General features: G+C 40.9%; 2 protein-coding genes across 4 annotated transcripts; one reads left to right on the plus strand and one right to left on the minus strand.

Annotated features, from left to right (window-relative positions):
- The first annotated feature begins 1,685 nt into the window (after positions 1–1,685).
- JMJD1C (jumonji domain containing 1C) lies at positions 1,686–105,120 on the plus strand. Of its 3 annotated transcripts, none has more exons than XM_053450506.1 (26): positions 1,686–1,992; positions 36,102–36,266; positions 64,203–64,316; positions 79,452–79,557; positions 82,240–82,364; positions 83,125–83,268; positions 83,573–83,753; positions 84,258–85,936; positions 87,954–88,120; positions 88,209–90,421; positions 92,390–92,591; positions 92,703–92,917; positions 93,804–93,956; positions 95,326–95,415; positions 95,921–96,048; positions 96,417–96,630; positions 97,215–97,477; positions 98,663–98,941; positions 100,034–100,202; positions 100,532–100,622; positions 101,088–101,218; positions 101,938–102,060; positions 102,424–102,563; positions 103,120–103,296; positions 103,487–103,618; positions 104,076–105,120. In XM_053450506.1, exons 1-26 carry the CDS (start codon positions 1,822–1,824, stop codon positions 104,163–104,165), a joined length of 7,662 nt encoding a protein of 2,553 aa, XP_053306481.1. In that variant the 5' UTR covers positions 1,686–1,821; the 3' UTR covers positions 104,166–105,120. The 3 variants fall into 3 exon arrangements, with proteins under 3 accessions (XP_053306481.1, XP_053306482.1, XP_053306483.1); XM_053450507.1 differs by having other exon boundaries at positions 97,263–97,477; XM_053450508.1 differs by lacking the exons at positions 1,686–1,992; positions 36,102–36,266 and adding an exon at positions 59,975–60,422.
- Positions 105,121–109,639: 4,519 nt separating this feature from the next.
- NRBF2 (nuclear receptor binding factor 2) lies at positions 109,640–119,085 on the minus strand. Its single transcript, XM_053450510.1, has 4 exons — positions 118,877–119,085; positions 114,981–115,065; positions 113,765–113,805; positions 109,640–111,102 (listed from the first exon to the last, which is right to left on the minus strand). Exons 1-4 carry the CDS (start codon positions 118,904–118,906, stop codon positions 110,368–110,370), a joined length of 891 nt encoding a protein of 296 aa, XP_053306485.1. The 5' UTR covers positions 118,907–119,085; the 3' UTR covers positions 109,640–110,367.
- Between the last annotated feature and the right edge of the window lie 25,094 nt (positions 119,086–144,179).

Raw genomic sequence — 144,179 nt, forward strand, 5'->3', positions numbered from 1 at the left:
CAAGGATGTTATCTCAGGTGCTCCCCAGACACCAGGAAGCTGAAAACAAGTCCCAGAGTATTAAACAAACACTTGGTCCTTTTTACAAACTCAGTCTGCCTCAAATGTCATTCTCAAGTCACTCACCCTTCCATTTTCTCTAAGTCACATTTCCCATTTGGGTTCCTCTCATAGCTCACTGAAACACGGAATTCTGACACACAGGACTAGCCATTTGGACTTTAGGCTATTTCCCATTATGCAGTATCCGTAACTGATTAACATTTTGCAAAATGAATGGTTAATCATTGGGAAGGACTGTGACACTGGCGTTACTCCATGGGTCGCAGCCTCTAGGGGGGCCCGGTGCGACCCCTTTTTTCTGTCTCCTCGTACCGGTTCAAAATTGTTTAGATAGGGCCCCTCCAATCTGGACCGCACGGATCTAGGTCGGAAGGGCCCCATCTAAACTATTTTGAACTGACATGGGGAGACAGGAACGTATCAGGGTCACGTTACATCACATGACCAGGTGAAAAACAGAGGCTGCTCGCACACTGTGCGCAAGGAGCCAGAGAAAAAGCCGCAGGAGTGGTGAGAGTTAAGCGGGGGCGGGATAAATGCATATGTGTTTGTATTTATGTACATATGGATGTATGTATGTGTACTTGTGTGTGTTAGAGCATGATTTTTTACTTGTGTGTATAATTTTGTGTGTGTGTTTGAGCATGGATGTTTACTTGTGTGTATGTGAGCATGGATGTGTAAGTGGGCTGAGATAGAGTGTGTGTGTTAGGGAGTATGAGTGTATTTACATATGTTGTATGTTAGAAGGGAGAGCAAGGGGCAAAGAAGGCACAGACCGGTTGTGTGGGGGCAATGATCGCACAGCCTAGCTGTTTAAGTTGGGGGGCTCGGGGGCAATTTTCACACCAGGACTGTGATATATAGATATATCACAATGTTACATAACTAGAAACTTTTAGGAAGAGGGGAACATTTATCCAGCTTTGTTAATTTACTCATTACACCTATAGCTTCTACCAGGGAACCTCAAGTCTTCTTGGTGCAAAAACAGGCCGCCTGAAGATGCCAAATATGCCGCAAAGGTTCCCTCAAAAAAATGTTGAGGGCCCTTATAGAGGGTGTGGGTGTGCGTGTGTATATATATATTTATATATATATATATATATATATACACTGTATGTATGTATCATTTGAGTGAATTAATAAAAATACTAGTAGCTGCACAATTCCTGTCCTAAGCACCGATATTCACATGCTTGTTCCCGCAGCCCCGTTGCCTGTCACCCACTGTTGCCCAGCTCTGAATTCCTTCGCCCTGCCGCTGCCAGCTGCCTCCAGCTCCGCACGTAAGGTAACTGAGGTCTCGCAAGGCAAGGCGCCGCATCTTATTCCTATCTGTTTTGCCGAGGACAGCAGCCATTGGATGGTTTCACATTGTTGCCCGTGATTGGATGGCCCTCGGATGAAATGAATATTATGATGGAGCGCTCGCCGTGTGCTGCCGCCGCTCCGTACACAACTTTATCCCTTACGATTTAGGGGCACTCTTTTCAAACATAGTGGAGTCTGGCGGAAGGACACAGTCTACGCCGCTAGTCGTCCTCGTAGCATCTGACACGGGCGGAGGGCTTCGCGTGTGAGAGCAGCGCTCAGTGTCAGGCTGCCTCGGGGAGTGAGGGGGACACGGCAGCGGCTTGAGCCGGCACATACCTCACTGTAGCAGCCCGGGCTCTGGACTCCCTTACACCATGTGCGGCCGCAGGTAGAGGCCGTCTCGCTGGCTTCTTTTGCTTTGTGTTGTCGGGACTGGAGGCCATGGCGCTGGGATCGCGGCCGGAGTTGGTTGGGAAGCGCTTCGTGTGTGTGGTACGGGGAGGAGAGGAGCCGCCGGAGCTCGGGGAGAACGGGCATATTGGCCGCAGGAGCTGGAGAGCCGGCGTCATCCGTGCGGTGTCTCACCGGGACAGTCACAACCCTGAACTGACGGTAAGGCTTTCCCTGTTCCTTGAGAGACTGTCAGCCGGGACAGAGTGTCTTAATGCCTGCCGGGAGGATAACATCTCCGCCAGGCTCTGCGGGGACCAGTGGGGCTGCTGCCCCCACCGAGGCACGGAGCCTGGCCCTGAGGTGCCTCCTGTCACAGGGGGCCTCCTATCACGGGGTGCCTATTTACCCCGTCACTGCTAAATTGCTTGTCTGTTCCTGTGAGTGGGGTGCCTCCTGTCACCGGGGTGCCGGTTGTTGGGGTTCCTCTTGCCCTGTTAGTATAGAATGTTTTTTTGGGCTTTCCCGGCTTATTGTTGGGTGACTTCCGTCACTTATTCACTATTCCGTCTGTAGGCAATCGCTCCCCGGTATGAGGTGACCGGCACTGGCCCTTTAAGACGGCTGTTGTCATGTGTTGCTGTGAAGGCATCTGGGGTCCCGCATTCTGAGTGTTCATCACAGCCCTCTGCTTTACACTCTATCCGGGCTCTTACTGTCTCTGTTCTTCCACTCGTTCCCTTTTTTTATATTTATATTTTTAGTTGGATATTTCATCGAACAGCTTGTGATGTGTGTGCAGGATTTGGGTTGATGGCTGGAAGTAGATGTCCATGTGTTGTGTGAGGGCAGTTTATTGTTACCTGAACATGTATGACAAGAAGCTTACTCGCACATATCTGTGCTGTGCCATGTCTCAGGAGAACACCTCCGATGGGTTTGGGCTGTTGGGGGGTACAGGTGAAGGAACTTTGTGTGGATGGGGTTGTTAGGCTACAGTCCCAATGGGTGTATATGTTGGGTTCCCTGCGTAGGATCCAAGGGCCAAAGTAATGTCCCATTTGTGTTCATTCTGTTGCACATTGTTAAAATGTGTGCTCCGTTGGAGAAGTTTATGTTTATGGTGGGCTTAGGTGCATAGTATTGGGTTTTGTTTGGCGGGGTAGATCTGGAGCACAGCGGACAACTGTTTGGTTTTCTTGTGGAATTGTTATAAGTCGGGTATATGTCAGTAGTGCGGAGAGAAGGGTTGCTCTGCGTTGGCACATAAGAGGTGTTTGTTCCTCAGGTTTAAGATGCAGGAGTAGCACCCTGTATTTCAGGGTGATAGGGTGCATGCAAAGTGTGCTTATGTAATAGCATTTTACGTACTGCTGTAGAGGTATTGTTTAATGTCTGTTGGAGCGCTGACTTAATGACTTTTTGCAGGGTGTTGGGAGCATAGTCACGGTTTTCTGTGTTTTTCGGGGTTGTACACGGGCAGTTTTCACGTGTGCCTCAATTCTGCTGTGTAGATGTGTAGTGGGCTCCCTGTTGGGGAAAAAGTTGTATTGTGGGGTGTTTTTTTATGATTGAGGTCAGGGGTCTTCCTTCTCTGAGCCTTCTGTGCTCTGGAAATGACAGACTGCCTGTGAAGTCAGTTGTGTGTAAATGTTAAGTGTTATTTGCAAACCTTGTAATAAATTATATATAATTTGCATGTATTGTGCCCAAAACCAGCATTTCTCTCATTCTCATAAGGCGTGTTGCCATTTGCCTCTTTCCTTCTGTTCCTTTTGATCGCAGTCAGTTTTGCACCGGTTGTTTGATATATTGTTCTCCGCTCCCTCCCCCAGTTTAATGGAAACAGTCTGGGTGCAGATGTGCTTTTCTTCAGTCATCTCCCCCATTCCCTCATCTTGTTGAGGTGTTTGTCAATCCATCCCCCATCCATTTTTGATGTGATTTACTGTAGTTTTCTGGCTGTCTGTTGCTACAGAACTACATTGCTGTTGGGGGAGGGGTACACAATGCTGGAGAGGGTTAGTTGGAAGGCGAAAAAAGGAATGAAACAACATGGAAAAAATAAGGCTCTGTGATTTTCTGTTCCCTTGTAGCTGGATATGTTTCTGTCGGGGTGTTTTTGTAAGGGGTGTAGGAATGTTCAGCAGGAGCCAGGGTATGTGCTATTTTGTTCAGACACATTCTCTGAAGGGAAGCACCAAAGCCTGCAAATTGTATTGCTTGCTGGAAGAGATCATTTACAAATTTGTGTATTTGTAGCTTTACTCACGTCTCTGTATTTTTACTGTTTTCTGTATTGTCTATTATTTGACAAATATTGCGTTCACAAGACTCTGAAATGAAAACGCTATTTAAAATAAACAGAGAACAATTTCGTTAAAAACATTTGTGTGTCTGTTTTTGCTTTCTCCTAAGAAGTCTATACAAAGAAGTAGATGCATACAAAATGCATCCCTTCCCCCATCAACTGGAAAGGTTCATTGAGGTCAGCAGACTTCCTTCAGTTTGTGGTGTTGTGCACTCCAGGATATTAAATCACTTGGACCTTACTTTCTGCTCGCTTCTCCAAATGAAACCCATGGCAGGCAAGATTTATTCCCTTTGCTAGCAGTGGTGTTGATGCATTGCAGGGTTCTTGGGCCAAAGTAATTTTGATGGAGATATTTTTAGTATCCTTTCTTGTATCCCTTTGTGGATCTCTCTGTTTAGAATGTGATGGATCTTTGTGCATAGAAAGCTTAAAGTGCGCTGTGAAGCAAAACAACTTGGGATGTGACATCACCTTGCAGACATTGCCCGCGCCGTCTGCTTTATTATTTCATTGAAAATATAATGCTTTACCCGACTCACGGCAAATGCAGTAATTGTGCATACGTGGGAATCTGAGCACGCGTGTAAATTTAATATGTTCTTGTTTGGATCCCTTTTAAAATCTTCCCGTACACAGTTGTTGCCAATAGCCTTCATCCTTGGGATGGAGATCAGCCAAACAGCTGGGAGGAACTTCTGCACAGCTGGCATCTCTTAGCTCGATGCACCCATCCTCCTCCACGCTGGAGGCCAGTGCCAAATATAATGTCTCTGCCTCAGTGTGTGTCTCGTGCTGGATTATTCAACATCGTCTTCCTTTCTGCCTTTTCCTGAATACATTTACTCCTTTTAGTGACTAATCTATAACCTGATCCTCTGAAATAAAGCCAGGTTGTTTTTTCTTCTTAATGTTTGGTATACTTTTTAATCAGTTTATGAGATCCTATTTATTTGGTTTTAGTAAAAGCTACCTTTTTATTGCTGAAAATGTTTTATCCCCCTGGTCCTTTTCTCTTACAGAGAAAAACATGCCTAACAAATCAATGGCCTGTTCCTTTTAAACATGGTTGCCTTCTTCATGAAGACTCTACATAGGCAGTTGCTATGGTGATGTTAGCGGTAGTACTCTGTGGTCTTTGCTGTAGACTTTACGTGCTTAGACATTGAATTAGAGCCTGAAGAAAAAAGTATCCAACTATATGAGATTACCTCTGCTTTGTGTCCTTGGGAGCTTACTCCTGTTAGGAAGAGCAGTTTAAATAAAAATCAATTCCATAATCCAATTTACCGGTGTCTGCAGATTATAGTAAATTACAATTGTACCATTTATTGGACTTCTTGATCTGCTAAAGTGGGGGATGATCAAAGAAATATGTTTTTTTTTTTTCCTCCCCCAAAGGTAATCATATGTTATGACAGATGTTTATATTTGTATACAGAGTGCCCAAGGGTGACTTCTGATGTGTTGCCAGATACCATGCAAAATCTGATTCTTAACCATAAGAATCTTTATACGGTTCGGAGGCTTATTGTTGCTTCCGCCGTAAACTTTAATGCAGTCTTCATGTTGGCTGTAAAATAAACAGCATTGCTTTATAAATCTTAAAGGCACACGGCAACCATTGCGGATTCCATTTTTTTACCTTGATTTATTATGGTACATGGGTCTGTTTGCTGGTGTCGTCGCGATGGCCGTGTGTGCAGAATAATCACCGGTGACAGTAGGCACGTGTGTGTAGGAGAGACACGGATACTACATTCATAAACATTCCTTTGTCTCTGTGCATGCAGTTAGCTCTTGCGCAATGGCTAGATTTTGTTTTTGTGTCTCATCCCACACGTGTAGCAATATTTACATGTTTAAACTTGGCAAAACCTTATCAGCAACAGACTCTGTATTATTTTTAACCTAAGAATGTTGTCCAACTGCATGCCTGTGGACTGCGTTATTGCTCTTAGATTTCTTCCGTGGGCCGTGGCTCGCCTGCATAACCCAGGGATCTCCTCGTTTAGTGGTACTTTTAGTAAAATATCCTGTCCCGCATGCGATGTTAAATACATTACTGCATATAACTCCCCTTTGGGGCTTGCAAGGACTGTATGTTGGTAACTTGGTGATTAGTAAACGACATGATTAGTCCCGAGTCCTGAATACATGATATTGGAAAGAATGCTGGAACCAAACAAAGCGCGCATTGGAGGAAAAATTGGGTCTTTCAAAAGATTTATCATCTCTCTCCGACTTTGCTGCGTTTTCTGTGTTTTCTGTAAGACATGCGAGGCCTAGTAGTACATGTTAAAAGCTGAATATTTTGTTTCCTTCATATTATATTCGTATTTATGAAGCACCAGTTTACTTGGCGTTCACAGTGTAAAAGAGGGTGATGGTAAATTCGATCGTAGAATCCTTGCAGTAGTCGTGAAAAAATGTTTTGCTTTTCCCCCATAAGAAGTGTGAATGTCGTTCATGTGCAATCCATTGTCATCGATAGCAGTAACATTCCATATGATACAAATCCTACGGGTAATAATACTCGAATGGATGCACGCGTCTCTTGTGATATCGCGTCTCTTGTGATATCGCGTCTTTCTCTTGCGTTGAAGCATCTCCTGGTTCTGAAGTTGTAAAGGATGTTACTCTTGATATTGCTCGCTTTTCCACATCTGGGCCTCATTTTCCAATTCCATTGCCCTGTTTATTTAGCTCCATGTGCGCTGAAAGCCCCTGCGTCTCGAGGCAGGATGCAGCTCCCCCCACCGGCGCTTCCCGCATGTCTTATTGGCAGCGTCGAGCTCATCAGCAAAACTGAAACCGCTCTTGGCATGACTTTCATCTGTTAACCTCTTCCCTGACAGAAAGCCGGACATGCAATCCGAGCCCACAGATGGAGACTTAAAAACATTTGTTGTCTGGCATTGAAATGTTTCAGCCGTCTTCGTGCAGAGCGTGACCTTTCTGCGCTGTGTGCTGAGGTTGCGTGGATGATACACGTTGCTTTCATTAGAGTCGTGTTGTGAGGCTGTAGAAATCTAAAGCGTACAATAACTTTAAGATACGGGGCATTGTTTTCAGGCTGTACTTTGATGTTAACTCAACATCTTTGCAAATCTATTCACATTAACCCTTCTCTGACTTGTCGTCATTTCATGAGCATTTGCGCCAGTATGAAAGAAAAGAAAAAACAAGGCAAGCGTACTTCATTTTGTTTTTAACGTCTTATAGTTTCAGATATATGATGATACCGCAATTTTGAAATGTATCCCCAAAATTGTATGTAGACATATTAACATTTTCAGTGCTGTGATATTGAAGTTGTAGTGTATCCCCGGCTTTATGTTTTGAATGCCTATCTTCGTAGAATTTTCGAATGACTAATGTGGTTCTAAAAGACAATAGTGTCTGTTGGGAACATCGGATGCTATTGTTTAGCTTCTATGGCTTGTGGACTATATTGAGCCACTGATGTCATCTTGCAGCAACGGAGAACGGCGTCGTTACCAGGGAGAGGTATAGAGACGGCTGCTATGGAGATGCCACGACGTCCTGTGTTCTATCATATATATTAATCTGAACAGTAGATAGACCATCTGTAACCCATTACTGATGTTTTTGTAAACATAGACCTTTTAGTTTAACAGTCCTGACATCTTTCTACGTTTTGAAATGTTTGAAAATTGTAAATTGTAGTTGTTTACAGTTAAAAGATTATTTTCAGATTCTGGTTACTCCATTAGTCAGCCGTTTCTGACTCGGACTCCAGGGCTAGATATTTGCTAAACTGGTTGTTCAGTTTGGTTATTTGACTAGCTTTTCAAATTGTATTAACGTTTAGCGTGTATGTATTTTTTATATTAGATGGATTCAAGTTCTTATTTATGCAGCTACAATTGTTCCTGCTTTGAATTATATTTTGGATCTTGTGTTAAGGGGGGGGATTACATTTTTGTACATTGGCTTTATTTCTTGATAAAGGGTCATCTTATTTTCATTTCAGCAACTGAAATGAAGCATTATTGCCTCTTTTTATTATATAATTAAAAAAAAAAACATCCTCGTACCTCTTAGCCTGTGAGTCTATGACCATGGCACAGGTGGGATACCCATTGCATGCTGTCCATGCTTGGGAAATGGTGGAGAGACCCTATTAGTTAATCACAGACCCAAGATCCCCAGAGCTGCCAGAGGTGGATAACAGAGCAGCATTTCTTACTCAGAGACAGTGAAGCAAATATTTGGCTGAGCCAACCCCTTAAAAATGGGTTTGCTCCTTTACACTATCAGATTAAAAAATAACTTTCTAGAAACCTGTGATCACAAATGCAGATGTGCTGAGGCCATGATGAAGCTATGGTGAGTCAGTTAAATATACCCAGCTTGCCGAGTGATGTCAGCACGTTGTGAAATCTTTTTAACGAGCTGAGTGTGTGTAACATTCCGGAATGTAATATGTACCCCAGACTATTCTTTCATCTCCAAGGATTTAGCTTTTTTCTTTTACACACACAACTGCTTGCTGTTTATTACTTTGTCAGGGCTGGACTAAGGGAGTTGGTTAATATGCAGCCTTTGTGTAAAACCAAGTTTTTTTCCATTTCACATTGATTTATTCAGTAATATTTTTTTTTTTTTATTCCAAGTGCTTATTTGAATGTATTTTTTCTGCTCTAGAATAAAGTGGTATGGATCTAGCGTGACTAATGTGTTTCATACTACTAAACACAGAGGTGAATAACAACATATAATGTTCTACCACATGGCATTGTTACCCCAAACATTTGGCTAAACAGTGAGCCACAAGTAGTGGAAGTGCATGCCTTCTAGGCAGCATTTAGAAAGGGGACAAGCTGATATATCACCAGATCGATCTGATGGTCATTGCTTTGTTATTTCGGTTATATGCGTTCCATTCATCTGTTTGCTCAAGAAGACCAGCTCCAGTGTGAGAGTGGAAAATTCAATTTGTAAAGTTTGGATGATTCCACCCAAATAAACTGGCCGTTTAGTTTTGCTTTGTCGAATAGACTGCACACAGCTGGAAAAAAATAACCGAGGAGGTAAGAACCTCAAAGGAGCTATATGTATATTTCATGTATGTATACTGTTGTCTCTATTGATTAGCTCTGAAGTACTTCCCCGGGTTCATAGCGTTACTCCTGCTCCCACTACATGTTCTTTCTGTAACAAAAACCCATTCCCGTTGGAGTCCTGACGATATGAAGTCTGTGTTTTCAGTGAAGGTCATTGGCATTCACAGCTGCTACATTAGGACCAGCATGTTAATACTGCGAGAAGTGAAGTGTTTCATTCTCAGACCTGACTTTTACGGCGCCTATTGAACGACACGGTGAAAGTTCATGTGGGATTTTTTTGTGTTTTGATTGCAAGTGGTTGTATCGTCAAATAGGATGTTTGGCACATGCCTTATTCATGCAGCAAAAAGCCCATATGTAACATGCGTGACAGTCTGCATTACTAAGGTTAATTTCATTTTCTAGAAACTGCATCTTGAAGGACCAACTCAGGTCATTCTAACAAGAAAAGCAGACCAGTTTTGATTAAAGCTGTAGTGTTTGTTGTGTCTGGATTGCTGAAAAGCAAGTGCAAAGCATAACTGTTTAGCCTTCAGGCAATGCGGTGAATGCTTGCAGTTTGTGACTTGCTTTCATGTTTTTGGATACGCGTTTAGTGTGTCTCGCTGTGCGGTGGGTGATGGGACAGTCCGGGCACACAGTGCCGCTCTTCAGACTGAACCTGAGTCCTGATCACCAGCTCAGGTTCTGCAGAACGGACCACCAGCTGCAGCATACAAGAGCCCTTTGACAGGACTTGGAGAACATTTGTAATGAGGCCAACATTCCAGTATTTGTTTACTAATTGTGCTTTTTTGTTTTTACATAAAATACAAAATACTTATGTAGAAATCTGTCACGTTTGAATTTAGCTATAACCATCTCTTCTCCAAACAGTGACCATTACCCTCTAGCAGTTGTTAAGTTGCAGGCCTCCCTTGACCAGCTTATTAGGCGGACATAGATAACATGGATGGTCTAGTAGTTGGATAGCTCTGAACTAACATGTAGTTAAAAATAAACACAGGATTTGTTCTGGAAACCCAAACATATATCTGTTTCTGTGAGCGCTGGGGTTGTGTTAAAGTGCAGAAATAAGACTTCAGAGCTAATCCAGCAACTCCTTCCTCTTGCTTTGGGGTTTTCACACAGCTTTGTCATAGCACCGGGATAGCTGCCTATTCCAGCGTGATCCTCTAGATACTAAGAGCATGTTCATTATCTGAATTGTTAGATTTGCTCCATTAATACGGCGCACTCGCTTTTAACACTCCTGTGTATGAAGATACAATGGATGTCTTCTTGAAACATTGTTTCATTGCATGCATTCATACGACGTGATAGTGGTTGGTAGACCATTAAGCATCAACAGTTAGGTGATTGGTTTCAGTATAGTCTTGCTGGAAAAACAAGTTGGTCAACAGAATATCAAGCATCTTTGTTTAACTGACTTGTGTTTTTAGAAGACCCACCCAGACAATCTGGCTTTGTGAGTTTTCTTTGTTTTCAGGTTTGAGAACAAGCATTGTCAGGTAATGTTTGCATTAGTCAGTAACACAAGGAAAGTCATTGACAGCATCCATAGGAAAGCTCACAATGGCCAGAAACCCAACTGGATGAAGGGTTTGAACCGGCCCTACTTGTTCTTTACATGACAGAGCCAAGCTGGATGGTGGGCTTAAGCCAACATGGCTCATCCCGCTATGCATTGTCACTGTTTGAGATTTTGGAGGCTGCTACTGCTATAGATGTGAATATTGACAATGTTGCAACAGAATTAGAATGCCAGTGTGTGAATGCACCTAATCCTTCTGATCCGTAACATGACCTTTGTGATATACAGGTTTTCTCTTGCTTTTGATCTGTGTTGTCTGTATGGGTTGTTGCCGCAAGGCAAACGCGATTTTCTTGTAGGTGTGGGTGCCAAAAAGGCAACTCCAGGCAGTTAAAACTTTAAACAGCTGATTCTTATCGTTAAGTTTGGGTGATTCCACCTAGTATTTATTCTATGGATTGACAATAAACAATACCTGTTTCTTGTTTCGTTGTTCTGAAAATAGGTGTCCTACGTGTGATATGCAAGTTAATCTGAATTTTCTGACCATGAGAATACCTTTGTCCTTTGACATTGTATCTCTGTGTTCCCCACACGTAGAGCACAGAATTATATGTAAAATGGGTGCACAAGCAGTCTGCCCCAGTACAGTATCAATGCGTATTAGTTTAATAAAATGTAACTGCAAGTGTAAATGTTTAATGTGTACATACTCCAACACTGAACACGCTTACAGCACAGACGAGTACACGCGATGGACTATATGTTTCGGTGCAGGGTACCTTTCTCAAGGTATTGGATCCCCGGATTGCTGTGGTCCTGTTTGTTACTTCTCCATGGCCTAGTGTTAGTGTTGTGGGAGAAATCAAGTAAATCCATTAGTCTGTTATCCCCAAAATCTGTTACAGGTGTATTTTTTATATATATATATATATATATATATCTATATATATATATGTCTCTATATGTGTGTGTGTGCATATAATATATATAAATATAATATAGATATATATATCTATATATATATATATATATATATATATATATATATATATGATATCAAAAAAGAAGGTCTGTTATAAAAATTACGTTTTTTGAGGAAACGGTCAGCAAGATGCACTTTAGTGAATGAAATAAAAACGAGGAGTCCTTGTAGATCATTTAAGAGGCACAGTTTATTTAAACACTTGGGTGCAGCCGTCTTTGGCAGCAAAAATGGAAAATTCAGTAAACCTGATGTTTGCAGCCAAGAAAAAAAGTCTGTGTTACAGTTGCTGTGAGATTTTCAAAGCGATAATTTAAAAAGCAATCAGCAGAAGGTGGGTGAAGTTGTAGCCTTATTATTATTATTATTATTATTATTGTAAACATATTATATATGTTAGTTGTGTGCGCAACACCTTAGGATAAGCAGGAAGAAAAAAATGTATACAAAGATTTAAAATCGGCCGCATGCTTTTATCTACCTCTTTACAATTTGTTGAGTCTTGGTTATGGAAGGACTTGCTCTGTTCGCTGTGTAAATGTGTTCGATGAACCGACCAGATAAGCAAATACTTCTGTAATCTGTAAGGTTACAGGTTTTTTTTCTCTTCTTTCTTGCGTCTGAAACAGAGAAACAGCATTTTGTGTGTTTTTACATATTCTGTGTGAATTCCATTTATGAAACTGGAAAAAGGTCCTGTTCTGTGTTACAGATCTCCGCTTTTTAGCATGTTGACCCATGGCTATACCAGCAGTGCATATAGTAGGCGCATTAATCTTTTCCTACGTTATTTATTATTTGTGAGCAGAGCGACTTTCGTGAGTGTGACGTGCAGCAGAATACATTTAATATGAAAGGGGAGCAGCCATGTGCACGTTTTTGATGATGACGGGGGTCTGCTGCAGGTTCAGTAAAGTGGCGTCCGCATACACAGTGCTAGCTCTTTTATAAATAGAGAGGCTTACATGAATTTTCCTGGCTCGTTAGTGGGCACATTGGCTTGTGTGTTAGTGCAGACCACCCAGCTACCAGATGTGTAAATTATGTACATACTGACAGTGTACAGATGTTGCCTTAAAACCTTCGGTGCATACATGTAAAAGAACCACAGGAGGATGGCATTGATCGCTGTTTAAATGGTTAAATAATGTTAATGGGAGAAGAGAACATCCGTAATTGTATATTTTATGTGCAGTTATTATGCAAAAGAAGACCATAGGTGATCCAAAATGTTGTGAAAACACCTCGATTTCTCTCGTAAACTGTTATAAAATGGTTCCTGTCCTAAAACTGTTGATTTTAACTACATGGCACTCAAAGGGTTACATAGTGTTATCTTACAGGGTGGTCTTTATTGTTCCCATAGCAACCTCAGAATACTCACAGAATCGTGTGGATATGGTGTGCGTGTGTGTGTGTGTGTGTGTGTGGTGTGCCTATGTGCCAAAAAGCATTAAACCGCGTTGTGTTACGGTTTGTCTTTATTGGGGTCTAGTATGTTTGTGCCGTCTGCGCGTGAGGATGAGGGGTACTCGCTCCTGTCTGCTGTGTGAATATATCCCCCTGTGATAAAAGTCATGGGCTCCATCGACATTGTAAACTTGCGTCAATGGACAGAATGCAGTTAATGTGCACTGATCAATCCCCTTTAATGTTATCCCTTTAATGAACATAATGACCTTTTTCTGTTTCTTGGGTATCTCCTATTTTTCGTGAACCGTTACAGGAAGGAACACGATCAGGAAGCGGCTCCCTGCACTCGGGTGATTTAATGTGCCATTTTTATGAGCTTAGGTTCTTGAAAAATAAATTGCTGTCTAAAGCATTATGCTAATGGTTACAGGACTCCTGTTAAGTATGCAAAGGCAAATCTATATTCAGTTGCATAATCTGGAAACCATTTCTTTTCCTCGTCCTGATTGCATGAAATGCAAAAACATATTTTTCTCATTTACTGCGGTTCTCCAAAACTCTTCATCCCCGTGTAACTTAAACCCGGCGAATACAAGGTATGCGTCCAGCCTCTGCTGGAAAACCAAAGCCACTCTTTATATTTGTGGGGTCACCTCGCTGATGTGCTGCTGAGACTTTACCGAGTGACACTGTGTTAAATGTGAGGTTTTGTAGATTTCCCAATACGTGTACGCTGTGGATCTCCTAGAAATAATAATAATAAAAATATAACTGGTTACATAGATTTTGACATGTGTCCGCTGGGTGGAGGGAATTAATATTATTGTGTTTTTATTATTTTTGGAGTACCTTCCATCCATCATCCTCGTGTTTTTTAGTCCCTCCATTTGGATTTCCCTTCTCTCCTTTTCTCTCAGACAGGCCACATGTCAGTGTTTTTGGTAGCAGATTATGGGGTCCACTGAATGGTTGCTCCCTGGCTGTGACTATAGTGCCTCGTGGTACGCCCTGGGCTTTAACCCCGCAGTAACATGAACCATTGTATGTAGCTATGCCTGCTGCCCCCCCCATTGATGCCCCTGTTTTAATAACTTGTAGGCATCGACCTTTACGAAATATAGTTTAGGAACACTGACTTGCCGTATACCTTGCACCTTGTGTACAGACATTCAAATGCTTGCATTCCTCCGGAATTTTATTATTTTTGGGACTGTGAGCTCCATGCATTAGTCTTCTTGTGGAACTATGATGGGAGCCGTCAGTTCCAGGCTGACAGCCATAAGCCTGAAAACCCCCAGGGCATCCCTGTCGGTAGACCTACAACTTTCTCTGTAACACACGACGTTCAGTTCCCCTAACATGAACACTCCGCCCCTCCCCCAATCACATTAAGTTCCACTCCCCACTTTACTCTCTGACATTATCCTTCCCACTTTGGTTCCCATGTAGAGTCATCTTTGGCTTTCCAACAGCTATAGCGATTTCAGTTGTACTTGGCGAGAGCCCGTCTGGTTGTTGCGGATGTATCTTTTTTTTGCGTCTTGAGCTTGGGTGGGGGAGGGTTATTAATATAAACACTGCCCCAACACTGAAGTGGTTAAACTCGCTGTAGAATAGCTGATGACCCCGCTGTTGCTGAGCTCAGTGATTTCACACATATGGTTTGCTTTATTTAGTTCAGTGGAAACTTCCTGGATACTCTCCAACTGAGATGAAAACTAGAACAGAACTCCAAACATGACAAGTCAAGCTTAGCCGTGATCTTTCATGAAAAAAATGGCCTCCTGGTGGAGGTGGACACATTGCTCAGGATTTGTTTTCATTTCTGGAGCATTTTCAATGTAGAAGCCGCACATCGAGAGCAACAAACACGTCTGTATGGGAATATTTGTAGTGTGGAATTATTCCTTCTCAGACGCTCCTGTGTGCTCATTTCTTGCTCTTCTGTCTAATAAAATTGTCATAGTGTGATGGCAATTTTGATGAAGAACCATTAGTTTTTTTTATAGTCCAGACATCTCTTCTACACAAGTACTAATGCCTCCGGCAGCAATTAAAACTAATTCAGTTTATGGTGAACGCCGGCTTGGCTTCACATTTAACTTCAGTATGGTCAAACTTCACAGAAAGTGAACGTGAGTTTGGCGCTCGTTATCGGACTGCTCTCCGTAATATACTGTATTGTTTGCTGCAGTCTGTTGTGTGACGCGAGTGTCCTTATGCAATACCAGTCAGTCATGTGGAACGTATCTGTATGTGTGCTGAAGCCAGACGGCATGTGTGGGGAATTATATGTGCAATAAACAAAGCAGACATCATGTGGCTGCTCCAAGGACAAACTGCAAGGGCTGAACATGCGCCTGCTTTACCGTCTTACAAGGGGTATTGCAGAATGCCGCCCCTGTTCCAATCTCATATTTAATTTCATAAAACTGTGGATGGAGCAAAGGATATGCGGCAGTGACCCCCGGGAAGCTTAGCAGTCTGAGAGTAAAATATATTATTCAGTATGGTGAAGTGCAGTGAATATAAATCGAAGACTTGTCTCTTGTGCTTAGAGAGAAAGAGAAGACGCTGTGTTGCAGTCCAGAAAGCAGGAGAAGGTCATGGAATCAATGTCAAAGCAGACAGACTAAATCATTCATGGACAAGCTGGTGTAGCCTTTACTATATAACCATATTCCTCTTCGATGGTGTCTTCTCCAAAATGTGTAAAATTAGGATGATGTCAAGTAGGCCCCAAATCCATCTGTACAGCGTGACCAGGCCGGCCATGTGTTATACCGACAAGCTAAATGGCAGTTTTCTCTAAAATATAACTTCAAATATGCGTTTCCAAATAAAATGGCATTTATTTCTTCCCTGGAGGTTGGCTGGGTATTTACCAGCTTCATACCTATTTATTTAAACAATTTATAGCTGAAGCAAAAAACGAGACATGGGAGGACACTTGGATCTACATCTGCCCAAAAGATAGAGGAAGAGTTTCACAACATTCAGTCTAAAATAAACACACAAGTGGTATGATACGTCAAAACTGCAGTCTAATCCTATGCTTTATGGATTAATTTCACGTTTATTTATGTTATAGGTCTGCTGTAACCCCAGTTGCCAGCATTTGTACAACTATCTCCAACTGATGCAATGTTTTGGTGTTGCCGTAGCTTTGACCCTTTTCATTTATTACATCTTTGTCTCTAAATGAGTAGATTTACTGATGTAAAGGTTTCAATAATATCTACCATAATTCCAATCTTGTGCTCAAACATTTTACTCTGTTTTTATGGACCTTTACTTTCAGTGAAGAACAAGAAATTGCTTAACCCCTCTTAATGGCAGCGTGCGCCCAGATAAAAAAACACGGACCATTAACCACTATTACGGTCCCTAAGCTGGTGCCTACGGAACAATGTATACTCAAACTAGTGATGTGGGACATAAAAGTATAAAGTCTAAACTGATGCATATATTTAATTCAGCTGTGGGGGTTGCAGATCCCGTGCTGAACTTTTTTTCCCTCCTCTCCTTTAAAATTCCTTCTTCATGTGAAACAGTGCTCTTTGTTTCAGGCCTGTCTTGTAGGGTTGTATAGCTCTATTGATTGGTTCCATGCAGTGGAAATCTGACCTTTAACAGATGTTTGAGACGTTGCCAGCATGCATCAAGATCAGCAGACCAGACAGATTTCTCCTTTATTATGTTCGCAGAAGCCATGTAGGTACGCAGCGCTGACCTCATAAGTCATAGACATTCGATAACACAGCCCAGCAGATATAAAGAAAAATACGCAATTTTTAAATGTATTTTGATGCACATTTTACATATAGTTTGCCTAAAGCGACACCGATTTTAATTGAATATATAAGGCTTACATTGTTTCTTAGAGTCAGTCAAGGAATATGTTTTTGGCGGATTATTTTTGTATAAGTGATGCTGAAATGTACTTGTGTGGTTTTCCTTTTTCTTAATGTAAATGTGAAATGGATATTTTCTCGGCCTTTGGCATTGTACCAGGTATGTCTTGTTTGCCCTGTATCGGTTTACTTCACATTGAACTTCAGCACAAAACCGTTTTTGTTTGTATTCTAGGCAGTAAACTCCTATCCATGGTTTTTGCTCCTTTTAGATTGTAAGCTCCTTTGAGCAGGGCACTCGACTTTAGAAAGCAAACCACGGCTTTCTCTTGGTTACAGAAATCTTCTCTGTGTTACTTTATTACTGCGTGATAGATTACTAAAGAAACAATGTCTTCAGCCATCGGAGATCTTTAAATTACCAGCTATTAATGTGTGGAACATTCTCGGATGTAATGTTTTCCTTTACAAGTATTAGATACATTTTGTAAAGATATTTTTGACGCACTTATCTAACTCTATTAATGAGAATTCATTTTGAAAAGCTTTGTTATGGTAAAGTATACAATAAAAGCATCTCTGTTTTGAGAAGTGAAATCTTGAATAGCGAGCCGCTTTGAAACCGGGTGCATCTGGATGTCATGTGACTGCGCTTCAAGTTATTTATGAAGACTTAAAGAAAATAGTGAAGAAGGATGTAGCAGATTGAGCGGCTGAATTGTGGAGGTTTCGCAGGAACACTGAGCGCTCTGTTTTCTCAGACTCTTCCAGTCTACAGGAAAGGGCAGAACGTTTGGAGATTCATGCGAGGGATCGGTAGACGGTACCATTCATTGCCTGAATATTTTTCTTGCAGGTGGCGATTCTCTTAAGGGATCTCTAATTGCTTTTCAGGATGTTACAAATGTGGGAGAAATTAAAAATGTTTACAAATTAAACTTGAACATAAAAGTACAAACCAGGGGAATCTGTGTCAGCCTATTAATGTGTTTCCTACCGAACACGTAGAATCCCAGGATACCTGATTGGAAACTTGCTTTCTGAGTTTTCACTATTTCTCAATATTTTACTTGCTCTTTCCGCATACCCTTGAGTCCCTTTCTGATATCTAGGAGACAATATTTCTTTCAATAGTCTTAAGAACGGTCTTGCACGCTTATCAATGTGATTGTGCACCCTTCACCTTTAGTCTTTTTGAGTTCCTGAGGACACACACTGACCCCTCTTGGCATCTGTTTTTTTTTAGTAGATGCTCTTCACTGTCCTTCAATGTTGACATGAAGATATAGAGATATATACTGCTTAAATCATGGCACCTATGACTGCTTGGATCTATGGCTCCCTTCCTAGTAACCTACAAAGCGCATTCACTACTGCCGCACAGCTCTGTAGTATTATCTGGATTATTAAAACTCACTTTTCATGCTTTGGGGTTTCTTCACTAAAGAGAAAGAGGTCCAACCCCAGTTAGCTTCTGCTGAACGATGAGCTTGGGTGGCCCTGTAGTTAAATAGTGAGATTTCTTCAGCATTATACAGGGCCAGCACAGCCCTTCAAGCTGGATACTTGCTAGTGTTGTCCCTTTGTAACAAATATTAAAGTGAGAGAGTAAAAACCACAACCCTTCTGCACAGTCTCCTGCCAGCTGTTCCGTTGTCATCCTGTAGAGTCCACCTTTTATACAATCCCTTATACTTGATTATAGACAGACGAGTTTACATTATTCATATAAACAAAAATAATACTATACTGAGTGGAGTGTACTCCAGTACATAGAGTATCATAACGATGCCAATCACTTTGTGGATCCCACAGTTCACCTTGCTGTGCTTTGTAGGTTAATATCGGCATTTTAGACACTTGAGCACCATACAATTATAAGAATTATTCCACTTTGCGGTTGGCAAATAGTTTTGTGGCCTTAAGCCGATTCTTCCCGACGTTTTAGGTGTGCAGTAATCCTCTGTAAATACAGGGCCTGTCACGTCTTGTTGTGAAATTACATGCCATGGACAGCAAACCCCTGCAGCATTTGGACAACCCTTGCATTTGAATTCCCAACACAGAATGCCGTTGAAATAAAAGATTCTACTTTGTCTTGGTTTTAACCCTTTTTAACAACGTTATGTGTTTAGTATTTTTGTACTTGAGCTGCTTATATGTTGAGATCAGAAAAAAAAGAATTGATGGGATAGTTATGTTTACGCTTATTGATAAAAGAAAATTATTCAACTGTCGGTAAAGGAACACAACTAGATGTGATGAAACGCAATTTGTTGTGGTTCAGCAGAAACCGGGGTGTGAGGCTTCTTCACATACCGAACATACTGTGTTTTCCTAAGTCAGAGCTAATTGAATCCTCCTCAAGCCGCTAATCATAAATACTGAATACATATTACCATTCAAAAGGCTGGTCATATCCTGGGACGCTCGTAATTACTCTTCTGATCCCAGTGGGATACTGCAGTTTTCAATCGCCCTCTCCTCTGAATACATTTAATGATTTAAAGACAAAGGAAAATGATATAATGTCTGTTAATTAAAGAGATCGGCGTGAACTGCAATACGCTGATTAATGTGTTTATGGCCCCTGTCGCAATGATGCGTTAAAATTGCCCAGCGCTGAGTAGTTTATTTTGCTGCGAGTCGGAAGTGCACGCGGCTACGGGAGGTTCGGAAACACCAGAGTCTACGTTCTTCTGTATTATATGGTTTGGTTGCTGTTGAGATCCCTTACTGAACCGAGGAAGCGGTGTATGTGGCTTTAATGCAAATTGTCTATCCAGAATACAGCAGTAAATTACTGAATAGGCATCTGATAGAAACGTGGCACTTCTTTGTGTTCAAGTTATTTGGAATGCACCGCGGGAATGTATATTATCATGTATTGTGTGCGTATGTTTTATATACACGTTTACATATCAAGACACCCTGCAAAAACATTAATACTAGATAATATTGGGTAGTTTGTATAACTTTGCAATCTGCATGTTGATCTGCATGCTGCCGAGCTGTTAGGAGTAACGAGTCCTTTATGTCCTCAGTCTGTGGATGCTTGGGGAATGGATAGAATCGAACTGATTAATCTGTACTTTTATAGGAAACTCCATTAGAGGGCAGTAATGATGAAATGATTCTGACAATATAGAAAATCCAATTCTTTGCTTTATCTTTGTGCTTTTTTAGTACCTAGTTCCATAAACGGGTGTTCATTAAACGGCTGCCCTTTTTAACACGATGAGTTAAGCCAAAAGAGTGCATCGACCAGTCAGTCAGTATTGCGTAATAATGATTTGGAGTCCTGCATTTTAACAGCCTGGCGATGTGGCCTAAGAACCCGCGCTGTACCAAGAGAAGGCGTCCTCCCTGTTTGCGGGTCTCCTGAAGGCGATGTCTTTGACGCTGTTGCTCGGTGCGGGAGATACCCTAGTCTGCACTCTGCAGTTTTTGTGAATAAACTAACAAAGCTTGTAAGTGTAACAGCTGTTTCTAAACTTACTCGAACTCACTAAGTACGTTCTGTTTCTGCGAACAATAGCCCAGCTGACACATGATTAAGCTGTTTGCATTCCTCCTGCGCCAGGAGAGCTCCACACCCCAAAGCTACCTTAACAAGCTGCCGTCAGCACTTTATAGTGATGGATGTGCTTAACTTACAAAAATCACTTTCCCTCCCCCACCCCTTCGCTTTACACCGTTTTCTTTAAGCCTTTGGTAAGATTGTTTCTAATTGCGCCATGGCATGTATGTTTATTTGCTGAAAACGAATCTCCGCAGCCTGGTGAACCAGCTGAGTGAAAGCCAGCAGCGCTGCTCTTGCGCAATACATCTGATTGGGTTCTTAAGAAATCTTTCCGTTGCCAATCTAGTCTGTGAGGACGGAGTACAGAGACTCAAATTCATGCTAGAACCCACCCCCGTATCTGCCGTTACGCTCTGTCATTTAATTAAGTTATGTATTTTTTTAAATGAATGAATGTCGAATTCTCCAATGTCTGTAGGCTGATAGGTGCTATCGGCAGCTGCCGTGATCTGAGCAATCAGGAACAGAAACACTGACTATGATATATATATATATATATATATATATATATCTCATACCCTATATGTAAAGCACTCCGGGAATTGTTCTATATCTGCGTATGATATAAAACGCGAGCTCCATTAAAACATTGTGCTCTATACAGCTCAGCTGGTTACCTTTTTAGATGCTTATTGTACATTTTTGTCACAAAAACAATCCCCTTGTATATTATGTGTTACATTTCTAATAATTGCAAAAAATTTTACTGATCTCATCCGTTCAGTTCCTTTACTCTTTCCCGAGAAACGGTGTACACAAGGATGGAAAATTCTTTCCCATACATAGCATTTGCATCGGTGTAGATTTATTTGTGTTTTACCGTACAAAGTGGACATTTATATATAATTAATCAGGGCGGAACAAAACACTGCTCTGCAGGTGCCATAATCATAACACGCAGTCTGTTCTTTCTCCTGGGTTTGCAAACACACGATAGGGGGTTTCCTTTTCCATTCAAGACACAAAGGGAAAGTGATCTTGTGTTTTCAAGGTCACTGGAGGTGAACAAAAAGTGGTTATAGCTGCAAAATTAGGTGTATATCCTCCAGCCAATCACGAAAGGGGTGAGCATTTAGGAATCTTGTATGCACTGAGCCACAATTCTTCAAACTTCAGGTCAGGGCTTCATACAGAGTCGCAAGATGCCAGTCTAAGGTTTGCACCCGGACCCTCGCTCTTTCCTCGCTTTACTGCAAAGTATAACGGCTTTTAACTGTGTAATTGCTGTTACAAAGACTTTCTGAGCTAGAGACTTACAAGTAAGCATCAGATGCCCATCCAAATGTGTTTTATCACTGGGCCTGTCCCATGGGGCAAAGGTTTACTTGCCCTCCCTGTAAGCACACAGACAGGGCTGTACATGTATGTAACATTACTGCTCTTGGTCATGGCAAAAGGTTTAAAGGACACTGTTATAGACACAATGGCAAAGTAAACCTCTTTAGCGGGTCTTTTTTCTCCTACGTTGACATGTTTCACTTATACAAGTTAACGGCTCAGGGAAGGAATGCTGGTGTTTGAAACATTGTTTATAGTATTTCTTTATGTACATCGCATTGTGCCGGATGTAACACTGAAGCCTCAGAATACCTTAATGTATGCAACTCTAGAAGCAGGCAGTCACTCTCACTTCAGCATTCTTCTCTGTTTACATTTGGCTTTCATTACAAGTCCATATTTCCTGGTGCTTCTTCTCTCTGTTTAATACGAGCGTTTCACATGTGTATACAGCTTCATGACTGTTAGTACTTGGAATTTTCATAGGTCTATAAAGGAATAAAGTGTTCTAGTGCAGGAATAGGAAACATGTAACGCGAGGGCTAGTAGATGTTTCTCCTCTGGCTAGTAACTTTGCGTAGGTTGATGTAGGTTTTCCATTCTGAACCCTCACCACACGCAGCCGAACCTCCCGCAGTATTTGGTCTTTACGTTAACCGTAAGGATCTTTAATCTATAACCAATATCGGACTCGTGCCACATCTTTCTGTAACACATACTAACACCTGTTTTCCTTAAATGTTTGCCTATGCTTTTAGCAAAGTGAAAATGAATCGGTGACACAACGTGGACACGAAAATTGTTTTTTTGAGTCCTTTTTAGATATTTAGTTTAGTAAATTGACCCAAAAGGGTACGCGTTAATGCTGAATGTATTTCTTTATGGCATCCTGCTAGTTAAAATCCCGCGTGAAGCCAAGAACATTTTCACGTCAGCAGATGCCTGCCGGCGGGAGAAGTGAAACATTATTTGCAGCTGTTTTTAGGAAATCGTTGTGCAATGTGTGTGTTTGAATCTTTTTAAGAGGTGACTTAAGGAATGTTGTATTCCTAATACCTGGGGAAGTAGATACGGTTGAAAGGGTTCAGTTGTATATGCGGCATTAGACCAACTTCGTTCATGACTCCCCCCATTACTTTTGAGTGGGTAGCGTTGGTGCGTCCGGCACTGAACACCCTCCGCGGTGTCTGGACGGGGTTAATCCTCTTGGCAGAAAACATATGTTTCCCTGGAAATCCCGATAAACAGGACAAGCCTCCTTTCCTCCAGAGCCCTGCCTCGTCTCCCGCTGATTAGATAATTTGACATTCCTGACTTTCATATGTTTTCAGAGAGGAGGATTTGGCCACATATCGGTTAGAAAGTGTTGTAAACACTTATTTTTTCCCCTTTATGTCATCCCATTGGTTTAATTACATGTTTTGTAGGACCAGCTCAGCTGTTTGATTCGAGAAGAAGCTCCCTGGGACTGGCCGTTAAAGGGAGACTCCCGTGTTCCATGCAGCCGCTCCAACGAAGAATGCCTATCAAAGTGCTTTAATATACTTTAAAAGTGCACCGGCTCCTCAGTGTTCTGTCTTTTGTGCCAAGGTCGGCACCTTGAAGCAGCCGGTCGGCATCAGGAAAGACAACAGAAGTGCTTTCTCTGGGGACTACCTGCAAGTATAGGTACTAGGGGGCAGGGAAAGAGGCAAATGCATGTTTATTCAATGGTAAGATGCCAGTGTCTTGGTAAAAGACCCAAAGCACCGAACAATAGATAAGCATTTTCTGTACAGAAAGGTTCATTGCGACATCTCAAATCGGGATCGGGCCGCTAATGTTCCAGCTGCACCTGGCAACAGCAGGGAGACCTAAAATCTTTGAGATTTATTTATCTTTTGTTGAAATAACATCAAGTAAAAGAGGACCTCAAAAAGGACTTTTTTGCTGTTGATTTCCGACTCAAGGAGCGTGTAAGCAGAATTATTATTTTAGGGTTGATTTTATAAAAATACTCACTTTTTATTCGGAGGCATATGCGTTATTATATTCAGGTAAGCGGTAATGCTCCTGAGGAGTGGAAACAGGGTAACAAGTGGCAGATAATAGGGTGTTTTACACAGTACCGTTGAAATCCAGTTGATCATGTGACCTCCATTTAGCTCCACTTCCTAGCTGGACATGTAACACTATGAGTTTCGTCCCCCTGTAGGCACTTTCTCTTTTTCTTGCTCGCTGGCTCCATGAACGTCTGTTGCTTCCTCAGCAACGCACACAAGTCCTCTAACCAGGTAAAGAAAAAGACACCAGTTCTCTGTTAGGCTGTCTATAAAAGTTGTTAGAAGATCGGTGCTGCATTTACATACAGAATGTGGCTTCATCTGTCTCCTTCCACAAACTGGTAGAAATATTACCCAAAGTTATTTCATCTATGTGTACAATACACATACAATAATGTTTGATGATCTTACGTGTTGTTTTATACACGTAGAGCCTTTCCTTCACGGCGTTCCAGTGTGTCGATTCCAATCAGTGCGTTAATAACTTTTTGGCTGCGATGGGGAGAAGGTTATTTTTGGACGGCCTGCCCCTCGGAGCTCGTACATCCCGCAGGTCTCCGACGCTTGGGTGTTGAAACATGCTGTTGCTGAGGGCTGCATACTGTCGTAAAAATACTCCTGGACTAACTTTGATTACAGAGTCTTTGTGAAATTCTTGGGGAAAGTGTGATGAATAATTTATCACTGAGAATCTGTTAACATTCTGTGTTTTTAAAAAGGTCGGGTAAAATGAATTTTCAATTTTTATGTTAAGAAAACAAATACTTGGCTGTTATATTGTTACCCGAATTATCTTTCATACACAAACATATTTATAAAGGACTCTTACCTATGAAGGAACAGCCTAATATACAAGGCTCTGGGGTTTTCACATGTTTTTGTGCATAGATGTTATGGTTTGTATAGTTGCGTATAGAATGCATCGCTCTACATGTATCCTTTTCATGTTTGGGAGCCTGCCCAATGTGTGTGTTTGTGTCATATACATAAACACACACATAGCTAACATAAGTTACTGAAAGCTATTCAGGAGTCCCATTGGACGTGAAGGAGGGTGTTTTCGTGCAGTCGCTTGTTTTTAAGCATCCCTCACTGGCACGAGAGCAAGGACAAAAGTAATCATTACTAAAAATAGTGACAGCAGCAGAGTTGTTCGAAACGTTTGGTGATCAGGACATCATTGTTGGTCAAAGTTGTTTTTACCTGTGTGTGTGTCTTGCTGCACTCTGTAGGTGGTTATGTTTCCATCTCTCGTTCACATAATTTACAAGCAACATTTGGTTGGTCAGACATGTAAGAAGTTAATGTGATAAACGACTAGCTGGAAACAAACAGGCTTCTATCGGTCTTGTGACAGTGGAGCTTGTATGCCAGCCTCCCTGCTAAAGGTCTCGGTGTATTAGTTGCCAGAACCACGTGTTATATGCCCGTTGGTCACTTGATGGTTAACTCCGAGTGACTTGGCAGCAAGTAAGCAGTTAAAATGTCCTGTGTTACAGTAAAGACTTATGAAAACAGTGACGCTATTGTGGCTACCGCACACTATTTCAAAATCTGTTTTTGCAACGTGAAACCTTCTTGGCAGGGTAAGCCCTGTACAAGGGTCATTTGTTAAGGCTGGGAACACTTACAAGCCAACTACACATTTTAGTTTACTAAACTCCATTATAAACACAGGTCTTATGCAACTCCATTCAAGCATTTCAAGGTGCGTTAATCAAAGACATCAAAATTACCAGTTTGAAATTCATTCTCTTTTTGCCCAACCTTTTCTAGGAATTCAGTCACGCAGGAAGTGGATTCAGAATGGTGAACATTTGCTTTCTAGGTCAGAACGGTGAGCAATGTGTGTTAATACTGTGTCTCGCAGCCCAGTCACTTCACAGGAAATGATGTCATCTGTAAAGACCTCGGGAGCGTGTCATCTCGTGTGTACACGTGTATCCCACGTCCTCTTACCCCTGGGACAGGGTCTGGCAGACCTTAATGTGTTCTGTCCTGCAGATGCCTATATTCGGTGTATAGCAAGGGTTAACAAATGATCCTATATATATACTCCAGAAAGTCTACCTTTTATTCCTAGGGCATAAATGTTATCAAGGAACCTGACCAGAAAGTTAAAAAGCATCCCAACAGGATATCTTCAGTAGGTGCCAGGGTGCCATGATATCCAAGATGGACCAGGCAATGGGGCCACAGCGCCTAGCATCATCAGAGTTATGAAGAGTTACACCACCATCTATGGCTCGAAACCTAAATAAAACGTGTTACTATGTGGTAAAAACCCAAAACTTGACATTAACTGTTGGGGCATTAAAAATTGGCAATCCGTATAAGTGCCGCCAGCTCCATGCCATTCGTCGGATCTCCACCAATGAGACAGGAGAAATAAGTGTAACATTTTATTGGAAATATTATCAAAATACCCCTGTGGTGTATTAAAGTGTTATAGAGCATGTACACAATCTTCTAAAGTTAACACAACATAATACAGCAGAAGATAGTGTCCTTGAGACTTCCGAAGTAAGAGATACGTTCAATATTCTGTGCAGCTCCTACAGAGCGATCAACCGAGATCATCTTCGGTTACTAGTGCTGTTGAGAGTGACAAATGATAGCAGCAGCTGCTTAGTATTTCTCCTTTTTAGCCGAGGAGCCATATGTAATATCACATTACCCTGCTAAAGTTAGTAAGCTAAATAGTAGTAGGTGTATGGACATGAGTAATGTGAGGCTTGTACAATGAACACATCCCAACACGCGGGGTGAAACCTCTTACACAGAATTAGCCTTCAACGTCTGCCCCCTTTTCATCATTTTATCACGTTTTTTATAAACTACAGTATTTGCTCACTTACCACTTAAGAATTAATTCATTAAGTTAATTGTTTTATGTGGTATGATAAAAATATAGATTTCTGAGTGTGGGCCAAATGGGCAGCCGCTCTCTAGGGATAGTGCGAATAAGACAACCATTGGCTCTGATCTCTGTGTTGAAACGATGTACAAATAAAGCAGAAATATGCTAGAACTCCTTAATTCAAAAATTACTTGAATTACTTTTGTCCGTAGTGTGTATGTATAGTTTACTGGTAATTAGCATGATGTATGTAGAACAGTTTTCATTTTAGAGATGGAGAACACCATGTCCTGGTGTAAAGTTTATTAGAAGTGGTCTTGGTGTCATAGCAACCAGCAGAATTGTCCAATCAGCAGGATCGTGTCACTGGTTGCTGTGGTATTAAGGCCACTGTTCCCTTTTCACTGCATTGTAGTTAATCATGCCATGATATTCCATACTCTTCATTTAATTCTTTATTCCACATTCTTCTTCTTCTTGTTGTTTCCCTTCTAAGCAGATGAACTACTTTTGTTTGTTCTGAAACTATTGTTAACGTAATCATCAAGTTCTGCGTTTGACTTCTCTTTTCTAGTCTAGTCCACAAATAACATTAAGAAAGCTTGTGAACCGTGCTGTGCTTCATGACCTGTCCTATACAAAATATGTAATGCTTGGGGTGGATAAGAGGACCTGACCTATACAGCTAGCAGATCCGCTAAATAATGTTACTTGCTATAGCAGTCTTTAATCTAAAAGCTTTTATAGAGTTTGGTTGACCGTTTACCTCTAAACATTCAGCTCAGTGGAAAAGCATTAGTTTTTTCTGGATATGTCTGGAAGGCTTCCTGACTGTTACGAGACAACGTTCCACATTGTTTGCGGTTGTTCCAGATTCTTGCTGCTGACTTTGCAAGCACATTGGGCCTATACCCTTTCAGTCTAAATGGTTCTGTTGCATTGCCTGTTGATTGGATCGGTTTTGCCCATTTTTTGCGTTCAAGGGGTTATCCCAGTGACTCCACAGCATATGTTGCGGATAAACCCAGGAAGAATCCTGGCATCGCTCATTCTGTGAATGAACCCAATCCGTCAGGCACTGAACCCAAACGTCCGTTCGACCTCCTATGCGAACCGTGTCAGGCGGGCTTGGGAGCTGCACATGTTAGGCACCAGAAAATGCAATCTATACTTCACATTCTATTACTAGATTCCATTAATCTGTACTCGTTGGTGGCGTAACACAGGGAATATAAGGCATGGCAAATGTTAATTTGCCTTGTAGTTTACGTTGTAAATTTCTGATGCTATATGTCTGTCCCCGTCGCTTTCTTCTCTAGATACAGCTTCTAAGAGCGCTCTGATGTAATGAGCATGTACTTGGATCCTGCTTTAAATGGATGAGTGGTTGTGTAAGATATCTGGCATGTTCGGTGAACGTGGTTCATTTTTATTGGTTTGGTTTGGCCTGCACCCAGTTTCCTTCACCTCTTTGTTTTTGCTCGGTATCCGAGAGGCAAAATAATGGTAGGTGTGTTTGTTTTGGCCGGGGTTTATATACTGTACTAAACACCTTGTTCCTCATTTGCATTTATTCACAGTCTTGATTAATTTATAATCTAGGGCTCATTATCACAGGGCTTGTGTGAGTTTCGCGGGATACGTTTGTTTAGTGAATAATCATCTGTAAAGTGCATGAGGTTAACTGGGGGTGTCATAATGCACAAAATGATGAGGTCATCAAAAATGCAGGAATTGCATATGGTACCCTTAGAGATATTTAATTTGGCCACTGACATTTTAATTTATAGCACAATGATTTCTCTGATGATGGTGGATATTAAATAGGTAACTTGTGTTTATTTAAGCAATACTTATTGTGCCGGTTTCAATTCCTCAGTTTATCTCCTAATGGCAGGTTTCAGCAGGACTAGAATCGCACAAATTCATCCGAGAGACAGAAACATGTTACATTTTGTTATCCCTTGCTTTACACAGAGAAGGATTCAGACTTTCCAATGGAATTCACCCCATGAACGAAGTCCATTAAGTCACCATTACCCAACCATCGCAAGCACATTTTATTGCTGTTGAAATCTTTTAAGATACATTAGCGAACGTGTTTTTGAATAGTGATGATTGTTGTAGAAGGATGTAGATGTTTTGTGATGTCCAACTGCAAATATCTTATGTCATTGGTGGCCTGAGATGCCGCTTCAAAGGAGAAATGATGCCTCATTGTATTATACAACTAAACCAATATCTAAACCGCCCATCCATTCTCTTATGTGTACTCCATTTAGGAGAATAAAAAACCCTAGTTTGTGTTCCTTCGTTGTATTGTTGGTACATCTCCTTGTGTTACCGAGAGAAGTTATCCTTTTAAAAATAGCACTTGCCTCGCTTGCCAGTCACCCGCAGAAGCTGCATCTGCCCTGAAAGTGGTTGACCCTTTTCTTGAGTTCTCCTGAGTTTATTCGAGGCTCGTATTGTCTGCTTCTGACGCAGATAAGTGGAGAAATAAATGAGAGTTAAAGGAGTGGCATTTTGCCGAAGACGTAGCAATCATAACTATTCTTTCTTATTAGTCCTGGTGAAGCCCTTTGGATGCCACTTTATTAGAGTGACGTTTATACCAGGCGTATGGCGACATTATGTGGAAAGAAGGGCAGAGGATTCGGTGGAATTGGGCCAATGGCAACAAACGATATTTTCTTACTTGGATCTTCTAAGAATAATCTTCATATGCTGTGATCTTTACATGTGTAGCTCGATGATCACACAGTATGTAGCTGCCAGTGCAATCTTATTCCAGTGCGTGTTTCTTCCATTAAGCAGGATGGTTTCCATTAATAAATGTCTCGCAAGCCATTTCCTGAATGTGAATAAACTGCATTTTTTTTGCTTTGTACAAAATATAAACCTCCTTTTCTGAGAATCCACTGTTTTGCTTTGTTTTTTAACATTGGCTTATTTTTTGTACAAAAGCAACATGTGGGTATCAATGTACAGGAGACGCTTGATTAGGGCCCCTGGATCATTACAGCTCGCAAATGGACAGCTATTTTCAAGAAGTGAAGAAAAAAGTAAATGCGCCAGGCGTGTGTTTAACTATAATTGATGACAGCAGCTGAAATAGAGACCGCTGATCGTTGTCTGCCCTATTTTCCCGATGTAAATGTGCCTCTTGACAAGTTCTCTTCCTGTGCCTGCTGCTGTTACACATTTACAGAGTCACCACGATGATTATTTTTTCTCCTCTGCCGACATCTGTTGTAAAGCTGGAGCAAGAAAACCTGATAGTGTGCCGGTTACCTAGCAACCACATCTGAGAATTCCCAGTATTAATCTCTCTCTGGCCACACATTCATAATGTATCTGTGCCACATGTTCCGCCAAGAAACCGTTGTCCTCCACGCAGGCACACTAACAAGGGAGCAACACATCTGTTTTGGTTTTAATATATTGTTGATGAGGAAAACAAAACGTGTTTATCTGCGTGCATTAAAATAAATGATTGTACCTGCTGCAAGCAGCCAGTCAGTGGCAGGAATTCGCTGTCGGGAAAAGCGATGGAGGCGATTGCTGTGCATGCGCACTGGGAGGCACCCGAGCCTGACACATCTCCTGCATGTAAAATAGCTGGGTGGCATAGGAAAGTGCAAACGCATATATATATACAACATCGCAACAGCGTCAAGGCGGCAGGCAGCGTGTGATCCCCGACATGTCCTTTCAACGCTCGCCGTGTTACAAAGCGAATAGCGTCTGAAAACGTACTTAGTATTTACTCTCTCTTGGAAGCTGTAATATGGAGCTCATAGATCATTGAGATATACTTATTATTTGTTTTTATATAGCGTCATCAAATTCTGTAGCACTGTACAATGGGTAGACCGGGCATAACAAGTAGTATATAACATAACAAATCGACTTACAGAGAGAACAGGTGAGGAGGGCCCTGCTCAAACGAGCTTACAGTCTCCATTATAATATATAATATAATATTACACACCATACATCTTACTCCTGTTCACGGCACGTTCATTATGTTTTTCTTTTTTAAGGCATAATTCTAAATACATGTGTTGTTTCTGTGTCGGCTAAAACAACGTATACAGCGCGGTGTATGTTGTCATTTCCCGCATGGACTCCAGTGATCTCCGGTGTATTTTACCGTTTTATGGCTTGGGACAGAGAATATATACTGTATCCAAACTATAGATGGCTTTGATAATACATTAGACAGGACACTTTCTTGTTAAGTTGTCAGAAAATTGTATTTGTTTCCTCCGTGGCTTGTGACCGATGCCGAGTTTGCACTTCCCTATAATTAAGCGATGGTACAAACATAAAGGAGAACGTGTTGGCTGCTGTGTTAATCCGACCCGAAGGAAACGCTGAAAACTTGGTATTTGTTATTCTTCCTTGTTTTATGTAAGATTGTGTTTGTAGCACAGTTAATCCTTTCTCCCCGCCGTGCCATTTTTTTTAATACTACTGCAGCAATTCTGTTTCCAGTTGCCTAGCAACCACAGACCCGGTGGTGGCGTATAGCGATGCTCACACCGAAACCCGGTGTCTGATTGTTGCCGGGCAGACATGTGACATCGCCGGCTTGGATGCGTGATGAAAATGCTTAAAGAGAGAAGCGCTCTGCATTCACCGTGAACCCTTAGAAACATTACGGTTTGCAGCCGGTAATTTCCCACATCGGGATAACCCTTTTTTTTTCTGCACACAATAGCATTGGCACACTTATTGGCACACTTTTGATATATGTAGGAGTTTCCTTTAAGATCTTTGGGCAGAAATGCCGACACTTGTCTTGTCGTGGACGTTAGTAAAATAAAGAAGACATGGCGTAGCATGGCAGCTTATTCATCAGTTAACAGGCTTAGGGGCTTTATGAGAGTGGACGCTGTCTCTCCAACGTGCCCTGTGGGCGAGGAAAGATTTAATATGTGGGAGTAAAGAAAATGATGTTTCTTCCAATGGTCTTTATTAGACTTAGAAGTGTGCAGGCTTTTGTGTTTCTGATGGCTTTAATATATATTGAATTTTCTGGATACCTATTATTGTTATTTGAAGCATGGGTTGTTAGGAGTTTTCTTGTTCTTTTAAGTGATGATATCTCGGTTTCATTGTGAAGTCTGGTAACTCTTTTTTCCATACACTTGTCATGGTTATCGGCACGTATTCTTTCCTAACAGGAATTCCTCCCACTGTTGCTTCTACTCTCTGGCAGGAGACAATAGGAAAAAAAAACTTTCCACAATAAGAAAATTCGAATTTACGCCAAGGATTTAATATCACGCCCTGTAGCGTTTTCCATCTTGTGTGTGATTTCAGTGAGCGAGGAATCACATTTCTGTTTGTTCTCTCTGTAACGCAGTATACTGCGCACCTCTTTGACGTTCCTCCAGTCCCTGCCGGATCGGCACGAGGAAGAGTTTATAGAAGAGCGGGATGCTCTACCCTCCTCCGGGAACCTGACTATTCTAGACACTTCCAGCAGAGTAGCTGACTGGTGCCCACGTTTTCTGTCTGAGCTGCAGGGATACATAGTCATGGGTAGACCTTTAGAAAGAACATTGTGGCACGATAACATATTGGGACATTTATGGTATTCCACAGCATTGTAGCGTTTGTTGCCGGTTCCAGTTTTATGCTCTTGGCAGCGAGTTTACTTATCTTGCCTGCCAAATGTCTCAAATATGCAGAGTAGTCTCTGCTTTTTGGCTCACTTGCCTATCACAGTATTCATCAAAGGGTTTAACCCATGTAGACAGCCCTGTCTAATCATTTTGTTTGGGACTAAATGATTCATATGCTGTAGTTTCTAAGCCTGTAATTGATATTTATTTTTTAGCGGTTCTTCTTTTCAACAGGATTTAACTTTTTGTTGTCAAGTTGTCCGTCCTTTTGGGCGCAGTTGTGTTGCAGACATGTTTAAGAGACACTACAGTATTTTAGTGAGTACTGTGAATAGCCTTAGCATGTATGAGACAGCCATGATGTGTAACACACTTTATTGTATGACACAGAAGTGGTAAAGCCTTCAAAGAGTTGACTTTTCAACTATGAAATGACACTTCATATTAGTTTCTCGTATAACGTCAAAGCTCACAAATAGTGGCCGGTGACCGCCAACCTTCTGCTGTGAAACTACGTTTCCAATGATCTGTAGCAAACCTATGCCGATCAGCATGTGTACAGAGGCTCGTGGCAGCTTTCATTTGTCAGTGGAATGCCAATGACCGTAAAGCCTGCAATCCCATGCCGTGTCCTGTCCTCTCCTTCGCTACGCTAAACAATGTTCTTAGATGTCAGCTTCTACTTCATGCGTTACATATAAACATTTGTCTTATTCTTGTGTTTTTTCTTGAAAGCAGAGAGCTTTATTATGGGGTTTTTTTCTGTGCCCCTGGATGTCAAAGCAAAAGGTATTTTGAGACCAGAAGTTGTGTCAATGAACAAAACTATCACTGTTTTCTGTATGAAACCTTATCGTTGACATGAAGAATAAAATGGATGCACGCGGCATGTCCAGCTCATTGGCCCGGGAAATATGTTAAAGCAAAGAAAACCTGACACACGCTGAATACCTTTTTCTGGAGCAAATATGATACTAAACGGTATCGCCCGGTGGCTGCACGATACATATTTTACTAAGACAGTAAAGCCGCTATACATTATACAGTTTTCTCTTTGGTCGTTCAGATGGTTGAGGTACCACCTCAAAATTCCCGTAATAGGCTCTCATTGTATAAAAGGTAGTGTGAGCTTTTTATCTTCTGTGACATTCGTTTGCACATTGACTACAATGGGATTTGCCCAAGACATGAATTTTCGACGATCACGTCCACTAAATTGTCTCTAGGTCACCTAAACGTATGCTCCTCTCGTTGTTTTGGCCGTTGCAGGATCCAGGGTGCAGAATGACCTTACGGAGCGTAGTTATTGATTTAAGCCAAGCTCAGTATGAGGAGTAGTTAATGGCTACCTGAAATCGTGGCTTTTCACCTGGGAATTAGTAGAACATGTACAAAATAGTGTTTGTGTTTCCCAGGTTCATGAGTCACGAGTCCCTCTCGGTCCTGTGTGTTATACCGGTAGTTTTCTTGTGTGTGTTGTCAGTAATCTGAATGGGGAGAATAATACCAGAGGGTATAATGCTTTTCATGTCTTTTATGCACCTTCTGTATCTTTATCAGCTGCAGTTCTGCTTCTTGACATAGTAACTGATGTTAAATATAGAAGAAATGCTCTCCATGTTAAACTTATACGCGTGCCTCGAAATAGGTGTCATATAAAAAAAGGTATATTTTGGACAGCAAAACTGTGCTTGATGCCTAGGTAGTCATAGTTCCAAAATACTTAATCTTTACTTTCAATGAAAAAGTAGTTCATTTTCTCCATGAAGCTTATCAATATATGTGTGTGTGTATATATATGTATATATATGTATATATATATATATATATATATATATATATATATATATATATATATATATATATATATATATATATATATATATATAGCCCGGATTTACAACAATTTCTATTATGTAACGCTTACGCAAAAGAAGGATACTTTCGAATATTTTTGATTGCATAAGAAAATCGTGGTTTTCGGTTCTTGCATAAAACACTTATGATGTAATTGCTCGAGAAGTGCAGATCCATATGCAATTTTGTTTGACGCACATCTGATTGAAGAAGAAATAAATGGTGTATCTTCATGGTTATGAATCACAAGCTGTACACCTCGTCTATGCTTAAAAACAAAGTGAGGCCACATTATTTTGCTCCTCAGAATTATTGCTGCTGCGATGTGCATAAAACCGCTCACAAAAACTGATTCAAGCAGAGAGGGGGTCAGAGTGACTTAATTATCATCATCAAATAATTGAATTATTGTCAATTATTATCATCAAACTGCTAAACATTTCCATTGCTTGCTGATTTGGAGGCTTTGAGGATTTATTGGAAATGAGTTGGACGGTGTGGCCCTTTCTCTTGGCAATGGCAGCATCACTAATTATGTTTTTATACAGTGGTTTAGGACCTGGTAAATATTATGGGGCAGGTAGTTAATTGGGCAAGTTGCATTCTACTGATGGCAAGTTATATACCTCCTGGCTCCATTCCTGTTAGAACGTTGTTGGGATGTTCAGCGGACCTCTTCTAATGCTTGAATTCCAGCATACCAGATCACCAATTCCACGGCACGATCTTGTAGGAAGAACATTTTTGTTGCTTCCTATTTGATGGATGCCCATCTAGTGCTTCTGTGTCACGCTTTGCGCTCTTGCTATACGGGAATTAAACTATTATCTCAGTAGTTTTTTTTTATTTGCTCAAAATAAAGTTCTTGCACAATTTTTACAAAATAATGAAAGCAGAGAAAATGGGATCTTCAGCATAGGGTTTGTATTGCACCAAAACCACAGCAATGGCAGCCTGCTTTCTTTTAGAATGATATTCTGTGTTGATCCTTTAACAATTTCCCAAGAAATATCCTACCTTAACCAGTATGTCAGGCTGGCTGTTGTGTCTCCATACCCCCCATGCAGAAAAGCGCCAGATAAAATGATTACTGACCGGTGACAACAACCGTTTCATCTTGCAGCCTTTTTACGTGTGAGCTTTGCCAAGGCTGCTGCTTATATTTAGAAATGCTATTTTGAGTTTAATTACCCAGAGGGACTTTTGGCCTGCCACATAGACTCTTGCTAATGCGTTCAGTCTCCTCGCTAGATAAATGACACCAACGGGAATCTGTTGCTGAGAAGTCATTGCTGATATGCAACATCCCTCCTCAACAGCCTGTATTACTGTAGTGTGTAGGATTTCTGTATTGAAGCATGATGGTTGGTTCAGTGTCGCCAAGAATGCTGCTTCTATGTATCGAGGCTTGTTTGCGTAACTCCGGCTGCTGTGGTCTTATGCTATGTTATACTTCCGATTATAACACTGGCCCGCAAATTTAGCGCGTGGTGTAATTCTTCGTGTTTGCAGGTGTGTGATTAGCACAGGTCTAAAAGACATTGGAGGTGATGTCAAATGTTTTCCCATTAAATGTAAACAAGGTCAAGAAGAACTATACCATTGCGGGAAGAGGTGATCAGAACATTTTGTAGACTTTGATTCGGATATATGTATGTAAGCTCAGTTGATTTTTTTCTGCCTCTGCTTATGTTACAAAACATTGTGTCCTGTGCAAGTAAATCCGTGTCTCCTGAGAGAAATCCAGTCCAGGAATTATTTTCCTTTTCTCAGCATACATTTGAAGGTGTTCTGCTGCTCAATTATTTAATACACGTGCCCACACATTGCATTTAAGTTGCAACACCTTATGTTACTATAATGTATACTTTCTGTATTTTTTCAGGTGTATGTTGAATTTGATGACCTGGAATGGGATAAACGTGAATGGGTGAAGGTATATGAAGATTTCACAGCTTTTTTTGTTGAGTTCCAGCTGGTCTGGGCTAAGCGAAAAGACCCCAGCCAGTCTCAGGGATCAAAAGTCAAGCATGTCCAGTGGCCTGCATTGGTAAGTTGACAATGTATTACTGCCTAGCCTTTGTTAATGCTCAGCAGAAAGCTACCATATTTTGTGTGATTTTCCTTTATGCCTTATGGCATCGTTGAGAGATGATGAGAGATCCGTACTGCTTTCTATGGATGCATCTCTTCCTGGAGCAATAAAAACTACAAGGTGTCTCTTACAGGGCTCTCTTTGGCTCTACATTGATTTGTCTGGCACAATTTTCCACTGAATATACTGACTGCCACTAATGGCTCATTAAGTCATGTTTATTTTAAATAATATATCGGTTTTGCCAAAGTATGTGGTTTTTCCTTCCTATGTACAGCTGCAGTCTATAGGTGTAAAATCTGCAATGTGCCCACGGTCAGCCATCTATTTCCGTACACAATACAACAAGGGTTGTTCCAAGTAGATTTTTTTGGTTAACACTACAGATAGTATATGCAAGGGTCCACTTCTGTTAAAGTTGATGTATACCTGGATATCACCACCCACCCAAAAACTGTCAGAACACAAAGCAGATAATGGGAAACTGGATACAGGTAAGCAAACACTGCATGATGTTTTATAGAGAGATTGTTAGAGACGGGAAGACATATGGTGCTTGATTAAGCCCTTTTGATTTCTTCACGTGCTCCCCTTTTAAGCAATCGTTTCAGTGCTTTGCACAAATCCTGTTTTATGTAAAGGCTCAATAAGCTTCTGTTTCGACCCGTTTGTGGCCTTGCTCAATGACACCAGTAGCGCATTAAGCAATGAATAATTTCATTAATACTTAGAATCAAACCACTTAATTCCTGCAGTTTTACATGAATTCATTGTTTATTGCAGTGATAGTCCTGCTGACCTGACACGTGTCGTCTATGGTGTCTAGAGGAGTGTTGTGCATTGTAACGGTAACTTGAGATTCTAGCTTAGATCACAACAGTAACTTGCTTCTCATAAAGGTCTTCATCCACTTTGGAAGCTGATTTAGCTTAGAAGGAGAAATGGGGAGAAGCAACAGTAATTCAGGGGCCTGACTTTTAAATGAAATGTCTGAAGATGTGAAGACAACATTTAACGAAATTAGTGAAATGAAAAATGAAATATTTGTGCTAGTCTGTAAAACTCCAGGAACCCGGTCTGCTTGGACTGTGAGATTTATCTGGCCTTTTGGATTTTAGTACATGTATTTTGTGGGTTTATATGGCGCACATGGCACATCCAGACAGCACAGGGTGATGTGACCCCATTTTTAAAATGCGGTTTTATTTCATGTGATTTATCTGGCTGCGTTTTTCTGCCTTGCACTCATTTTGGAGCTGCTTAGTATTCTGAATGAAGTACCGCTTGCGATATAACAATTCACTCCGACGGAGGAGGGTGGTGGAGGTGGTGAGGCTTGATGTCTCTCTTATTAAATATCGGCAAAGAACATTGTGAACATTTCCACCCCGCACCCTCCAAAAATGGATAAAGGACGAGTGAGATGCAGTGTGGCTTGACAAGGAGGGCAAAGAGGGGGAATGGAAATGAGCAACGTGGGCAAAATAGTAATTGCCGGTTTCTTATTGAAGTGGTCAGCTTGTTCATTAGATGACGTTGGTTGGCAGTTCAGTTACAGAACCCCCCGGATGAAACATGGAGATGTTTGCCTGTTAAGCACACGGCAGGTGCGAGGCTCACACGCATACATTGTGGGGCCTTTGCAGCAGCATGGATATGAAAGTAATTTATTAAACTACACTGTCTTTTATAGCTTAGCCGTATATAAATGACTGAGAGCTTTATACAGCTACAGATACCTAGCTTTTGTGTCTTTTAATTCCTCTAAAGATGATCTGCTTCTCGTATTCCTACCATGTATGCAGCTATGGTTTAAATGTTTCTTTTAATGGGTATTTCAAGCGGCGGGCTTGCTGCTCCCATTGTATGCCGGCTTGGTGTGTGCTTCCAAGTGGTTAAGACGTACCAGAAATCTTCTGTACTGCCACAGGACACACAAAGCACAAACCCACAATAACCTCAACACAGACACCAGAAGCATGCCGTCGCCACACCAAAGAACTGTTTCTTAAATCTCAAACTGCGCCACGTCACGGGGATATGTACGGCCCACGGTTTTTGTCTGATTCCCAGCTTGGGATTTCTCCAAACCGAGAAAAAGAAGCTGTTTGGGTCTAAACTACTGTGCTCCTTGTTTGTACTTTACACTAACATTACTGAATCAGAAATACCATTGTAACTCATTCAAAAGATGAGACCCCAAACCCAGTCGTGATAATCCATAACAATAAAGGGGTATAGCAGCAATGTGCTTCTCATTGAAAATCACTTCAATAATACTAAATGACCTGTAACCCCCCCAAGGGTTAAAGCAGTTTGTGAATGTGTTGCACTTAGAAAGTGTGTTAACACAACAGGTACCTTTACCATTCTCCTGTCATCAGAAAGACAAGGTATACAACTGCAACAAGACATTCGTGGTTAATGATCACCCAGGGCTTTACACCATCACGCTTAACTCGTTCATCACTGTAGCCGTTCGACAGCAGGACACGTATGTTACAAAATGAGAATCTTGCTTATCTCTCCAACTGCTGGAGACAGGTTTCTGCATTCATGATGCCTATGAAATGCCAGATTAAACTGTATATAAAGCAGGGCGAGCTTTGACCCTTCTCACAAGGTGGTGGTTCTTAATGCATATTAGGAAATCTTCAGCAAACTATTTAAAGCCAGTTGTTGGTACTGAATATTTTGAAATCCATATAAAATTAGATTGGATGCCCTTTGGTTTTGCCCTCATTACATAGGCTTTAATCCTATGCCTGTGGTTTCAGAGCAGGTAGTGTAAGAGTTAACTGTCATATTCTGCTGTGTAAGAAATAATGGACAGCTTCCAACATAGCTTAATGTTTGACTTGTAATTGCCACACAGCAACCTCAGTTACTGAGTCTGATTTACTATTTATCCCCAAAGTAAATCATTCACCACGGTTCTCCTTGTGTTCTTCTTACTTTGCTTCTATTGACGTCTCTCCAACCCTTTTCTGATTGGGCCAACGGAATATCGTCATTAGCCTTTCAACTAATCTGTCTTCCAGCCCCTTTGTTTTTATGGCTGATTTGTAACACCCATCTGTGAAGTGATAACACGAGGTGAACCCGTTGTAGGGACCTTTTATCAATGATCGCATGTAGCGTCTTTAAAATCCGCATATTACTAACTACTCTTCAATAACATATGATAACTGCTGGGTGCAATAACTTGATGCATTTATTTAAAGCTTACTGACTTTCACCCACGTAAATAACTAAAACCAGTGAGATGAAATATTTCATTTCACCGCAAACTAACTATTTATTGTACAAGGACCCTTAGTCTCCACCCTTGGTCACTCCATGACCCCCCCCAATTCTACCACCCAGGATTTCCAAAACAATTGGGTCACCGTATCTGGTTTATGGCCAAATACAGATTTTTCGTCTGATGTAACTAGTGAAAGGAGGAATTTATTTAATAGAAATATATGTATGTTTTCTATACTTGCTTTTCTGATGTAGAGAAAGGTTGTGTGTGATGAAAAAGTGTCTCTTATAATATGTCACGTATTGCGTGGCTATTAACATGCACTGCAAAAGGAAAGCCATCATATCAAAACACAATTAAGGGCTGCTTATGTCATTGTGCCTAAAGAGGGCAGAAGCCTTGGCTACCGAGGGAGTCATTAAAGACAAGGGCATTCTTTTTTTCTGTAGGAAGAGCCGCTGGATTTGTGGGTAAAGTCTTATTCAGTTCATAAACTACGATATGTTCTCAAGTGAATAATAAATCACTGTTTCTTTTATGACTGGGCTGCTTTGTATGACAGAACAGTTTATCTCTGTACTGAAAAACTGCAATCCTGGAAGACTTGTAGATTTCTTTCACATATAATTGCCCTATTAGCATTTTGTGTTGTAAGTACCCAAAGCCCAGTGAGCCAGAGGCCCAGAATGGCCTGCAGCCCCGCAGCCGTATATTATATCATGGAAGATAATTGGCTTCATTTTCTCATTGATGTTCAAGCAGTAATGAGATGTGCCCTTTCCTTCGTCTGTTACATCCTGACTGTATGCACATCTGCGCAAAGTCTCTGGTGTCAACATTTTCTGTCCAGATCCTAGGAAGGGAGATTTTACGCTGAACCCAGCCCTATTCTGCAGGGGGATGTAGGGTAGATAAAAGCATATCTAGGAAGGTGATAAATTCCTTTTCAATAGGTTTTTTTTTACAGAATTTTAAAATGAGAATAATATAGTAATTTTGATCAATATCATTAACAGTCATGTTCATATTTATATTAGATAAATGTAGTAACTATCCAGAATAAATACACTGTATATAAATAAAAAAAAAATGCAAAATAGAAGTACAATTAAAAAAAGATGGAAATAGTAATAACTAGATAAGTAACCACTCAACTCTCGTTTCTCCTCATCTTTTTTACATTGACAATCACCCTAACGAAGATCGTTATCGTGGGTGGTGATGTTTTGTTTTATTGTGCCAACAGAAAAAAAGAAAATGATGTGGATCTCGGAGCTCTCTTACTTAGATGGGAAGACATGTTGACCTAATAAAAGGCATCGCCTTCAACTAAAGGCTTGATAGAGATCTCTAAGAGGAAAATCAGACCTTCAGATATACAGCAGTTTGAGACTCGGTGTGTTTAACTGCTTGAGCTTTCAGCAGGTCAGACTGGACCAATGCCCCGTGGGCTGGCGCCCGATGGCCCCTTCTACATACCTTCCTTGCCACACAGGTGTAAGAGCATGGCGTGTGGCCACGCGTAGCCACCTGGCAGCACCACATAACATAATCATTTATCTGCAGACCTGACATTCAGCCCCAGTCTGGCCCTGGCTTTCTATGTAAAAAAAGTGGAATTAGAGATGTGATATTTGGTAAATATTATGCACCAAGTCAATGAGACCGGTCATACTACTCCAAAAATATATTGAAACCCATGGGAGCATTTCTGTAAAAACAAGGCTGTTGGTTACATACATTTCATTACCGTGCCTAGTTGAGAGGTCGTTTTTTGATTGCTTAATCAACCTTCAGTTCATCAAAGTTTGTCCAAACTAGCGACTAAACCAACACGGTATGAACCAAGCCAAATGCACATTAATATTCTTAAAGTATTTACAGTAGGCGGCCAGTTCCCAGTACTTGAGTTTCCTGAAGCAATTAAAATTCTGCGTTTTATATCGTTTTGAATCCAGATGCGTGAGAGAAAAACAATTTGCTTACTGATTAACGCTGTGGCAAGCAGAGCCATTAGCTTTGTGCACTTGGTTAATTATTACATGGACCATCTGTCACCCAGTGCTTTCACAACTTTGATATCATTGATTAGAATGCCCTAATAGGTATAAATTATACAATTGCAAATGATCCGGTTTTGTTTGCTTGCATTTACTTTTAATTGCATATTATACAGAATGGAACCTTTTTAATGATCGCGTAACTGGATCCATAGTTACTGTGATAATGTAATCTAGCCAGAATCTCAAAACCTTATAAACATTTTAAAAGGCAGCTTAACCCCCCAATGTTCTACGGGACCCCCTGCTAGAAGACAAATGAGTGACACTTAGGCAAGGATGATCTAGATTTCTGATGGTGTAGTGTCACTGTAGTATTATTTAACAAACATGTCATATCTGTTGTACTTGTTTGTGTTGAATGATATTCTTCGATTAGGTAAGAGATGGTGTCCTAAACCTTAAATCTAAGGGCCTCCAAAGACTGCTGTCCGTCTGCCTGTGTCAGGATTTAGTTAGCATTTCTAAAACCTCGTCCAACTTCCCGTAATGTATTCAATAAATAAATTGCATGTTTATTCCTGCGCATTTTAAAGTGTTTTTAAATGCTGTACATACAACTAGTACCAGACAACCAACAATTAACGCAAACACACCCACGGTGCTTTATTTTAAACAGATACACTTCGGCTACCTAAGGATATGCTTTAAATGTCTTGAGGGTCATTCCAACAGGCTATAGGTAAAGGAGCAGGGTGCATGCTTTGTATTTGGTGGAATGAAAGAGAAGTGAATAAAAGTGAGATATAATTAGATATAGACTTATTTACATACAGTTTTAAGCACATTCACCAACACTATTTTAAGAGTAATCCTGCATAACATTCATTGGCTAATGGACATTTTTGTAATAGGGGGAAATCATATACCATTTGCCATTATTGGCTTTTAGGGGGTCAATATATCACAAATAGAAACTGGAGATAGATGTCTCAACAGGAGTCCTGAAAACAGGGACATCCGATCAGTCCCTGTGTCATGCACCAAGCACCTGGCAATTTTGAATGGAAAGTCCTAACAAATGGCAATAAACAACCCTAAGGAAAATGTGAAAATGTGTGCACAAAGGCTGTATTTGCTGTGAGATGCCAAGTCCCCTGCGTCGTTATTTAATCTCTCTCCAAACAATGTGTATTTCACTCCCAAACTGCCCAACTAGCACGACTGGTGTGATACAAAGGCCCAGATATAAATGTCTCCCATCTCAAATTATATCTGCACCTTTTGGAAGGCAAGTTAAAAAATATTTCTTTAAGGCTTAGCTTGTTCTTGTTTTTTATTTTGTCAAGTTACAAACACTCATCCTGTTTACAGACCCAGGAGAACGAAAAACAAAAAGGAATAGAAGGAAACAGGAATAGATTGTTCCCAGACATCTAGCACAATCGCTATTGGGGACGGAACATACACTTAATGTTTCTTTCGTCTAAGAAGGCAACTATGCAGAGTATGCGAAGCTAGGTATTTGTTACAAGGTATTCCTTCCTCTCTAGAGTCCTGTGTATTGCAGGTGTCCATCTAGAAACATATAAAAATGTTTAAACAATTTGACACAAAGCACAAAATAATAAACTTGCCAGGTAGCTCAAACTTGAGTTGAGTCTCTATTTCTCCCTCATAGTATTCCAAAGTTTAATATGACCTAAAATAGTCTATTGTCACCACAAAGGCGTCTGACCGTTGGGGAGTCTGTGGAACATCACAACGGTATTTTGCTGTTGTAGGAGTTATCTACTGTTAAACAAATATCCTGTGTTTTCTCCTTCAGCTCTTATATTTTACAGGCAGTTCATGTGGGGGGGGGGATCATTGGTTTGGAAAAGGGGTAAGGGTGGTGGAGTAGGATTATTCCAATAGGCAGAATCTAGAACTGTATATAATAATTTACTGCCTGGTTGAGTAGACAATCTAGGTAACGCAACTCCAAAGTTGTTAGTGGAGGCTAGGTGCTTACCGGAACATGTTAAAATACACTAAACAAATGTAATGGTGTTTACACACACACATACACGCAGACACACACGCGGACACACACACGCAGACACACACACCCCTATACCCCTAATCTTAATAACATGGTGAACAGGTATATTCCACATCTCAGGATCTGTGTGATTAGTATTCCCCTTACTGTCCCTAATCCAGGAATAGCCCAGGGGGCTATCAATCAGCAGTAATGCCCAGAGCCCCTGGGGCGAATGCAGAGCTTTCACCAGGCACATTAATGACATAATATATTAATTGCTTTGAATTCGATTGGAGTGATCTAGAAAATGTGTGACTGCAATTCAGCATTAAAGATCCATCCTCGTACGAAATTGCATGCAGGCTCGCGCACTTGGCGGAATGGCACATGCAGAAGGAAATCCCGGGTTTATTGGGCACTCTGTAAAAGGCGATTTGTAAATTAGAAAGCAGCTCTAGACAACATGCTAATTTTTTAACGAAATGGATTTTCTGGAACCAGTTATAAAACCAATAAAAAGGCAATTCACTGGGTGATTTTCTTTTTCTCAGTTTTTCAGTCTTCATTGTTGAACAATCCAGCTCCTGTCACCAACATTTAGACCTTAAGTCTCTTTATTGTATTTTATGTGAAAAAGTGGTCTTATCACCACAGCAGCCGGTGGAGCGGTTCAGTCGGTAAAAACACGGCTATGGTGGGAAGAATGCTTTTTAAACTTTGCATCAGAGCCTTTTTTTTTTTTTGTGTATTATAAACATAATCTTATATGCAATCTTTCATGTTACAAACAAGCAGTCTGTTTGTGTGTCTGTAATTTAAGATGTTCTTACAAATAACCTCGGTGTAAAGTTGTGGTTAAAATAATCTATGAAAAACTTACACACATTTAGCGTTGTTTTGGATTCTTCTCTGAAACGCCTGATTGTTTTTACAAGCAGGAATAACTAGAGTATTGTTTAGACTTGTCAATCTAGGCCAAGCGCACTCATAATTACTGTTCTGCAATTTCCACTCATTAATGACTGCTCATTTCATACGTATCATAACACCAAAGCGGGCAGTGTGTGTGTGTGTATATATATGTATATATAATTACATATTGTGTGCCTGTATGGCACATTATTGTACATGTCATCCAGGTGAGTTGAATTCACTTATACCCAGCACTTGGAGAATAAGACATTCAATTCCTTCCTATGCAACATTTCTTTTGGCTGCCTACTACGTATTTGTTCTATAAATAATACCAGAATCATGTAGTACACAAGTGTCTGTGATAAGTTGCTTTGTTTGACTCGAGCCACCAACAACAAATAACACACTATAGCAATTCGAGTGCAAGGCGCGTTTACATAAAAAATAAGTGAGGATCAGCAATCGGAATAACATGCACCAAATGTATTTGAATGAATAAAATGAATCTATAGCTGTTGTGTCTTGCCAGTGCGTGTATTTCAGTTTGGCAGGTCGATGCTGTGAAGGAATTTCCATTGTGCATGTGCTGGAATAACAAGCGAATGTTTTGGGTGTAGCAGCTGGTCCTTTGTAATGAGGTGGTGTCATTGTAGCCACAAGGCCAACATCCAAAGGAGGACATTCTGCCCTTCTCTGAGTCACTCTCTCTAGCCGAGACTGTTGAGTCTGTGGAGGGCCTTGTATGTTGTATGAACAGTTAGGTTCCAAATAATCGGGTTGTGTATGTAGCTGTCTCGCTGTTGGCCATAGGAGCACCACATTCAGATCAATGAGAGTCGCGGTGTGAACAGTATTTTTTTTTTTTTTTTTTTTTGCTTGCTTGTTGAAACGAGATCCCTGCCTTTTCTTTAAAAGTTTTGGTTACCGGTTAGCCCTGTCTCAGCAAAAGACATCCGTATTACCAGCTGTTTACTTGTAAATGGTCACATTTACAGCCTTACGGCAGTATATTTCCTAGCTTCATGCCGGCTTTATTAAAGTGAGCCTGTCGCCCTGATGGGCCTAGTGAAGAGAGAATAAAAATATACATGTTTGAATGATATCTAGCCTATTAAAGTCCTTCTACGTCCGGTAATTTAAGGTTAGGCTCATTTCCAATGTTATTTTACCAACACAAATCAAAAAAAATCTGCATGACACTTTGCATGGAATTGGTGTAAGCAGGGAACATGTTAGTACTGCGGACTTATTCAAGGATAGTCTTTCCCCCCACTTGTTTTAAGTTGTTGGAGACAGTTGTGGATGTAACGCATTGTTGGGCTCCTATCGAAGGGATATCAATGAGAGTAGGGTGTCCCGTGGCCTGTATGCCAACGGGTGCTGCGGCTGCCTGCCCCCTATGCCGATTCAGTGGGGGTGGGTGAGCACTGACACGTGCTGGGGGAGCATACTGCAGTCAATGCGGTAAATTTATACATATGGCTTTTTATACATCGAACTTTGAGGTTAAACATTAGCAGCTATTAGAAAGCTGAGCACGGCATTGAAACTGCATGTCCTTGTGTTCCTTCACTGACGGTATAATTGGATCTATGAGCATCTGCATTTGAACAGGATCCGCAGGAACCGAGCAGCGGGGCTGCCGCCTGCGATGCTGGTGCTGCTTTTTGACAAGTGCACAGGACCCTAATATAACTTTTTGCATTTCTCGTGAGGAATAACGTAGTTGAAATGTAAACAGTTAATCCTTACAGAAGTGCAGAACCGCGGTCGTTTATTGATTGTCTCGTCTGCGTTTCCCACGGTACAGAGAGAATACCAATCGCTGCGGATTGATGGAACCGAGTCACTCGAAGCAATTCCTGTTTCAAACACTCCTTGGTTTTACGAGGGCCTACACAGTCTGTCAATCATGTTGAATCCTCAGAAAATCAATTTATGGTACAAAATATTAAGGCACAGTTAACATAACCCAGTGGTTGTAGTAATGAAAACTGTTTTCCGAATGAAGGTTGAAGCAGTCATGGGTGTTTCCTTCAATTATATTTTTTATATTATGTAGTTAAGAAAACAAAATTGTGAAATAACAGAATGGAAAAAGGCACCTCTGGATGGGAGCGAATGGAAGGTTTGCTTCATTGTGTCTGGCACGCTGTAGATTTTCCCTTTTCTGTAGCCAGGTGACCATGAAATAAAGCCACGAGAATGAAAATGTGTGTTATGTCTGTATTGAAGGATTACTGTGACTCATCTTGCATGACGAGCCTTCCCAGACGTTTTCTAAGGGAGCGAAGGAGAGCCCTTTTATGAATCACCGTTTCACTGTGGAGTTTAAATCATTTTCTTACATTGGAAAGTGAAGCGTATGCTGATATTACTTTACTCCCAGATTCCGTCCTGGTTTCTGTGGTCCGGTTATGGTCGCTTGTGGTCAGTCAGCAAAAAAAAAAGTCCAAAGGCAAACATTGGGAGCACCCATGTGCATACTCATAATGTGTTCATGCGGGTTGTTTGGCTCTCAGTCTTGATGAATGACATCGTTCTGCTGTTTCCTGGAAGCATAAATACTCTCTAGAAGAGTACAGGATCTAGCATTGCCGGCACGATACCCCACCAAAGAGCTCATGTGCCACTGAGCCAAAGAGTAGCACTCGGCGTGCCACCACAATAGTGGTTAATGATTATTAATTCTTTACCCTCATTTATTTTTGGGAAGTGACCTTTCACTCGGTTACCGCAGTCCGGGGTTATTCCAACCGCTCCGTTCCTGCACATACTACTCCTTTGGCTTAGGAGCAAGAAGGCATTGCGAATCAGAGCGTTTATCGAGGGCGCCATCTCTAGAGATTGTGTTCGCTATAACATAATGAGCTGGCTTCATTCCTCCGCATACCCCTTCCAAATGTAATGGCCGCTGACATGTTTATATAGAAATGATTTCTCTTGCTGTGCGCAGTGTCTTCCTGATGAAAGTCATGTAGCAAGAACAGAGCTGTGTGCATGTTGGTAATCTGTATTTTATATGCTTTTAATAACATCTGGCTCATGTTGGGCTGCAAATCTCAGCATGCAGAGGCAGCCTGCGCGTTGTGCTATAAAGCTTACAGTGAGTGTTTGGAATAGAGCCTGTTAAAGACTCCGTACAGAGATTGCATATGGTCTGGCATAACAAACACGGCGCAGGTGACCGTATGTTGGGATTGTCCCAGTATGTTAAGAGAGCCCTTGTTCAGAGTTCAGTTTCGGCATTGGCTTGTTAAAGCCATACAGCTTGTGGAAATTGATGCTTTTACAACAAGCGCTCTGCTTAGCTGTATAACATTACTGCTTTACCAGAAAACCCCCCCAAAAATATGTCCTGCACAGATGATGAATGCTTTTTTGCCAACCTCAATGTGAAATAGATAGAACATCTGAATGTTGAGATATGGTTGCATGTGTTTCAAAGGGCCAGCGAAGAATTCTGTGTATTTTATCTAATTTCATTGGTTTTGGCAGTTATTTTTCCGGAGGGAGTACCCTGTCCTGTGCGCTGTTTATAAAGTCTTTATCTTTACCAGTTTCTGCCTTTTTTAGGAATTTCCTGCCCACTCGTGATATCTGTGAGATATTCTGTAGGACAGTGGTTATTCTCTGAATATTACATTTTTTCTGGCATTCACTTCTGTTTTTTTCCCGGGTGAGGATATCGGTACAGTTGTAAAGCATGTTTATTGAGATAATCAGCAATCCAAGTGAGACACAAAATCAAAGGAGGTTCATATGGATCCCGAGCGCTCTACGAACACGAGGTTCCATTTTTTAGATTGAGGAGCCTTTCAGTTAGTACATCTAATGAAAACTAAAGCAAATGGGACCTTCAAAACATCCATTAACCGTTCTTTCTCACTTACTGCATATATCACACTTTAATTAGGAGATTTGTGTTTTATAACAGCCGTGTGCAAAGCAGATCCACGCTTGGACTTTGCAAAACACACCGTTTTATCACGCTAACGCCGCCCTGTAGCGCTGTATCTACAGATGTTTAGGATACTGTACTAATGGAGAAATAATTAATCTGATAATACTTATGCACGTGTACATTTAAATATACAGTTAGGAACGTGTTTGTGTGTGATGTAAGTACTATATCAATGTGGATTTGCATTGTACTGCATGTAGTAATCTCTCCTACACCAGGAGGATCACTGATTTTTCCTTTATTACGAGTTTATTCCATTGTAAGCTATGAAAACTGATTATTGGTCTGATTTTCTGTAGTGTCACCCCGTAAATCTCAGTATGAATGTAAGGTGCACAATCCTACCAGAGAATAAAGGAGGCGCTCCACGGGAAATTCTAGGAGTGACGACCTTAGCGCTACTTTGTATTCTGTGCCGGGCAGGCAGGAGATAATGCAGTCTGTCTGCTGTGTTGGCTGCTCTTTGGTTTCTGGCAGAGTGCTGCTCATGAATCAGATTTAATGGTACAAAGAGAATACCGCATGCTGAGGGGAATTGGGATATGTGTCTAGTGCATCTGCTAGAGTCAGCAGCCATTGTATTGTACCGCAGCTCTCCTGTCAGAACAGTCTGTGAAGGTTACTTAAGGGTCCAATGAGTCAAGTCAATGATTTTAATGCTAGCTATTAGCAGATAGGATGTCACCTAATGTGTACATGTCTGTATGGGTGTATATGATCAGATTTTGTTTTCCTTTCCCCACATAATGTTGACTAAAAGAGTCTGGAATTCACAGAATATAAATGTGTATGAATGAGCAAATCTTTGGAGCATTTGGAAAGCCAACTTCATACCATGAGGAAGAATGCACCTCAATGATCAATGGAAAATCACAAAGATAATTAGGCAAGAGGTTTTTTTATGGGGGTTCAGCCCTGGTATGTATAATATAAGTACATACATCAACATATTGTTATTGTATGTGTGTATACGAATACCATGAAATATAAGATACGCTTGCAAATGAATAGTGAAATGATGCTGCTAGGTCTGCGGACCTGGCGGCTTCAGGTGGGAGGCTGTAATGTAAACACTGTTAGTGTGCTCGGCCCACCAGCTCGTCTTTTGCTCTCCCCAGCATTTTTTTTCCGTTGCTGGTTAAACAAGCTTTTGTTCTGAGCAGCTCTGTGAGGCTTGAAGCATGGAAGCAAGTGATAAACAGGTCATACCGGGTAAAATGTCACCACACTCTCCTCCGCAGTGCTCCGTGAAGCTCAGCTTCTATAAATTGCAGTGTCTCTGGGGCTTTCTCCTGCTTCACCCACACAGTCTGGGCCCCCCTCCCCTCCGTCTAGTTTTTCACTCTGATTAACTGCTGAACCTACTTTCTCTTATAGATCAGCCTCTATGGTCCTTGAACTCCCTGCTTTGCATACTCCCCCTGACTGGATACCATTAGACGGACTTTCTTTTTTCCTCTCCTATTTGTACAGCATGCATTTCTAGGTTACAGTGCAAAAAAATAGTAACAGATCACATATATATTCCGGGCGGATGAAATAATGTACCTGTACGGCGTACAGTATGCTGCCTGTTTATGGAATGCACTATGTATGTACAGAAATGTGAAAAACACGCTATGATAAATAGTTTTTACTAGTAAGCGACGAAAGCTAGAATAATGCAGCATATGAAGAACTTGTATATAGATTCCCCTCTAAAGATCCTGGTGGCTATACCAAGTACTGGTACACAGTTTATCCAAATGTTATTGATTCGATTGCTAAGCATTATTAAGGGCCACCCTTGGTGAATTTTTACCATGTGAAGGGCTGAGTCGTCCCTGCATAATAAATAGTTAATGTGAACAGATTTGTTGTAAGTCATTTCGCTAAATTAACACAATAAAAATAAATAAAAGGTAAGATTCTTGCAGGAAGAGCTGTCCCTTCACAATACCGCACAGTGCAATCAGCCAGCTGAAACGTTTGAGTCTCATGGCGTTAAAGAGGTTGTTAGTTTGCTTTATAGGGACGTCATACGCACTTCAATACAAATGACGTGCTTGGCCAGTGCACACGCGCACTGTGCTCGCCAACGGCCAGCTCTAATAGTGTCTAATGTGACGAGTCTGCTCTGTATTCGTTGTTGGTGGGGCTGCCTGGTACACGGGAGTTTTCATTTAATCATTTAATGTTTAACATTGATGTGTGTCCCAACATTTCTCGCATATAACACTATTTGTAAATGTCCCTGTATCCAGTATGACAAAAGGTCTTCTTCCAAAAGAAACCTGTTCTAAATTGAAAAGCCCCCTCTCCCCCCCAGCTTTAAGGAGCTTATTATACCTAATGTCTCGGGCATCGGTTACCTCCTGTATCTCAGGAAACATTTAATAATTATCTGAAATATACTAATTCATAAATATGGCGGTGCCAGGTGCTCAGATAGGAAGAAAGCTCAGAAAATGAAAAGGCTTAAGCACCCTGAGAAACAAGTGCAAGAGCGTTACCATGACAACGGCTTTCATTCTCCGAAACCACTCTTTTTTTTTTTTTTTTTTTTTTTTTACTCTGCAGCTAAGTGCAAACAAGATGGCACTAAAACCGATCTCTATTTCAGAAAAGAGAACGAATATCCTGCAGGGATCAATCTGACTGCCAACTAATAGATGATTTTCTCACAGTGAAATGGATAGACTGGAGGCAAGCGGGGGGCTTCAAATACCTGCCTATTGACAATGTGCCTTATTTGTGTATTCTGGTCATGTAATAGTTAATTGATCTAGATTCCCTTTATAGTGTGATCTACTCACAGGTTCACCTAATGTTCAAGCAGATATACATCTGTCAGAGTTACTGACCACAAATTGGTGAACCATGAGTTCCCCCCTGAAAAACACAAAAATTGAGGACATCATGATTTATCATGATGTTCCTGTCGATTTTCATAAACTGCATGCGTTTGATGCTTTAACTTGAGTGTAGATGTGCAAATAAGTAACCGCTGGGTAAGATTGGAGGAGGTTTATTCATAGTCCTAACTTCTGTGATCATGAAAATGCCTTCGTTTCATTCTTATTAGAAACAGCCATCTCCAAATGAAACTACCAAGAGTTCGGTAGAGATGTTGTTAATGATCTGAATAGACGTTACATCACATGCTTTCATCTTCACTTTACATTTTAGACTGGATTTTTTTCTTTCGATCAGCAGACCTAGTTTCCATGCCAAAGAGCGCTCCTTCTTAAGGTTTGGGTGTTCAAGAAAGTGAGAACACTACATAGCTTGTAAAGAATGTTTCCTGCCATCATACATGATTTTATTTCCTTCTCTCTCGGTAGCCAGGACTCTACCCACACTGACTTGACACAGTAACGTTTGGAAGGGTTCCTTGCAAGTAGGATTACTCGCTGCCACCCACATATTGTTCCAAAAGCTGTGTATAAACTGGCTCAGGCTGCTGGACCATATTGGGCATAGTCATGCCTAGCAATCTGTGTTTCTCAGAGTCCATGTGTCTGTCTCTACCACGTCCCAAGACAAGGATTCCAGGTTTAAGTGAGCACAAGTTTTACTTTATGGAACTATTAATCGGAACAATATAATGTGATTGTTTTTCCATTATTTCTCTGATACTTTGTGGAATGTGTGATTCATGCTGTATGGCCCCCTGGTCTTGTCTCCCCGGGTTTACATGTTGTTAGTATGCACAGTATTTGGTGGTGGATGGGTTTAATCCTCAACCCCACTGCAGGAGGAATCTATTAAAGGCTTGCGTATGAGTGCCCGAGCCTGGCCACTTTCCATTGAGGTAGACTCTGTAACCGGGGTAAGGAAAATGGGGATGGGAAGGTAAGTTATGGCTATTTGTGTGACGTTAATGTCAGTATATAGACTTAAGCAGCAGGTAGTTTATATAAGTGTGATTAGCCTGGGAATATTTACTTTGTGATTAAAATATTACTATTATACGTTTGGCAGAACTTGCAATGTACTTATTCGTGTCCTAAGCACCCCCTCCTTTTCATCAACCTACCCATTACATAGGACAACATTTCCTTTCACCACCCCCACCCTTTATCTAACCAAGTGACCTGATATTAACCATTTAACATACCCCCACACACTCTGAAAATCCTTACAGATGATTTATTGCTTTATATAGCGCACTCATGTTCAGCAGCTCTGTACAAAGGATAAACCGGACATTACAAGTACTTTATTGCATAAAAGTTTGTACTTGCAGAAAAAGAGGGCTCTGCTCAAACAGTCTTACAAGATAGAAGAGGGCGTCATGTACTATGCTCTGTAACGTGCAGATTGTTATTGTGTCATAGATGGGCTGATGGCCCTATCCTGGTATTGAAAACAGCCCATTTCAGGTCCTGCTAATTGTACCTTGGGTTGATAAGAACTACCATAAAAATGATGGCTTCCAGAGGCGCCAGTTTTACATGCACCCTGACCTTGGTTGCATAAGTTCATTGAGCAATATTACCGTAATTAAAGTTGTAATACAAGAGCGTGTAATGAGCTAGTCTAGTGCTTAAACGGTTAACTTTTCTAACAGCTGGTTCACAGCTGGGTTATTGTGCTGCAGCTTCTCCTGAAGTCATTATTATTAATTGGATTTTCCTTATAAGGTTTCTTTGACTGTTGTTTTTTTTTTCCAAGGCTTGCAGGAATTCAGGACACGAGCTGCAGGTGGGGTCGTGTGATATTGACTCTTTAACTGGAGTAGCCTCTGATTATGGAAGACAACACCTTGCACAAGAGAGGTCAAACTCCAGTCCTTTATTATATACGCTGGTTTACTTTGTTAGCCCTTCATAGGTGCTACTATCTGCATACCAGTAACCCATTATACAACCACAACATGTATAACGCATAACTCTTATGTTTGAGCTATGGATTTACTGCACGCAAAATATTCTGTGTGTTTTGCAGCGTATCCAGTTGAATATAAGAAAACATGTATTATATTCATAGTCGCTCCACCTATAACTTGGTAACATCAGCTGGTTTAATATCTTGTTTATCCCCACAACAAATACCGAAAATAGAATATCTCAGGCATGCAGCTTTTTATTTTAATCCTTCTCAGACAAACTCCTTGCGTTATAGCTGCAATCAACAAGCGCATGTTCACGGAGAAGGTGAAGATGGCTATTATTGGGGCTGATAAGTTGCATACGTGTAGTGTGTAAACTGTTAAAGAATGTGCTAAATCATCACATTCCCCAGAAGCTCTATGAAACGGGCATTACTCTGTGTCGTCGGTCTTGCTATATTGGCAGCACGGTGTGAATATAGCTGGTGCTATGAAAAAGAAGATCACACTGAAACGTATTAGTGAATAACGCCAAAGTGGAGAATAAAAGGCAGGAGTTTGAGAAGGGGAAACGAAAAACATCAAAACAATATTGGAAAATGTATCGTTTCACGTGTCAAGTTAATGTAAACAAAATGTATTCTTGGATAACCTTTAAATGCGAGTAAATGAGTAATCTATACCAGCCGTTCAAATGGGGCTCTGTATAAGAAACAGAGATAACCCTGAAAGGATTCTTGTACCTTTGATAACGGCCTTTTTAGTGGACTCGTTCACGGCAGTGATCACTGCCCAAAGTCCATTCCCCTCTCGTAGCACAAAATCCCCGCAGCCACGATTTAAAGAAGTGACAATCTTTTACCCTCGAGGGCAATAATACAGCCAGAGTTTTAATGCTGTGAAAGGTCTGTCGCTGTCAGTAACGGAACAAAAAGCGGTACAAGGTGCCATGCTGGAATCTAGGAGCACAAAAGATATGTCCGGGGGGACCTGTGCCATGACAGTCACTTGATGGTGATGTCATCACATGCGTTCCCCTTTCGTGATGATGAAATATTGTGCAGCTTCCCAAACAGTATCCTGAATCCCAGCGTTCATGCAGCCCCCACTGAGTCCTCTCTGTATGGAGCCCGGGAAACTCTTTAGGACTAAAGGAAATTGTCACTAAAGGTTTCCCACAAGGTGCTGGGCCACTGAAAAGAATTAGAGGTTGGGGGCCACACATAAGGGCTACCTCACTAGAAAAAAATGACCTTTCTAGGGGATCCGCTTCCACCATGGCCTTTTCGGCTGTTCGAAAAAATTCCAATATCCATCGGTCTGATTAAAATTAAAATATTTCTATGCAACATACCAGACGAAGCCCCAGCCCACATCTGCTGCGTGCACAATGGCTGTGGGAAGGGGCATTTATCAACATATAGCAACATCAATATATACATTTGTTTAACAACTTGTGCTGGAGTAGCCTGCGCAATGATTTTAGGCTTCATTGGTCATCATGCAGGCGGCTCGCAGACTCAGGACTTACCATTAGCCATGACTGAACCAGCAGATATAGTGTGTATATGTGTGTGTGTATATATATATATATATATATATATGTGTATGAATCCTCTGCAGGGTTGTGCTTATGATGGGCATTGCCAATGGTATTAATGAAAGAAGGAGGACCACATTTACACCCAGACAGCCAGCATTAGGGTGGAGAGGTTAAAATCCCCTGAACCCAACTGCACTATTGTGTCTAAATTCAGCCTTTTCGTTTAAGAACCTTGCTTTACGATAGTGGGCTTTGGGTACAGAAGGGCCTTTTCTTGTGTATTTATAGCGTATCTGCTTTTCCTCATACAAAAGTATATGGATAGACATAATGTTAGATTCTATATATACAAGTTTATACAAGTTTATATTAATGTCATTTTAATAAGTTTATTAGGCTTTCAAAATGAGTAAAAAAAAATATGGATGTCCTCGATTAACCTGGTAGCATGTACTTAACTTGTATGACATCATCCTGTTGCTTGGCAACCCGTCTCTCTTCCCTTTCTATTGAATATCCACTGTGTAAAATCTCATAGAAGCTGTAATCCAATATATTGGCAAATGAAAAGAATCGGACAAAAGGAAATTAAATCTACTGGATTAGATCGCCTGTCTGATGGCTTTAAAGATTGCACGCTCTGCTAACTATCCTAACTTCTTGTTTTTGAAACACAGGAACACTGCTTTCTCTAAAGAAGATACAAAAACATCAAAATTAATTTGGGGAATTAGTTTTTTGGTTTTGGTGGGACGATGCATAGGTTTTGCAGTGTGGTGTAAAAAAGGAACAGGTCATATGAACTAGCCACCTATTTGCATGTATGATAATGATGGGGAATCTTGTGATTGTTTAATCACACCCTCGGAGGCACAGGGGAGGTTTCAGTAAACCAGGCAGCACGCGTATTGTATTATAACGGTTGTGCAGATTTGTTAAATAAAGGGAACGCTAAGTCATGATAGGGAGTGCGTGGCCAGCGCCGTTCACAGCCTCAAAATTATATTTTTTAAATTGCATCTCACTGTAAGTGAGCTGGCTGCAAAATATGGCTGAAGAAACCGTTGTATCCACTGAAAAAGGGCTGCCTACAATGGGATACGTTTACTTTACCCAAATATTTAATAATCTTGGACCAAATCAACCTTTCAATAATGATCCTGAACCACCTTTCTGTAAAAAGATGTTCATGGGAACTATGGTTTAGTGACATGAGTTCTGTCGTTTGTCCTTTCAGTTTGTTGACTTGGTAAAATATCTTTTATTGGTAACAAATTGTTACAGGGGAGAGACATTCAGTACAGTTCATTGCTGCAATAAAAAATGGGCTATCCCTCCTTTGACCAATAATCTGGTTCTTATTTTTGAATTTGATTATTTGTGAGCTCTGAAGTTAGTGTAGTTTCCATGAATACTTTTTACATATTTAACCAAGCAATCGCTTTACAGGCAGACCTTTGTGTCAGTTTGGATTATAGTCCATAAACTCTGGTACTTATCTTTCCGACCTGCTGTGTGTTCTGTGACCATCAGCTAATGTTTCCTGCGGTTTATGAATAACGTTGTTTATACAGTACAGGAGGACTTCACCCTGGCTTCTAATCCCTGGTATGCTAGCAAAGTGCATTTCAGATGGGCCTTGCCAACTTTACGTGAACAATGAGGGTTTGTAAGTGACCTGCGGGAAAGCAAATATGTTCTTGGATTTTCTTGCTTGTGATAATCTATTAGTAGGAAGCAGCAATTTCCAACAAAAAGGGAAAGCAATTTGCAACAAAAAGTCAATATCTTGCTATCCAGCGCTGATCTCGGGTCAAAGTGAACGTTAGTCGAGGACTGTTGTTGGGCAATCCTGTTGCCTCCTTACTTGGTAATAGGATGTCCCACCTTCATCTACCTTCTACTTGATGACAAAGTTGCACGAGGAACCACTCAATGGGTTACGAGACCCCAGAGGCCCAATAAGTAGGAAGCCATCTTGATATGGAGAAATGTATAGGATACAGATAGGGTATATGTATGCTCAGCGTCACTCTGGGTCCTGTTGGGGCGATGCATACATTTGAGTTTTTATTTACACTTTACAATGTTGGCAGCTAGAAATGTGTCCTGATCTTTACGTGTGCGTGTACGCGTGTGCGTGTCTGTGTGTAAGAGATTCACCTTTTGCTCATTGAGTGTCACAGCCGTTCAGAGGCAAATACCTGCAGTAGCTGGTGAATGTCTGTTAGAGAGCACACCTCTCACATCTTGCGTATGCTTTGGAGCCATATGAGGATCCATTTTTATTGTGTACGATAACTCAGCTTTAAGTGCACTGCTGTCGGTAAAGGGACACAGTGTTTCTTGCACAACAAGCACAGGCTTCCAGCCAAGATAGTAATTGAAGGTCAGACTGTTAGCTGAGTGCAGCTCACTGAGCAGTTGGAATCTGTAAGTGACTGATAGTGCCGGGGAACAAAGGCTGCTCTGTTTTACACAAAGCATTATAAATTCCCCAACAGTTTTACTCTTGTGTAAGATTACAAAAATACACAGATCCTACTTGCTAAAAGGAAATGCATCATTTATACGTTAAGTGGAAGTGAAGGGTTTTTAACCCCATCAGTGCTCTTTTGATTGTATTTGAGGTTTTTGTTCACTAATTGTGACTCGGTATATTCGTGTCGCTGATTATAAACATCACAAAGGCTGTGAGCTTTAAGGCACAATCGAACTGAATGATCTTTTAATGTCAAAAACTGTGTTTTTTCCTAAGGGAACATGTACATTAGTGGATGTGATGGCTGTGGTGTCCCTTTTAATTGAAATTATTTGCCATGATCAGTTTAAATAGGAAGCCTTGTAAGGCACCTCTATACTTCTGAAATGACTTTCTGAGCTTTGTTGTGGTGTGAATCACCCGATTGGGTTATCTCTGACACACGGCAGCGAAAGGGAAGACGTAGAAGCAACATACCAGTTTCCAAGGGCCCCAGCATTGGCTCTGTCCAGGGCCGGGCTGTTAACCAATGTAATGTCTGTCAATCATTGTCTTTCAACTAGAGTAACCTGTCCCGGTGCCCTGTCCATCAGCTGAGAGGCTAACTTAAAAATCTATTCATACATAATAAATAGCCACGGAGCGTCTGCCTCTCCCAGTGACAATTATAAAGCGTTTGGGAACGCACTGAGCTGGTCTAGCAGGAGATCTTTTCACACCCGTGTAACTACATCCATTAACTAAAGGAAATAACTATGATTTCTTTTTGAACAACAGACTTCTGTTCTTCTGTGATGTGCGCACACTCTCATTAGTCCTAATAAGTACATGAAGATCGAGCAACGAGCGCTTTGGACAGAAGCCATTGTAGATGAAAGCCGCTGACAATAGACTTGGTCCTTTGTCAACAAACGTACTAATCCCTTTGCTGTCACAGCACGCCGCGATGTTTAAACGGGGTTAAGAAAAAAGGACAGTAGCATCTAAAACCACCGGCTGTAACTGGACACGGTGGCCTTTCGCGGGCGCGGACTGTGTTTTGGATTATTGCTGTTTTGGAGCCGTCAGTCATTATCTGGGTCACAGACATAGAATTGGGTTCTGCGGCCCCGGTAGCACGCAGCGTATAACGGTGTAGCCAGGTCTTTACAGTTTACATTACTTCCAACAAGTCTTTTACTATTATTATATTCCGATCAGACATGAATCATAATGTTCCACCAAAGATGTTTGACTGATCTAGAACTACAGTTCTGATAGACAATCGGCCTCTTCTTGGATGGTTATATTCGTTCAGTAATGACATACACGGGCTTATGCATAGATAATATAACCATAATATAAAATGCAGAAAGTAGGGCAGTCACCATAGCAACCAATGGAATGTGCCTGCGCATGGCACCTCTTAATACCAGAATTGCTTATTACATACCCTCCCTGGCAATTTGTCTGCCATCCTAGGCCTGATATGGGGCAGGTGCTGTACCTCGGGGAGCTTTTACTAAGGTAAAATTCCCATGACTTTCAGACGTACAAAGGCTGGCTGAGAATGATAGGAGTGCTAGGTGTCGGTTACTTGCGACGTATATATTTTATATATACTTTATAGCCGTTGCTCCCTGGCCGGTGTTTACCTATCTGTGAAACAAACAGAGTTACTATAAACAGGCGCCTATCGTTCTGCAGCATAGTCGCTCGGCCTGATAGGCCGATACATGCGCGGTGGGCGAGGGAGATAAGAAGGGTTCGCTCTTCCACACGGAGATGGGCGTCGCTGCAAACAGTTTGCGGAAACGGCCACCATGAAATCATTTAATGGTGTGTTTAATCAGAGACAAGAGATTAATACTCGCTAAACATCCGATGTCTCGGAATGGTTCGTGTTTTCAGTGGATTATTGCTTATATGATATAATCAACGTAATGACAAACACTGTTAACACTTCTGAAAGTACGGGACGACACAGCGATCTCCATCTACAATGTTTCCCATCGCTGATCGTACTGCCGCACATATGATATGAGGAATGCTGTGTGCGTCACTTGAAAAGTAGTCTTATCACCATAGCAACCAGTTGAAAAGCCCCTGCTGATTGAACTTGATACAGTGAAATTGCAGTCTACAACCTCCGCATCTCTCATTGCAGGGTTAATGCAGATGTACGGGATACATTTTCCATAGGTGCCCGCAGTTATGGGGTTAAACCTGAGTAATATAGGCGACCCCCATTAAAGAAGTGGGGCGGGGACTGTAAGGTGTACCCCCCTAGTTCCGGTGCCATGGCCTTTACTCTTAGCCTGTGATCAGATTCGTGGTGTGGCTTACACATAGACCCTCCACCCCCCGGTTTGTATCCAAGCGGCGGTAGCCCGTGTGCGGTGCCCGCTCCTCGGTATGATTGGGGAGGAATGAAGCGGTAAATACCCCCAGAGGAAAGTGAAAGGCTGTGCGAGGAGCTGTCAGTCTGAGGCCGCGTCTGGCAGCTGGAATAATGTGACCTTCGTCTGAGCCGCCACCCCCCCGTGTGTGTGTACGAGCCGGCCACATGAGTAATGAGTAATGTGACCCGGCCTGGAAGTGACTCCATCAGCACCTGTGACGGCAGATTAGTTACACCGCCCCCCGAGCCGGCAGAGCTGGCTGTCTGCTGGGAGCGCCTGTGCAGCCTCTACCCTCCCCTCCAGCAGCAACTCCGCCTCCTCAAGCCGAGATCCGCCATCCTTAGTCGGCTACGCTGATCACTGCGACTCCCTGGGAAGCCCGGCAATGCCTGCGGGGAGGACCCCACCTCCCTGCCGCTCAGAAGGAGGCTTCTAGCGACCCCCCCCTGCTTATGTAAGCGGCCTCCTGGGACCCGGGTGTCTCGGTTATCATGACCCAGATCTTTTGCTCGGTGACTTGTGATCAGCCGCACAGGAGCTCGCATCCCAGCCCCTGAGCCTCCTCTGCCTTCGCCCACCACCCCGGCTTTAATTCCGCGTCATCTGCCGCCAAGCTCTGGAAGCCACAAACCCGTCCGCCGGGTCTGGAAGTCTCTTCCCTTCTGTGACATCGCTTGGCCTGTGGCTGCAAGTTAACGATCAGATCTCTTTACCGGCCATCCACCGAATGAGAAACACAGGTAGACATCCGTAATTCACTCACTATGCAGATATATAGGTCACCGATCAACGGCAGCCTGTGCCGGGGGGCTGTGTGCGTGCCAGGCTGCATCCGCCTATGTCCGGGCACAGGGCTGAGAACCCCAGCCCTCCCGTTACCTCGGGTGCATGTGCCCGGTTACCCGTGGCTTTCACGTCCTGCCAGTCATGTGTGCAGACCGGCCATGCCGTGTTACCGGGACATTTAATGCGGGTGGCTGCCGTGCAGTTTTGCTGCTTATTTGGGAGGGGGGCGCATGTCAGTCTGCAGACATTTCCTGCATCATCTTTAACCCTTCGCATGCTCCTTTGGTGTACACCTTCTAAAGGGTTAATATAGTGAATGTGATGTATTTTTCACTCGTGTGAATGGAATGTGGGGCAGTTCGGGTCCCTAACAGGATACAGAGCCTGGCATTTCTTACTATGTGTGGCAGGCCATAGCCGCCCTCCCCTCCATGAGATCCGGGTGATTTCAGACTGGCACCTCCGGCACACGGCCGCTCTGTCACCTACTCTTCAGGGCTGCGATACATGGTTCTTGGCTTATGTACCCCAGCAGTAAAGACATTGTTACCCCAGGGGGTAGTAACAAATCGGTTGTGGCTGCTCCCGGGCAGAGCGATTTGGATAAAGTGATAAATGCTCCGTTTGTACCTGTGAAGAACACCGCATCACATCTGCCCCGGCACACCGGCGACATCCTATTTCACAGAGCCTGCGGGTTGAGGGTATTTGCGGCTACGGCCGACATTAACGCCATGAAATAGCGCTTTAACACAGATTTCATTGTAAATAAAAACCCCTGTTCTAGTTCTCCATTCAGGTCAAAGCTCGTTCTAGAAAGTTAGATAACATCCCGTGACGAAACACCGACCTTATTCCTAGATAAAGCTATCAAATTCCGATTCGTTTCATACTCTGAAGCAACGGGAGGAAAAAAAACAAGAACGCGGTCTTGAATGATGTAGTTTCGGTGAATTTGCTTCCCAGGTCGCGTTGTAGGGTGCTGAGCATCCAGAGGCAGCTTTACAGCAGAAAGCCCTGGACTCCGCTGCCTTGTTTTTGTTACTTTTGAGAAAACGTGACTAAGGAGCCATCCGGCTGTTTTTATAATCCTATCAGGATTATACGCACCAACCCTTTGCGGTGGATTTAAGTAAAATACTTGTCTGATGTTGCAGGAAAAAAATAGAACAACCCCTTCAAGCTTCCTGAAATGCTGAAAAAGTGTGAAGTATTGAGGACCGATTAATGGTCAGGGTTTGACCTGTCTGAGGGGAGGCCGTGTGTGGATATAGGACAGGTAAAAATATTTGCCACCTTGAATTCTGGTACTGCTTTTGCCGTTAGATTCCTCTCTATATACACAACCAACAACAGAACAATTTACTCAATTGTCGTGCTAGAGATCTTCCTAGAAGGGGTCAGAAGGACCAGTAAGTCTTCTCGCATAAAGAAGAAGAGCCTAGACTTGGAGCGTCAACAATGTCAAGTACAGGAAACCATGTGAACCATATAAATACTGGAACCACGCTGAGTCAAGGCGGTCTGGCTAACTGGGAAGCATTAGAGCACAAGCTTTTCATACATCTTCGGTCTCTTCTTCAGCCATCGAGCATAGATCGGTGTACAGAGCTTGGTAGTCTCGTGCCAAGTTACTGCCAGACAGCAGGGTTTGCTGAACTTGCTGGAAACTAGCCACATAAGACGTTGTGTACGATGTATCCCCCCAGCTATATCTACTGAAACCCGGGAAGCACACTGGTGTAAGTGGCAGTAGATCCTAGCTGAACGCGGGTGTTCCAGTAACATACGTCGGCTGCCACAACACCTTTACTTCACTCGGAGAGCGCGTGCGGGGATTTAAATTAAGTATGCTTCCAGATAACACTTCCTTATTTTAGTAGAAGCAGCCAGGGAAGGAGGAAAATGGTTTAGAAGTGGTGTTTTTCCACCTCCGGTAACTAAAGAACACATCGCCCGATTTGTATGCCGTGAAACGCCTTGGGCTACTGGGTGCCTTGACACTGTGTATGCAGCCTTAGATCCACATTATAAATATAAACATTGAGTGCTTATCGTCTGTGTTCTCTTGGGAAGCGCAATGTTCTTGCAAAATAATTGCGTAACCGTGGGGAAAACTCACCGAGCGATCAGGTGTGTTCTCCATTTTTGCTGACCTGCTTTATTTATTTTAAGTCTGTTCCATATATGTTATTTTTAGTGGCCATTTGTGCTCCACTTACTATCACAGGTCCTAGTTAATCATTAAGCAGTTAGCCCAGATTTGTGTCTTATCTCTGGCAACCTAGCTTGAGGGAAATGCAGTTTCATGCATTAAACGCTTGTGTTGCCATATCACGCATACAATAGGGAAGATGTCCTTTGCCTTTTATTTTTCTATCCTAAATTTTCATTAGTAACTGGTGTTAATGGCAGGTTTTATTTTAGAAGTAGAAACAAAGTTGACAAAAATTGTCCCTTATTTCAAGACTCCACAGAATAACAGAAGAGTCTTAGACTGTTGCTTAGATGTATTAGTATTTACTGCTTTGTTTTGTTGCCCTCGTGGACAGCCATTAGTTTATTTTGCTCATTATATGATTATCTGACTTGTACATGCCTTTGGCTGGTGGCCAATATTAAGAATACCCAAATATTTATGGATCTGAAACCGTAGCATACGTGTGAATGCCTTACGAAGAACATATGAGGTTGTAATGGTGTTTTCCATTTAATGTTGCTACATGGTTAACCAAATGGTTGAGTGAATCTTGCAATATCTTTGCTGATGAAACGGCGTGTAAATTACTTTATTCTCAGGGCAATGGTTGACATGTCATGACGTGATCGTTATCATCCGGTAACAGTGTTATCACAAAAGTGATTTACCTGACGTTATCTCGCTTAGTGAATAAATACCGCTCCCTATGACCTTCCGGTGGCAGAAGGCTGCAGCTTCGCTCATAACAATGTATTGATGGCCCGAGATATGTTTTCCTTTATTATCTCTTGGAAAGACCCTGGGGTTCATTAATTGTTTTGGGTCAAGTGCATATGCAGAGTTTATGGAGACATAAAAGCTTGTAGCATGGACCTCACAAAATGATACAGCTGGTTGCGATGGGCTTCTTTATTTGACGTCACTAAAACCATGTTTTAAACGCAAATTGTCAGCCGTGTTCTTTACTTTGTTCTCCCTATATATTGAAAAGCCAATGGCAGTCTTGGAAAAGACAGATGTGATCCTGGTGCAAGGTTTTAAGGCTTGAGTTATCACCAAAGCAATCAACAGACTGGTTTATTCCGCTATTGTGGAAATAACGAACCAGATTCACTTATACGCCCCTATCACAATGCCATTATCTGTCAACTAGATAACTAGTTAAAATTCTGAACTGAAGGATGTGTCGGCTTATTATAGGGCTCTTTAAATGGTAAGGAATGTTCCCAGATAATGGTTTCTAGTAGACAGCCTTTAATATTATACACTGCTTACTGTTAAAGTAACCGGTAACGCAAGATTGTTGCATGGGAATAGTTTTGGTTATCTCAGTCTTTTTTTTTGACCGCCGTATCATTATTTCAGCGGATAAAGCCCGGGCTTCTCCGTAGCCTTTGTATTTTCTGTATGATCTTCACTATGCCATTACTGCGCATGTTGCTTGTTTGTTGGTTTCATCTCATGACCTTCTATTAATATCTGGAATCCAGCCTGTTCTAGACATCTCATCAGATTTTGTTTTTCTCTTCTTCAGGCTTTCAAGGCCCTGGTTGGAAAGGGAGCGTATAATTCCATCACGGCAATAGAATTTTTGGTGGAGAAACACTTGGAGTTCGCAACTGAAGATAGTGCCTTTCAGCCCTATCAGGTAAGCAAAAAGCGCTGGCCTGCCGACTGCTCATGAAGGTTATATTAATAACTGTTTGGTTTGTTGTGCTTCCATTAAAGTCTTTTGCCTGAGACCTTGTTCAAGGGCCTACATTTTAGATTATTTTAGTGCCCTTTTCTTGCAGACGTATTTAAGTTTTTGTGTCCCTGTAAATGCCACAGTGTGTATACCCAACTTTTGCTCGGTGTTGACCAATACTTTCAGTATTTTGCAAATATATATTAACCCATGTAATAAAGAATTGATAAATTAGTGAAAACAATCAATTTAATAAGCTGATATACCGTATTAATACATTCAATTATTACTACATTCAAGTTAATAGAATATTGCATTACCAAATAAGTTGTAACTAGCATACACTTTTGCATGCTCTGCTTTAACACATGCTAACATCATATTTTGGATCAACTGCAATTAAAAGATGTGGGAAAGGCTGAACTTGATGGACACATTCCTTTTTTTCAGCCTATGTAACCATATGCTTACAATCACCAAACACCTTGCAGTCACACATGCTAACACTATACACTAACACATGTACACTGTATGCTGACATAGACTCACACTCATTCCATACACTAACACACGTAACATTATACATGCATAAATGCTAACACCCTAGTCATGCATACAAATGCATGCATTATCTAACATAAACTAGAGCACGCACATGCATGCACATACACGCGCATGCACATACACGCACATGCACATACACGCACACGCACATGCACGCACACGCACATGCACGCACACGCACATGCACGCACACGCACATACACGCACATGCACATACACGCACATACACACACACGCACATACACACACACGCACATACACACACACGCTAAGCAGGGGGCCTGGCACACCAGTACTGGGCATTCCTCCCGCACACATGGAGTAAGTTGTGTTTTTGGATGTAGTTGTAAGTCTGGATTACAGGCAGGAGGAACGAGCAGGTATTGCATGATTAGCGCATCATATGCAGACAGTGTTATTTAGGTTTCCGGCTAACCTTGCCCCAACTGCATGAGAGAGAATGGTTTTGACAAAGAAAAGGCCGGCTTTCAAAACACAAGCTTGGATAACGGTAGTCCTTTTCAAAAATGTCTTTGGAATACACAACTAGACCAAAAATAATAGAAGTTTAAATACCGATGATGATTCTGGATTGAATGGTTTCTAATGGAACAAAAAACCCACAAATCAAATAGCTTGGAGGAGGAAATTAAGGGAGCCCCTGCCCAAGGCTTTATAATCTAGATGTTCAGTACCTCCCGATTGCGTGAGAGAGCTGGCCGACTCTGTTTTTGTTGGAGTCTCATCTATAATCCTTCCTTCATTTCTAAATTAACCCCACCCTTGGCACGAGCGCTTGTATTTCTTTCCTTTCTTAAACATAAGCACATGTGTTCAGCTCAGCAGCAAAGCTTGTTGTATGTCATTGGCAGCTGTGTTAGGTTTCACAATTCACACACACAATCTGGCACAGTAGCCAAAAGGGAGTAAAGCGAGTTTTCTTACGGTCCAGCTAACCACAATACCAGCAAGTATCGGGCTGAACAATGATCCACATCGTGGTTTGGGCTATAAGGCTGCCTTGGCTGAGCCTGGTGGAGTTGTGTGTCTCATAAGGGACAAAGTGGGTGCTTTTGGGGTTTCAATCTGCCATATTGCCCCCCCCCATTTTGCCTGCGAATAAGTACCCACCATCGAGTTGTTTGGTCCTGTAGCCTATGACGCCATCCTCTGTATGTGAACCAAACTCATGTACAGGGCTATCCAGGAATGGACGTGTACATCTAGAAGTTACGGATAAGGAAACATCTAGAGACGCTTAGTATTTGGAGAGCACAAGAAGTTAAGCGCGGTTGTTGAATTAACGTAGAAATCACCCAGTGTTCGTTAAGTGCCATTACCCCGTACAAGCAACCAGCAGCGCATGAGTAGTTTGAAATTCATTACTTTATCTCATACGGAGAAGCAGACGAAGAAAGCGGTGCTGTGCGTCACCGCCTGACCTTGCATAAGGTGACAGTTCTTTGTTTCTGTAGCAACCGAGGCGTTCATTGTGAGCGAAATGTTTGGCTCTCTGTTCCCCTTCTCTCCAGGGATTGAAGAAGAGAACCCGCTAAAAAAATCATTATACTGTTGTGTTTTAGAAAGGAAGTTCCGACTTTCAGTGATCAAATAAATACTAGCTGGAAATTGGACTTTCCGTGTGTATAGCACCCCATCAACAGTAGCCCAGTACAACACATGGGCGGTAGCCGTACAATGTACCTGAGATAATGGAGTCCTGTAATCAGGCGATCTCTGGAAGAAATCTATCCAGTCATCGTGGTTCTTAATTAAGAATGCGCTGCCTTGGAGTTGGCGTGAATTTTTCTTTTTTATGTTGTTTAGGTGGCATGTTTCCTTCGCTGATGTTCCCTTTCACTGCTCCAAATCCTTAGAGACCTCTTGCACTTCAAAGCTTTCTTCAGCTCAGAGGTTATTTGAGGATAGCTGTTTTGTTAGCAGCCCCACAGCAGGAATGCTGACGTGAATTTTGCAATCTGTGCAGTCGCTTGTGTAAATGAAGCAATTTAGCCAGCAACAGTGCCGAGCGCGCGTCTGACCCATATATTTATTTAGTTGCATCGGCATGCGTGAATGCTTTCTTTGGAAAGTGCCTTCTGTTGGCCTCTGTTCTCACTGTAATATACCGTGATGATGTACCCGAGCAGCTGGCTTCAGCTCAGTAGAGTTCCCATTTCCCACGACAGGTACAGACAGGCATGTCTCGTCTGTTAAGACATTGGGAGCGTGTTAAAAATGTATGTAAAGGTTATGACATCATACGTGTGAAATGGAGAAAGTCGGTAATGACCGTGGTATAAACAGAAGAAAAACAGTCCCGATTGACAGATTGCAAATGAAAGCCGAATTCTAGGTATTTTCAGCTAGTTAGAAGATGGCTAGAACCAAAAGGATGGGCAACGGCCAGAAAATGCACAGATTAGAGGAAACGAACGACTTTTAAGGGTAAAATAATAGATTGGGGGTGCTGTAGGGTGCGATCTTTCTTTGAAGGATCTATCTCTTATTGTTAAGGTAAATCAGATACAGTGGTTTATGGGCGACTGCAGACACTGGCCAGTTTGCCACCTGAGATTGTGTGCAAGTGAAACGGATCCGAGGTTATTAGTAAAGGAGTTATGTGACGCCAAAAACTGCATTGTTCACTCTTCCTGGTTATGTGAATATATAAGAAACCTATTTTGTCTTCAGTGTTTTGCTTTTATTAAGGTATTTTCTCTTGGGAGCCTTTAACATACAGGCTTTTGTTTTTTATATATATATATATATATATATATAATATGAAGTGTGAAGTCATAACATTACAGAAGCGGACGCACCATCTCTGCACTATGTACACACTTTATATCTGCTGTGTTTAGTGCATAGAACATGTTGTAACAAATAACAGGGGTCAAGGTTTCTTACAGTAGTCACGGCCGGCTCGCTGTGACCAGCGATAAACTGCGTACAACTTTACGGCTGCGACTCCGCGGCTTCTAAACATCTGCGTGTTTGGAGGTTTCATGCTCCGCGCTGCTGAAGATATCCTTCCAAATGCTTCAAATTCTTTCCCGGTGTGGCGTAATCACGTAATAAAAGTGTGTGTTTTCTAGTAAAATGTTCAGCCGCATAGTGGGGGAAATACGTTTAACGTTATGACCACTGTAGTGAATTTCCCTGTTAATGAGCTCGAGGTTGGAGAGCCGTCCAGGGCTGGAGTTAAGGATATATGTGTCAACGTAAGTTTGTTTCCTAGGGACCGTGCCAGATTAATCGCCCCTCTAGAGAGTTTCTCATCTGTTTTCTTTCTGAAACCGAAGCGAAATAAACATGCAGGCGTGTATAGAAAATGAGGAGGATTTGCGTTGTCCCCTTATCACCACTGGAACTTACGCTCTTACATTTGTATTTCCTGCACGGCGGGGTTCCTTCTCTCTAACAAACCCACAAAGCCGTAGGGAAGAGCTTTTAAAAGTGGGCTGTGAATGAATTAGAACAGCAGGCCTGAAGCTCGCCATGGACGGCGCGGTAGGCTTGCATTGCGTGGGGAATGCAGTCTCATCTCTGCGGTGCCGGTTTCGATACCTAGCTGTTTCACGTGAAAGGTATGGTTTTGTGTGAATGAGTCAGTGTTGCGGCACCGTCCTACATCGCACAGATGTAAGCATGTTCTTGAGTATAATTTAGAAGCGCTTCACTAATACCTTTTATTATCAGAATACCTCGCCCTCGGTTGCCATAACAGTACAGAAGATACCCGTCATGCCCCCTGCTCCTCTACTCGCTGAAATGCTTTGGCATCCCCGGGACTCGTTTGGCCAGAAGCCATAACCTTGTTGTCCTGACTGATGGAATAGGAGAGGTGGGGGAGATGTAACATCTGCGTGTGTTCCTGTGTTTGTGGTGAACCGCGAGCTGTAGCATGTTCTGTGCCCCTGTTACCTGCAGGAACAGTGACTTTGCGTGGTACACGGAGCCATGTCATGATTCTTACATATGTAGCGTTGTTTGTACCAGAACATCTAGAGCAACACACATGCTTCCAACTTCAAGAATTCCATTGTCACCTGCACATGAAAGAAATATGATTTCCAGTCTTCGCTGATGTCTGGGGCTTCTTTATTAATCCATGGCCCCTTTTGCCCCCTTGCAGGAGCTAAAAAGGTTAATGTGTTTGTCCTCACCCGGTGTCACAGGCATTTATCTTGCGGTGGTACTGCTGATAGGAAACATTAAGCGGTAGGGGGATGAATTACAGAGTGCTCCAGATCAGCGTCCCCTCCCTGTCTCCGCCGAAAGCTCTCTCCATCCAATTCCAGGTTATTATTCTTCTGTCATGACTGCTCCCTTGACTTTTATTTTCTTGGATCAGTGCCTGGACTTTCTGGAGACCAGAATTATACTGCCATCCTCAATCACATCAAAACAGCAGCTTTGCTCAGAGAGCATAAAAGCACTCGAGTGGCGTTGGAGCTGAAATGTACCGGTCGTGATGGGAGTAAAGAATAGACTTACACAAAGAACTTTTTAGAAGCAAGATGTTTACTCTGCTTTTGGTTCCCTGTGTTTTATGACGGTAACGACGGCCGTGTTCATGGGAGATCTGTGAAGTCGCATAGTAACCATGCTGTTATTTTGGGCATGCGCAGAGCACCTGTTTTTACTGTACGTGGAAAACACTATCGAGAACCCGGTTCCAAAGATTCATTTTTGCCTTAAGGTTTGTTACAAATCACACCGAATGCAGTGAGAATGTTTCGGGGTTAGATGTTACCCAAGGCGTAATTCCCAGCCGTCTGGGTACCTTCTAATTCCTTAAAATCCCGCATTTTGTCTTTGATGCTCTCAGCATCGCACGTGAGATAATTGGCTCATAATGGGGTGGAAAGAGGCATCTCCTGAGTTGTGTAGGTGTTATATCACACGTATTTACTATGCGCTTGTGTAGACACTGGATTGTATCAGGGTCGCAAATATCTAAGCTGTTGATAAATGACTGTTGAGCTCCCAGGATGATCGGTCTTTCGCTGCCTAAAGGCTGAATGAGAATCATGTAGCAACATCTGGAAAGCTATTTTTGGCAAACCCCAGTCTATAAATATTTAATGTATGGGGGTCATAAAACTAGCTGGGAAGGGAAGGTTGATCTCTATTAGTAGCTTCTGGCCACTTACATGAAATATGTCAGTCTGCATAAGAACTTCTTAGTCAATATAAGCAATGACTTTGTGGCTCATTAGCCATGGTTACACGGGCCCCGTCGTTTGCATGCGCAGGCTGTTTTAGATGCGGCCTTTGAACCATATCACAGAGATATCTTCTAGATCATGCGACTTTCACAGCATGCTTACGGTGGGTTAAAAGTGACCAAATCTCTCCGCAATACAAAGTACAGCAAGCAAAATCAAATCCGCTTACAATATGGACATATGGCGCACTCACAGATATACGGGACATCAGTGTTTGTGTCTTATTCTTAGCCGGTTATTTGGGTCTCACCCTATATTTTGATAATCACGCAGTAGGTCATAGAGACGCTCGACTTTCCAGGACCCGGGCATGTCTGAGGCAGAATTTCTGAGCCGCTCGTCGGCCACTTGTTCTCCGAACGGACTCGATTGAGTTTGTTCATAGACTAGACATATGTTTCAGACACCAGGCATGCTGTGACACAGCACAGAACACATGGGCAGCTTCAGCAGGCTATTTTTGTAAATTTGAGTCACCCCTGCAGCTGGTGGTATAATGCCTCCCTTATTCCCACCGCTGCACTGGACTTCAGCCTTACTGAACATTAAGAAGCAATGAAAGCTAAAGCAGTAGTTTAGTACGAGGCACTTCTATAGCCGGTGGTGTCGCGGTCCAACGTTGCATGTTCACTTACAGAGTACTGCCCTTAAAGCTCTACAACATGGACGATGTAAGCCACAAATGGAGAGGTCGAGCGGATTGCAAGACTTGCAGGGGTTTAGGGTTTCTCCGAGTTAAATGCTGGCGTTTATCTTTTGTACCTCTATTTGTCATGTTGATGCCGTCTTAGATGTCCACTTCCCCAAGATATTGTCTCTCTTCTGTCTCACCTACCGCATCAAGGTCTGTGTGTCTTTGTAGTGTTATCTGCCTCCTAGGTTTGTTTTGTTAAAGCTTGAAGTATTGGGTCTTTTGCTTGGCTTCTTGATAAGCCGAAGCATTCGTTGGCGTTGGCTAGCAGAGCTGTGAATGGCAACTAAGAGAATACATCAAATACACGCGACTCCTTTTAAAAGAGGCTGTTGCAGCACTCCGTTCCAGGTACACAATGTTCTTCGCGAGGGGATGGTCTTCTATCCGGTACTTCTTCTCCAGGTTGTTGGGATTCCTGCTGTGGTGGGGGTTGGCCTGGACACGGCTCCAAGTGCATTTCATGAAGGACATATCAAGTGGCCTGTTGTCAGTAAGGGGCCATTAAACCATTAAGCCCAAGAAAAGAAACAAAACACTGACACGATGGACGTGCTTCCCGCCTCCACACGGCTGGTTTTCTGAATTGCTGAACTTCATGTGCTCGTTCCCGCATGTTAATTCTACAGCCTATATACCGGCTCAACATTATCATTAACCCATTCAGCTGCCGATTTCCCACTCTGATACATTACGTAGAGCATCATCCTTCTGTGACCGTAAACAATCATTTATTTATCGAGTGCTGTTTTGGATCAGTCAGTACTTCTGTGTGAATAGTTTGCACGACTGGTATTTTCTCTATCGATGCTGCAGAGGGCTCGCCACACGTTAAAAATAGTATTTCATGGAATGTGGACGAGTCTTTATTTAGCATCGCTTTCAAATTCTTCAACCGGAAGATAAATGTTGCTGATGTTATGATTTTTTTCTGCTTTAAAAAAAAAAAAAAAATGCCTGATCTGTTGTGGGAATATTTGAATTATTTGGTGTCATCAGGTCTCCCCGCTTATAGAAAGTCATTGGTTTGTGCATTTATATTTATAAAGCATACATTAAAGCATAAATGTTTTGAAAATGTATCTTGTTCGCTCTCTGTGTCTCTGTCTCTCTCCTTTTCTCTCTCTCGCTCGCTCTCCTTTTCTCTCTCTCGCTCGCTCTCCTTTTCTCTCGCTCGCTCTCCTTTTCTCTCTCTCGCTCGCTCGCTCTCCTTTTCTCTCGCTCGCTCTCCTTTTCTTATGTTATGTTTATGGCTGTTCCTTTTCACATATACAGTTGTATTTAATATATTTAGAAGGCATGATGACCTATGGGCCAGGCTTTAATTTTTTTACAATGTAAATTACATATGTATTCCTCATTCTTTAAATCCCCGTTGGCATGTATAACTTTGCGTCAGTATAAAGGATTATTAAATGTATTAATAAATAAGGTGTTAGTTGTACCTGTTTGCATCCTGCAATGTTCTGTGAAACCGTGATTGTTCTGGTTTTTGCAGTTATCTTTACGGCTTATTGTCCTCTTGCAGGATAACCGGGTGTTTTACTAAGGTTACATTAACGCCTTTTGCATTGTGCTCTATGATACGTCTTTGCTTAGCATGCTGAACGCTGGTGAGTTTGTTTTAGGTCAGTGTGAAAAATAGTCAGTTCTTTGGCTTGGTATTAGTATTAGACAGAGCTGGTGGCTTCTCTTGGATTACTTACTGTAGTAGGATCCGTTCTTGGCCTTTATAATAACTTTAAGTTACTAAGAATTGTATGTAGATCAGGTTCATTCATCCCGTGCCCATTAGTTTAACTGTGAAATGTTTGTCGTATGTTTTGTATAGCAGTACTATATCAATAGCATTGATATTTTATCTGTGAAACAAGCGCAGTGCGTCGTCAAAAAGACTGAATATATGCGTTCATTCATACACAGCAGCAAGGCACTCTGTTAGCAGTCTTGGGGAAGACGCTGCCTTCATGCAAGAAATCTGTGTCCAGGTTTAGCATTTTCCATCTCTAGGTCTGTTTTCATGATAAGTCACATGATAAGCCTGTTTACTTTTTACGCTCCACCTTTTTAAAAGAGCCGAGCAACTGTCTCTTTAAATTTAGCTCGGTTCCCACCCCTGGTGTTCGGGGTTATTTGTGTGATCACTCCGTGTGGTGGAGGGGAGTAGGTGGTCGGTGATTTCCGGTGACGTGACATGGTGGCAGGTGCCCAGCTCCCCGGCAGTGACTCTGAGTAGAATCAGTGTCTCCTGTCTCTTTGAACTGTCTCTTTCCTGAGACTTTGCAGGTTTCAGGCAAATGGTTTTTACTGGAGGCTACTAATTTGCAGCACAATGGCTATTCAAAGTCAATGCAGCCCTTCCTTTTTGAATGAATCCCTTATTCCCGTGCTATGTTGATATCTAGCAACCCAACAGCATGTGAAATAAGAATACAAAATACCCTAATATTTCTATTGTCTTGCAGCAAAAGAAAAAAATCATCTGAGCCTTGATCAGTTGGTTGTTTTTAGTGCCAGATCCGAGCACGTAGACGGGATACAGTGACTGTAATCACCTGCGCCAGCCACACGCCAATCAAAGTGCTGCGCTTGAGCGTTGTTTTGGTCATCGCACCGCTGCCGTTTTGTAGATGATTGTGGCAGATATTAAATTAGGCTTAATGACAATCATTACCATTTAGAAAAGAACGAATTGTCTCCTTGGTACATCTCCGCTGCACACATTTAAATGTTTTAATAGGGGACAATCGCCATGGGCTTCGAGTTCCATAGAGTATGTGCAGCTCTACCCCTTTTATTAACGCTGTATAGCAAGGTTATTCAGATGTCACTTTTATAGACGGGAACAGAAGGTCCCTGTGGGTGATATTTTGATATGCTGGTGGTGGGGAGGGGGGGAGAGGTTGTTTAAACTGGCTTTTTAAACCAAACGCTGTCTAAGGGGTCTGCTTTACCTCTCCTGCAAAGCCCTGTGAGAACCCAACCCCGGCAGCTGTAATCGCTTAGAGTAGATGTGCTCTGTAGCTGCGGTTGAAATGTTCCGAGTGTGCGTGCGCGGAATGCTGATTCCAGGCCAGGCATCTGCTGGGAACAGTAATTCCATCCAGCCGTAGTCATGTTTCATAAAACACTGGTTGGTATTCATTTATTTATGCTCCCTTACACTGTTCTGTTCCTAGAGCAAGAGCGACAGGGAAGGCTCCTTTACAAAGACTTGGTCAAGAATTCTTAGATCTTTGAACGCGGTAAACCCCAAGATCCCGACTGTCACATATGTCCTTTCAAACGAGGCCTTCAGTCAGAGGCGATCGTATTCACTACCGGGCTGAATGTAACCCTTGTCTGATTAAACACAGCATTAGAGACCTTTACTAGTATTGCTTAATGCATAAACCCTTCCCAGAAATAACCCTTCAATCAAGTCAAATCTTTGCACCATTCATCATTTTTTGCCGGGAACATTTAATTGTTATGTTACCCAAAAGCAAGCATTGATGGATTGTTGCTTTTGGAAACTGAAAAGGCTTCTATAGTATGTTTTCTGTGATTAAATCTTAAGAAGAAAGAAGAAAATGACAGATGTGCTTAGAGTTTAGCGTGTTATGGAGCAGCACCTAGAAGCGCACCTTTATTCTTGGTACATTTCAGTATGAGTGCATGAAATGGTTAACCCATAGTCTGGACTTGCATTAATACAAGTAGAAAAGCACAGTCAATTTGGATCTTAGGTTTTTAGTGTCGTATGTAGATCGGCGTGCTGGTTACCGGTTACAGGGCGCAGCTCGGTGTAATTATCTTCATATAGCTCTCCTGCTGAAGTAATACGGATGGTCTGTAAATTAGGCGGAGAAGTGCAGAAAGTTCTACAATGTTGTCACACTCCACTGCGAAGGATGACATCATTTTGTAATTCTCCTCATGGTGGTGTCGGCTCCGGAGAGGGATATGAAGCTTGTCGGCGTGGCTGTTGGCAGTTGTCGCAGATAATGAGTGACATAATTGCATGCCGCCGCTTGCATGCCAGTTGGTTAATGAGTGTTCTGGTTAATCTACTGGCAGATTGCATCAAAAATTAAAAGAAAGCCGAGCTGTAAACATTGCTGCCCTTGCTCTGCACATCGTCACGCGACGGTAAGACTTCTGTGACCCTCATCACTTAAACCTACAATATAACGGGATAGAAATTAAAGTGAATTCCTGTTTTTACCGTGCGTTGGTACACTGGAACAGTCAGCCTGGCCAGTCTCATCTACGCAAATATAAATTTCTAATATAAAATATATAATATATAAAGTAATGCTATATAAACAGGAGAATGAAAGTGATAAGAAATGGTGTTTGTTAATGGTAAAGCCTCTTGTGCATAATATATTATAGAATATAAATTGAGCCCTGGCCAAACACCTAGGCCAAAGAATTGCAGATAACTGGTTGCTGCGTTAATTAAGTGGTTCAAGAGGTATTTTGAAGGAGCCGACAGCTGCATGGAAACCCGTTAATATTCCAGCATTTCTCTGCATTCTGATGGTCCTGGTGCTGTGACGGTAATAACAAGCGATCTTTGTCTTACGGGCGAGTGGAATAATTGCGGTGTCTGTATTGGCAGGCGAGTGGGATAACGGGTTCACAGCTGTCTGAGCGCATTAATTGGTTTTCTGGGGTGCATTGTACCCGAGGCACCTGTTGTGCCAAAATTCATAAGGTTTTTCGCTATGTGGAGAACCAGCTGGCTACTGTTGAAGCCTCGCTTATGTGACATCAGTTATGGAAAGTACGGTTCAGCATGTGTTCAGCGGTACAGCGCCAAGTATGTCATACACTGTGGTGTACAACAATAACTTAAGCTCGTTATCAACATTGAAAGCTGTATTAATGATGAAACAAGTCGTTTTTTCCACTAAAAATAAAGTGGATCCTCTTGGGGAATTTGTCCTCTTATCCTGAAGACCAGACTTGGTTGACGTAGGTGTGTGGAGTGCGGGGGAAGGGGGTCTGTGACTATACGTCTGTCACTTTCCATTGGCCGGGAGCCTCCGTTGAGCTCAATAAACCCGTGCTTTTTGGAGCGTACAGACAGGTCCCAAAGGCTCCGAATTCTAAATAATCAGCGTCTCTAAAATATTGTGAAAGCATCATTATTTTGTTTAAATTTGGCTGCTAGAATGTCAGAGCACGTTGTATTGGTACATGTTAAACATAACTTTGTGCCAGATGACAGCGCTGCCAGTTCCGCTTCTGCTGCCCCATGTTATACGGTTTAATAACATCCCGGTTTTGGCATCTTGTTCATTTTTATTCACAGTAATTATTTAATAATATTGTCTCGGGAGGAAACTTGAATCACCCCCGGGTCAGGACTAGATAGACCAGCGTTACCATGGATGTTGTGCTACTTGTTCTTGCAGTGTGTGTGTGTGGGTATGTAGGTAGGTATGTGTAGCTATATATATATGGTACATAATTGCCCCCTCTAAACTGCCCGTGGGTTCATTACCCCACTGAGAAAAGTTGAACAAAGGGGCAGCACTGCAGATGTCGGGCGATGTGTGGGCCGTTTCCTGCCAGGAAGCTACCTGAGGCTTTCTAATTACTCGCTGAACACATCCTCTGGAACAACGAGCAGATGCTGGGGGTAGGGCTCTGACCTCAAACACACTTACTATGTGCTCACTCAGGCTTTACATGACAAGTCTACCTGGTGTGTGTGTGTATAAATATATATGTTACAGGGAGGGAATTTAAACATACATTGGAAAGGCATATGGCTGTCCTGAAGACAAGACCAAGGGCTGATTAAGGTCTTTACATCAAGAAAATGAGCAGACGGCTGAACGGCTCTTCTGTGCCGTCAGATTCTGAGATTCTACGTGTGATATACTGGTGGGTTAGGGCGCACTGTGACATTGATATCGCGCCCCCGGGGATCCCGTGCTTAGATGAGAGAAGTCCAAGGCCAGCAACTATAAGACTGTGATTTCACCATGTCATAAAATAACACTGATAAAAGCCTGATGTATAAATATATCACAATAGACCTTTGAGTTTGCAATTGGCTAATCTTGCCAAACATTTTAAATGGTCATAGATGAACTAACCTGTAGACATGGAATAATTGTGCCATGCTGGAGCTGGCAGTGAAACATACATGATCCTGGTTAGCGTTGAAGAACGCTGCAGTTTACACCGCCCGCTGTATACACATTCAATGAACTGAGAATTGGAGTTCAAGGCTTAGTAAAACCCATCTCGGGATGAATCATGTGTAAGTTAATGATTCTCGCCGCGCTCGCAGTGATGTTTGCAACATTAGAGATTTCTTAACAAGTGCTGTTTGTTTTTCCCGTCCTGCCAGAAGTACCAGCTTTCAGAAGCTTGTCATGTGATTGAGGTGCTCGCCCCTCCAGGATATTTCAGTCGTTATCATTAGTCAAACATGGCCTTCATACCGCTCCACACGATTACCTCTCTATAGCAGTACCTGCCCCAGAAAATGCCACCAATCTGGTGCATCGCATGCACAAGAGATCTACGCCTACATTGGCATTCGAATTGTGTAGAAGAAGACTTGGTCTTGGTCCGGCTCTGCTTGCGGTTTGTTTCTTGCACAAAGTCTGAAGTACACTTGTGTCGCTTTCATCTGTTTTTCAGTTTAAATATAATTTGTATGGCGGACACTTTTGTCGTTGAATGCAATTTGTGTAGCTACTTTCCATGTGAGCCACATCAATAATAGTTTGATACGTGAAAGTTATTGTTCCACCCCGACATTTAACCAGCGGCACCATGAAGGCAAATATTTCTTTATCTGCTCAGTGTTTAGGAAGGTACACTTCCCGTCTCTCCCTCTCGCCGGCTTTACAAACAAGCAGGGTCTCCGAAGAGCAAGAAATGAATGAGTTTGGCAGCAAAACGCTTCGAGGAGAGCTGGGAAGACGAGGCAGATCTTTAACATGGAGCCTCTTCACTATGGAACTGATCTCAAAATCACAAGGCGGCTGAGAACGAAAGCGATGCGATATCTGCACTTCCCATTTACCGGGAGCCGCATTCACCCCTCAGGCAAGAAGAAGAAACCTCTGTGCGAATGAATTAGCGACACGCACCGGCTTTGTTTTTGTTGAGCTTGGGGAGTGAGGGATTGTCTCGCGTCATCTCATCCGTATGCAGGTGTACTTGTGTTTTTGGACACAACCGTAAATTGTTTTTATTGACCTGGCTTGCTCTCGCAGCCAAAATGGTGGTTTTTGTATGAAATTCCGGCCATCAGAAGGCAGAGTGACCTCACAAGGACCACGGGTCAGCTCGTCTTATCACATAAACCATCTGCTAGCTTTATCTGTCAGTGGGGAGGGGGGAGCGGGCTCTTGTGTACACGCGTGGGATCTTTGCAGTATAGAAGTGTGAAAAAGATGCCGCCTGGGTGTTGGCTTCTGTTTTTATTCTTATTAAAGCTATATCGCTGCATTTTACGATTGGGCACGTTTTTGGCTGCCCTTTAGTTCCACGTACTGTGGAAAATGTTTGCGTTTGTACTTGTAAAGCTGATAACTCTTACAGTCTAAAGAGACGCGACTCCTTCTGTTAGTGTCACCCTTTGTACAGCGCCATGGAATCTGTTTCTTGTCACCGGATAAAGCCCAGCGATTGTCCGCTTTCTTCTGATGACTTCACGTGTTTTTCAGGCTGCGTGGCTGCTATTATATTACATACCCAGCTTAGTTTATTTATATTATTAAGCTGCCGGGGCTGTCGGTTTATCTCGCGGACAATGATTAGGATGATAATATGGTGCGTTTATGATGAGATGCGGTGGAATTAGTCACGACTGGCTGTTTATTAGCTATTTTGTCATTTGTCTTTTTATTACTTTACTCTATTCCAAGCACTTAATCCGTGTCAACCATAAAGCGCCGGTTAATTTGCTACATGAATAGTCCAATTTCATACCTAAACCAGTGTTAGCAGGACTACTCCCATTGCCCGTGCTGCTCATACAGGGACGCGTTTCCTATGCCGTGTTAAGTATAGGCGATAGTCACCGGATGCTAGGATAAGTGTATTGTTGCCATAGCAAAACAAGCTTCAAGTGTGTCCTGTTTTCTGATATCCGCTGGTTTCGAATTGTAAGAAAAGTAGCGGCACAACTCCATGTTTTTTTTTTTGTTTTTTTTTTTTTGTTTTTTTTTTGTTTTTTGTTTTTAGAAATTTTTTAATATGGAGCAGCTCCTGGTTGGTGACTGACAGCGTATTGGCAGAAAAGTTTATTTAAGTAATATGATCTTGATTATATGTTTGGTTTGCAGCACGTCATATAAAGAGTAAAACTAATTATATATATATATATATATATATATATATATATATATATATATATATATATATATATATATATATATATTTCATGCCATGTGGCTTGCCTGGTCTTTATTTTCAATGCTAAAAATACACAGGTTTTCTTGTTTGGACAGAGTACTGTCTGCATTCTGAATTCAAGGACTAAATATGGAGCAGAAATTCCTGTCTGATGTTCGCTGCTGCCGCTTGCCGGTGCGAGTACATTTATAGTATTTATGAGGATACTAAACGTAGCGCTTCTGTGTGTTTCAGGATGAAGTGGACAGTCTAAATCCAGTTCTCAGGGACAACCCCCAGCTTCATGAAGAGGTGAAGGCCTGGGTAAAAGAACATAAAGTTCAGGAGATTTTTATGCAAGGTAAGTGTGTTTTAGACTTCTGTTTAAGACCATGGATGCAAACGCGGGTGCAGGAGGGCTAGCAGTGTTTTTTGGACACGTTCAAGAGGGCCACATCCATGCCTTACATATTACTCTGTTACGTTTGTTTTTTTAATACTATTGGCTTAAGGGGTTTCAAGGGAGTAAATTTAAAAACATTTTTTTTTAACTTTCAGTGGGAGGCCTAAAGGGCACTTTAAAAAAAAAAATTCTCCCTCTCCTCTCCTCTCCCTGATCTGTCTCTGCTGATCACAATGCGTGAGATCAGCCAGCAGGGGGAGCAATAAGAGAGCCCTACGGTGGCTTTTCTGTCCTCGCATGAACTTCTGGTCGGTGTCAGCACCTATACTTAGCGGAAGGGAATGCCGATTTCGTGATTGGCCGTTCCATGTTTGCTGGTGTACTTGCGCTGGCCGCAGCTCATGATCAGTTGGCGGGAGGTCAGCTTTACTGACGTTTGCCGGCGGGGTGACTTCAGGCTGTTAAATTGTCTGATCTCCTGTGTGGCGGCAGGGAGATGTCTCTACTGCTGCAACAAAGTCAGGCTGTCTCAAAGTATACAACCAAGACTGGCTTCATGGCGCAGGTTTTAAGGAAGAACTGGTATGTCCTAAGGGGACTGAACGGGTTAAAGAAAAAGCATGTTTGGAGTTTGTTTTTAGCATTTAGAGATCTGTGTTGCTCTCTCTAGTTTGTTGGCTTTGGCTTCAGGTTTCAGCGTGGTGTGTCTCCATGTGGCTCTAGACACACGTTGTTTACAAGAGAGAAGTGGTTTCAAGTGTATTAGTTCACTAATCTCACAAGTGACCACAACCATCCTCAAACCCCAATCACTGGGGATGTGTCCAAAAGAAGAATATTCTCAACACTAAGATTAAAGCATCATTTAGTACTCAGGCCCTGAAATCACTTGTGTGGTTGTGTTTTAAACATTTGTTTTTCAAGATGCTGCCCCCTTAGATAAAGCGTTAGCTAAGCTGTGTAGCGTGGTACGCAAATAAGCCCTGATGTATTTGTCACGTTAATCCTTCATCTAGGAGTTTGCATTTTCATGCGATTAAACCTTCAAGCTGTGCCGGTTTCTATGGCAACAACCTACGTTTGCCTGCTTGTAACGTCAAATGACCAGCAGCCCCAGAAACATTATGAATACGGCAAAAGTTTACCCGATTACAGAATTAATGATTCCGGGAATGATTTGAACTTTGGATAATACTAGGAAATCTCTATCCAGCGCTGCATTTACTTATGTCTTAAAGTCAGCAGAGTAGGTGGAACAGCAGCTTTAAATTAGATTTCGGTTATCAAGGTGTGAAATGGCATCTGCTTCACCAAAGGCCGTAACCCGCGGGGCGTTCCATACATTTACTCCTATGTCCTCTCAGTGCTGATTGCCGTAGAATCCTCCTTTCGGCCCATTCAGGATGTTACGCGCTTCCTGGACTCTGGATTGTTTTAACAGACATGGGAACTTACCAGACTTATTGGAGGTGGGGAGGGCAAAGCTGGATCAAGGAGGCAGGGGGTAGTTACTGCTATGCAGGGAAGGGGTGGGGGATGGACATGACCAAATGCCACCCCCCGCATGCTATGGATCAGAGTCGCCCCTGCATGTAAACAGCTATGATTCTAAGATCCTCCAGGATCAACCTTAAGTAAAGTCTCACCTGTCGAACAGATCTGTGCTAGTAATACATAAGCAGAGGCAGAAATAAGAGTATGATGCATGTACTTGTTACACCTGGAGAGCATTTTTAATGTGACGGCTTCTCCTCTGGCTCAGGATCCCCAACACAAAACAATATTACGAGGAACTGATTTTCGTACGGATCTGCCGAGCTCGTCGGCGCTCACACGGGATACTGTATTAATAATAACACCTGCTAGCAGAGTCCGTGTCGATCCGCTCTGATCAGTGTTTTGGGTTTGAAAGCCATCTAAGTCTTGTTTCCTACGACCGCCAGATTAACCCAGAGACACAGAAGTTCAAACATATCTTCCTTAACGTGCATACTTGACATTGTATTCAGTGCCGGGGAGGAATTTCTCTTTTTTTTTTCCACCGTGCAGGAAGAGGATTATTTTTACTTCTGGTAGTTCAGTTATTTGAGACGGCCTTTTGTGTTACCTGCTGGTTCCTATGACTGGGCAGATCTCCCCGGGGAGGTTTTTGGCAGGGAGTAATGTTTTCACGTTTTTTTCTTTGCTCCACCTGGCTTGCCACTAACATGCCAGTCCTGTGGCTTGAAGGGCCAGATGTAAAGGAATGACATGCGTGATGATTGCGCAGCTTCGTTATTTGTGGGGTCTGTGTCGTGAGGGGAGAAAGCTGGAATGATAGCATTTTAGCCATTGGGCTAGTATTTATACTCTATACTTGGGACTTGCATTAATGTATGCATGTATGGCTGCTATCTTTTTAAATGAGATAGCAAAACATTCCCTTGATGCGTTATTTTAATAAATACCATCTGGGCATTTTTGTGGGGGAGGGGCGCCATATTTTTCGACCACCTGCTAGTAGAGGACCTCTTTGGAGAGACTGCTTCAATGAACTTTGTATCTTGTAGTGTAACTGTCTGCTGATCTAATATTTGGGATCACGTTGATGGATCTATGGATTTCCCAGAGTCTAAATGTTTTCTCTGCCTTATTTTGTAGGTCCTTATTCCTTAAACGGCTATCGAGTGAGAGTGTACAGACAGGACTCTGCCACCCAGTGGTTCACTGGGATAATTACTCACCATGACCTTTTCACCCGCACTATGATTGTTATGAATGACCAGGTGAGTCCGAGATACCATAGATAACCTTGATCCTTTCACCAAACATGTAGTATGTCTGCCGCCTATCAGCAAGTCGAATGAAGGATCAATTCAATCCACGATTTCCATTCATATTTCGAGGCAGTGGGTAAGCCTGGTAATTTTAGTATTGAAATCCCCACCTTCTCGATGACACAATACTGTGCTCTGTGCTACTTTACAGAAAGGGTAGTAGATACCTGGAATAAATGTCCAGTGGAAGTAGTGCAGCAAGCCACATTAAAGGAACCTGGGGAAGCCTGTAATGCTATAGATGTATATATTTAGTGAAGCTTAGCATGGTCAGTCATGTATTACAGTTTTAATCTTGCATTTTACCAGCCAAAGAAGACGCTCGGGATCTGTCAGCTGTCATCTCATGATTTGTGAATCAGGGCCGCCATTTATCCCATTTCTTCACATCCTATTTGGTAGATTGTTTAATAACTAGTATACTTCTTATCATGAGCTACTGAAAAATCCAAAAGCCTTTTTTCCATTCCCTTTTTCAAGTGGACCTGGCACCAAAAGTGCTTTGGTTTGAATTTTGTTCTAATTGTCCTAAAGAATGTGTTCGGATGAAAGTGATGGGATTTAAGTCTCCGTGAAGTTATTTTGTTACTTTCTTTTCAGAATGAAATGCTAGTATACATTAGCTATGTTTTTGACTTTTGCCGCTGTTTGTTTCTTTCTATTTAACATTTGAACGTATGCACAATGCATGACTTTTTTCTTCCACCAGGTACTAGAGCCTCAGAATGTTGACCCTTCTATGGTTCAGATGACCTTTCTAGATGACGTTGTTTACTCTCTGTTAAAAGGTGAAAATATCGGAATCACATCTCGTCGTAGGTCTCGCTTAAACCAGAACAGTAACACAATTCATGTAAGTATTTTCTCCCCCTTACAGTATTTTGGGGGGGTGGGGGGTGGACAGCATTATCTGAGGCCTCAGGCACTGATAGTAACTTCATGTAAGCATATATTTCTATTTAAACTGTTTATCTAGACTTTTGTAGATTTCAGTGGGGATGAGTGTGAGTGGATGATGGATTGTTATAGAGAGTGTGTGTACGTACACGTCATATAATGATTTTTTGTGCTGGGCTGTCGTTTTATCCTCAAACACCGTTTTTCATTTGTTTATCTTTAATGTTCTTGTTAAACAATATGCGTTCTATTTGTTGCAGGGTCATTATACACGGGCACAAGCTAATAGTCCAAGGCCAGCAATGAATTCTCAAACCTCCACTTCAAAACAGAATCAGCACCACAGAAATGCCCGCTTAAACAAAAGAAAGGGATCCGACAGCAGCATGCCTGATGAAGATCGCATTAAAGAAGAGCGATATGATGGAACTGGTAGACCAGGTATGAAACGCACTAAGCCACCTGTGTGACCATCAACTGGTCTGATTGTAGAGGGCTTAGCCCATAATTAATTATATAAGCCAGTGGCTTTCTATGGCATTAAGGAACATACAATATATCCAGAACACCCACGTCAGCGAGCGTGTATTTGGGTATCATGTCACAATGCTGACAGTTATTTATTAAATGGTGTCATTTTCTTTATAAAAAGTGAGCATTTTTATATTCTTATAATACTATGTTATTTGTCCAATGGACCATCATATTTTATTTTTATAATACATAAAACTAGTGCAGTATTGGGAAAACATTTCTTCGCTAGTATGATGATCGCATCAAATGTACAGCCAGTTGAGTCATGACACTGCATGCGAATGAGAGGAGTACCTCCATAGCACATCTAAAAGCTAATAGTGCCAAGTAAAGGGAACGTAAATATGAGAATGTAATTTACTTTGCCGACACCGTGAGATTTGTAAATGTTTTTTGTATTTCTCTTTGCAGAAAACCTAAAGAGGAACAAACATTTTCACAGCAAAAGGAGGAAACCAGAGGAGGACGAAAAGAAATTAATTCTTAAAAGGCTGCGTACGGACAATATTTCTGACTACTCTGAGAGCAGCGACTCGGAGAACTCAAATAAAAGGATAATAGATTCTTCCTCTGAGCAGAATTCTGAGAACGAGTTGAAATGCAAGAACACTTCAAAGATAAATGGAGACGAAGGAAAATCCCAAAGTAGCGAGGGAGCCGAGGAACAGACTCTAATAGATAGGCATTCTCCCTGGGATAAAATACAGGAAGATAAAAAACATCAAGAAGCAGAAAGAATGAAGTCGGCTGACGTACAGCTGCAGGAGGAGAAGCCTCAGTTCCTTGTCTCCGAACAGACAGCACTTTATGAGCAGAATTCCAATAAACCGCATCTTCAAGATAAAGTGGGGGACAAAAACAGCACTACAGAGTTTTTGCGGACTGAGCAGGCCATTGCCAAGCCCCCCACGCCCAAAACTGCTATTGTCTTAGATAGCGAGAACAGTTCCGAGAAAGTTCCCCAGGAAAACAGTGCAAGTCAGTTCAGCTTGCAGGCTCCTCCGCAGGTGGACATGCAAAATGCCGACCTGAAACCCTCGTTTGGCAATGTCAATTTTTCAGATTCCAAGAAGCAGGCTTCAGAGCATGGCTGGAATGACATTGCTAATAATAAAGCAGAACTGGCACTTTCGGGGGTGTTAAAATTGCCCCAGCCCACTAAGGAGGCAAATGACAGAGATAAAATACACCATACCCCAATCATGGGCAGCACTTCTTTAACGGATGAACAGAAGAGGCTTCAAAAACAGTCCATGGACGCTCTCAAGGCAAAACCTCATATATCTGATTCTTCTAGTAAAATTAAATTCAACTCTTCTCTGGATGTTGTGAAGTCTCGGTCTGTTCATTCTCCAGATACAATAAAACATAAGTTAAATTATCATAGTAGCCAAGGTTCTGGAACAGTACGACATTTGAGCAAACTGGATTGTGATACGCACAGGTCCAGCTTTCATCCAGTAGCTGCACGAGTGAGTACCATCGAATCTACGAAGAGCCCTCTTATTATAGACAAAAATGAACATTTTACAGTTTACAGGGACCCAGCACTTGTTGGACCAGAGACTGCTCCCAATCACATGTCTCCTTATTTGCACCAGCACAATTTTGCCCTCCACCCTCCGGCTCATCGAGCATGTTTACCTCCAAACAGCCATCATCCAGCACTAACAGCCAATCCTCATTTGTTGACGTCCTCGGCCAATCAGACACCTATGTCTGCGATGAACGCTCATCCTCTCGGAAGCTCCTCTCACCATTCGGTTCACCATCCTCATTTGCTTCCGACCGTGTTGTCGGGTATGCCTCCCGCTTCCTTGCTCGGAGGTCATCCGCAGCTCGAGACCGCACATGCCAGCAGCCTTAGCCACCTGGCACTCGCACATCAGCAGCAACAGCAAATATTACAGCACCAGCCTCCTCATCTTCTTGGCCAAGCTCACCCTCCAGCTTCGTATAACCAGTTGGGACTTTATCCGATTATCTGGCAGTATCCGAATGGAAGCCATGCCTATTCAAGTCTTGGTCTGCCTTCTTCAAAATGGGTGCATCCAGAAAACCATGTGAATGCAGAGGCTGCGATTAGAAGGGTAATATGTCTTTAAGATTTAAACTTCAACCAAGTAAACCGAGGCAGTGCTTACATGCAGAACAGCCTGGCCTTTCCAAGCCTTGTCTGTTATTACTCAATGTGTTAAAAGCGACCGCAGTCACCGCTAAATGCGGGTCTTGGTTTGACGCCTGATATAGTCAGCCCTCTATTGTACTGATAATGGTAATTATGCTGTACGGAACCTATCATTTTTATCACTATCCATATTAACCGCGAAGAGAAGAGGTTTCTTTTGACCTGTTCAGTTTACTCTTTTGCGTGATAGCACTCGACAAACATGGCATTCCTTTTCACATTTATTCTGTTGTGATGAAGCGGTGGTAAATTTAATTTTAACTCCCCAGCTGCTTTGTATTCAGTTAATTCTGTTACTGGGTGAATCAGGTTTTTTTTTTTCTTTGTAAATATTGTATTATAACCTTACCACTTGCAAAGTTTTATTGTCTTTTGTTTACATTTGAACGTTCACATGCCAAATCATGAGAGTTTGTATCCATTCTTGTTCACGTTTACATTTGCCGGCATTGAGACTGTCCGGGTATATTAGTGTTGCGATGTCTCTGAGAGTCTGTGCTTCTTCACCAGATTCTGTAAGCTGTAGCTTTTGGTTGTGTATTTTTTATGCTGCCTACTTAGTATTTATAGATATTAAGTCATCTGGTTCAACTGCATTTAGCTAATATTGGGCCATTTTGGCTTCGAAAGAGTTATGCTCCTTTCCATTGGGAGGCAGATTTACTTTCATATTGCATCTCACAATTGATCAGACCCTCATAAAACAGAGATAGGACTTCTTTAGTCTCCCGTCCCTTTCATTTAGTGCTCTTTGGGACAGGTATTGATTGATGTTGGTCTGTTTGCCTAGTATCCTGAACTGTTTTAAGGAGACTGGGAAATGGCACACTAATGGAAGTTGGCACGCGGAGTTCCCCAGATATGACGTCCTTTTGTGAAGCAGACCGATGTAAACACCTTGGCTAGAATCATTTAGGACATACATTTTCCATGTGTGCATTTTCAGTAAATAGATTGTGTAAATTTCATTGTATAGTTTGCTAAAATACCATCCTACATGATGTCATTAAGTGACCAAATGTTTGATAACATCGCTGGAAAAGGGTGAGTGGTCTGTGAGTGAAGTGGTAGTGTATGCGAACAGTGGCATGAAACAACTTTACCCAGAGCCACCGAGCATGGGACCTGTAGGGGGCGGCATATCACACACTACACCACCTTAGGTTTTTGCCACTTCAGCCTCATTAAAGAGATTTGTTTCCCAGCGCCTCTTTTTCTGCTTCTCCTTCCTATGTTGCCGTCAGCCGCTGCGTTAAGGTCAGCGAGCCATTGCTTTGTAGCTGGAATCTTTCCTCAGTAGGACGTTGGGAAGTAACACGGAGCGCAGTGCTTCCCCCGTATCCTTCTGATGAGCTGCTTTTATTTCTCGCTGTGTTGCCTGTCACCATAGCTTCCTGCGCTGAAGAAAAAAATCCCCTTGGTTTTTTAAGTTAAAAATAAATGTGATCATTACTGTTGCCTTCTCTCCATGACCCAATATTTCCAGCATCTGACAACTGCAAAACACTCAGCCTTCTTTTTTCCTGGTATGTCATGCTGCCTGAAACCTGCAGAATACCCCCAAAACTTAATAATTCAGACTACCTTCTGCTACTTAGATTTAAAAATGTATGCAGTTATTTCCTTGTACTTGTGACAAGTACCAAAGATGCCAAGTCTCTGATAAATTGTCACTACGAAGGCTCCTTACATTTTTTAAACATTGTTGGGAAGAGAATGAAATTTGTATTCTTGCTGAAATGGCTGGTTCATTATTTTACTGATGTAAATGGACTTATTTATAACAGTCTGCTATTTCCTTGTGACTTTTTTGTAAATAGATATGTGGTGACATTTGGTCATTCTAAAAACAAAAATTTTGTGTAATGCGTAAATAAAGCGTGACTATTTCTTACCGTTTATTTTTCCTCCTATTAAAGAACACAGCGAGTCCTTGGTTACACCAGCCTACCCCTGTGACCTCAGCAGATGGACTCCTAATGGGTCATCTTCCCGTACGACCATCCAGTGCAGATCCCCACCGACCGATTAAACTGGCTACGCATTCAAGTCCCCCATTGTCTAAGCAAACAGACCATCATAAAGAGTAGGTTAAACTTTTAAAAAAATGTTTTCTGTAAGGGATATTTCCTTGATTGCATCTCAAAATCTGATTTCTTATTTTTATTGAACAGGGATACCGAGAAGAAACCATTTAGTGAGCCGTTACGCACAATTACTACAGCACCCGTAAAGGCTGAGCAAGAACACAGCCGAACACAACCTGGGAAAGACAGCCATGTACATAGACATTATATGGATCCTTTGAGCCACGCTAAATTACAGAGGCCAGCACAGGAGACTGGAGAGAGAAATAATAAATACAAAGAAGAACATAGGCGAATCCTTCAGGAGAACATTGACTCTTCTACCTTTCCCGTAAAGTTGAAATCACAGGAAGCGGATAGAGAGGGCTATTCTAGAGTGACACCCGTAGTGTCTTGCAGCCCGCAAAGCCACGTGGTGAAACAGGAAAATAACATGGAACGCCCCATAACAGAATTGTACAAAATGAAGAGTTCTGTAGCTCAAAGTCTGCCGCAAAGTAACTACTTTACCACGTTGTCCAATAGCGTGGCAAATGATCCCCCTAGAGCGTTCGCATCCAAGGAACCTGTCAACGTATACTCTGAAAAGCAGAGGGCAAGCCCTTCTTCATCCAATTCTTCTACTCTTAACTCGTATATGTCCTCTTTGTCCAAGCCACCACCGCTGATTAAACATCAGCCTGAAGAGGTATCTACAGGCAAAGTAAACGAGCAGCTGCCTCAACAATTGACCACTCATACAATTACTTCTTTCAGAGGCGATAGTAGAAGTCCAACCCAGCTGTCCATTTCATCTTCCAATGCACTCCGCAGCATGCCCGCCCTTCACAGAGCACCCGTGTTCCACCCGCCAATTCATCACAGTCTAGACAGAAAAGATGCCAGTTACAGCAACCTTTCTCCACCTACACTAACTCCAGTACAGCCAGTAAACACAGGGAACAAAATCCAGGAGCTTCAGAAACCTCCCACTCTTGTACCTGAGCCTAAAGAAGCATCGGCAACGTATAAGAAGAGTTCAGATAGGAGTGTTCAGGAATCCTGGAAGGCCAGCGATAAGCAAAACTCAAACAAGGGAGGATGGGTGCCAGAGAAAAATAATGTGAAGGCGCATGCTGCAACGGCATCAGTCATTGTACGCCCACCTTCCAGCATGAAGTACGATAACATGCCAGTAAGTCAGTTGCTCTCAAAGGAGCGTGTTGGCGAGAGAGCCTCAGCTGGAATAAATCAGTCGGATTGTTTAAAACCATTGGAAGCCCGGGAGACTGGAAGAATTGCTCAGCCAATTATGAACTCAGACAGCACTCATGTGAATTTCGAGAAGAGCTCTCACGCCCCCACACACAGCCTTCCCAGTTCAGTTGCACCTGGAACCAATATAATGTGCAGTACAAAAACGGACGTGACCACCTCTGCCCCCACAACCACAAGTGTTTCAAGCTGCAGTGGATCAGAAGTAACCTACTTGTTATCGAACTCTGTTTCGGCGTGTACTGTGATAGAAAGCACTAGTTCTAAAGCGCTAAACCAGGCAGCTGCACAAGCTCAAGAGAGCAGAGATACCACCATACTTCCCATCAACACAGTAAGGGGTAAGACGGGTGTTACGATTCCACCCTGTGCTGCATATTCTACTTCAAGTGATTTCATCCATTTAAAAAAGCACAAGGCGGCTTTGGCTGCGGCTCAGTTAAAGTGCTCTAATGTCAGCGATACCGAAACAAACACTATGAAAAATCTGACCTCGCAGACCTCAACTTCTCCAGACAGCAATGCAACCAGCAGCTCCACAAACACAACAAGCTCTGTAGGCAACGGGCAAGTTTCCCAGTGCAGCCAGCCAAACTACCATACCAAACTTAAAAAGGCTTGGCTTACTAGACATTCGGAAGAAGATAAAAACACTAATAAAACAGAAAGTGCAGGAGGCGCTATTGTGTCTGAAATGATTAAGCCTTGTACCGTTAATCTGATAGCCTCAACTTCTAGCGAGCTTCAAAATAACCTAGACCTTCGAACGCATGATGACAAGTCTCCTAATCAAGATAGGCTTACAAGGAGGAGAGTTAAAAGGACTTACGAATCTGGCTCCGAAAGCGATGACTCGGATGAAAGCGAGAGCAAGTCGGGACAAAGGCTGAAACGACAGCCCAAGCCAACGTACAAAAAGAAGCAAAATGATATGCAGAGGCGAAAAGGTGACACAGACAAAGAGGAGGAAATAAAACCCAACGGTGTTCTCAGCAGGAGTGCCAAAGAGAAAACCAAACTGAAGCTACAGAGCAATAGTAACAGCAGTAAGTATGTGTGAGAATCTCGGAGCCGAGGAACAGGCGGTTTCCTGCCACGTTTCAAGATCGTTTGTTGTGTGTTTATACAGAGGGCCACTTTCTTCTTTTATTCCTCAGTGGTCCTCTCATTACACTCATTACACTCCTTCTCTTAACCTCTTTCCAAAGTTTAAAAGAGGTGGAAAGTTTGTGAATTACAGATGGCTAGAAGTATAAATTCATAAGAAAACTGCCTTATTTTTGCTAGTTGGCAAAGTAGTTTCCTGATTACTTTTGCTTATAAGTTTATTCATTCCATTAGAAAGCTCAGCTTGCTTCTGCCATTCTTATCATGTGTGTTGAATAGACGCAGAACGAGGAAAGCAATTGTTTGCCCCGCTGAGTTGAGATATGAAAAGTCCCTTCATTTGGAACCATAGATCTCCGATGCAGCTACAGAGATGGAAACAAAAGGCGCGCGCGTCTTCACTATATATGTAGTCAGTGCTGGGCAGATTTGTGTAGACATGTAGAAGCCAGCTTGACAGTAAAAATACAGAAGCCAGGGCTTCCTGGTCTGTGATTTCTTTAAATTCTGCTGTCTCCCGTTTAAGATTAATAGTTGATTCTTTCAGGAGGTTTCCTAATAACACATAATATCTATATTTTCATAAACATAGCTGAACTGCACTGATTACATTGAAAGCAGATTTGTTCTCTTTTCTGATGTTTTGGGAATTGCAATTAAATCTTAAACTGAAGGCTTGGTATTTATAAAAGTCTCCGATTGCATCATCAGAAAAATCATTGCCACATTTCAGTCATTCTCCTCTAGCAGGATTGAATGCCTGAAGGTGAACGTGGCCTGAAATTATCCTGTGGTCTGTTTTCCTTACTGCAGGCAATGTTTTGCATGTCTCCGAACCTCGGCGTAGCTGGAAATGTAAGCACGCTTCAAACATTTCCGTGGGCAATCAGATTACTGAGCTTGCAATTAAGATGTTGACATAAGAACCGCGCAAAAGAATAAGCGAGTGCACTATAAGTAAATAGCTCGTAAGGGCGAGATGGCTACAGTCACAATTTGGGATTGTGTTCTCGCTTTCTCGCTTTTCATTATTGGAACAAACCCAACTTTTGCTTTTTGCGTTTCGAAGCGAACCCCTTAGAACTTGAGTCTTCTCTGGCTGCAGAACCATCTCAGCCATGTAAACCACAAGATGTAGCTTCAGCTTCGAACTAGTTTCGATCTATGAGCTTCTAAATATATACGGTTCCCGGAGAGAATGCCGGCATACATGTTTCCTGGTGCTTGTATTTGATTTAATAAGCCTTCCGCGTCTGTGTTACTGGCACAGAATCTGTGTTACTGGCACAGAATCTATCTGGTCGCTTGCCCCCTTTATTTATATGGCTGCTGTCTGAAGGGTGTCATTGATTTACTTCTAATTTTATTTTGACCCGCTAGTGATAACCTTATGGCAAGGTCGCAGTGAGCAGCAAGCCGAGAGATGGGAGGCATAGATGCGATGCACATGAACAAATATATATTATATATATAGTTATAGGAAATTCTTTGGACAAAAGCCTAATCGTAAATAGCTTTTGGAGAATTCGCATATTGTCACATTGGTCTCGGAGTCTTGTAGCCAACGCGTACAGTAAGATGAGATCGCATAAGCCTTCTGTGTATCACAAGTCCCATCGTATTTGATCTTTGCCCTGTCTTTTGAGGACAGCTTGGCTGGGGTTTTCAGTATGAGAATGCTCCAGTGATTTATGGATTTAGTTTATGATCATGTTGTATGGTAGAGATCACCAAATTCACAAGGGGGTATCATGAATGTTACGAGTTATGTATGGGGTAAATGTTATGTTTTCGTATTTGTTGACATCTGTACCGTGGTGCTTGTCATGCTCATTGATACACGTAGATACACACTGCTGTGTATTTCTCACACTTCTTCTCTCCCTTTTGTGTCGATGTGATTTCAGCTGGCATACCTCGTTCTGTATTAAAAGACTGGAGAAAAGTTAAGAAACTGAAGCAAACCGGGGAGTCGTTTCTACAGGATGATTCTTGTTGTGAGATTGGGCCAAATTTACAGAAATGTAGGGAATGCCGACTGATCCGTACCAAAAAGGGGGAAGAGTCCACCCACTCGCCAGTTTTTTGCAGGTTTTATTACTTCCGAAGGTAAGTGCCGATCGCCAAAAAAAACTCCATATATGTTACGTATTTTGAATGTGATTCTAGTAGTGCGTTTTGGTTGGAGTCTTCACTTCTTTTATGTCTTTTCTGTCTTAGGTTGTCTTTCAGTAAAAATGGAGTGGTGAGAATTGATGGATTTTCATCTCCTGACCAATATGACGACGAAGCATTAAGCTTATGGACTCATGAAAACTATGATGATGATGATTTGGACCTGGATACAATTAAATATGTCTTGGGGTACATCGGAGATAAATTCTGCCAGCTAGTAACATCTGAAAAGGCAGCGATGTCCTGGGTAAAAAAAGATGGTAGGTGTAGTTCTTGCTTGGGATTTTTACGATGCTTACTTGTTAATATGGTACCGGTTCCTCGTCAAACCCCTGTATCTGAGGGCACGGATTTTCCTATGAAATTGCAAAGCTGTGTAGCTAGTGGGATAACTTGACTGCTAGGCACAGATCTGCCCCTTTATTATTTGCTACAAAGTGCCAGGATATGATGTCGTAGTTGTACCCGGGGGACTGTCCCCCGGAGTATGTTGCTTCTTTCCCAGGGGGGTATTTGGCCACGGCCTCTACCTGTACACTTCCCAGCCATTAAATGCGGCTGTATGGGGTTACCCCTGCCCTGGAGAGCTCTGGGTTACCTGCCCTGGGAAGTCTCCAGGTATGATCGCTGTGCAGCCACTTCAGCAGGTAACTCACAAACCATGTGAGGAGAGGGTGCATATTTTTTGGCACGTGATCAACGTTCACGTGTTTCTTTGAAGTGGCAATGGTTGTATAGAGCGGGTCATCTGTGCGATGCCAGCAAGTAATGTTTCTGTTCTGTAAATGCTCTCTAGAGCCCTTCGTTCATTTATACGTAAAGGTAGATTGTGACACCGAGATTAAAAGCTACGACCAGACTGCTCCTTTGTATTGTGAGATATTTATGTTTATACTTTAATTAACCCTTTTTTCCTTTAATCATATCTGAAGAGATTTTTTTTTACTATTTTTTATATGAATATACATTAATTACATTTGTATTAAAAAAAAAAAAGATTATTTAAGCTGAACCTTTAAGTAAAACCTTGATGTGGACACAACCTTATCAGCCAAGGTCAAAGGGGAAGGGGGGGATAAATACCAGTCTTGAAATGTTTTTGGAGAAACAGATGTTAATGTTTTTCTAAAATGTTCTGCGTTTCAGCAAAAATCGCATGGAAGCGAGCAGTCCGGGGCGTGCGCGAGATGTGCGATGCTTGTGAAGCCACCTTGTTTAACATTCACTGGGTCTGCCAGAAATGTGGATTTGTGGTCTGTCTGGATTGTTACAAAGCAAAGGAAAGGAAAAGTTCTCGAGGTTGGTTTGTATGAACCGGTTCATTCTGTGCGCTGTTTATCTTAGCTCCTTACATAAATGCTTAGTTTAGCAGTCTATGTGCTTTTAGTGTATGTTAGTTATTTCTGCGCTCCACAGCTCCCCTTCTGCGTTTTATAACCAGTTTCAGAGCGGCAGCCTGCGGGGGAGCTGGTCTCAAATCAAAATAGAATAGGGAATAGACCATTCTTCTTTTCTGAAACAGCCTTGTAGTGATATTGTTTGGAACGACTTATAATTAGTATTAACTAAAGTGAGCATATTTGTACTATTCAGGAAGAGTAGTTTGCTATATCTACATAGTAAGATGTATAGATTTTATGCGTTTTACTTTTATATCCATTCTGAAGCATTGTAGCAATTCCCTGTGTAACCATTTGCACCATGCAGTGACCCATTATGTACACGGATGATTAAATGAACACTTGTCTGCTTAAATCAGCTAGTGCAATATGTACCTCTGTGCTTCAGACCGGGTCTGTCGTGTGGGCCCACTAACGGTTCACCATTGGGACTGGGTTAGAAGTACTAGTTTTTGGACAAGATATGGCAACACGGGAATCATTACATGAGACGCAGCCCCCTCTCTTTTACCCCCCCGAGTAATGAGTTTGACCAATAGCGTTAAGATATATTGTGTGAGAAAATTTCCTGGACCTCGTTCTGATGGCTGGATTTTAATCGGATCTATACTATGGAAAAGAGAATTGATTTAATTGCTATAAATATAATGGGCCAGAAATATGTGGAGCAGATGCAAAACACATACATGACCTTTGATGCTGGTTGAACCAGGGAGATATTTACCATGAAAAAGTTTTTTCTACAGCAACAAGGACGCATTTAATGTACCCGGACATAAAATATACAATTCCCATACATAAATAGAAAAGTGCGATCCATTATGTTATTGTTAGCGCTAAAATGTATTGTAGAATTCATAAGGAAGAAGCCATGTTCATTAGAACTTCTTAAGTATCGTTTATGTGCGGAACTTTGTGTAAGAGGTTTTTATACAAGACCTAGCTTTCTTTTAGATGTACTGAAAAAGGTATGAGTTTTTTAACAGAGGTGAATGTAGCTCCATTCTTCGAATAGACGCATGTTGGGAATACAAATCATGTACAGATTTGGAAAGAAATGTGTAGATTAGAGCATAAAAAGGGCAAAATCTCCCATTCAAGGTTTACCAGCCTAAAATAAATAAATGAGCTTGTATCGTAGTGCTGCAGTAGAGCTTAAGACACGTGTCTCGACCTATGTATTTGCTAGCTAAATCTCCCTTTCTTAATGATTGTGCAACATTTTGTTCCGTTTGCCTTTTGTGAACTAAGATTTTCCTCTTCTGCAGACAAAGAGCTATATACCTGGATGAAATGTGTCAAAGGACAGCCTCATGATTACAAGCACTTGATGCCCACGCAGATTATTCCAAGTTCTGGTAAGTCCATTTCCGCTGCTACTCAATACAGTAAATGCCAGATTGTGTCATTAAGATTAGGGATAATATATATAATTAATAAAAGGTCCACTCCAGCCTTATTTTCCTTTTAAATGCTAGCCATCCTAGCCAGAGAGCTGAGCTCCCGTTGACATCAGTGGCGGTAACGTCTTCCAATCACGTGTATGTTACATAAACACGGATGATTTGCTAGCATTCATGTTGTTGGCTGCTGCCACTACCTGTAATTTTGGTGGGTGCTCATTGATAATCATAGGAGTTCTGCAGAGGATGAAATAATGCATGCAGTAAAATTCCTAATAAATGGACCGTAATGTTGTATTACATGAGGCTGCTATAATAAAGGTGGGCCGGGGTTTATTCCGCCGATTGAACAGACACAAATCTCTTCCGTTTCATAAAAGTCTCTCTCTCGCCAATTTCCGGAGGAGACTTCAGGGTCTGGTTATCGATAGGTCTGACTCTGGCCACCATTCTGTTGCAGTGTTGACAGATCTCCTCGAGGCAATGCATCATCTTAGAGACAAGTTTGGCATCAAGTCATACTGTCACTGTGCCATCAAGCAAAGCTCGCAGTCTGGCAAGTTCCCAGCGCTGAACGGGGTGTCACAGGTGAGACTTTATGCTGTCATTATTTGCTTAAGTTTGTGTAATTAGTGTAAATCACAAAAAAGAACACAATGCAGGCAAACAAAAGCACAATTTGGGCAAGTATGAATGCCGTGGGCTGTTTTGTTTGTAGCGCCTGGTTCTAAATGGGCTACAGAGGGACTTTGACACCCAAAATTTCTACAGCTTAATTTGCCTGTGTTGTAGAGGTTTTGCTCCTTTGCACAGGTGAAGATTGGGCAGGGGTCCTACGTTGTGGGGTTCAGTAAGTTAGATAGCTATTAATGTCAAGAAGTTTCCAAAAAACATGTCACGTCTTATAAGGCTTCATGTTCTTTATTATTAATAAAATGTGTATTTCTATTCTTCAGGTCTTGCAAAATGTCCTCAATCACAGTAATAAGATATCGCTGTGTCTGCCGGATTCTCAGCCGCAGGGCATTTCTCAAAAGCCAGAGACGAATGGTAACGCGAGCCCAGGGAGCGACTCCAGCACTGACAGCAAGCTAACGTCAACCGAGTCCCAGTCTTCGCTGCACTGGCTGGCGGATCTGGCGGAGCAGAAGTCCAGGGAAGAAAAGAAAGGTACTGACTTCATGCTGCTTAGTTTAGCAAAAGTCCTGGAGTTCAGGTTTAATATCCACGGCTGCATTTCTTACTGGATACGTTAGGCATTTGCCTGGAGCTCTGTATTTTATATACTGTGTGGCGTTCTGTCCCAAGTCATACTTTGCCTATTTTAAATAATTTCCACGTATCTACATATGCCGATGCCAAATCATCTGTACGGTCCTCACAACTAACTCATTCTTGTTTTACATCTATCTGTCTGTCTATCTAGTACTTATGGAGCTCTAGGCACTCTTTCTTAATTAAAATATAAAGAAAAATGAAAACTGACCTGGGTGCATTGTATATTGTTTAAAAAAAAGATTTAAAAAAAAAATGCACATGCTATATCAACGTGTCATATGTGTGTATCCTTTGGTGGTCTAGTGTGATGCAAACCATGTTGTTTTGATTGATGTAATTTGGGAGTTCAGTGACCATATTAAATTTATGCTAATGTCATATGTATTCAGCTTACATGTACAAGGGGTTGTGTCATTTGTGCCATTTCATTAACCCCTGTTAAATCTATATTTTTTTTCTGAATTCTCCTTATAAAGAGCCACTGTATGACTACATCCCGAGCCCTTTCTTCCTCTGCGTTGCAGAAAACAAGGAATGCCCGGTTGGAAAGCATATCAAAGAAGAAAGAGACCAGGTCATTTCAGAAACTGTAAACTGTAAAACCTCTCCCCCCACATCTCAAACTAATGAACAGGGATCAACTCTACGCGATCTGCTCACTACTACCGCTGGGAAACTGCGCCTTGGGTCTACGGATGCTGGCATTGCATTCGCTCCTGTGTACTCCGCAGGAACTCCAGTAAGTAATGTACCGTCTTTATACGACATCATTATCGCATCATTCTAAGATATTGTTTGAGGATTGCCATGATGAATGGATCCCCATTTATTTTTTGGGGGCTTTCCGTGCATTACGTTTTGGTAAATGTGTTTTGCACAGGACTGAACCCTTGTTTGGCTTTGCCAATACTCTGCTTCACACTGGCCTGTCACCCTGCACCCGCACCACCAAACCTGATGGAAATCCAAACAGACCCCGTGTTTTCTGCCGTTTCACATTTAGTAGGGAACTGTAAGGAAAAATCTGCTAGATGGGAAAAGCAAAACATTTGGCAAAATATTTTGTCTGACTCTGCTCATTTGCCAAAGACAACCAAGTAGAGACCTGAGTGGCAAATGGTTATTTTTGAATGACACATTTTGCACTTATGTATCTTTTAATTGGCACAGACAAGTTTCACACATTGAATCCCGGTGCGGAGATTTCCAGACAAAAGGGTGTAAAGTCTTTTTAACACTTGCATGTCTAATTTGAATGGTTTCTGCACCCCTCCCTATTACGCTTTATACATGTATACATTAAGTCCAACACCGTGAAATGTTATTTTGGGTAGAGAAGTATGTAACTGGCAAGTTATCATGATATGTGAAAGGTTCCATTATTAGTAATTGGAAAAACATTGGCAGTGCGCTTGCAAAACCTCATTGAAACACAAATATTTTTCCACCAAGTATTAATAGGACCTTTGACATGTCTACACGTCTTACTGTAGCTTGTTAGCAGAGGCATGACTGCCAGGGTCATGTGGGGGGGGGGCATTCTCCATTACACCCTCCCCAGCAGAGTCGGCACTCATTCCAGTGTCCCGCTGGAACCAGTAGAGGGTCCCCCATCCGTAGCAACGTTAAAATTCATAGCTGTGTGTGTGTGTGTGTGTATAAATTGGAGTAGAACTGGATCAGCCCTGTTTCCAGTTGGATTGACAGGAGCCACTTGCAGTAGTAAAGATCGAGGAAGAACATCCCATTCAATCGCATGTCTTCAAACCAATGGAGATGTTTTGATGTTCCAGCAGGACTGAAACAGGGATAGAAAAAATAAGCATTAAGTCTTTCTTAATTAAGTGTTTTGAAGAATGAAGCCTTTGTCAGGCGCATTAAGCTATGTTTGTTTTTGACTTGTGGCAAATGTTTATTCGAACAGAGTAGTAAAGGTGGAAGGTCCATGCCAAACATCTTGGATGACATAATCGCCTCAGTGGTTGAAAATAAAATTCCAGCGACAAGGGCTCCCAAAATCAACGTAAAAACCGAGCCAAAAGAGGAAATGACAGAAAGCCGCAAGCCATCTCTGGAGGAGGGCATGAGATTGCACAACGAAATCCCACATTCTTGGATCTGTGATAGGCACATTCTATGGTTACAAGATCATAAATACAGCGGCAACTGGAAGCTCTTTCGAGAGTACTGGAAACAAGGAAAGGTTAGTGTGTCTACTTTAGTACCAGCAAGAGTACCATATATTAAAAAAAAACAATCTGGTAAAGGATCATCGTCGTTCTGTTAATCAAAAGCCCAATGATTTGAAATGAAATTTGGAGGTTAAGGTACTTTGTTTGCACAGGTTTCTGGTGGCGCGTTGGGTTTTGCTTTCAATACTTAATAGAATATGTAAAGAATCTCTGAAGTAGCTTGCCTGATTACGTTAGTCACATGTATGATGACCTCTCCAAAGTGCAAGTATTTCACAAACATTGTGTTATCAGAAAATATAGGCCTGAAACAGCAGTGTTGGCAGAAGAGTTTTGGAACCAATTATAAGAAAATTTTTATTCTTAAAAAGGTCTCCAAAACACATGCACACAACCGACAGTTTTCAGCCTCCTATTCTCGCACACGACATATGGAGCTCTTAAATCACGCAGATATGTTTTGGCTCATGGACGGCATTACGTTGGTGTAGCAGATGTGATGAAGGGTATGTTAGGATGTCATGTGGTGATGTCAAAAACTACAAAATGCTAAGCAGACTGTTAATGTGCGTACCTGCCTTAGCATCGCGCGGCAATAATAAAGTATTTCTACGGCTACTGTTTACATGCAGCGTTTACACTCCGGTTTATTCCAATCGAGAATGAAATGAAGTGGAAATATCTGTGCATTCGGTCTCATGTAACGTGAAAGCTCGGGTTCTGTTCTTCTATAATAATTGTGCTTGATAATAAGCACAATATGGGCAACAGAAAGTGCGGCCCGGCAAAAAAATGACATTTCTGTCACCCTGCTTGACTCGCATTGCAAAGAAAAAATGCCACGGCTGAAAAAAGCAGTGAGAGTTGTATAGTATTTCTTATTGTAAAAAAACATTCAGGTGATTCTTTAAAGCAAACAACAATACTGTAATTATGTAAAGCATAAGCCACTATCTTTGGTTAACATTTATAAGACCAAGTTTTTCTGATGTCCATTTTAATGGAGTAATTACTTGAAGTATCTCTGCGCTGCACGTCTTCTCCATGATACGAGTTTCTACGGGCTGTAGCAGCGCTAGATTATAAATTACTTTGGGTTTCAGACGGTGCTTGTATCCGGAACGCACACAAAGATCAACATCAACCTGTGGAGATCAGAGGCAGTGAGCCATGATTTTGGTGACCACCAAGGAGACCTTCTAAACTGCAAAGAGGGCATTGTGTCAAGCGGGAACGTCAATGAGTTTTGGGATGGATTTGAAGATGTCGCAAGTAAGATCTTCTCCTGAATTCACATACGCTTGCAAGAGCTGTTATTCTAATACTAAGTTACCCTTGAGAATATACCCCTTGATGTATTTTTATGCTTTTCTTTGTGCCCTGGAGAGTGTATGCACAATACTGGGATCTCACCATTCCACACTCCCACTCCAGGGATCTTTCTGGCTTCATTCCTTCTGTAATGAGTAGAGCTTAATAATTGGCTCACTTAATAAACCTGAGCCCTACTTTGAAATGTCATACAGTAGAGTAAACGTACACATATTTGTCACATTGCAGTCATTTCAGGCCTAACATGTTTTCTGGGTTTGAATTCGCAGAGCGACAAAAATTGAAAAATGGGGAGACGGTTCTCCTGAAATTGAAGGACCAGCCATCTGGAGAAGACTTCAAAAACATGATGCCTGTGAGGTAGCGTATGTGGAGATAGCATGCAGACTATGTCAGCTCCTTTCCGACAGTGTAGACGTATTTTCGATAAATTGTTATATTAACAAAACCCTCAGAGAAGCGCTGTTGTGTTTTCGGAATGCCTGCAGTAGGCTTTCATTGTAATGATTTGTGAAGACCTTGCAGTGTTTTCGAATCCGAACAGCGGCATCAATTGTGTCAAATAGTTTCTTAAGTGCTGGTAGTCAGCAAAAAAAGACCATTAGCGAGGCAGCTTCTTGGCACGGATATCGTGGGTCTGATTGCCCAAATAACTTGCCTCTGGTAAGGTGATCTGCCGCTGCGTAATCACTGTATATTACTACTATTATCTCAATGGCAACGTTTCCAAAAGGATCTGTGTTGCCGCTTTATTCGGATACTGTAAATGTTTCTAAATATAGAGCCGTTTTATATATATAGTTTTTCTCTTCCAAATGTTATCAGGCATGAAGAATTCTTTAAAATGCTACCTGTGCCAGAATACTGCAATCCGGATGGGAAATTTAACCTTGCCTCATATATGCCATCGTTTTTTGTTCGCCCAGACTTGGGACCAAGAATGTGTAGTGCATATGGTGAGTTTCGTTTTCAATAATCAAACTCCCGATTCTGAATAACGTATCGGATCGAGACCAAAGAATAAATCTGCCTTTAAAAGGCATGTGACGTGGATTATGGATAGTCGATCCTGGTTCTGAACCAAATCCTCATTTCAGAAATAACATGCGTTCAACTTGGCCATTAGTGCGCACTGTTGGCGACTGGTCTGATGTTGAGATAGTTTTGTAGGTGAACTAAACAACCAGTCCAGCCTCGCATGGTGTCCTCATTCAGTTCTGTAATATAACACAGCAGCTGGAAGCTGACTTATCGCAACTCTGAGTGACCAAACCATCGGTCTGGAGTCGTGTTCCTCGGGCTCAATTTCTGCTCATAAACCGTTGAGTCTGCTTTAGACGTTTAGCGCTCTGCAGCCTGAGTGTAATTAATTTGATAAATGCAGTTCTTTCCCTAGATCCGCTGCAACATCTCAAGTGAAGCTGGATAGTAGTACATTTTTCAAGCAGGGCATGTCATATATTCTTCTAGTTACATCCGGATAAAATTCATAGGGGTGAAAACGAATATTTTACCTTGTAACTCAATAGCGAATGTTACCAGCATTCACCCAACGTTCTGCCGTGTAGTTGTGCCGTCCGGTTGGACAAATGGACTACATTTCTACCTAAAAGTCCTTTTTGTTTTGATTTGTAATAATTGTGAGTTATAAATCTGTGGCTTTATTAAATTGCAGGAGTTATTGCAACGAAGGATCAAGACACAGGAACAACAAATCTTCATATTGAAGTGTCAGATTTAGTTAACATTCTCGTCTACGTTGGTGCAGCAAAAGGGAATGGAATAGTATCCAAATCAGGTACCCCGGATTTATTTGCACGGTGCCGATCGAGCATCAGTTAGTTTGAGAAATTATTATACAGTTTTGTGACATTCCAGGAGGAATTTGGATAGTTTTGGGCTATCCTGAGCTGTGGGGATGGATAACTCGTAAAGAGTATTGGGGAGATGTCCATTAATTTACATTTTCGTCTCTCCTTAAGCCACGTACCATAAAATATAGCAAATTGACGGTACAGGCGTTAAACTGTATCCTTATACTAAAGCAACGAGTCACATAAGTGGCACTTATTACAGAGACATGGACAAAAACTCTTTAGATTTCTTTAGAATAAAATACTAGCCCTTGTATTGAAAAGTAACAATCATTCCCTCTCCAAAGGTGTAGTAAAAAAGTTTGAAGAAGAAGACTTGGATGAGTGTCTAAGAAAAAGATTGAAAGACTCCGACGAAGTACCTGGTTCTCTGTGGCATATTTACGAGACCAGAGATGCTGACAAAATAAGGGAATTTCTGCATAAGGTAACATTTTACGTTTCATTTCAATAGACCGGTATCTGCTGGGGAAGGTATCTCTGTTTAAGTAATCTGGAGGGTATAGGATTGTGTTAAATAACTGCATTTAGGTAAAGTGCACCTTCCATTGTAAAAAGTGTGAGGTTGCAGTATAAGCGAAGCATTCCCAGCTGAAAGGATCCCCCTTTCTACTCAATTCCTTCAGGGATTTACACCATAGAGATACAAGCTCCAAATATGTCTGCCAGAGGAGATCCTATAGAAGAAAAGGAAAGAGAATGACGGGCTAATAATTCTGGGCATAACCCTTTGCTCTTGTACGGAAGTGACATTAATGCCTCTCTGACTTTGACGATGGATCTGTTAAAGTATAACTACTTTTAAGACGGTGAAGGGCTCCTGACGTAACGCTCACATCACCTCCGGATTACAGGATCTTTAGACAGTATTTCTCCAGAATCTGCTAAATTACAAGATTTCTTTTAGTGCTAGATATCGGAGTATACTTTATATGGACGTTTTTACGAGAGATACTTTGTCTAACAAATTCATTTTGTTTCAGGCTGCTAAAGAGCAATGTCTAGAAATCCTTCCTGACCATGACCCGATAAGAGACCAAAACTGGTACTTGAATAAGAAACTCCGACAGAGTCTCCTGGAGGATTATGGTGTGAAAAGCTATACTCTTGTCCAGTTTCTTGGTGATGCCATCATTTTACCAGCAGGAGCAATATATCAGGTGGAGTAGCAGGAATGTGTTTCATATCTGTTAGAAACATACATTATATATATATATATATATATATATAATTACTGGATGAGGAGTAGATACCTGTGATCTTGTGAGACTACCGTCTATTACATGTAAACATGTGTGTATATAGATGAGGGATATTCTTTGCATAACTTGGGTGCTTTTTTCACAACAGGTGCAAAATTTCCACAGCTGCATCCACATGACTCAAGACTTTGTGTCCCCGGAACATATTGTTCACTCATTTCATCTAACTCAAGAGCTGAGGCTTTCTAAAGAAGAAATCAATTATGATGATAAGTTGCAGGTAAGAACTGAACAGAACTCATTAATCTTGAGGTCTCACTTAAATGAGAAAGAAAACACGGTTGTTTTCCAGTAGTGAAGCCCTTTGGATGATACGGAGGCACATGTTTCAGACGTGAACACAATAAAATGTGTAAGTCTTATGTCATGACTATAGGGTTCATTGATATTTCCCCCCAACATGCAGCTTCGCGTTATCACTCGCCATATCAGTTTAAAACAAAGTTTGCAGTATTTCCCAGCGGTGTGTGGTTCTCATGCTTGTATGCTATATTTTTACCATGCGGTGGGTTCTCCTGAAAATCGTATTCTTTGTCTTTCGACTAACTTGTGACAGCAACTTTAGCATTTCATTTGTGGCCATTTCACTTACTATAGGGCATTTAAATGCTTCCATGTTAATATCAGGTTCCTTGCTAACTTTTTTTTTCTCCCCCCTTCTCTTTTGGATGGATCAGGTTAAGAATATTTTATACCATTCCGTGAAAGAAATGGTAAAATCATTGAAGATCCACGAAGAAGAAATGGAAGACATGGACGAAGCTTAAAGTGAAAATGAATGAACTGGGTTTAAAATTCTCGTACAAAAGAGAAAGTAAACGGACGTGCGTACCCATGAAGTAGAAAGTTGGAGAACATTGGTGCCAAGAGAATCCACTCCTAGTATTTACTTGTTACTAACACCACACCAGTATACCGTTCACAATCGCAGTCTGAGTCACCCCCCCAAGGCAGACCTGGACGCCCCCCATCCTTCTGCAGTGCATTGATGGTCCATCATGCGGGGGGGGGGTCAATACATTTTTGCCTTCTGAGTGCCAGACGGGTGAGCACCACATTGCCTGGTGCACCACTTTGGCACTTAAAGGGTTAAAGCCTCAGAGCGTGCTTACCGTTGTATTATAGTGTACATTTAAAAGTTTGTGAAAAAAAATGTTAAAAGATTTAAATGTATTTATTTTTTTGAAAATGAAATTTGAAAAGTTCTATGCTATATTGTTGATCAAATGTAAATGTGACCTGTATAGTTTGCTAAAATAATTTGGATATTTTTCACTACATTGAGACAGTAACTGTGAGGGGGGGGAAAAAACACACAAATCACCAGCTATTGCCTGCATTCGGGATCATTCATGACATAATCTTAAAGATTACTGCCAAATAACTGTAAACTATGTATATTCTAAAATAGAAGACCGTATATAGACAGACTCTTCAATGCTTTATTGAAGCCTACTCAATGTATAATTAGACATTTACAAAAGATGTAATTTATTTGAAACAAGTTGTCTCATTTTGGAAAAAGATATGTGAACTTTTGAAGCTAAATATTAAACTTAATATCCTATGTAAATATATACATATATACATTCAATGATGTATTTTTTTAAGAACATTGGCTTGCTTTAATTTGTTAAAGGTGCAAGTGTTACACATGCTTTGTACATTGAAGTTGAAAGGGGTTTTACATTTTCCATTAAAAAAGCTCAAATGTTGATAAAACGTGTTTATTCGTGTGGTGCTGGATGCCAATTAGTAGCCGACACAGTAAATTTAAGGCGTTCCCGTTACAAGGCCCACTCTGCCTGTTTGTTCTTCGTTAACATGTTCCTAGTTTCCTACAGAAGCTTAACATTCTTACACCCATCAGCCATAACATTGTGACCACCTGCCTTATATTGTGTAGGTGCCCCTTTTGCCACCAAACCAACCCTGGCCCATCAGGCATGGACCAATAGATCTCTGAAGGTGTGCTGGGGTATCTGGCACCAAGACGTTGGCAGCAGATCCTTTAAGTCTGTGTTGTGACACCTTTTCTGTCAGAATCAGCATTAACTTTTTCAGTAATGAGATACAGCGGCTCGCCTGTTGGATTTGACCGCCCAGCCTGCTTTTCCTTGGACCACTTTTGATACATACTGACCGCTGCAGACCCGCACACTCCACAAGAGCTGCTGTTTTGGAGATGCTCTGACCCAGTCGTCTAGCTCAGATCCTTCCGCTTGCCCGTTTTTCCAGCTTCTAGCACGTTAACTTTGAGGACGACGTGTTCACTTGCTGCCTAATATACTCCCCCCCCCCCGACAGGTGCCACGATACCAAGACTTATCTGTGTTATTCGCTTCACCTGTCAGTGGTCATAATGTTACGGCTGATCGCTACCAGCTCTCCACTGAAATCAGAGCACAAAAATGAGCTGCTGTGAGCTGAGCTTTAACAACAGCCTCGGGTAAAATAAACGCTGCTCCATAGATGGAATATTATAAAACACTTAAAGAATTTCATTACAACTACTTGGTCAATAACCTCAACTTTTGTTTTTCAACTTTGTGGGAAGGAGGACTATAGAATTAGTAATCATAACAATCGTTTGTTAAACTAAAGCCGAGTTAGCAGTGGGGGTGTGGTTTCAACCTGAAATCAGTGCATTGGAAAGGGACATTCCTGGCGTTTCCCTGCAAGGACTGCAGATAGGCCTCTTTAATTCATAGTTCAATCGGTGACAAATATCACTTATTTAAATACGGTATTTGCTTGATTATAAGACAACCCCCCCCCTAAACTTAAGGAAAAAAGAAAAGGCCTGAATAGAGGACCCTATGAAGGCAGCTTTTGCTGCTCTCTGACTCTGTCGGCGTCTCCCTACCTTATCTGCCCCCATATCCCTGTCTCCTTTTTCGCAGCTCCGTTCCAGTACCTCTTTCTCTGTGGATCCGTCTGCAGTATTCTGATCTCTTGGAGTACTTCCACAAAAGCACGGAGCGTATTTGCACCATGGGGATAGCCTCTCCCCCATTATCCCAATCAGAGGAGAGAGTGTGAGCGGAGACTCCGGATAACGGAGATGATACGTAGGGGGGACGAAGAGAACAAAGAAAAAAGAGAAGAGACAAGAAACAAAGCTTCCGCAGGGATGGAATGACGGTAAGGGTGAGAGTGACGAGCCCTTGGCTTAGTCTGCTGAGGGATAAGCACACAAATAGAAAAATCCTGAAGACAGCAGTATATATATATATATATATATATATATATATATATATATATATATATATATATATATATATATATATATATATATATATATATATATATCATATATATCGCTAGCTCATTTTTACTTGTGCATCAACCACAATATACCAAAAAACGAGGAGAGCTGCTAACTAATTATACACAGACTGTGAAATCCAATAAATGTGTTAGAAAATATGAATACAATAAACAATGGACTGGGTAAATAAATGAATCATTACTTTATTCATAGTAATCTAGATACAGAATATATTGGATTGGAAAATGTGAAAGAGTTATTATTTGCATGATGAATCCTAATTAAGACAATAAATTAATCCAGTGCAAATATGTAGCATGATTCTATGCTACTTAGGGAACTTAATTAACTTAATTGATAAACCAATTTGCTACTAGAGAAAGTTAAATCATATCAAAGAAAACTAGCCAGGCTTAAATTACCATGAGAAGAGGCGAGAAAAAAATGTAGAATGTAGTTTTGATGAAATCATTTTCTATGTTTGTAAAGTAAATAAAAGAGGACGGAGGGTGTGACACCCCATGCTGAGACGCAGCGACACCGCAACTTTAGTAAATAGCGTTTTGACGTTATCCGAGTTTTCTGTTATGTGTGTGGCTTGGGTGCTATTTTGAGATTACCGCTACTCTAAATAAATTGCCTCTGTGGATTCACTAAGGATGTGATTGGCTGACTTATTACAATCATCTTTTTTTTGAGTGGCGCCACCACATGGACATTTTGTTTACCGGAACATTTATTATAATGTTTCTTTTTTTTTTATGGATTCCCTTATTGTTTCTTTTTTCCCCTTCACGCTTCTCATGGTGATTTCAGTAGGGAGCATTTAGGAACCGGCTAGTTTACATGACTACTGAATGGCCAAGGTCACCATAGTGCAGCAACATGATTACACGCATACTGGGATACAAATATGAACACATCCTATGAACACTTTCTATTAAAACTGTTTTCTCCTTATGATAAAATTAATAAAGAATATCGTAAGCCATATCCTATACATTTTTGTTAAGCAAAATGATTTTCTAGCAGTAAGTATTCCGCCAATAGATGAGGATGCGTCTGCTTTCATATGGGTTTTGAAGTTGTGATGAAAGCAGGAGCATAAGTTGCGCGGGATCAAAGCCTTACTTTGTAGCTGACCTTCCAAGAATGTTTCAAGGAGAGTCTTTAGAGAGCAAACCTACTTTCATTTTCTTCAGTCATCTCCATAATCATCTTTAATATGTCTTATAAGACATTCTTGGCACAACTCAGGTTTTATGTAAAATACACAAAACGGCATCATCCATGTCTTTGGGAACGATAGTGAACATTGGATGATGAGCCCGCCAGCCCCCCGCTGTGTGGTAAGCGGAACGTCCTTCCAGTAGAAGTGGTAGAGGTTAGGGAACTTAGGGAATTAAAACATAAATGGACTGGGCATAAAGCCACCCAAAACATAAGTCAAGATCAAGGACTGGTTAAGGGTTGAGGTCTTAAATAAGATGAAACAATGGTATACAGAGAGGGCCAATTTATTTAAAATCTAATCTAGGAGTGGACAATATAAAAACTGTGCTTAACGCACATCTCATTTAGCATGTTTTGATGTTTTCTTTCTTCCCGTAATGTATGTTCCACCTCACTGAACCCCTCAATGATAGTGCCTTAGTATTTTAAACTAGGGGTATAAGATACGTGTTCTGGGGTGCCAATGGTTCTCCAGGTCTTTGGAAGACCCACGGATCTCCTGATGCATTGCTAGGGCATTTTAATATCTATTGACGGTTTCTTTATTCCTTACCAGAGGTTTGACGTGTTTTATCGCATCACTAGATTGTTGTTAACGCACCGATTCACTCCATGATATAAACCCACGTAAGCAATAGTTTTAGATGTGCCGTGCCATGACATGGGATCCTCTCTTATTCACAAGTATCTAGAAAATCAGAACAAATGGCCCAAGAGGTCTTGGTGGTCCTTTTCTGTGAGGATCACCAATTCGAGTTGAGTAAATAAAACCCTTATGGGGAAACTTACGCCACGGGCCCATGGAGCAGTGAGCAGCAGAAGGCACATTATAATATAAATAATACTTTGAATAATAGAAATACATTAATAAACCTCAAGATGAAAATACACAAAAAATATAAAATTACAATTATAAATCTAAGAGATCAATATCCTATTAGCCACGGCCACCTTCCATTGTTTTACATCCTTTTTATTGAGTATAAAGCAATGGCAAATTGAGGAGTCTCATTCCCATTTAACCCCTTAAGGACAATGGGCGGTCCCTAAACCCATTGAAAACAATGCATCATTAAGGGGTTAAAAGGGCACAGGAGCTGGTATGACATGTTCTGTCACTGTAGTAATACGCGGCCAATTCACCTCCAGCTGAAATGCAACCTGGGGAGGAATGGATTTTCTGCAGCAGAAAATGTTAGCATTTTGAGTTAAAAACATAATTTGATGACCACTTCCAATGGGACACTGTTCCATTTATCTATCGCTCATCAGTATAATAAAATTCTTGTCAAATATGTACAATCCAAAGCCAGGGGCTACCTAATATCCTTTGGGGTTTAATCTTTTAAACGTTTCAATGGTTCCATGGTAACTAGAACACTTTGCACTAGAGGTTTTGTACGCAGTATGAAAGTAGTATGACAAAATATCCAGATTTCACACCTTACCTTAAGCAGAGAGATATTCTATACAATGTGACATTTATTTTTCACTTTGGCATAAAGCTGTAATATTGGTACAATACTAAATATCCACAAGGTGTACTTCCTTCTCTGTCCATTAGGTGTCACTAAAATATTTTTCATAAAACAGAGATATTTATCTTTCAGATTTTTGTACTTTTTGCTCATACTTTCCGCAAATGAGTTATGTCTTATATTTTGTTTATAGGCACCAATACTTGTTATACTTACATTTTTTGTGATTTTCAGATTTCAAGAAACACAAAATCTCAAATTCCTTATATAAAACACCCTTTATTGTTGCTTTTTTTTTTTCAATCAAATACTGCCATTCAGCATTACTGGCACTCATGCACCGTTATAACAAGATACTGATATTGTCAGTAAGTATTTTTAAACAATGCATAACACATACAGTAATATACATCAACTTTAATAATAATGCACCCTGATTTTTTATTTTGTAAACTGATTATTTAGAAATAGAAGAACGTGTAATTTGGTTCCATTTGTAAAAGAAAAATATATATATATATTGTACATCGTCTCTCCTGGTTTGAGGTTAAAACTGGAGTAAGAGTGCAATGTGGCACACACATGAGGTGTTTATGTACACACCATATCTGAGATCACACAACAGTTGTGCATAATCAGATGCATACATTCTGGATGCATGACAGAAAGCATAGGTTAAAATATACTACTATTAAATATTAGGATCTGCGTTATTTCTGTTATGGAATTATACATTACTTAACTCTTTAGGTAAAATTTTTCGCAATGTGATTTCAGGCAGTTGTATTAAAAAATAAAACAGAAGAAATATTGTCTTTAAGAGCCTGCTTTTCACTTCTTAGATCTGACTTGATAAAAACTTTGATTGAATGATTCACAGTGACATGTCTACTAGCATTCCTTCCTGGTAAGGAGTTTCGAGCCTTACTGTATTGCTGCCCTGATCATATTCCCTATCCTGATGGCTGTAATATAGAAGTACGTTCTCTAGCTATCCATTAGTCCTTTAAGTTGAGATTGTATATCTTCCGGAAGCTCCAGAGGAGGAAGCTCTGGTAAAGGAATGTCTAAGGGTGGAAGGTTGGGTATAGGAATGTCTGTGCTCTTCCCAGCGTTGGCTACAAACTTCTGCCAGGCAGTCGAAGGGTTGCTTGTGCTGCCTGCTGGTTGCTGCATACTCCACAGCTCTGATTTTTCCACAAAATCAGTATCTATGTCCAGTTCCTTTTCCGGAGTCTTCTGCAATCTCAACACTTCAGCACGCAACTTTCTGTTCTCCTTTTTTAATTTTTCATTCTCGGCAAGGAGAGTGTCCACCAGTAGGTTTAGGTCTTTGATTTTCGTTGCTTGCTCTTCCAGTTTTGTTTTGTCGTCTTTTGGAGTTCGGTGCGCCTTGTACTCCTCCAACGGTTCTTTCCTTTTCTGTAACAAGTAGAGGAGAGAGTCTGGTTCCCTTTCGAGGACATTACGGGTTTCGTGACAATACTTCCCTGGGTTGGAACTAGATTTCTGGCCTGCAGAAACAAGAGTATTTTGGCTGTCAACATCATCTGAAGACATTTTGTAAGATGTCTGGAGATGAGCAGTTGAATCCTTTTCCGTGGTTGTCATTTTCTGTTGGGTTCGAAGCTTATCCTCTCTTCTTGCCCTCTTCAGTCTCTCTTGGATCAACAACTGCTGTTTGAAATGGCTTTCTCGTTGTAGTTCCAACGATAGTTGAGCCTGCCCAGCAAAATTAACATTATTAGACTCGCTTAAAACTGCGGCACCCTGTAAAGCTTCACATCTACAATTGTCAATAGACAGTTTCATTGCTTCAAGGTAAGAAGTATATAAGGAAAGCTTTCAGGATTGGAAAGTCACAAAAGACAAGAAGTACCGTATTTGCTCGATTATAAGACGACCCTCCCCCAAAATCTGAATATTAACTTAGGAAAAAAAGAAAAAGCCTGAATATAAGATGACCCCAAAGGAAAAAAGTTTTACCAGTAAATGTTAATTCATGTAAACTATTTTTTTTAATAAAAGCTATGATTTAATTTTTTTTTGTTTTTATTTCTTGTATTTTCCAACCTGTCCCCCAGTTACGCACATCTGCCCCCAGGCTTGCCACTCCAATATGGCACTGTGGCTCATGATATGCCTTTTAACCCTCTATATGCCACTGTGCCCCATGGTATGCCTTTTGACCCCCTATGTGCCACTCTGCCTCCAGAAATGCCTTATACCTCTATATCCCATTCTGGCATTTAGGGGGTTAAAATGCATATTATGGGGCAGAGTGGCATATAGGGAGGTATAAGGCATTTCAGGAGGCAGAGTGGCATTAAGGGAGTTAAAAGGCATTGTATAGAACACTCTGCCTCCAGAAATGCCTTATACCCCTATATCCCACTCTGGCATTTAGGGGGTTAAAGGCATATTATGGGGCAGAGTGCCATATAGGGAGGTATAAGGCATTTCAGGAGGCAGAGTGCTCTATTAAATGCCCCCTTAACGCCACTCCAGAAATGCCCTATGCCCCCATTTAACACACACACACACACACACCCTATACCCCCACTTCACTAACACACACACACACACACACACACACTCTCTCTCTCACCCCTCTCTCCCCTCTCTTACCGGTGCTTCCAGCCGGGGCAGCGGGTTGACGTCGCCTTCCGCTGCAGCCGCCAGCCGGAAGGAGGTGGAGTTGGCAGCGGGGGTTTGTATACTTTCCCCGGCTGTCAGAGATCGGAGTTCCCCGCACCGGTGCGGGGAGCTCTGATCTCTGACAGTCGGGGAAGGTCTACGCGACGGACGCAGACAATCCCCGCTGCTAGCCACACCTCCTTCCGGCTGCAGCGGACGTGGTCTACGCGGATCGCGTAGACGTCAACCCGCTGCCCCGGCAACACAGCAGGAAGCACCGGTAAGTGTGTGTATGATGTGGGGGGGGGGGGGCAGGAGGATCCAGGTCCCCTGCAGCGGTGCGGGGGATCTGGATCTTAGTCTCCTAATCAGACCTCTATTTGAGGTCTGATTAGAAGACGACCCCGATTAGAAGACGAGGGGTATTTTTCAGAGCATTTGCTCTGAAAAAAACCTCGTCTTATAATCGCGCAAATACGGTAAATACTTGACAAAGAAGGCTGACGCAGTTATCAAGTAGGTTAAACCTTCACACAGTTGCCATCATTGTCTTTAAGGGACCTACAGCTAATACGTTCTTTTAAGCATGGAAACGAGTTGCTTTAAGGCAATTATTTCATATGCATGGTCACTGGCAAGTACTGGAAATCATACATTAGAAACCATACATAAGCGTCCTGACTTGGTATGGGCCTTTGCTGGGCTGGAGAGTTGACCAGAACTAAGTCAGAAATGAGGCCGTTATTCTGCCCAAGAGCAATGCTTCTACTGAAACACAAATTGATTGACAGATGTATGCAGTGTTTAAGACGCAGATAGTGAAGCGTGTTAGAAGTTACATCGGTCAAGATCCATAACCACACAAAAAAGTCATCCAACTGGTCTCCTGGGACTTGCTCATTTTCTGAATTCAACCGCAATCAATCTGATTTTCCCTCACTATCTGAGAGCCTAGAGAGCGTCACTTATATGAAATAAGCATTGCAGCAAGGGGCAAAACTCAGGCATAATGGATTCTCTGACAATTTGCTCTCGCAAGTTCGGCCTTCATGGAAATCAAAGTAAAAGGGCTTGCAAAATATGTATACATTTGCTATAGCATTTAGGGTGAGCACAAAGCCCTTTAAAAAGGAAAAATACACGGCATCTCTAAGATGATTATCCAGCAAAGACATGTGGTGCTTCTTCACGATGGGCATTGGAAAGAATTCCTTATGTAATGGACTCAAAGGATTTCCTCACAATCTCTGGTGATGTCCTGCTGGTCGGACGCAGAATCACTTTAAATACTCGGCTCACGTGCACGGTGCTTAGCGCTTGTGAATTATGTTGAACGGACATTTCAGATTGTATTTAAGCTGAATGTCAATGCAACAAAAGTCTTCATTTTAGTAACAAAATACACTGGAGCCAAACTGCATATATATATATATATATATTCATGTGTTTGCATGCAGGCACAATGTTATTTTATCCTCCATATTTTATCCACTGGTTAAGGCGGGTTAGCGCTGGCACCATATCCACTCCACGGACACAGAAACCTACTGGGCAGACAAGTGGAGGGGCTTAGGCACAAAGCAACGTGTTTCTAACAGAAGGATTGTTCTTTGCAATGGGGGAGATTGGGGGATTTATAGCTTTTGCATTTTCTTGGCATACCGTAGAGTGCAATTATCGATGTGACGGGGCGGAACAGCATTACAAAGGCTTGTTCTATTGGCAATGTCTTGTTTTGTAACCTTACCTGCTCCGACTGGGTCAGCCTCTTGGCCTCCAAAAGGTAGGCTGCAGAAAAGAAAGCGTGTATGACGTTAAACTGAAGCAGTGGGGAAAGATCAGCAGCGTAACATGAATTGCAGCAACGTCTCGGATACTGAAACTAGCAGATGGTGTACTGTAGGCGACTGCATAGTGCCCATTTTAACCCTAAAACTGAAAGTATGGACTACGAGTGTTTAGGCAAGCTGGTCTTACGACATATACAGGATCCGGGTCACTCTCTTGTTTGGATGCACCCCTAGTGCGCTCACAATATGGTTTGCTTCCACTGCCCACTTGTTAGATATATATTTGCAGGCCAACATATGTTGGGCAAACTCTTCTTTTTAACTTATCTATACATCTGCTAGTCAACTGGTTAGCACCCTGCACTGAGGACATTTTATCTCTGCAAAAACCCACCATGTAATTAATGTGATGTTTAAGTATTATTTTGCACCTTGGTAATAATTGAGAGAGCAAGAACACCGAGTATAAACCAGATGTAAACTTGCCTACTTAAGAAAGAATGGGGGGGGGGGGGATGTGATTTCTATTTTTTTTCCTTAACTGTAGATCCCGATACTTTTTGTGTACGATAGGATTTTTTACACAAGTAAATCCCATTCATTCTAATAATATTTTCTAAATGCTGGGATGGTATTAGCGTAGATGGCGATGGAGAGAGGGAAAGGTCATTAAAGTGTTCAATGTTTCTTGTGTGGATGAGATGAATATTTTTAAAAGAGATTTAAGAAAATATTTGCGTAATATTAGATCACTATCAGGAATCTGGGATTTCATGGCACAGTAACCATAATATCCCCAAACAATTTTTGTTTCCAACACATTTCAAAAACCTGTACCGTAATGTAACCACCTCCATTAAATGTCCCCCGTTATGCTTACTGCCATTGATGTCATGTCTGGAAACATGCAATTGTCCATGACAGGTTATTAAAAAAAGCCAGAGACATAACACGGACTGAATTAGTCATGTTTACCCTCAGGTTCGGTTTCTTTACAATTCGAGGGGCAAGATTTACTAATGTTTTCCAAACCTGTTGATCGCAAGTCAAGGAGTTCCTCCTTCTCCACGAGCTAAAGCGTTAATTCTGACAAAATTACGAAACTAGGCACTACATGCCATTATTATTATTAAAAAATATTAGTTTTCCGTTTTATTAGTCCTAGTTACGTACCAGCTGCTTTCTTGTGGCACGCGATTGCCTCTTCATATTTGCCTGTTGCCAAAAACCGGTCTGCTTTTCTGCTTTGTTGATGCGCCTATAAAAATATAATAAATACGTGGTATAAATACGTAAAGCCAGATGTTAGTCTGTATGCAATGCTGTCTGACACTGGGATACAGATCAGCTGTTTGGTTACCATTTCCAAGTCTGTGTCTGTAGTAGAAGAAACCGGATCAATAAGAATCACTCTGAGCCACAAAGCCCAAGAAACAGAAGGGCCAGGAACGGTTAGGGCTACAAAACATTAATAAGAATGGACGTACATCGGCTGTAACCATCCCTCTGACAAGACATTTACATTGTATGCTTCCGGGTATAGTTCAGAGCAGGGCCTGGTCAGCGGGGAGAAGCAGCTGTGGAGCCCCCGGTGGCGTCCGGTGGGCGCAGGATGCAGAACCAACGGCAGCAAAAGGGACACTTTCCAGCACTCTGGGTACTGAAACCCGACACAGGGGGGGCACAGACTGCTTTTATTATAGATTTTGGCAGAATCAAATATATCAGTGTTTAATTTCTGACCATTTATTTAATTAATAAACACCAGAAGCAGGGTACAACAGTGCTATTTAACACGATGTAACAGCATATGCTACACTATTTACTTACATTCTTATGTAAATCCCTACAAAGTGGCAAGATAACAATATTTCCCAGACAAGGTCTCCAAACGTCCAGCAGACATTACAAAGAAATAAAAACCAGCAGATTACGTCGTAAATATCTGACACTAGACGGACTGGTCAACCAATCCCATCTCTCAACAGACTACTCTCTCTCTTTGGCCGGTATCGCCTATGGCCAATACACAAGAGAAATTAAAGGAGACATGATACTTACAGAGCTTTATGTGTGCATTTAATTAAACAAGTGTGCACTTTTGGTTTTTCAGCGGGTGGAATTAGTTTAAAACCAGGGGCTTTTTGCCATTCCCTGGTTATTTCCCTGTTGGAGAATCATTTGGAGGAAGCTGTAAGCTGGACGATGAATGATCAGGAGCCATCGGTAACAGCTCACATGATATCTGCTCACATTATTTTAACATAGGGGGGTTTGCATATACATATAAATTACATATAATACCGGACCCCTTCTATTTTGGAACTCCGTCTACGGATCGTGTGTTATAGAGGAGAAGGCTACGGCTGCACCAACGCATTTCGCTCCACACCAGTGGGACTTCCGCTTTAACCGCTGTGATTAATGGAGACGCTTGCATTATATGAGCCAAACAAGCGAGTAAGTCATGGTTTGTAGTCAGCGTGTGTATCCTGCTGCTATTAGCATATTTTAGTAATTATGCTAAATGACACTTAATTATATTATCACGTGGACACTTTTTCGTACGTCCTGACTAATTCCCCAGAACTATAATAACAGAGGCTGACAAAACTCCAAAACATGTATGACTAATTAACCGTGCGATGGATGACAGCATCACAACAAACGAGGAAGGGCTGCGATATCTGGCTTCAGTCATTAAGTCCGCATCTCCCTCGTTCTTCATTTGCAAAGAGCCGTGAGTATAAGCATTGGCATGCGCAGCCTTCCTGCCGGTAAATAAACAGAGTCGCCGCGTAAACGCGTTTTATTAACTCAATTTTGGCCAAAGTGTTTAAAAACCCAGACAAAAAGTCTCTTTTTTTCTTCTTCCGGGTTGAACTTCATGTTTACTGTTGAAAACAACCTAAACTGTTTATTATTTGCTAGACAAGTCGAGATTCCATTCTCGTTTACCAAAAGCAATTCTGGTGCATAGACGCAAATTCGGCGGGCAAATTCCACTGGTTGCCATGGTGATTGCTTTACTTTTAACTACTTTACACCATCGCTCTTCATACATAAACCTCTACATGCCTAAGAAAGCCAGAAATCTCATCATTCCCAAAATATTACTGCATGTTTTTGATTCCGCAACTTCCTGTGTCGTCCAGAGCTGCCCCGTGATGGGGCTAAAGCTTCGAACGCCCCATAGAGTGGATTATACAAGAGAAGGGAGCAGTGCGACGGTCAGCGTTACGTTGTTAAAAAAAAAAAATGCACATTTTGAAGAATGATGAAAAACATTATTTGGCAGCAGATACGAAGCGTTCAGCCCGCCGTGAAGTCCTCTTGTGTCTTCTGTCGTATATCGAGGATGTCCTTATTCCCATCGAATGCGAGGAATATCCGGTACAAAACATCGAGTTTAATTCATTGTTCTAATTTCCAGTTCATTTTAGGCCGGCGAGGGATCCTAATGTACCCGCGGTGCACGGTGTGCGGATTAAAGGTAGGTCCCGAATCAGACGTACGTGCGAGTGAATACGGAAAACAGGCACGGTGTAGGAGTGTGAATAACGCCATGACAGCTTAAAAATTGTGGGTCCTTCTCTATGACATCGCAAAGTACTGATTAATCCCAGCAATACTGCTGTTGGGTACAAATACAGGGAGACTGCTGGACCATTTAACCCTCTGCTGACAGCCATGACAATCGTGTTACATACATCACTAGCATTCAAAGAAACCTCCCTCATTAATGGTTCTGGGAGGCTGAAGGTTATTAAACTACCTGCTAATTAAAATGTTTGCCATTCCTGGAAGGAAAAACCTTCGGTATAATAATATATTTTATAATCACGATTATCGCCAGGTTTTTTTCCAGTTATCCACAGACAGGAGGCTTCCCTCGCTTCCGGGATTCACAAGTAACCTCCATTATGGGGGGCTACGGTGTCATTTACCGTCACCCCTCCCACGGCCTCCTGTATCTCCCACCTGCAGTTCCGCATTTACAAGCCTCCGACCCTCTAGGTCTAGATCACGACCTTCTTCTAACATTTCTCCTTCTTTGAAACAAACTTTTTGTTAAACCCATTAAGTATTTAAGCGTTTCCACCCCCCCCCTCTTTTCTTCTCCCCCAAGCTTTACATCTTTCCTTATTCTTTTTATCCTGCAAACCATGTATGTCTGACAACCTCCTTCTGGACGCTCTCTAGATATCTCAGTATCCTTCCAGAGATGACGTCTCCAGAGCTCCACACAATACTCTAGGCGAGGTCTGCCAGACGAGAAAGAAAGGGACACCAGGGAATTCGCCTGTGGATGACGTGCTACTTGTATTGACTTATATAGCACCACCATAATCCAGAGCGCTGTACACCTTGTAGATGGCCGAGGATTCCCCTTGTCCAGCCCCCCCCTTGCTTCGCACATCGACGTTTATTACGTGAAACGGTATTTCTAATTACAGACGGGATATAAATGGAGGATTTCCATTACAGGGTGACCTTTCCCACAGAAAGCACACAGAGGTGGCAAACGCTTCTACGGAGAGGATCCAATCCCCGGCCGCGTCCGCCGGAATCACTCAACATTCTTAGGATGGGGTGACGGTTTTGTCAAAAAAAGGGTTTATCGTATATTTTTGGAGAGATCCAGTTTTTAAAGTAATATTTAATACATTTTTCATAATAACTGCAGTGGTATTTCCAGGGGGGGCAATAACCTAGAAAGGGGCTATTACAGGCAATTTTGGTTTTCTTTCAACCTAAATGTAACCCTTTCACCGCCAAGGAGGAATAAACTAGTTCCTTTTTTCACTTCCTAAAAAAATTGATAAAAAGGGGGAAACGATAAGGTGCCCAATTATACAGAGAGCTAATAGCCATATGCAGGTCATATGCTGTCCCCAGTGATTGGTGGACAGTAAATCCCATCACTCTAGGGCAGTAGGTGAGGGGTGATGGCTGCTGCAGCTGCTGAGCAGTGTGTTAAGGTCACATTATGGGTACAAATGAGTGACGAGTAACAAGTGTACACACCGAAGCCATCTGCACCTGTGTGGGAGGAAGCAGCTACTCACCAGGTTCAGAGGACTTTCCATCACTTCCATGGAGTCCTGCTCTGTGTAGATTATGGCTGCTGTACAGGGAGAAGCCTGTATCTGGGATCAATCATCAGGCCTCACTGTCACCGCTATACTCGGGGGAAATCTGGGGCTGATCCCGGCTGGTGTCAACACACTACGGCTCCTACCGCAGTAGCTGCAACAACAACTTCCTCCTAAAGCCCCGCCCACCTCATACGTCACACGCTCCGCCGCCTGGACCGGTGTTTACCATAGAGTTCTAAACGCAAGAGGCATAAGGCACGTTACTTGTATGTCTCCTCGTGTTGAGGCGGACACAGCACCATGGGCTTTCCGGATTTCGGTATCCAATTAAATGGTCGCCGCGTTGCGATATTGTCAGTTTTCTCTCGTGTGTTCAAACTTCTATGACCATAACAGACCGCGTCAGTGACAGTATGGAAAGCTTCAAGCCGCAAGCTTATACCAGTAACGAGTAATAATATAAGAATATATATATATATATATATATATATATATATATATATATATATATATATATATATATATATATATATTTATATATTTATATATAAAAATATATTTATATATATATATTATAATATGTATTTCACAGAACCAATCGTTTTTTCTTTTCTAAACATGGTTTTACTGTCTGAACATAATCAGGCTTAAAGTTTCTTTTATAGAAAGTTATTATGGTGGACATTTTAAAAGTTGTCTTATAACCATAGCAACCAAAAAAACAAACTCCATGTAGTTGAGTGTGTTTCGCAGAGCATTTAGATCATCAATAGAAAACCTCTGATTCCTGTCCGATCCAACAAAAAAAAAGATGTCCTGGCAGAAAATCACTTACTATCTGCCACAATTTGGAAATTTTAAGCAGGCTGCTCTCTTGGCCAGCGTTCCATCATCTTTACAGCCACGACGCAAACAACTGGCCCAGGATTCCCTCTGCCCTGGACTGTCGGGCAGATACCTGGAACAAGTCATTACTGGTGGCATGATTGCTACATAACATGATACCCCCCCCCCCCGTGTCCCCTACTGTGGCCCAGATGCCTCCATAACGCTTCCCACCAATGTATTCCTTTTTAAGAGCTCAGAATGTCAGCTGGATATGAGTGTATCACAATGTTCTACAATAACATTAGTGTGAACAGCGTAAAGGGAGGTTTATGCATCAAAATAAAATGCACTTTTCCTCGTGAATTCTTTACCCGGTTAGTGACAGATGAGACACAACTCACAGACTTTGCTGCGTCTTAGTTATAGGGCACAGTTTAAAGAATGTACGTGTCTTACCATTGAGTACTTTACCGACTTTTCCCAGGCAGAGGGTGTTATTGAAGATGCTTGGTGCTTGACGTGCCGTGTAAAGAACATTTTGTGGTTTCGGCAGTAATCGCTTGGTGTTGAGGAGGGACAAGGTTGCAGTCAGCTGAAGGACTTTTCTCATATTGACAGTGGAGAAGAAGCGGACTAATCATTCCCTTCCCGGGCCATTCTCTTCTTACCCTGCATTTATTCAATATGGTAAAAAAGAAATCAGTGAGTGAGTACGTAAGAATGCCTGGGAAGAACCGGTTCTCCAGGTCATCACCAGAATCTTGAAAGGCCCCCATCCCCGCCATTTTCCCCTTTAAATGGGGGTGTTGCCCGTGATGTCACAGGGAACGCCTCCTGACATCAACGGGAACGCCCCCTACATCAGCGAGTCCGTCCATTGACATCAGTGGGCAGTCCTGGCTGCATCCCGCAAGGGCAGGCTACAGGCAGCTAGAGCCCAGAAGTTTCCTGGTATGCAAATAAGCATTGCCGGGTGAAGCACCGCTTCTCCGGGTCAAGACCCGAATCCTCCGAGTGGTGGGGTCTTGACACGGCACGCCCATTTTCCATTTAAATGGGGGTGTTTCTCGCTGACAACAGCTGGACCACCCACTGACATCATTGGAACGCCCACTGACGTCAGCAGGACATCCCACCGACGTCATGGGGGAACTCCTGCCGACGTCACAGGACCGCCCGCTGACATCAGTGGGCAGTCCTGGGCGCGTCCCGCATGGGAAGGCTCTGGTTAGCCGGAGCCCAGAAGTTCCCAGGTATGGTACATAAGCCTTTTGGTAAAATAATTATGGCTCCTGTTGCAAGGAAGATTGGCAACTGGATTTAAACCATTACGCAGCTGCCAGAGAGAAGGCAAACTCTATGCAGTTGCTGTTATAACATATCTTCCTTTTTTCCATTCCTTGCTTTTTTTGCTTCTCGTTTTTGCCAGTAATGGTCACTAGGTGGCACTAGAGCATAAGTAAATATCACCAAGCTTATCACTCCATTCAGTTATGTCTCTGTGCAGAGAGAAAAAATAAACATAATAAGATAAATAATTAATGGAAACAGATCTGCGGAATATATTAATATGTCTGTATCCTAATTTTCCATAAATTTGGATTTGCGATAGTTAACACATGCTTTATCACAGTCTGGACATCTGGTTATTTCTATCTTATAGGAAAACACTTTCTTCCGGCACACTACCTACTGTATGTCTGTTGTGTTTTTCAAAGTATCCATACATTAACTCTATTACTAGCTTGTAGGAAAACATGTTTTCCCAACTCACTACCTACTATATGTCTGTTGACACACCAGTGTCCAGCAGCATTTTCCAAATATAGTACCATTCCACTTGCGTATGTTTTTTTAGGGCCAATTTTTAACATTTTTTCAAATTTTTTAATTAAGTATGTAAGGTAATTTTCTTTTTAGCTTCATTTTTAGTATTTTTTTGTATATTATTTAGTATTAGCTCACTCTGATCACTTATGCGTGATTAGCAACAGTCGGGATCATCAGGGACCACAGTAGGGATGGTACAGACCGAAAGGACCTACCTACAGTGTTAGTTTTGACACCACAGGAAAGAAACGCCCAATCATTGGGAATTCAAACACTTTCAGTGTAAATGCCTTTATCCGGTGGGCTACTGCCATACGTCGCTCCATATGTGCCTGATCTGCCTCTCCAGGGCCACCTGGATACGCCTGGCCACATGACAATAAAACTGTAGAGTATGGTTTGGTATATCCAGCCACACTTACTTCTTTATGTGACAGCCAGCATTTAAGTGCCGGGCCACCCAGTCCGGCCCTGGTGCTGGACTGCTGCATCAGCCTGATCTCATTTGCATCAGCAGATCGATGTACCTAGTGAAGTATATATTAAGTTTTATGGTTTGACCACTTCTTGGACATGTTAGGGTCTTCAAGCAATTAAGGCATTAGTAGTGGTGTCCTCTCCAATCTAATAATCTTTGGATAATATATGATCTAACATCTTATTATGAATATTATCTTATAATTTAGTAAATGTATCCCTTGTCTTACTGGAGTGAGGAATCTGAATCCTGGCTGTTACTGCAATGGTGGCCACGTTTTTGCTCTAGGAAGGCATCGCATTAGATTAAGATGCGCCCATACATGTAAATATGTGAGCGAGGTCCGTATAGTTTGGGGTTTGTGGACTTTCCAGGTTCTGATGTAGATGATGAAGCATAAAATATAGGTTTCGCTTGTTGTGGGTGTGGTATACTTGTGGGTGGAGCAACATGGGCCCCCTAAGACAGCCTTGCAGTGGCCCCTGTATTTTGTGTTAGGCCTCTGGGTCCCGGCTATTGCAAGAAATGCTATTTGCAGAGTGTCCTGTGCTTTTTGTTAATTATAATGCAACTTACAATAATTAGTAAACATTAATATTTAACATATTATTCAACTATGGTATTCAATACATTTTTTACACTTATGACGTAAATGTCTACTTGTGAAATGTAACAAATTACTAAAAGTACCCACACATACAGGCATTGTCATTTTTTTCATTTGCTAATTAATATTAATTAGCACCACATTAGTGAATTACAATTGTACATGTCATTAAAGTAGATGCATTGGCTCATTATGTGCTGCCTCTTGTAAAAAGTGAACAGGCCAAATTGATAAAAAGTAATTCTGAGTCAAAGTGCAAAACATGGAGCAGTCACCAGGGAAACCCAGTGAATATCCTCAACCTAAGAACATAGCTCTTGGAATCAGAATTGGTCATTGTTAGCTGGGTAACCAAATCAGCCATGATTTCCTGGACACATACATTTCACGTGTTGCTGGCCAGTCCATGTAAGGTGCTGCAGTATGTGGGATTTATAAACTATCAGAGAGGAATCAGTGCACTATTAGTCTTTAATTAATGCCAAAAATGCAAATTACAGAGTATAGTATGTAACATATTTTGTAGACTTTTAAAATGTCAAAAACGTAAAAATGTGAAATAATGAAAATAAAATCCAAGGGGATGAGTTTGCAGAGTTTTGAAAACTGAGAAATTTGCACCCAAAGTTCTACATTTGTACCCCATTAAAAATGTGATCATTTGCCCATATCTGAAGATTGCAGGCTGTGCATTGTCATCACAACACAATTTGATCATGTAGATTTCATTAATGATTGGTATACTTATGTTACCATCATTAGAAAGTAATTTGCATTGATATTTTAACCACTATTTCACATATAAGACAGTTTGATTTGTGTTTTTATTTCTTCCTCTTTTAAATTATTTAATAACAATAGTAATAATAATAATAATTAATAATTCCGATATCTGGGACCTCTCTTGGTTTGACCAAGAGCCTCCGGGTAAGGGCTGCTCCCTCGGGTCTCCTTGCCTTTATTCGCTTCTACTCAATAGTTTGGGGCTAACTATTCCCCAATGCACGGCTACCCCTACATACATGGCTAACTAGTCTCACACCTCACAAAGCCAATCCCCCAAAAGAGGGAGAGCTCTGGGTAGCCTAACCCAGGATGTCCCAAGCTATGTTCATACTACATGAAATATTCTTAATTTGTGCTATATATTTATGTAAAATATCGTACATTGCAAACAGCAATGAAAAGTTAGAAAACACAAGCACAGTTTATCATGTTTATTTTTACAACAGACTTTGTCCAATGCCCAGCGTTTCCATACGCACTCGTTTTCTTTTGGGATACTGGTTGATGATTATAGTTTGAAGATAGCTGAGGATCTTGCCTTGCTATAAAACATCCCTTAAATTCATACATTATTAATATTTTAATTGAATGTAATATGTTGTTTAGACTTGCACACAACAGGAGCCTACAAAATCACTGCAAGTTGCCTTGGTGGCAGGTCAAATTGAAACCTTTTTCATTTGGACGTCTCATTCTAGGAAGCTGTCTTTACACATGCTCTTTTAAATCAACCTAAGGACAACAGAGTCAATGTCGGGAAGAATTGAGGACATTAACCTTAACAAATGTGTTCGCTGCTCATGTGAACCTTGCACACTAATGGTTTAAGTAAGCAAAGTCCACAGCATTACGTGTCAGCTTTAAAAGCAAATAAATGGCTAATTTGTTAGACGTGGCTTTGCAAGCACTCTCGAGCTGGCTAGTGTGGTTGCCTGTACTTTCGGCTGCTACAAGAAAGAATTATGACATCGATCAGCTTTCATTATTAGTTATCTTTATGTGTTTTTAAGAAAAGGAATTATATTTTTCCAACGCTTTATTTCTGCCTAGGTGTTTGCTTGGGGAAAAAACCATCAGCACTGTTTTCATGCAATTGTCTTTTGTTTAGTGATTTTCTCTGTATTTATAAATCAATTTGATTTATAAATCACAAGTAATAATGTTTTTAAGTATACTCATTTGTTTACTTGAACTTTTTTCCTTTCTCTAAATACACATAGAAGTTGTATCTATGCTATAGTTTAAAATAACAGGAGAAAAGTATAGTTAAAAAGATACCATTTATTGGCTAACTGAGAGTTTAATTGCGAGCTTTCGAGACCAAGTTGTTAGGTCCCTTCCTCAGGCATTAATAAAACAGAATTTTCTAAATACAAAAGCACAATTCACAGGTTAACAAAAACGCTACATAAACACAGAGGTATTGGGGAATTGGCTCTGCAGTAAATTAGCTGGACTAGTAGAGATCTAATAGACAGATAGGGTTCACTCAGAGCATCCTTGGTCAGTTTACTCCCTGGTTAGAGGGGCCATAAAACCATTTGACATATGCCAGATCCATGAAGGTGTCAAATGTTCACAGAAATAAGTTGTTTGTAGTTAATTCAATGTTTGTGAGAGGATTAACCGCTTCAGGACCGACGTTTGCAAACTGCTTCTTTTAAATATTTAAATTCTGTGCTCCTGATTCGCTTCAAAGCGATCACGTGCACGGAGCTGAGGGGGAGTGGCTGCTACGGATCGCTGGAGACACCCAGCGGTCAGTATCAGCCGCCCCTCGCGATCCCAGCGTTCATAGCGACACTGGATCGCGCATCATCGATGACGTACTTGGTACGTCCCGGTCTTCCGGTGACCTTTGACCAGGAAGTACCAGGTACATCCCGGTCTTGAAGGGGTTAATGGTTTGTAATGTTATAATGGGAGATTAATTCTCTGTCTCTATTGAAGCCAGTGAGTAGGGTATTAAACTGGCAGATTAGTTTGACCTCCCATATTTTTCTCTCCCCCTGGGTGCGGAGCGATCCCATCAGTAATGACAGGGAACTCCGACATCAGCAGGACCGCCCACTAACATCAGCGGGACCGCCCACTGTCAGTGCGCAGTCCTGGCCGCGTCCCGCAAAGGAAAGTCTCCGAGAAGTTCCCAGGTATGATGATGAGGTACACCACGTTAGATGATTTCCACATAAAGCAGCCATTTTGGAGAACATTTCTGTCAGCCTGGACACAGCATTCGGGATGTGAAGGGATCGTGATGGGATCGTTCCGCACCCAGAGGGAGGGAGAATTCATAGAGATTCCATAGTGCTATAGAGGAAAATACAAAATTAACAATAACTTTAAAACTGACAATATAAAAAATTACACTAACATGAACACAACACAGATGCCGTGAAAATTACTGAGCTGGCAAAGCTCCTGTCACAATACACCATTAGAGGTAGAAGTGTAACCACGTAAGCATCAGTTTCCTAGAACTGTATCTAAAATTCTAAAGTTGTGGAAACCAAATGAAGACTAGTCCAGTGTGTAAGGTAGTTACTGGCAGAGATGAACTAGAGATTAAAATTGGCTCTGTGACTTTAAGGCCAATGGCCAATAAATGACATACATAGTGCCTGTTGGATACATGCAGTTGCATGCTGTGTATTTATACTTTTCTAGGATGTGGTCGCATTTATCGTGCTGGCGGCTGCACCCTAAGGAACCTGATCTGCCACACAACTGGCAGTAAAGGCACATGGGTGGCACCGTACCATCGGGCATTAGCCAGGTTTGCCCGTTGGCCAATCTGGTTCATGGTTCTCTTGAAAACATGGTGCCCCATGGCAGGGTGCTTTTCATTTGGCTGAATTCTGTCAACTAAATAAAGCCACAATAAATGCATTTTATTTCTTATGAGAAACTGCCTCATTTCTTTACCTTGTTATGGATCCAAACTAGCATAAATCACTCTACCTATAGCGAGGCTAACCTATTAGCTGTCTCAGTTTTCCAAACATGTATTATGTTACATGCATTAAAGTCACATTCTGTCATTATAAAAGTTAATAGTGTCCATTCATCTTGGGTATTAATATTTTATTTGTTTAATAAATTAAAAAATCATTTTTAACTACAGTTAACACATCTATGATGATACATGGAAGAGCGGGAGCTAATGCATATTAATGAACCTTTTTTTTTTCCGACTGACTCTCTGTATCTTTCTGTTAATCACTCAAATGACACATTGGGAATTAGGCTTCCTTTTACCCAACCTCTCAGCATTTCATTATTTCAGTTACCTGATTGATGGATGCAATAATATATGCGGTGTGATATGATATGTTTGCATTAAATTTTAATCAAATATTACTATATTCAGAAAACATTAAGTAAATCATGACAGATGAGGCAATATTGCCTCTCTGTCATATTGATGACTTTGAAAACTCAATGCTGAGAATTAAAGATTAAGTACATAGAGTATTCGGAAAATGACTTGTTTTATTTAGTGATGCCTTTGAAGCAGAAAATTGGAATGTCTAAAAAAGTTTTAGTTCCTATGTACAGCCTTTAAGTCACCAAAGAACCGCGATTCTGGACACCTTAGTATTCCAATTTGCACACCCACCATGTCCCACCTGGTGCATAAAAACACAGCGGCACACGTTGTATCCTCTGCCATTGTTGAGTGCCTTGACCAGCTTGGGATAAAAGCTCTAGGTGAATCTAGATCTACCATGAGGTCAGCCGGCTGGCATGCTGGGAAAAGATTTTCATCCATGCTGCCATTCAGAGATCGGGGATTGTGACTTCACAGGTGCCCTCCACACTCTAACCAACCTCCCAATACCAAAAAATAACGACACCACTAATTTATTAAAATTTGTTTATTTTACTCTTACATGAGCATTTGTGGATTACAACTCTAATCACCTTCAGCCAGGATTATGACACGAGTGACCAGAGGTGCATATAGGTTGGCATACTGCCTAAACCGTGTTCTGTTACCAGCATGGTGTGCATGTGCAATCTACATGTACAGTATATAACCACATCTATTGGAAAAATGTACTTAGTGGGAGGGGTCATTTAAGAAAATTATTTCTTCTACATTTATTGTTGGATTTGGATTTTATGAGAAAACATTGTAGCCCCTGTAGCCCCAGTAGAAATGTAGCTATATAGTGAATTACTAATTATTCATTACTAAAGTATACGTCTTAAGTATGTCTACGAAAATGTTCAAAATTGTGAAATTTACAAGCAGGTTCCTTACAATCCTTACATTATATTTTCTTTTTAAAATAAAAATGTGGTTTACTGACAAAAGTGAGAGTTTATGGGAGGGCTGTGTTTCCGCTCCTTGACTTCAGTCAAGAAGGTTCATGCCCAGTTAGCAAGTTTATTTTCAAATTCTCCTTACATATTAAATCCCCAATATTTATGCCTTAGATAAATACCTTTGGAATGATATTCGCTGGGTATGCCTGGGTATACCTGAAAACTCTTCTGCCAACTGTCCAAACCTACCAAAAAAAAGAATTTCACTGTAGAAGCTTTTCATGATGCCAACAAAGATGAGACATGATCACGACAAGGAAAATTAAAGAACCATTTCATAAATTGTGCTGGGAGTGGGCTGAAAGCAGTGGTGGCCAATGCTACTCCCCAACCCAGAGAAGGAGCTTCCTGGAGGCCTGTTGATCAACTGTGATACCTAAAACCTCTGGGGCTCCTGAGTATGCTTTACTAAACCTAGAAGTCTCATGGACACTTAAGTGGGAGCCTGCAAACAATGGTTTGGAATAAGCAGTTAATCTTAATAAACAATCCAAATATATAAATAAATAAAAATATGTATAAAGAAATAGCATTTTCACCATTAGTAGAATTTTGCTATCCATACAAATATATGGTAATTTTGCCTCGATTAATTTAGGGATTCTAAACATTGATGCCAGAGAATAATTATGTTGCAAAGTCTCAGAAGTTATTGTGACACGAAGCAGTTTTATTATAATTACTATCAAACACATTATAATCAGACAGAGGAGTCCATGATGAATAAGCGTTTCATAATTAAAAGCAAACTATTATCATTATTAATTAAGGCAATCAAAAAATCTTTTTGAAGAAGCCTCATTGCTAATTTATTAATAAATAACTATTATTACTGTAATTGGAACACAAACAAATGAGTCACAAAACGGGAAAAAGTGCAAACTCGTAAAACATAGAGTATTTATTTGCAATGAGTTATAGGGGCTTGGCAACAAGTTGGCCTTAGAGGACCGTCAGCCAAATGATTACGTAATATAGTGGTCTGAAAATATTTGATTTGCTTTATAACATATTACAAGAAGGGCAGGGAGGGCTCAACTATTCTTCTGTGACTTCCCTGGGTCTCCCGGTCAGTTTCTTCTCTTTCTAAGCAGAGAAGCGTCGAGCGGCAACCCAATAGCTGAGTAACTGGAAAACTCAGCTATGGGTTTAATGCATATCATATCATTGGTGGGATTGGGGAAAAAGATCTTAAAAAGCGAATATGGCTTATCTTAAAATGAAAGCACTCCTCAAAAAGAAAATATATATGAATCTCTAATGATGCTTTCAATAATAAGCACCACAAATGTGATTTACTGAAGTTGTAAGAGATCCAGCAAATAGTAAGCTATAATTAAAATAAATGTATATAGGTATAAAATAGACTAGGATTTCCAAACACGTCATTCAGCACGACAAGAACAGTAAAACAAACATCAAGAATCAAGTATTCATGATGATTCAGCACAATTATTAGGTGTTGATTTGTAGATCACCATCATATTTCCCAGTGCTGTACAATGGGTCTTTGAGTTATCCACAAGTACATACTTCCCAGTTGTCCCTTTTTAGGAAGGACAGTCCATTTTTGGGACCCTAATCTCCCTATTTTTTAAATTGTATAAATAACATACAGTCTTCTTCTTGGAAGTGCTTTAGTCAATGATATACCGTAATCAGAAGTTTATTCCAGATCTAGACGGATAGATTTAGGTGGCTTTGGCGGCAGTCAACCACAAATCTGTGAATCAGATCACTACTGCTCATTGAGCCAGTTACAAGGGAGATCTGTAATGCGCCCCAAGCGGCCCATTTACACTGGTTCGCACAGCCTCTATAGTATGCAGTAAAAGCATACTAGTAAATCATGTACCATAATAAAGTAAGAATTCAGTGCATACCCAGCAAATACCACTCAAACACCTAATTAAGGCATAAATATTGGGGATTCCATCACACTATATGGCCATATATTGCTTTGCCCGGCGCTACGCCAAAATACCCCAAATTTTGCGAGTTCTATCATATACCATAGCCTCACCTGTAACTGCCCTCAATAGTGTAGTGTCCTACTGGCTATTTTAAATGGTGGGTGGTGTGCTGTCATCAAGTAGATAAAAAACCATTATGACTTAATATGTTTCATTATCATAGTATCACTTCTTTCCCTTATCTACCTTAAAATGCATACATTAATCTTCCGTGAGCCTAACCGTATAAGGTTTCTTTGAACTCTAAGATTGTAAGACATAAATTGAAACACATGAAAGCAGTATGTGGAGATAGACTGTTATAAGGCTACAACTCTCATAATCCTCATCCAGTAAGAGGGTGGTTAATGATGATTTCAGTAGCAGATGGTAGGCCAAACGATCTCCATCCCCTCTGTGCACAAACACTATTTCCATCAGAGATGTTAGTTAACTAAGCTTGTGTCATCCATCGTTTCATTTTCCTTCATCCGTTTTGTTATCCTTGTGTCATTTACTTCCAAAATGGTATTAATATATAGGCTGATGGATCTGCTCCTGTATCCTTACTTAGCAAAACTCACCCACCTCTGCCTTAACCCAGTGCGGATAGATGCAGGGAAATACATAACAGTTGGTCAACATACTGCGGACAGCAAAAATACACACTACGGGCACTAATTTCTGACAAAACCTTTCGCACTCGTTTTTTTTTTTTAAATTTATTTAGAATATGTTTTATATTTTAAAGCATTAAATATGAACTTAAAAAACATTGTAAATCAAACACCCATTGAATATTTGAATATTGAATATTGGATTTTTTCCCCCTACCATAAGTGCCCACAAAAACAAATACATGCCTGCTAGATAACACTAAATTCGCGTTGCTTTACTATATTTCTGTATAAATCAGAGTGTTGAGTACACTTAACCAGCTGACACACAAAGTAGGCAGAAAAATCGGTTGCAAAAAAGTTTTATTTGTGATCTGTGCAAATGTACATAAAACATTAAATGAATACAAAGGAGAAATTAACAAGATGCAAAATTAGATTTTTGCATGTATGGGGTTTTTAATTTTTTTAATAATATATGTTTCTTTACTTAGGTGCATGTCTTTTGATATTGCTATTTGAAATTTTCACTTGCCTCTGTTTTTGCTCAATCCTAAAGCACGACATGTCAAGATTTTTGTTTTGTTGACTCTCTAATGCTTTAAAAACTGCTGAAATTCTCTAAACACCTGAAATCATGGATCCTTAGAATGGACTTTGTCTCGTTATAAAATTGATGGATTTTAGAGGTTGGTAATATCATTATTGGATATGATCCATCCCTTCGATTGTAGCTAGATAGCAATCACAATGTGGCACAAGACAACAATCACTGCTATATGATGGGTACATTTCCGACAGATATGGATGGGTATGCTCACATGTCACGTGAGAAAGGAATAATTATGGAGGGCAGTCAAGACATAGGGAATCCTATTGTTCCAAATGTGCTTCTTCAAAGAAAGCAGGCATCCTGCTTCACTCTTTGAGGAAAGTACTGTGTGGGAGGTGATGTGGGTTTCTTGTACAATGACGAAATGAAAGCATACTGTCCTTTGCTGGTGTATGACTAAAAAATGCACAGTCCAGGCAAATTTCAGGGACACAAAGAGTAAATGAAAGAGCAGCCAGGACTAAGCAAAGTGTGGGCTGAAAAATCCTGTCTCCTAAGGGGGTGACAGCAGAGGAAGCTGTCTCATCAGATGTCAGAGTCAGCATTAGACAGGTAAATGGCTAGTAAAGGCTGGTCCTCCTACCCGAAAATTCCACTCGGCTTCTTTAGGTGTCCACATTTTGTTTCACTGCATTTTAGCCAAAAGGGAGATGTAGAAGGGAAACAATGTACGTTTTGACTTATTTGACCTCCTCTCTGTATTAAGGAAAAAGGGCTCAACAGCTGTAAGAATAAAACTGCTACTGATCTTAAAGATCATTATATATATATATATATATATATATATATATAAACGCCTTATTTTATATCCCGAGTTTATCAATTGTAAAAGTAACGTACAGATTATTTTAGGAACGCTACCAAACAGAAGTAAAAAATAATTAACATCCACATACATCCAACGTTAAGTCAATAGCCTTAGATAAATTAAAACTTGTGTAATGGTTTGATACGTGTGTAATGATTTGACCTATACAAACTAGTTTGATTTTGGTGAATGTTGTTATGTAACTGGCATAGTAAAATAAGTTAGCTGTGAAAACACATGAAGAGTTTCCTCACCCAGTATAGAAATATGTTTCATATATGAAAATAAAGAGAGGTACCAAGCACATCAGATGCTCTAAAGCACCCTTATGCCTCTTGTATTAATGCTTTGGGGCTCAATGTTGCAATATAGAAAAATGTGTCAAAAGAACCTCATTTACAAGGATATTTCTGTTTCTGCTAATGTATTATAGAAAATATTCACATACTCAGCCAGCTTACGCATGTCACCTTCCACTTATTTAAAAGTACTTCTAAATAAGGTGTTATTCGTAAATGAAGAATTGTCAATGATGACCTATCAGGCCTGGTAGTTAAATGGTCTACAGCTGTTTGTTTAAGAACTTGTTTGTTTTAGATCACATGCAAGTTACTCTCTACCTATAAGATGTTCCCTTTCATTTAACATTCTTACAGTTTGTTTGAGAATATTGAGACCATGAGTTATTTTCAGTGATTTCTTGAGGGTCCAATTCCTCAAGAAACTATGAACACTAGAATAATGAAAACGTGACCCATCCATTTGTCCTTATGAGTACATAGACGTGTTGTTTATTAGTAATATAGAACGCTGGTCACCATTGTCGGAGTCTGTTATATCCAAGACCGACATCACATTATACGTGTAAGAAGTTGTAGGACAGGTATAACTAGTCTCAATAGCCACATAGCATACATAAATCTGGGATGTTTTAAACCTCATCTTGAGTTTACCCTATAGTTCCACATGTGACACTAGATGTCCTATTCCTCTGCCTTATAAGACATACATTAAATTAGCTTACAAGGGAGGTCTCTAATCGTCCAATAGGATGAGCTGCCTCTAGTCATGTGAACCAGTGGCCCTAGTGCTAGGACAGAAGATGCCGCAGTGCTCAGGCCTATAATACCTGCTATGATCCATGGAAAGATCCTCCAGACTTTGTGAGGGTTTTCTAGCACCTTAGGTGACTCGCCTTTACAGAACAAATTACCAGTGCTCCAATTTCAAACCCACAGAGGTATTCTTTGCATGTTTAGATTTGAGCTCTGGCAATTTGCTCTTTTTGATTGTTATATAAAATTGGTTATCATGCCATTGCTACTGTATATTGGAACTCACATAATGTGTCCCTAGAAAAGAAAACCAGTTGGTGAGCACCCTACATAGCCGCCTACATTATAGGGAAGACCCTGATCCTATTCCTCCTCTTGCTTAAGAACCTTGCAATGAAAACGTGGATCACAATATCAGGGAAAAAAAACCCAATCAGAGATTCAGTCAGATACATTTTATAGATAAATGTTAATTAGAAAATGCACCATCAATTCAGCACTCCATATGCATGGAAATAAGAATGTGTACTTTGGTTATGTGAATGTATAAGACGTTTAATGTTGTGGCACCTTATGTACACACTGGATAGGTTGTTAGACCGCAGAATTCCCTGCTGCTCTGCTCTTGTATCATTGATTGAAATGCTAATTGCTCACAGTTTACTACTTCTAGGTCCCTGACACCATTATGGTTTGATTCATGATGGATCACAAAGTAAAGCTAAAATACAGGACTTGGAAAAGATGGTAACATAATTAAATAAGATTACATCATTTCAACAATTGACGGAGGAGTGAAAAGTCAGCTGTATTTTGACACCTTGATGACCAATTAGATTTTCATTTTGACAGCCTGAAAACAGTTTGCTTAAAGTGCATTTTAACTTCCAAGCCCTTTTGTCTGTAAAGAGGAAATGACACAGATTTTTTTTTAAGGAAATATAGTTTGGTCCTGATTTTTCCTTAACAAACAAAACACATATCAATCAGTTTTTCGTATGCAAAGTGTACTTTAATAATAACATAAAACGCTTAACTTCACAGTTTTTCTTTGCCTAAAGTCAGTAAATTTCCATTCCTGCATTAAAAATTATAACCATGTGAATAGGCTTAGGGATTTGCACTTTTCATCTTATAGATATGCATTACTGACAACATAATCTATAAATGTCATTGCGAATTAAATACGCAAGCCAGTCATAAAAAGGTAGCAAAGTGACTTTAAAGTAAAGGCGGCTAATATATTAAATATGTATATTAAAAAATATATGTATATATAAAAATATTCCTCTATTAGGAAAGAGCGAACAGTGATTACACTATGTTAGAACATCTCATGCTGCTGCCAAAAGAAACAACTGCAATCAAGCAGGTGTCCAAATCTGCCCAGATTGACCCTCTGGCCCACCAAGCAAATGCGGTACCTCACACTTATAGACGTGCCACTCCGGCGGCAGATTGGGTGCGGTAGTGTTAGTCAGACAGTTAGCCATCCCCAATCTGGCCTTGTTTTGGACTATTTAACCAAAATGTATCTCCAATCAATTCTTCAGATGTTTACTTTATTGTACTAAAGAGGGCCCTGAGGGGAAATTGCCGCTAATTTAACTTCCATGCCGCTGGGAATGCACATAACATGTACACAATTTTTTTTTGTATAACTGTTTTTTTATGAAATGCATAAACTACAACTAAAGCATAAAAAGGTTTTTAAAAAAATCCAACTGTCATACAACAAAAAATGTGCATGCTATGTATTTTATATGTTTCACTAAAATGTGTGTTTTCCTTTTGCCCATGTGTTAGAAAACATTTGATATATATATATATATATATATATATATATATATATATATATATATATATATATATTAAATATTTGTCATATACAATGGAATAAAGTTCCAGAAGAATAAGCACCATTCTACAGACAATCATCAGAATCATTGGGCGCTAACGTGGGGAAATAACAAGAAAAAATGGAATTAGAAAATTAGACTTCTATCTCATTTCTCCCTCCCCCATTCCCTTATAATGAAGCAGGATGTGTTCTTAAGTATGATTCCTGTCTATAAATTAAATCAACCCACATTTTTTAATTCATATAAACCATAGTTGACTGTCCAGCATGACCTTTCCATCTTCAGCTTAATAACATCTTTGTCTACCCCTCTGCGACCTTGGCTATAATATATCCCTCTTTCACTTTAAATTTGGATGTTTAATGAGCTTCGACAAAACTTTTTTGTATACTTTATCTTTTATGTGACATGTAAAATGTTAATTTACTTTCTCTTTTGCATGAATACCGCACTGCTGACTTTATACGGAAGGCCTGTCAGACGGGCAGATACAGTAATAAAATAACAGCTGTATTCTTGGAAGTTCATATTTATCATAATGTAGACAATTCCAGTTCACTGATATCATATGGGAATGGAATTCTAACACGTATCCCACACAAAATCCTGTCAGGCCATGTGGTAGCCATTATATACTTCTTTGTTTGTTAAAAAAGATAAGTAGTTGAAACAAAAAACTGCTTAAAGAGGTTATCAGAATAATGCGATTGGGATGTTTTGGATTAAAAAGGGAACAAAAATTTAATACATTTTCTATTGTGCAATATTATCGATAGAATGTTATGGGAAGTTGGTCAGCTCTGGTAATAATCACCATTATTTCATATGGAAGGTTAGAAAATATGACACATTTTCTTCTTGGAAACACAATGTTTGGGTTGAAATAAGGTAATTTGGGGTGAGAAAAAGTTTAACTACAGTGTATCCATGTTAAACATGCTTTTAGTAGTTGGGTGGGATAGCACAGATTGTGAGAAACAGAACAAGGAGAATAAAAGTTTAACTGGGGGGAGGATGAATAAAAAATGTTAAATTCCACTCATGTTATCCTACTGCCCATAAGCAAATGTGTGAATCTATCTATCTATCTATCTATCTATCTATCTATCTATCTATCTATCTATCTATCTATCTATCTATCTACCTATCTATCTACCACTATCTATCTATCTATCTATCTATCTATCTATCTATCTATCTATCTATCTATCTACCTACCTATCTATCTACCACTATCTATCTATCTATCTATCTATCTATCTATCTATCTATCTATCTATCTATCTATCTATCTACTTACCTACCTACCTACCTATCTATCTATCTAATATATACATGCACATACTGTACATGCCAATAATGTTCCTCTTCTTATGAGAAATCTTATACTGTGGAACCTCTTATTCAAGGCGGTTTTTAGTGTCCCAATGTTCAGCAGTTAGCAAATCTAACCTGTTTTTATAAACCTTTAAGTATAAGTTTAACATTCAAAGTGGTTTAGGAATATTTCCTAATTATGATAGATCTCGTAGCGAGTACTTTATCTATCTAAAAATATTAGATAGATAGATAGTCTATTCACGAAAAATGTATCTACATCCAATCCAGATATTCTTTATGATCTTTGAATTTATATCATTTTTTTTAATCACTTAAAAAATACATTAATAGACTTTGAATTTTTGGAGCATTATTTACCTGTGACCATAAACATTATAGATTTATTATGTTTCTATTGATTTTTCTTGCAGGAGGTTGATTTTGTTTTAAGTACTTTCGGAAGTGATTCTAATGTGGGAGGATTTAGTGCAATCAGAATAAAGAAGACCACAGACAAAGATCTATAGTGTAAGAAGAGAGCTTGCTGGGCATTTTTACCACTGGCGTAACTTCCTCACACCCACACCTGTCAACATGTGTCTGCCCTGCTATGTTGGAACCATTACAATCTAAAGTCTTTGCATCTCATCAATTCATTGTGTGGCAGACAATAATATCATTAACATGACTTACAACGAGATTCAAAATAGTTCATAACAATTATAATTACCAGGTATATGTTGAAATTAAAACATTAAAAAATGTTCAATTCTACTTTGCATATTATGCATATTCCATTGCTTTTATGTTTTTTTATTAAATGATGCACATTGTTATGTAACAATATATATATAACATTTAAATATATTAAATATGTCACATTTTTATTCAAATTAAAACAAACTACGCTTCTGTTTATTTCATAAATAATGTTCAATATTTCATAATATCTGTATATGTTAAATACTAGGCTGCAGAATAACTTCCATATGTAGATGATAGTTTGTTGGACCAGGAGTATCCTGCATCTGCTCAAGCTGCTTCATAGATAATAAAGAATTAAATGTACGAATTAATTCATTCAAGGTAGGGTGCAACAGGTATGACCAAGTTGACAAGCGTGACAATCATGTATCTTACACAAAATATTGTTTGGTAGCAAATGGAAATATATACTTTTTAATGTTTTTCTATTTCTTTTTAATGCATTTATTTATTTTTTCTATTATTTTTATTTTTTCATTTGGTACACCTTTTTTAACTGTTGTAAAACCTCCTATTTTGAGGGTTTACAATGCAGTCCTATGTAATTTATTCTCTTTTATAAATGCTTTTTTTTTTTTTTCATCAGACGTAGGTATTTATTATATTTTTCTGTAATTCCCTGCAACAGTGCTTTCCTTCCACATGTTTTGGCTGCAACACAAACTAAAGCTAGCTCTTGTTTCTAGAGGTAAAGTAGACAGTGCAGCAGGTCTGACTATTGTTCTGTAGGGAATTCCTCCTGAGGATGCTATTGTTATGAAAAGAATCTCTGGCTTCTTTTTATCTGTTCCAGTTTGATGTTGCTGAGTAAAGCAACTTTAAAAAGGTGGGCTGAGAAATGTCTATGTCCTGCTGGTAGTCATCTCCTCAGGGTACTGTACATCATTAGAACTTGTAATTGCTGTGTTTTGTATTTTCAGTGGTTACTACAAAGGCACACAGGACCTTTCTTGATCTGGGTAGTTTTAACACATTAAAATAAATTATAATATCTATCCACTGGATCTAGAAAGCATAGACGCAAGATTTCAGTGGATACGGTGCCCACCAAATTGTCATTTTGGATGATAAATTACTTATAAGGGGAGTCATTCATGAAGATTCACCTCTGTACTAATTTAGCCCCTTCTGTTTATCTAGGGATATTGTAAAATATGATATTTTATAAGTTATTAACAGAGTTGAGTGACTACTTGAAGCTCCTTATAAAAGTGAAATGACAAATGCTTTGTCATTTGCCCCTCTGTTGAGACTCTATACACGGCCATAGAGGAACGCCAACATTATGTATTTTATATTGTTGTTTTCTAAAGTATTTTGTAAAACAGAACATTAAAGGAACGCACATTTTCTTGTTTGTAAATGTAATAATTATTTTTTCTTTTAATGTACATAAAAGGTTAAATGTGTTGAAATTCATTAGCGTACATTGGTATGATGTCAAAAATACATGTATTATTTTAAGATGGCTTCTGAGATATTGCAAATTCAACAATTGTTGGCACACCTTTTGTACAAAGTATATTTCAATGAATAATAGTTTGTGAATTTAGGAAGTAATTTTTATTTGTAAATATTTACTGATTTTAAATTAACAAAAACTGCCTTGGATGAATTGTGAATTTAAAAATGCTTCTTTAAATGTTCAAAAAATGAAAATAATTAAGCAGGATTATTGGTTAGGTGGCATAATGACTGAAATCTGTAAGGTTCAGAAAGTACGTGTAGCAAAGCAAGCATGTGAAATAATAATTGAGTAATGTGAAATTACAAACATTACCACTAATATGATGAAAAGTTCAGATGGAGCGTGGGAGGTGTGTTAAATATCTGCCAAAAATGTGCAGTTTACAGATAATGCCAGAATTCAAACTGCTTAGTTTTAGGCATACTTCTGTTCTTAATATTGTTTTTATTATAATGAAATGAGGGTAACCTGAAATGTGCTGTATAAACACCACTTCAGTTTTTAGGATTATTTTAGACTAATGATCAGTAAAGACTGGGGTGTGTACCTTATTCTGTTGTAATATTCTTTTAAAATGCCAAATAATATTTAAATTGTGTTATGAAGGGGGCATTCCCTACATTCTGAGCCTCTAGACTGAGCTTGTTTGAGCAGGGCCCTCCTCACATGTTGTTTCTGTTGCTATGTTACATACTACTTGTTATGTCCTGTCTGCCCATTGTACAGCGCTACGGAATTTAACAGCGCTATATAAAACAATAAATAATAATAATTTCTGATTTACTGAGGAGTGGAAAATTGCAACCCCTGTTTTAAAAAAACTCTGCTGTAAATCATTTTGGATTGGGAGGTGAAATTCACAAGATGTCTTAGCATTGTGGCCCCTACCAGCTGTGAGATTATGCATTCAGGTGAACGTGGCTGGAAATCCATAAAGCCAACAGGGTTTATTCTTAACCAAAAAATCTAATCTCTAAGAAAACTCACACGAACAAGTACAGCGTGAGAGACCCACCACCTGTCCAGACTTAAAAAAAATACATAACACAGCACCTAACAGGCAAAAGCACATTATGCCCTAAAGCATGGATGGCCAATATCATTTGTGACAGATCTTGCAAACTTGTATTTTTCTCAACACAATTGGTTTGCTTTGGTGGGATAAAAAATGGCCATGTGTCTTGTAAAACCTGAACGCCAATTTTTTTGTCCCTTGACTAAACACAATGACGTCTTTGTGACGTTTTGATCCCGTGTTGTGGAAAACTATCAAAAAGGGAGAATGCCCCTCTGTGATAATTCAGAATCCCAAATACCTGAAATTTCAAATGACAAATGGATCTTGCTGACAGACTCTGGCTCAGCAGCTGGTACAAAGATCTGTGGGAGTTGAGTAGGAACACCAAAAACCTTTTCAATTGTTATGAGATAGCTACTCACAGAAAGGTCTTCTCAGATTCTGCTGTATAGAAATCCCAACCCACACATCATCATTATTCTGTCTTTCTGCTTAAGAGCCTTGTTTTTCACAGATGTGCTTTCCTCCTTTGGCATGCTGCAGAGGACATTTCTTTAATTAAAAATAAATTTTACCGTCCTTAAATAATGCACATCGTGTTTACTGCAAACTTAAAAAAATAGATTTGTATTTTCGGAATGAATGATCGCTTTATTATTAAACAGAGTATTTGATTTTTTGGAAACATTGTTCTTCTCCGGAATCATAATTGATATAATTGATTTGTTTTTGATATTCCTGTGATTTGTTAAAGAATCATTCTAAGTAACAATGAGTTTTGCATAGTCATACGTATTACACATAGAGTCAATGAGGCATATCAATGTAGGGTGCCAACTGAATCTTTACTGAGGGATAATTGAACATCAAACAACATTTACATGCTATGACTTTGGTAATTGTAAGAAAAATATAAAATAGGAAAATGAAAACTTTAAATAACAAATCGAATTCAAATATTTCAATTATGGTTTAAATGAGGATGTGTGTTTAAGACTGAACCTCAACCACTGGCAAGAAGCTCATTTGTAACCCTACATTGAAAGCCAATGTGAGCACAGATCTCTTGTGCACGTCCTCCATGCAATGTGGAGGCGTTCATTGCACCCCTGTCTGGAACCACACTGACTTCTAATTTCTGTTGTGAATGCTGACACCCTGCCTGCTCCAGGGGCCTTGAGTGATTGTCTGACTTCCCCAGCTCTAAGACTAGTCCTGATATTGTTACTCAGCATCTGTCTGGAGATTATAAGAGTTGGGATCCAACAACAACTGGTGACATGTTGGTTATCCAGTAATGGTCTTGTGTGACAAATGCAGAGGAAAATGATATCTCTGAGGTGGTATACTAGGGTGGAATCCAAAGTGACCAAAGTGCATTACAATAGGTACAGCACTTGGGTCATAGACATCCAATAAACAGGCAAGCCAAGAAAAAAGTGATAGTATAGGAAAGTAACAAAACATAGATCAGAAGTCAGAATCCGAAGGGTTAGATAATATGAGAACATGGTGACCAAAACACACTGGAACAAATGCATCATGTACTACAGCACAAATAATAATAATCTGATGGCTGATCAGGGCGTGCAATAAAGATTAGCTCAGAAAACAGCCTAGAAGTAATGTAGCCAGCAAATTAATCTGGCTGAGTAGGGGTCATGTCCTGCATGACCCTAACATATTGCTTGCTTTTACAAGTGGCAGTAACAAGTGGTCTGGAATGTAGGGCCAGGGCCACCATTAGGAGGGGTATGCCCTGTACTGGTGTACCAGGCCCAATTACAGAGATGGGAATTCTAGCCTCTCTGTGCACTGCCACAAAAGGGTGGCCCTGTTCTGCGTGAGGGTGTGCCTAGAGGGTCCATATTTACAGAGCAGCGAATGATAAAAGAAGACAGAAGAACAAGAAGATGCAAGAGAAGAAGCAGAGCTGCTGGGAAAGGAGACAGGGACATGGAAGTGGCCGGCAGAGAAGTTAGGGAGGCATTTATAGAGAGCATAAGAGAGAGTGTAAATGAGAGTGTAAGAGAGTGAGTGTGAGAGAACATGAGTGAGAGAGTGGGAAGGAGCTGGATAGAGTGAATGAGGGTGAGTGACAACACATTTTTTTGAATGTAAAAAGCTCTTTAATTTTCATCAGAACCGAAAGGGCAGGAAACAAAATTTGTTGTCCGAAAAGAATAGACCAAAAACGAAATTTAGTCTAATATATATATTTATGAGAGTGTGGTGTAAGCACATATGAGCGAATGGAATTGTGTGTTATTGTATTTTTAGTGTGAATATGTATATCATTATGTGGTGTTAGAGTGTGTACTTGTGTATGGTGTTAGCATGCCTGTGTATGAGTGCATGGCGTTACTGTAAGGTACTTGTGAGCATATGATATTAGCATGTGTGTGACTGTTAGTGTATGGTGTTAGCGTGAGTGCGTGCGTGTATTAGTAATTGGTGTTATCTTGAGTGCGTGTGTCAGCGTATTGGAGTGTCAGGGTTGAATATAGGGTTTTGGTATCTGGGAGAGGGAGGGGAGGAGCAGAAAAATGTGTAAGTATACAGTGTTAGAATGAGAGGGTGATTGAGCGGGTTTGCATGTTATGTATGCTTGTTAGTTATATGCTCTCATAAGGTGTGCTTATGGGAGGATCATAAGGTGGAACAATGGGTGGGACAATGAGATGGATGTGGGGCGGGTTGGTGTCAGGGGTATGGAGGCCTAGGCATTACGCCCTTACTTGGCCCCATGAATTCTGATGGGGGTCCTGTGTAGGACTGTGTGCTACTATGCTCACAAATATTAATTTATAAAAAAATGTAATCATGGTCATTAACATGTATTTATATTAACATGAATATATATATTGTTGCTAACTGCTCAACTTTACATATGCATTTAAAGAACATAACAGATCAAAGCAAATCCATGGGTAGCCAACTGAGTGATTAAACAGTTAAACTGATTTAAGCTAAATTAACCATGAAAAGGTCCATATCCCCTTAAGAGGAAATTAAACCCATACAAGACAAAGACAACATTTACAGATACATTAAAACTGTAATAATTGTTAACTGCAAAAATAGACCTCTGAATAAGTAGCAAAAAGAATGGCATTAAAGAACACCAAATAGCTTTAAAAATGTGCCGGCATTAAATGGGCGATTATTATAACCCTTACTTGCTATGTTATTAAACTTTTTACGTTCAATCTTCATTTCTGAAAGTGCTCTTGTAGTTGACATTTGAATGAAATTGTGGTATAACCGCATTATGTTGTGTCAAAGGTGCTAGCTTGAAGAAGTAGGGCGAAAAAGAAGGGATATTAAAAACCGGGTTGGTTTGAAATGGGGCCGTAGCAGAAAACATGAATGCATTTATTAGAAAGGAACTGGAAAAGAGAAAGTATTGGTCATTGAAAATGAATATATATCACCATTGGTCTCAAGCGATTTATATATTTATAGACACATTGCAAGGAACGAAGAAACTTAAAAAAACTTTGACCTAAGGGATGGGTGTTTTTCCATGTGTTCGGAAGCCCAGGTAACAAGATACTACATTTAATATTGAAATCCGAAGTTGAATATATTTTTCTTTATTTCTATAAGTATGATAATGAAATTAAATTTAATGAATTATTCATACAAAAACAATTAATTAGAAATCTTAATCAGTCACAGAGGAAACACACATTCGATCTGTACTATTCCATTTAAGATGCTTTATGAATCAGGATTCCTTGAGGGCACATGTTTTGTGAAAAAAAACATACTTTACCAAATGAAATGTCGTTGCAAGGTGTACATAAAATATTACAAGACAAAACATGAAAGTAATTTCTGGCTGAAGACATTTAATAAAAGAATGGTGACACTTGGCAACTTAGAGCCAAATTTTACCTTGCTTAAAAAAATAATAAAGCTTTCCTAATATGTTACTTTTTAATATGTCTACATTACGAGAGAAAAAAATATGATTACATTTTAATATTATTGACAACTAACCCGTGCCCTGAAGTATAGATTTCTTGCTTGATTTCATTACATGCCTAATAATGGTGCATCTTAGTTCAGATTTCCTTTGAACAGAATTGATTGGAAATAATATCTACCCTTAAGCATCTTTAATATCATTAGGGCCGGGTAAGAGTAAATTAAGCGGCATTTAGTCACCAAAGTCTTTAATTTCATTGCGTACGAGTAGGAGTTAGATATTATGAGGTCCAATTAAAAAAGTCGCTAATGTTTTTACATCTGTGTGGGAGTAAATTAAACAAAATCACTCCTGTGCTGCTAATATCATTTTAATTGAATGTCATTCTCTTTCTAAATGCCTTGCCGTGCATCACTGTAAATAATGTGCTACCCTTAATAAAGAGTTACTGATCATAGCCGCACCACAACGTACAAAGAGCTATTTAAGAATCCTCATACTTCTGCTCAATGGTCAATCGCCAGATGGGATTTTAATTGCCCCTTTAAGAGGCTAAGAGTACCCTAAAAATAAGTCTTTTGTCCATGTAAAGTATAGGGGGTGCAAAATTTACTTGAGATTTTAGAAGAAGAGTAAGTCTTGAATTGATGAGATTGTGCCGGCCAGGTTGTGATGAATCTTGGTAGATTGATTTTGGGTTTTCTTAAGCTTTTAAGTAACATTAATACAGGTAACTAGTATTTATGATAATAGAAGCAGAGGAAATCTCATCTGAATTAATCCACGGTGTGAAAGAATAATTATTACACTTTATATTTACGCACATAGGTGGTATGTATATATCTGCACATACCGTATGTATATTGGGGTTTTCCCTGATTTTGTGCATGTTTCAGCCCAGTTAAAACTTTTGTTTAGGCCAGGAGTGAATCTAGGGTTATTTGGCAGTAATAATCTGGCATGTCCATCACTAAGAGTGGCATTTTTACCTCTTGTCTAA

The sequence above is a fragment of the Spea bombifrons genome, chromosome 11 (assembly GCF_027358695.1).
Source record: "Spea bombifrons isolate aSpeBom1 chromosome 11, aSpeBom1.2.pri, whole genome shotgun sequence".
Taxonomy (NCBI): domain Eukaryota; kingdom Metazoa; phylum Chordata; class Amphibia; order Anura; family Pelobatidae; genus Spea; species Spea bombifrons.

Excerpts from the sequence above, each read along its gene's own strand:
- JMJD1C (XM_053450506.1), top strand. The coding sequence starts at position 1,822 with ATGGCGCTGGGATCGCGGCCGGAGTTGGTTGGGAAGCGCTTCGTGTGT. Across the intron at positions 92,592-92,702 it reads AGGTTTTATTACTTCCGAAG|GTTGTCTTTCAGTAAAAATG; the intron begins GTAAGTGCCGAT and ends TTTCTGTCTTAG. Across the intron at positions 93,957-95,325 it reads GGAAAGGAAAAGTTCTCGAG|ACAAAGAGCTATATACCTGG; the intron begins GTTGGTTTGTAT and ends CCTCTTCTGCAG.
- NRBF2 (XM_053450510.1), bottom strand. The coding sequence starts at position 118,906 with ATGGAAGTGATGGAAAGTCCTCTGAACCTG. Across the intron at positions 113,806-114,980 it reads GTGCCACAAGAAAGCAGCTG|CCTACCTTTTGGAGGCCAAG; the intron begins GTACGTAACTAG and ends TCTTTTCTGCAG. Across the intron at positions 111,103-113,764 it reads GGCTGACCCAGTCGGAGCAG|GCTCAACTATCGTTGGAACT; the intron begins GTAAGGTTACAA and ends TTTGCTGGGCAG.